This window comes from Budorcas taxicolor, chromosome 5, assembly GCF_023091745.1.
Source record: "Budorcas taxicolor isolate Tak-1 chromosome 5, Takin1.1, whole genome shotgun sequence".
Classification (NCBI taxonomy): Eukaryota; Metazoa; Chordata; class Mammalia; order Artiodactyla; family Bovidae; genus Budorcas; species Budorcas taxicolor.
Genome location: NC_068914.1, coordinates 33,940,051 through 34,084,229, shown reverse-complemented (window position 1 = coordinate 34,084,229; position 144,179 = coordinate 33,940,051). Strand labels below are relative to the sequence as shown.

At 37.6% G+C, this 144,179-nt stretch overlaps 1 pseudogene; it reads left to right on the top strand.

Moving 5' to 3' along the window:
* Nucleotides 1-102,155: 102,155 nt before the first annotated feature.
* Nucleotides 102,156-102,271, top strand: LOC128049177 (uncharacterized; annotated as a pseudogene).
* The last annotated feature ends 41,908 nt before the right edge of the window (nt 102,272-144,179 follow it).

The window sequence follows — 144,179 nt, the reverse complement described above, 5'->3', positions numbered from 1 at the left end:
GCCTGGCGTGCTGCAGTCCATGGGGTTGCAATGAGTTGGACACACTGAGCGAGTGAACTGAACTAATATCAATTACCCACTCAAGTATTCTGGCCTGAAGAATTTCATGGCCTATATAATACATGGGGTCACAAAGAGTCAGACACGACTGAGTGACTTTCATATCAAGTATGCTCTGAAAATACTTTTTACAATAACCTAGTTAACTAGTTATTATAAGAATGGTGTGCTATGGCACATTTCAAAATTCCTTTTCCTTCTCTGCCTTAAGTAGAATTCTGAGGGCATTTTCCTCTAATTTTTTCTATGGGAAACTGGTTGGGCTCCTGAAGGAAAATCTCACAATATGGTGCGGTCTCTACTTGACTAGGTACCCTTGGAGTTTTTGACTTTCAGACTTGTTCACACTGTCCATAAATTCATCTACTATAGTTTAAATTTTCCTACCCTAGCCTTGGGTTTCTGTGGTGATTTCCACTCATAAGTCTCCATTGCAGTAAGCTATGAGTTCCTGTATCCACCTGTTTGTCTTTCCAGTCTTGGCTTTACCCTTGTGCCCACGTGTCATGGATCCAAGAATTATTGATTTTTCAGTCTGTTCCACTTTTTACTTTTTGTTAAGACAGAGTGGCAGCTTCTAAGTTCCTTACATGTGGAACTGGAAAACAGAATTTGATTTCTTTATAGTAAATTCTTTTTGTCTGGAAACCTCATTGTTTCATCATTGATTAGGAAAAATATTTTGTTGTAGAACTGCCTTACAAAGCAAAAGCTACCCTGTTATGATTTATATGTTTGTCATTTTTGATATGTCTTGACAGAGTTTCTGCTATATTATTCTTTTACTGAACTGCATAGTCTTGATTTCTACATTTGTATTAGTTTTCTAATTTCTTAATAACTAGACTTATATGGAATATTTATATTTAACTTCACCCAGAACAAAATCCCTTATAATGGGTGACTGTTGCCCACATCTAAATATGCAGCTACCTTTAGGGCTATCAATTAGGGAGTTTCCATTTGCCATCTTCTCAGCTATTTTTGGCATTCCTATTGCTTGTACAAATGTTATATTCTCACAATTCATTTTTACTGTATTATTCAAGCTCATTTCACTTGCAAGTGATTTAAAACCAAATTAAACCACGTTGAGCAAAAACTGAAAAGGAGGGAGGAATATATTGTCTTCTGTACTGAAATGATAAGAGTAGCAAGAGTGTGGAATTAGATTGATCCAGAAACTCAAATGCTTTTGGAACACTGTCTTTCCAAATATTCTCTAAATTTTCCCATGTACATGGACTTATGGCAACAGGACATGTAGAAATATATATCCTTACAGGGTCCAGAAGTGAGTTTTCCTGCTCTGCATGTGATAATAAAATTTCATAAAAAAATATTACAGACCCAAGTTGAAGACACCATCCATTTATGCACCAATGATGTTAACCAGGTCAATACAAATATGCTATTCACAATACTCAATACTCAAGTCTATAGAAATTGGAAAGAAAAAATTTAAAAACTTTTTATTCACAAGATGATATTATCCTCTCTGTAGAAAATCTTAAAGAATCCAGAAAAACTACTATAATTAATACTTAAATTTTGAAAATTTGCAGAATGTAAGGTCAATATACAAAAATCAGTTGGATTTCTATGTGCTGGAAAACAAAAATGTAAATTTAAAATATGAAACATCAGTTATAATAGCATAAAAAGGTACAAAATAATAAAAATATATTTGTCAAGAGATGCACATGATCTACATGCTGAAATCTTTAAGGCATTGCAGAAAGAGATTAAAGAATAAAAAATAAGTGGAGAGATAGACATACCCTAGTCTTTAATTTGAAAACTCTATATGATAGGGGTGTCTATTCTTGCCCCAAATGAACTACAGATATAATGTAATGACAATAAAAATCTCAGATTGCTTTTGGTAGAAATAAATAGGCTCAAATAAAAATTAGTATGTAAATTCAAAAGACCTAAAATAGCCAAAATCAAATTTGAAAAGAAAAAAACAATGTAGAACACTATGACTACCTGAATTCAAGATTCTTTTAAGGTTACTATAATCAAGCAAGTTTGGAATTTGTACAAATGAATACACAGATAAGTGATACAGAATACAGAGTCCAGAAAAAGAACCACACCAATTATTTGATTTTTGACAGAGGTCCCAGAGAACTAAATGGTAAAAAAAAAATAATAATAATGTTCCAATACATTGTGTAGTTGCTTTGGATATTAATAGGCCACAAAAATAAATAGTGATCATTGACTCCTAATTTTAACCTAATACAAAAATTATTGTCAAAAGTCCTGAACACAGCTGTTAAGTTTACAAAATTTCTAGAATAAAATATAGGAGAAAACCTTAGGGAATTTATGCTTCAGCCAAGATTTATTACATAGGCTTCAAAAATCATATCTTATACAAGGAAAAAATTCAATAATCTGAACTTCTTCAAAATGAAAAAAAAAAATGGCCTTTTTAGAACACAGTTACAAATGAGAAAATTCAATTCACAAATAGGGAGAACATATAAAAAATCATATATCAGAAAAAAGACATACCCAGTGCAAGACTATTAATATAATAGCAACCTGTTGCTCTCGCTAAGCCATGAGAAAATCACCAGGGGAAAAGAATAAAAGCAAACTACAGCAATACAGCATAACCCAAATAAAAGTACATCGGGTTGATTAGTTGGGGTCATTATGCCCTGCTAAGCCAAGGAAAAACAGTGTGGACCTTGGAACACCAGGTCAGTGAGAGTTCGGAATGATGCTTGCACACACACGAAGATGTTTTCCCAGGGATATGCAGGTCTATGGCCTCCAGCAAGAAGGAAATAACAAAGATAGTTTAAAGTAATCAATAAAATGGGAGAGATGACTGGGGACACAGGGGGCTGACTTCACCATAGCACAACAGATACTTTCTGTTTGCCAAGACACTAAATAAAAGTGATGTGGCTCCAAACAACAGGGCTCTTGATCCAAGAGGTCTTGAGTCCCCCGGTCCCATCTATAAAACTTTAATTCTGTCTTTAGTTTATTTTCCCCCAAAGGTGTGTTGACCACCTTCTATTCCTATCTTCTGTGCTGGCTGCAGCAAGTGGCACCCAATGTGGGGCTCAAAAGTGAAGGATCACCAAGAAGGAAACAGAAGTTGAAATTTCAAGGGAAACTGAATCTGAAGCTGAAATACTGGCACACGGTCCTGGAGAAGAGTGGGGTGAGGCCTCTGAAAATCCCCCTTTGCTGTAAGTAACACTCTCTCAGGCACTGATACTGGGGTTAAGTATGGGAAATTCAGAAAGCTCAGAACAATATCGGCCATATGTATGCCTCTTATGGCGGTTTTTGAAAGTAGCTGGAACAAAAACAAATGAGGGCCAGCTTTTGGAGCTTTTACAAACCATTGAGAAAGATTGTTCGTGGTTCCTGTCTCTCAGTACTTTAGATTTAAGAAGATGGGAGAAGGTAGACAGTGAATTCCACAGTCAAAGAGAACCACAGTCATAGAAACTAACCAATCTGATCACATGGATGACAGCCTTGTCTAACTCAATGAAACTATGAGCCATGACGTGTAGGGCCCCCTAAGATAGACAGGTCATGGTGGAGATTTCTGACAAAACGTGGTCCACTGGAGAAGAGAATGGCAAACCACTTCAGTATTCTTGCATTGAGAAATCTATGAATAGTATGAAAAGGCAAAAAGATAGGACACTGAAAGATGATCTCCCCCGGTGGGTAGGTGTCCAATATGCTATGGGCAATCAGTGGAGAAATAACTCCAGAAAGAAGGAAGAGATGGAGCCAAGGCAGAAACAACACCTAGTTGTGGATGTGACTGGTGATGGAAGTAAAGTCCAATGCTGTAAAGAGCAATATTGCATAGGAACCTGGAATGTCAGGTCCATGAATCAAGGCAAATTGGAAATGGTCAAATAAGAGTGAACGTTGACATTCTAGGAATCAGCAAACTAAAATGGACTGGAATGGGTGAATTTAACTCAGACGACCATTATATCTACTACTGTGGGCAGGGATCCCTTAGAAGAAATGGTGTAGCCATCATAGTCAAAAAAAGAGCCTGAAATGTGATACTTGAATGCAATCTCAAAAACGACAAAATGATCTCTATTAATTTCGAAAGCAAACTATTCAATATCACAGTAATCCAAGTCTATACCCAGACCAAGTCTTTGCTGAAGAAGCTGAAGTTGAACAGTTCTATGAAGACCTACAAGATCTTCTAGAACTAATAACCAAAAAAGATATCCCTTTCATTATAGAGGACTGGAATGCAAAAGTAGGAAGTGAAGAGATACCTGGAGTAATGGGAAAATTTGGCTTTGGAGAACAGAATGAAGCAGGGCAAAGGTTAATAGAGTTTTTCCAAGAGAACGCACTGGTCATAGCAAACACCCTCTTCCGACAACACAAGAGAAGACTCGACACATGGACATCCCCAGATGGTCAATACCAAAGTCAGATTGATTATATTCTTTGCAGCCAAAGATAGAGAAGCTCTATAGAGTCAGCAAAAAAAAAGACCAGGAGCTGACTGTGGCTCAGATCATGAACTCCTTTTTGACAAATTCAGACTTAAATTGAAGAAAGTATGGAAAACCACTAGACCATTCAGGTATGACCTGAATAAAATCCCTTAATATTGTACAGTGGTAGTGACAAAGACATTCAAGGGATTAGATCTGATAGACAGAGTGCCTGAAGAAATATGGAAAGACATTCATGACATTGTACAGGAGATAGTAATCAAGACCATCCCCAAGAAAATGAAATGAAAAAGGCAAAGTGGTTTTTTTAGGAGGCCTTACAAATAGCTACGAAAAGAAGAAAGTGAAAGGCAAAGGAGAAAATGAAAGATATACCCATATGAATGCACAGTTCCAAGGAACGGCAAGGAGAGATGAGAAAGCCTTCCTCAGTGATCAATGCAAAGAAATAGAGGAAAACAATAGAATGGGAAGAGATCTCTTCAAGAAAATTAGAGATATCAAGGAAACATTTCATGAAAAATGGACACAATAGGAGGAAAGAAATGGTATGGACCTAACAGAACCAGAATGTAACTAAGAAGAGGTGGGAAGAATACACAGAATTATACAAAAAAGACCTTCATGACAGAGATAATCACAATACTGTGATCACTCACCTAGAGCCAGACATCCTGGAACACAAAGTCAAGTAGGCCTTAGGAAGCATCACTAGGAACAAAGCTAGTGGAAGTGATGGAATTCCAGTTGAGCTATTTCAAATACTAAAACATGATGCTGTGAAAGTGCTGCACTCAATATGCCAGCAAATTTGGAAAACTCAGCAATGGCCTCAAGACTGGAAAAAAGTCAGTTTTCTTTCCAATACCAAAGAAACTCAATGCCAAAAATGTCCAAACTATTGCACAATTGCACTCATCTCACACACTAGCAAAGTATTGCTCAAAATTCTCCAAGCCAGGCTTCAGCAGTACATGAACTGTGAACTTTCAAATGTTCAAGCTGGATTTAGAAAAGGTAGAGGAATCAGAGATCAAATTGACAACGTCCGTTGGATCATCAAAAAAGCAAGAGATTTTCAGAGAAACATCCACTTCTGCTATATTGACTATGCCAAAATCTTTGACTGTGTGGATCACCATAAACTGTGGAAAATTCTTCAAGTAATGGGGATACTAGACCACCTGACCTGCCTCCTAAGAAATCTGTATGCAGGTCAAGAAGCAACAATTAGACCTGAACATGGAACAACAGACTGGTTCCAAAACAGGAAAGGAGTATATCAAAGGCTGTGTATTATCATCCTGCTCATTTAACTTATATGCAGAGTACATCATGAGAAACGCTGTACTGGAAGAAACACAAGCTGGAATTAAGATTGCCGGGTGAAATATCAATAACCACAAATATGCAGTTCACACCACCCTTATGCCAGAAAGAGAACAAACTAAAGAGCTTACCAATACAATATTGTGAAGTACTTAACCTCCAATTAAAATAAATAAATTAAAAAAGCTAATACCCCCCCCCCCAAAAAAAAAAAAGAGTTTCTTGATGAAGGAGAAAGAAGAGAGTGAAAAAGTTGGCTTAAAACTTAACATTCAGAAAACTAAGATCACTGTATCTGGTCCCATCATTTCATGGAAAATAGATGGGGAAACGATGGAAAGGGGGACAGTCTTTCTTTTTGGGGGCTCCAAATTCACTGCACATGGTGACACCAGCCATGAAATTAAAAGATGCTTGCTTCTTTGGAAAAAAAAAAAAAAAAGCTATGGCTAACCTAGACAGCATATTAAAAAGCAGAGACATTACTTTGCCAGCACAGGTCATCTAGTCAAAGCTATGTTTTTTCTAGTAGTCATGTATGGCTGTGAGATTTGTACTATAAAGAAAGCTGAATGCCAAAGAATTGATGCTTTTAAACTGTGGTGTTGGAGAAGACTCTTGAGAGTCCCTTGGACTGCAAGGGGAGCAAACCAGTCCATCCTAAAGGAAATCAGTCCTGAATGTTCATTCAAAGGGCTGTTATGAGCTAAAACTCCAATAATTTGGCCATCTGGTGAGAAGAACTGATTCATTTGTAAAGACCCTGATGCTGGGAAAGATTGAATGTGGGAGGAAAAGGGGAAACAGAGGATGAGATAGTTGGATGGCATCACTGAGTCAACGGACACGAGTTTGAGTAAAGTCCAGTAGTTGGTGATGGACAGGGAGCCCTGATGTGCTGCAGTCCATGGGGTTGCATAGAATTGGATATGACTGAGCAATTGAACTGACTGATGTAGTGAATTAGAGAAACTTCTTTGCAAGGGAATGCCCATGCCTGCATCTATCTGGTCAACTTGGGCACTGATAAAATCCATTTTAGAACCTCTTCAGACCCCAGAAATCTCAGAAGGGAGTCAGGATGTGAAATCCCATCAAAGGGAGAATGTGAATATGCAGAGCCTGAGAGGATAGAGCAAAAAAGGCAGGAGGCTCTTAAATCTGTAATTCCTTCTGTGCCTTTGTTTAGGGAAGCAGAATTTCCTCTGCCACCTCTTCCTCCCCCTCCTGCCTTAACTGCTTGAGCAACTCAAGGTTTTCCTTCATTATAAGAGAAGGCAATTCTGTCAAATCTCTGGAAAGATATTTGGTGGGCTCGATGGGAGGGTGACTTGAAGACTATGACTATGACATTTCCAGTGACAATACAATGAACAGATAGCTCCTGGGACAGATCCTAATAATCCTAATGGAGTGTATGAAGTATCAGTCACTCAGTCGTGTCCAACTTTTTGTGACCCCCATGGACTGTGACCTCCAGGCTCCTCTGTCCATGGGATTCTCTAGGCAAAAATACTGGAGTGGGTTGCCATTTCCTCCTCCAGGAGACTTTCCCAACTGTACATAAAGGAGACTTCATTAATGTGAATTAGAGCATGAGGTTGCAAACAGATTCCCTTCAAAATACTAAAGGAAATTAAGCAAGCAGTTCAAAATTATGTAGTAAACTCTCCATAATTTACCCTCCATAATTCACTCTCCATAATTCTTTACCTTGGGAATAGTTCAGGGACTAGCTGAGGGTTCCTTTTTGATTATGGTGGCTTATAACCAAGCAAGACAGATCCTCATCTCTTTAGATCAATTGATAGGCAATGGAAATTGGGAAAAAATTCAAGATCAAGTGCTTATGAAAGTTTAGGGTATAAAACAGTTGAGGTGGTACAGCATAAGAGCCTGAGAGAAAATAGAGGTAAAAGGACAGGGTTTTCTGCTTTAAGAAAAGACCTCACCTCCCCAGAGAGACAATCCCTGCTGAGAAACATGTTAGTCAGACTACCCCTGTCATCAGAGCCAATTTGAACGTTCTCTGGTTTAATTTTTAATGGTGAAACTATGACTACAAAAAAGAGAGATGACATTTTTGACGCTGAATGGCCAGGATATTCTTTAGACTCCAGAGAAAACTGGTTAAATAAAATCTTTTTTGATATTGCAAAACTGGCTCTTCTTGCATGTACAATTAGGAAAAAGTTGACTTGTTAAAATACTTTTTTGAAGCTCCAATTCTGCTGAGAAAAAACAACGTCTGAGAAAAAACAATGTCTGGGAAAAAACCTGAAGTTAAAACTTATCATGTCCTTAGGATACACAGCCCACCCCATCTGAGACTTCAGCCATGAACAAATTGGTGAACTCAAACCAAGAATAAAAAAGAAGGGGAAAGAGATATTTTAAATTTTAAGTAGAAAACTATAAGATCTCTGTCCGCATGTCTGTCTAACTTTATCTGTGTCTCAGTGTGTGTCTTTGTTTTTAGATAATATAAGGTTCATTTATAAATGAGCTCTATTTAAATTCAGGTTCACATGAACTGAAAAATATTCAATATTAAATATCTAACATTAATATTTGTTGTTAATCTAATTAAGACACATCTTAAGTCATCAACATTGCATGATACTTTTATTGTGCCTAGGTTTAATGTAAACTAAATTTATCAATAACAAAAAAGTAACTCTCTATATATTCAGTTCAGTCCAGTTCAGTCGTTCAGTCGTGTCTGACTCTTTGCAACCCCATGAATCGCAGCATGCCAGGCCTCCCTGTCCATCACCAACTCCCGGAGTTCACTCAGACTCACGTCCATCGAGTCAGTGATGCCATCCAGCCATCTCACCCTCTGTTGTCCCCTTCTCCTCCTGCCCCCAATCCCTCCCAGCATCAGAGTCTTTTCCAATGAGTCATCTCTTCACATGAGGTGGCCAAAGTACTGGAGTTTCAGCTTCAGCATCATTCCTTTCAAAGAAATCCCAGGGTTGATCTCCTTCAGAATGGACTGGTTGGATCTCTTTGCAGTCCAAGGGACTCTAAAGAGTCTTCTTCAACACCACAGTTCAAAAGCATCAATTCCTTGGCGCTCAGCCTTCTTCACAGTCCAACTCTCACATCCATACATGACCACTGGAAAACCCATAGCCTTGACTAGATGGACGTTTGCTGGCAAAGTAATGTCTCTGCTTTTGAATATGCTATCTAGGTTGGTCATAACTTTTCTTCCAAGGAGTAAGCGTCTTTTAATTTCATGGCTGCAGTCACCATCTGCAGTGATTTTGGAGCCCAGAAAAATAAAGTCTGACACTGTTTCCACTGTTTCCACTGTTTCCCCGTCTACTTCCCATGAAGTGATGGGACCAGATGCCATGATCTTCGTTTTCTGAATGTTGAGCTTTAGGCCAACTTTTTCATTCTCCACTTTCACTTTCATCATAAGGCTTTTTAGTTCCTCTTCACTTTCTGCCATAAGGACGGTATATATAGGTATATACAAATGAGTTGAAAACTTTTAGATAAACTCTATTGAAAATAATTATATTTTAGAAATGTCTATCTAAAATAATCTCTAAGGATTGGGGTAACTTAAATTTCTCAGGTTGTACTAAACTAAATGATAAAAGTTTACTAAATAGCTAAGTTATTTCCAAATAAAATAAAATAAAATTTTGAAACATTAATTACTGAACACTGACTTCCTCTTACAGAAAAATTAAAGAGATTTTGGACTATGAACCAATATGTTTGGTGCCATCCTGAGATGTTCTCTAGTTAAAAAAAATAAAAAGCAAATTTTTTTAAAATTAAAACTGGATTTATGTTCAACCGTCTATAAAATGCTAATATACAAGACAGTTCATGGTTGTTTAAGGAAAATACGATTTATGTTTTTAATAAAAAAGATATAAAAATGAAATTATAGTCTAGTAAGAAAAGAATTGATGCTTTTGAACTGTGGTGTTGGAGAAGATTCTTGAGAGTCCCTTGGACTGCAAAGAGATCCAACCAATCCATTCTGAAGGAGATCAGCCCTGGGTGTTCTTTGGAAGGAATCATGCTAAAGCTGAAACTCCAGTACTTTGGTTACCTCATGTGAAGAGTTGGCTCATTGGAAAAGACTCTGATGCTGGGAGGGATTGAGGGCAGGAGGAAAAGGGGACGACAGAAGATGAGATGGCTGGATGGCATCACTGACTCGATGAACGTGAGTTTGAGTGAACTCCGGGAGTTGGTGATGGACAGGAAGGCCTGGCGTGCTGCAATTCATGGGGTTGCAAAGAGTCAGACATGACTGAGTGACTGAACTGAACTGAACGGAACTGAAGAAAAGAAAAAAGAAAAAAAAAAAATCCAAACGTACAGGTAGCTATTCTCTAAATAGATAAATGAAGTGTTAACTACAGAAAATGTAAGAAAGGATTTATGACAAATGAAAAAAAAAGTTCTGTATACAATACAAGTTTCTTAAGACAATCTGCCTTTTAAGTTTTATCATTACTTTGACTAAGTAAATAACTATTATTTCAAAATAAATATAAGCTGGAATCAATCTGGAATTTGGTTTTCTCTTCCTATCTTCGTGGAATACGGCTTTTGATAACAGATTATGTAAATTTCTTTGTCTTTAAGTGATTCATACTTGCTTTTAAAATCTTTTGTTACTTTGATAAAATGAATGTTATTTCACAGTGATCTATGGAGACTATGATGCACATAGACAAAGTTCATTCTGCTTCTACAAAATTAACCCCTCATCAGAAAATTTAAAATGGATAAATAATGGCTATAAACCAAACAGTCAGGGCTAAGGGAGGTCCAAGTCAGTGGTTTGGCTTTTCCTGGCTCCCTGACAAACCTCACCTTTATTTGATAGGAAAAAGGCTTTCCTGGCTATAGGGTTAATATTTCACAATAAAAAGAAAAAAATGTGTTTTCTACAATCTCCAGTGATCAGGGCACCCACTTTGCTAGACAGGTCATACAGCCATTGGCAAAAAACTTCACAAACATCTTGGAGACTATCGTTTTTACTGATGTCCTCGGTGGTCAGGCAAGGACTACAAAACAAAGGGATCAATTGCATGGGATTGAACAGACTGCTAAATATGACTACAATTTTCATGACTTTTTGTCTGACATAATACTGGGTTCTAATCTTTGTTTTCCAATATAAAAAAGCTCTTCTCTTCAAGTCACTGATGGTTTAAAACAATTCAGTGGTTTACATCTGTGGGTAAAATTAAAACATTTTTCTTTTCACTCTGCCTCATCCCTTGAGAAATTAGAGACATTTGGGTTCTGAATACCCACATCAAGGTAAAAAAGACCTTCACCAGACATACAGAAAAATCTCAGAGTATACTGGGGAGCTCTAAAAGAAAAATCCACCTAACTGTTGTCAGGCCTATGGTATCCATTATGTTTCACTGAATATTAAGTTCTAGCTTTGTTAATTAAGGTCTGTATTTACTAAGACTCACTTCTAAGATAGTTCCTTGTGGTATGTTACATTGCTAAGAGGCTTCATTAAGTTAAATGAAAAAAGACACTCTAAGTTTGTTTCTAAAGCTTATCTCAGTAACCAGTCTTTACATAAAGATCAGATGCTCCAGGATCTACAACCAGGAAATAAACAACAAGCAATAGTCATTTAACAAATGAAGTTGGGTAACTTAAAGATGTCACTGGACCATACCAAATAAAAGTTCTTGACTTAAGTTATTACTTAGGATTTTATTATTACTGCTAACTATGTTGTTTTTTATATTGCCTGTTTCAAGAAATGTTGTCCCTTATATTGTCAAATGTTTGACTGAGCCACTGATGATGATGGTATACAGTTCCATATAAAATCCATAGTTATAATGGATGTAACTCATATACCTTCCTTTGGTAAGCTCTTTTATGTATATGTGACTATTAATATAGTCTCTCAATTTATATGGGTCACTGCTCACTCTAGTGAGACTACAGAATCTGTACAAAGACATTTATATGCTTGTTTTGCTATTATAAAATTACCAAAATCTATAAAAACTGATAATGACCCTGCTTATACCAGTAGAGCATTCCAACAGTTTCTTAAAATTTGGTCTATAGAACATTGTACTGACATTCCCTATAATCCACAAGAATAGGCCATATTGGAGAGGGCTAATCAATCACTTAAACATATGACACAAAAACAAAAATGGGGAGATGCCCTAGGACAATAAACAATATTGAATAAAGCTTTATTTACTCTCAATTTTTTTAATATTTTGGCACGAACTATGGAAACTGCAGCTGAGCAGCATTTTCGGGCTATACCCACAAATACAAGTAAGCCTGTGATTTGGTGGCTAGATCCAGTAACAAATGCTTGGTCACCAGGGAAGTTAATTACATGGGGAAGAGGATTTGCTTGTATCTCCCCAGGAGAAGGTCTAGAACCTGCGTGGATTCCAGCTCATAGAGTAAAACTGAGCAGAAACAACCAGTGACTCCAGGCAACCTGATGATGGATATGTTTGCCCTGATAACTATCACAGTGAGTATACCCCTTGCTTCAGCAGAAGCAAAGAAATATACCTATTGGGCCTATGTACCTAATCCCTTGTTGCTAAGGCCTGTTAATTGGGGTGAAGGATCTATCTCTGTTTATGTTAATGACTCCCCTGGGATCCCTGATCCAGAAGACAAGCTTTTGCCCATTCATAAAAAGGAACAGGTACTACTACTACTACTACTACTACTAAGTCGCTTCAGTCATGTCCGACTCTGTGCAACATCGTAGACGGCAGCCCGCTAGGTTCCTCTGTCCCTGGGATTCTCCAGGCAAGAGTACTGGAGTGGGTTGCCATTTCCTTCTCCAATGCATGAAAGTGAAAAGTGAAAGTGGAGTTGCTCAGTCATGCCCGACTTTCAGCGACCCCATGGTCTGCAGCCTACCAGGCTCCTCCGTCCATGGGATTTTCCAGGCAAATGGGGTGTCATTGCCTTCTCTGAAAAAGGAACAGGGGACCGCATTTAATAGTACTTTGCGTTTTGATACTTGGCCTGTTTGCCTAGGTGCTGACCATAGCTGTCTTAATCTATCAGTGCAGACTTGGCTCAGCTACATTTACTTTCTGGATTGACCTTCGGATATCAAGAGACTGATCAAATTAATCTAACCAAGCTGGATAGACCCTTATGTGAGAGCAGACCCATATGGGCTGATAGACAAGATCAAATACACTGGGATAATTGTTGCAGGATTGAAGGGGTGATCTTACTTAAAATTCCTATGGAATTGTCTGGGACTGGTCCCCTAAGGGGCTTTAATGCAGGCTTTAATTGCTCACACCATAGCTCATCCTGCAAACCTTATAAGAAGTTGCATGTGTCTGTATACAATCACACTATTACTGCACAATCAGGATATTCCATTATCTGGCATGGCAGTGGCATGTCTCCACCACAGCCACAGCTTGAAATAGGTAGGGCTCAAACAGAATTATGAAAGCTGGACATAAGTCTGAAACAATATCAAATTTGGGATGAAAATTATTCTCATTCTGTGAACTATACTTTGTCATTCAGTTCAGTTCAGTTGCTCAGTCATATCCGACTCTTTGCAATGCCATGAATTGCAGCACACCAGGCCTCCTTGTCCATCACCAACTCCTGGTGTTCACTCAAACTCACATCCATCGAGTCAGTGATGCCATCCAGCCATCTCATCCTCTGTCGTCCTCTTTTCCTCCTGCCCTGCATCCTTCTCAGCATCAGAGTCTTTGCCAATGAGTCAACTCTTCGCATGAGGTAACCAAAGTACTGGAGTTTCAGCTTTAGTATCATTCCTTCAAAAGAACACACAGGACTGATCTGTAGAATGGACTGGTTGGATCTCCTTGCAATCCAAGGGACTCTTAAGAGTCTTCTCCAACACCGCAGTTCAAAAGCACCAATTCTTCTGTGCTCAGCCTTCTTCACAGTCCAACTCTCACATCCATACATGACCACTGGAAAAACCATAGCCTTGACTAGATGGACGTTTGCTGGCAAAGTAATGTCTCTGCTTTTGAATATGCTATCTAGGTTGGTCATAACTTTCCTTCAAAGGAGTAAGCATCTTTTAATTTCATGGCTGCAGTCACCATCTGCAGTGATTTTGGAGTACCCCCAAATAAAGTCTGACACTGTTTCCACTCTTTCCCCATCTATTTGCCATGAAGTGGTGGGACGAGATGCCATGATCTTAGTTTTCTGAATGTTGAGCTTTAAGCCAACTTTTTCACTCTCTTCTTTCACTTTCATCAAGAGGCTTTTTAGTTCCTCTTGACTTTCTGCCATAAGGGTGGTGTTATCTGCATATGTGAGGTTATTGGTATTTTTCCCGGCAATCTTGATTCCAGCTTGTGTTTTTCCAGCCCAACGTTTCTCATGATGTACTCTGCATGTAAATTAAATAAGCAGGGTGACAATATACAGCCCTGATGTAATCCTTTTCCTATTTGGAACCAGTCTGTTGTTCCATGACCAGTTATAACTCTTGCTTCCTGACCTGCATACAGATTTCTCAAGAGGCAGGTTAGGTGGTCTGGTATTCCCATCTCTCTCAGAATTTTCCAGAGTTTATTCTGATCCACACAGTCAAAGGCTTTGGCATAGTCAATAAAGCAGAAATAGATGTTTTTCTGGAATTCTCTTGCTTTTTTGATGATCTAGCACATGTTGGCAATTTGATCTCTGGTTCCTCTACCTTTTCTAAGTCCAGTTTGAACATCTGGAAGTTCACAGTTTGTGTATGGCTAAAGCCTGCCTTGGAGAATTTTGCCCATTACTTTATTAGCATGTGAGATGAGTGCAATTGTTTGGTAGTTTGAGCATTCTTTGGCATTGCGTTTCTTTGGGATTGGAATGAAAACTGACCTTTCCAGTCCTGTGGCCACTGCTGAGTTTTCCAAATTTGCTGGCATTTTGAGTGCAGCACTTTCACAGCATCATCTTTCAGGATTTGAAACAGCTCAACTGGAATTCCATCACCTCCACTAGCTTTGTTTGTAGTAATGCTTTCTAAGGCCCACTTGACTTCATATTCCAGGATGTCTGACTCTAGGTGAGTGATCATACCATCGTGATTATCTTGATTGTGAAGATCTTTTTTGTACAGTTCTTCTGTGTATTCTTGCCACCTCTTCTTAATATCTTCTGCTTCTGTTAGGTCCATACTATTTGTGTCCTTTATCGAGCCCATCTTTGCATGAAATGTTCCCTTGGTATCTCTAATTTTCTTGAAGAGATCTCTAGTCTTTCCCATTCTGATGTTTTCCTCTATTTCTTTGCATTGATCACTGAGGAAAGATTTCTTATCTCTTCTTGCTATTCTTTGGAACTCTGCATTCAGATGCTTATATCTTTCCTTTTCTCCTTTTTCATGCTATACATCAACAAATTGGATATTTTATACTCAAGCTTGTGTTAGGGATCCATATGTGATTATGATTGGCACTACAACTATTAATCAAACTGAAAGGAACCTGACCTCCCAGGATTGCAAACTATTTACCTTCTTGAACAGTTTATTATTTAACTCTTAACTATTCCCACTCCAGTACTCTTGCCTGGAAAATCCAATGGACAGAGGAGCCTGGTGGGCTGCAGTCCATGTGGTCGCGATGAGTCGGACACGACTGAGCAACTTCATTTTCACTTTTCACTTTCATGCATTGGAGAAGGAAATGGCAACCCACTCCAGTGTTCTTGCCTGGAGAATCCCAGGGATGGGGGAGCCTGGTGGGCTGACATCTATAAGGTCACACAGAATCAGACGTGACTGAATTGACTTAGCAGAGCAGCAGTATTCCTATGTGATTTTGTGTAGACATTTAGGAAGTGGCTGTCAGTAACTCAAAATAAGCGTTGGGAATGCTCCCCTGACATGCATGCTTTGCTCACAGTACTAAATACTATTTTGAAAAGATCCAATTGTTTCATTTGGCTCCTTATTGCCACCATAGTTGGCATTATTGCCATCACCACCACAGCGGCAGTGGCGGGAATAGCTCTCCATCAGATGGTACAAACAACTGCCTTTGTGCAGGAGTGGCATAAAATGCCAATTCTTCTTCAGTGCACTCGCTCAATCATCTAGATTTCATATAGATGAGGAGGTTAACATCAGGTTGGTGGATTTAGAAAATGCAGTGCTACTCTTTGGAGAAGTACAAAATCTTAAGTTCCAAACACATTTAAAGTGTGACTGGAACATTATTATTTTTGTGTGACCCCACAGGAATATAACCAATCTGAACACTCCTGGGAAAAAGTTAGATGGAACTTGCAGGGCCTTGCAGCTGACAATCTTACTCTAGATATTAAAAAGCTGCAAGCAAAAAATCATTGGCATGCAGCATACTTCTCTTGGACTATTACCAGGTACAGATACACTTCAAGGAATAGCAGAGGGCCTTAACTCACTGAGTCCTCTCGAGTGGATCAAAGACATCAGAGGTGGTCTCATTGGAACACTAACTCTGTTTTGCGTTTCACTATAATCTGTTTAGTCCTCAGATACACGCGCAAAACCCTCTGAAAACTAATGAAGAAAGATGTTGCGAGATCAACATATCTTCTGCTACAAAAACAGAAAAAGGAATATGCACTGGTTAATATAATAGCCACCTGTCGTTCTGGCTAAGCTATGAGAAAATCACCATGGGAAAAGAATAAAGGCAAAATATAGCAATACAACATAACCCAAATGAAAGTACATCAAGTTGATTAGTTGGGATGTTCATGCCCTGCTAAGCTAAGGAAAAACATAGTGTGGACCTTGGGATACCGGGTCAACACAAGTTCAGAACGCTGCTTGCTCACACACTAAGATGTTTTACCAAGGCATATTCAGGTCTATAGCCTCCAGCCAGGTGATACCCCTTGTACAAGAAAATAACAAAGATAGTTTAAAGTAATCAATAAACTGAGAGATGTGATCGGGGACACAGGAAGCTGACTTCACCATAGCACAACAGATACATTCTGCGTACCAAGACACTAAATAAAAGTGATGTAGCTCCGAGGAACAGGGCTCTTGATCCAAGAGGTCTTGAGTCACCTGGTCCCATCTTTAAAACTTTAATTCTGTCTTTAATTTCTTTTTCCCAAACTGTGCATTGGCCACTTTCGATCCCTACCTGGTGCACAGGCCACCACAATCCAGAATACAGAATATATACCTTACACAGTTCAAGTATAAGACAAACCAGTTTTTAAATTGATAAAATATTTGTGTGACATTTAAAAATTAAAATATTCAGGTAGTAAGTATTTGAAAATATCCTTAACATTATTAGTTATGGAGGTATTACAATTAAAAGACAATGAAATACCACCACATATCCACTAGAATGACAAAATTTAAAAGGATATGCCACAATTTTGGAAAACAATAATCTCCAAATTTGTGATGATAAAGAGAAGTGTAATGAAACTGAAAATGCCCATGCAAAGTCATGTATGAAGAAGAGAGAGGAAACCAGTGTGGTCACAGTGAAGTGATAAAGGGAGAATAATAGAAAATAAAATCAAGGAAATAAGTAATGGGGCTGAATTATGTCAGATTTTAATTGTCATGGTAAGAATTTTGAACTTTATTCTGACTTAGGTAAGTAGCCAAAGGAAATTGTTGTGTAGAAGAGTGACAATATCTGGGAGAGATGTAAAGGTTAATGTATTGAATAATGATCTCCTGAATGCTGGCTTTAGAAAGGAAGCTATCTCTTGCAAATCTCAATGAACATCACCTACAGCTTACTGATTAAGAAATTAATCTTGGTCAACTATAAGACATATCAAAGGACCCTCCTCTCCAACCATAAGTGCTGAGAAGGAGCAATACTATTGGCTTACCTACAGCTGTTACTATAAAGGTACATCACAAACCTTTTTTCACTACAATGGAAGTTATTCTCCTTCAACTATGAGCTGACAGAATAGGGTTAGAGCCAAGGATTAGACACACCATCTTACCATTGGATCTCAGTCCCTGATTAAGCCATGGGGGGCACTTCCATTAATAGCTCAGGCCAAGATCACTTTCACTATATCTAATGTCAATCCATATTAGATTACTATGCACTTTCTTATAATACAATGGACAGCAAAGGGCCCATATATTTGTGATTTGCTATTGGCTTAGTGAGTTTTCAATGTCTTTGGTTTGTTTGATACTGGCTTAATATAAAAGAAACAAGAAGAATAGAGTGTATGTGGAAATGGGATAAAATGGTATAGTAGAGGGATCCTGGACCCATCTCCTCCCTTAGAGACACGAAAATTATAATTACTTAGAATCTATCTCTGAGAAGGATCTGAAGACTAACAGAAAAGGTTTTCCAAAACTAAAGGTAAAAAGGAAAAGCTGCATTGAGACAAGTAAGAGGAGCAGAGATGCAGTCTGGCTGGGACTCACACCACCAGTCCTGTGATACATAGGCAGGAGGGATATCATCGCCTTGGAGGTTTCGCTTGAGGATGAAGGGCTCCAAATTCCAAATTGGGCTCCTTAGCCAGGCATACCTGTACCAGGAAAATGACATAATATCTGACCTTAAAAACCAGAATTGCTTATATTCAAGAGAGCTAGATGTTTGTAGAAAACTGAGAATTCACCTTTAGAGTGCACACAAAATTCACTCTCCTTGAGTCTTAGAACAGAGGCAGAAATCTAAAAGGAGCCTGGGTCATACATGAAGGAGATTCAAAGACTAATTTTCAGAATTTGTAAGACTTTCTCTGATTATGGAGAAACTGGTAGGTAGTACATTTTTGTTGTTGTTATTTTTGTTTGTGGCCCATTTTCTACCAGTGATGGCAGGTGCCATTTGTGACTCTATTCATCTAACCTGTTTTCTCATCTTGTCCCAGTTTCACCTGCAGAAATGACACAGTCAGAGATCCTTCAGAGCTGCTCCTCTGTTCTGCCAGTTGCAATGAGGGCCCTTGATCAGCACCAGCAGTCCCCCCCAACATGCACACAAATTGACTCCTCCATGGGATCTGGCCCCACACAGTAAAGTGCCCACAACTGTTAAAACCAGGGCTTACAGCCAAATGCACCAGGGGCCAGCCCTGTGCACTAGTGTGCCCAGAGCAAGTGCAGCCCAGCCCAGCCCCAATAGGAGGATATGCACATTTCGCACAGAAGACATTCCAGGAACACCTGACTCTGGCAACGGGGAGATAGCACTACTGGGCCCCACAATAATGGTATAGAAGACTTTAACACTCCATTTACATGAATAGATAAAGCATCCTGAAGGAAAGTCACTGAGGAAACTTTAGCCTTAAAGGAAACAACAGGCTGGTACACTAAATAAATATATCCTGGAAATTCCTCCTCAAATTAGCAGAATACACATTCTTTTTAGGTGCACATGAAACATTCTCTAGGATGGATCACGTTAGGTCACAAAACATATCTCAACAAATTTAAGAAGACTGACATTATATCATTTTTTCACCATAATGGTACAAAATTGGATATCAACTATCAGAAAAAAAAAAAAAGAAAAAAAAAAAACACTTGGAGTCAAAACATATGCTACTAAACAAACAATGGGGTATTTATTGAAGAAATCAAAGAGAAAAAAAAAGATACCTGGAAATACATGAAAATGGGAGCACAATACTCCAAAATTTATGAGACACAGCAAAGGCAGTTCTCATAGATAAATTTATAATGATACATGACATGGATATCCACTCTCACCACTTTTATTCAACATAGTATTGGAAATCTCAGTCACAGCAATCAGAGAAGAAAAAAAAGAAAGCATCCACATTGGAAAGGAAAAAGTAAAACTATTACTGTTTGCAGATGATATGATACTATACATAAAAACCCTACGAATACCAAAAAAAAAAAAAACTATTAGAACTAATTAAATGAATTCAGTAAAGTTGCAGCTTACAAAATTAAAATATATAATCTGCAGCATTTCTACTACTAATTAACTATCAGAAAAATAAATTAAGAAAATAATTTCATTTACAATTACATCAAAAGTTATAAAATAGTTGGGAATAAATTTTTCTAGGGAGGTAAAAGACTTTTATGCTAAAAATTATTGACAATGAGGAAAACAATTTCAGTTGAAACATAAATGGAAAGATATACCATAATCATTAATTGGAAAAATTAATGTTGTTAAAATATCCATCTTACCTGAGGCAATCTGAAGATTTAATAAAATCCCTATCAAAATACTCATGGCATTTTTCACAGAATTAGAACAAATAATCTTAAAATTTTTATGGAATCACAAATATCCCAAGTAGCCAAAGTAATCATGAGAAAGAGCAAAGCTGGAGGTATCATACTCCCTGATTTCAAACTATACGTCAAGGCCACAGTAATCAAAACAGCATGGTACTGGCATAAAAACAGACACAGAGATGAATGAAACAGAACAGATGACCCTAAAATCAATCCATGAACATATGGTCATTAATCTTCAAAAAAGGAAGCAAGGATATACAATAGAGAAAATACAGCCACCTCAATAACTGGTGTTGAGAAAAATGGACAGCCACAGGCAAAAAAATGAAACAACCATTTTCTTATACCATATACAAAAATAAACTCAAAACTGATTCAAAAACTGAATGTAATACCTGAAGCCATAGAACTCCTAGAAAAAATAATAGGCAATATGTTCTTTAACATTGTCTTAGCAATATTGTTTTGGATCTGTCTCCTCAGGCAAGAACAACAATAACAAACAAACAAATCAGGCTACCTCAAACTAAAAAGTTTTGCACAGTAAAGGAAATCATCATTAAAAGAAAAAGCAACCTTTTAAATGCGGGAAGGTATTTGTGAATGAAACATTTGATAATGGATTGTTATTTAAAATATATAAAGAAATCATACTACTCATTATCAAAAATAACAAGCAATACAATTGAAAATGGGCAGAGGGAAAGAGTGGGCATTTGTGTATGTATAACTGATTCACCTTGATGTACAGCAGAAATGAACACACCAAAAACACTAATTAAAAAATAAAATACAAAATAGTCAGAAATCCTGAATAACCATTTTTCCAAAGAGGACATACAGATAGCCAACAGACACATCAAAAGATGCTTAACATTGCTAATTATCAGGGAAGTGCAAGTCAAAAGCACAAAGAGATACCACCTTACACTTATCGGAATTGTTATCATTAGAAAGATAAGAATAGAGCAGTTCTTCTGGGTTCCCTTACCCTACTGCTCTCCACCCGGGTGCCTTTTCCCAATAAAATCTCTTGCTTTGTCAACACATGTGTCTCCTAGGACAATTCATTTCTGAGTGTTAGACAAGAGCCCAGTTTCAGGCCCTGAAAGGGTTCCCTCTTCCTGCAACAAATGGTGACTCTGGTGGGGACTCTTCTTCACTGAAACTGACATCCTGATGACTCAGGGTACTCAGGGGCCAACTTGCTTGCCAATGGACCAGACCCAGGGGCCGCAACTGGGACACTTTTGTCCCTGGTCTCCTCCTGACGTGGACAACTGGCCAGAGTGCCCTGACCGGTAAGGAACAAGAGACTTTGTTGACCTCTCTCCCCTTCCCTCTCTCTTTCCTCTTCTTAACCCTTCCTATCCTTCCCTGTTTTTCTAGTCCCCCGGTCCTGGACACAGTTCTGGTCGAAAGGACCTCAGCCTGAGCTGAGGACTGGAGACTGATCACCTCCTCTTGGCAGAGAACTCGAATTCTGGTTCTGGTCTGGTCTGATTTCTGGTAGGGCCGAATTCCAGTCCTCCCTTCTCTGGAGGCCCAGGGAAAAGTCCCATGATGCCTGGGTATCTGTAGGTGGCAGGAGACGTCTGAAAGGCCACCCCTTTTGTCCCCCTTCTCCTGCCTCCTCCCCCTTCTTCTTTCAACCTGGCTTCCTTTCCTCCCTTGAAATCTTTGATGTTAGAATCTTGGATTCTTGTATCTGAGGGCTTCCCTGGTGGTGCAGAGGTTAAAGTGTTTGCCTGCAGTGTGGGAGACCTGGGTTCGATCCCTGGGTCAGGAAGATCCCCTGGAGAAGGAAATGGCAACCCACTCCAGTATTGTTGCCTGGAAAATCCCATGGACGGAGGAGCTTGGTGGGCTACAGTCCACGGGTCTCAAAGAGTCAGACACGACTGAGTGACTTCACTTTCACTTTGCAAGGATGGAAAGAAAAGGGATTCCTCATGCACAGCTGGTTGGAATGTAAACTGGTGTAGCCACTGTGGAAAATATAATGGAGCTACTTCAAAATTAAAAATAGAACTACCATATAATCCAGTATCTCCACTTCTTAATATTTACTGAAAGAAAACAAAAATACTAGTTCTAAAAGATATATGCACCCCTATGTTCATTGCTGCATTAATCACAATAATCAAGATATGGAAGCAATCTGAATACACATTAGTAGATAAATGGATAAATAAGATGTTTTTTTCTTGAATTCATACTTTAATTTTACTACTATCCTTATCTCTTTCTGGATTACAATGGTGTTATTGGATTTTAGCAACATCCAGCATGGAGCTGTACCTAGTGATTTTTGTTGAATGAATGCATAACAGAATTAATCCTGTTTTACCAAATCTAACCTTAGATTTTATTTTACAGATCAAGATAATGGATCAAGTTAGAGCCAGAAGTTCCTTGGGCCTTAAAGTCTAGCTTAAATTATATTATAAGTGGCTAGAAGGTAGTTATTTTAAGAGATAAGATTTAAAAAGAGAGGAATGGTCTAAGGCATCTTTCTAGAGAGAGTTTAGGAACCATATTTCAGAGGCTTGGGTCTGTAGTTGAAAGAATAATGGAGAAATAGTAAGATGTTGAGGGAGGAAAGAGAGAGAGATTTACGTTCTCTACTATAAATTTGATTCTGTCATTCAACCTGTTGGCATGTTTTCAGAAACTATTGTAAAGATTAGTAATTGCTTAGTAATTATTTTTGTATGCCATTTTAAAACATCTTTGAATGCCACACTGGATCAAAATGGAGTCAAAACATAGCGCTAAGCTTTATTACAGATTAATGAATGGAAATTTTCTAAGATTATATCCGTGACTCTTCAAATTTCTGAAATCAATTTCAACAATACAGTCAGAACAGAATCTTTTGAAGCAAATTATACCAAGGTACGGAGAAGGCAATGGCAACCTACTCCAGTACTCTTGCCTGGAAAATCCTATGGTCAGAGGAGCCTGGTAGGCTGCAGTCCATGGGGTCACTGAGGGTCGGACACGACTGAGCGTCTTCACTTTCACTTTTCACTTTCATACACTAGAGAAGGAAATGGCAACCCACTCCAGTGTTCTTGCCTGGGGAATCCCAGGGACGGCGGAGCCTGGTGGGCTGCCGTCTATGGGGTCGCACAGAGTCGGACATGACTGAAGTGACTTAGCAGCAGCAGCAGCAGCAGCATAGCAAGGTAACACTCTCCTTAAAATATTTTGGTAGTTTCATTCTTTGGAATAAAATTCTTACATTTCATGACATCTAGTCTCTGACTCTTTTGCTCTTCTCTTAATATGGCCACCTTTCCAGTATATTTCTTTCTCTATCTTACAAAATAGAGGGGGTTTTTTTGTGTGTGTGGTTTTTTTTTTGGTTTTGTTTTGCATCTATTAGTACATTTTTCAAGGGTACATTTTGGTTTCTCATAATTCATACATTTGATTCTTTGTTCTTTACATTTTAAATAGCCTCATCCTACCCACTTTTCCATGTGAAACTTGGTTTTTACTTATCTTAAAATTCAGTTTAGATAAGACTTTTTCATAGCATTGACTAATCCCTTATAAAGACCTTGGTATTAATACAACTAGTGTAAAAGTCTCTACTCTGTGTTCTGATAGGGTAAAATAATTCCTTCTTTAAACAGATAGTATCTTGTGTGTATATGTGTGTGTGTGTGTGTGTGTGTGTGTGTGTGTGTGTATTAACCTCAGAACCTAGGCTAGTGCTATGGTCTAAATATTTGTGTTCCCCAAAATGTATATGTTGACATCCTATCGTGCAGTGTGAAACTATTAAGGAGATGAGGCCACTGAGAGATGCTTAGATCATGAGGATGGAGCCCTCAAAAACGACATTAGTGGCCTTGTAAAAGAAACTTCACAGAGCTAGCTCCCTAGCCCCTATCACCATGTGAAGACACAACAGTAAGTCAGCAGTTTATAACTTAGAAGTTGTATTTATCAGAGTGCAACCATGCTGGCACCCTAATCTTCAACTTCGAGGTTTCAGAACTGTGATAAATAAATTTTTATTGTTTATAAGCCAATCAGTCTATGATATTTTGTTATATCAGGTTTCACAGACTAAGACATCTAGTAATCTCTTAATAAGCACTTAAAAATATTCAATTATATGCTATATTGGGACTTCCTTGATGGTCCAGTGACTAAGACTCTGCACTTCTAATGCAGGGGGCTTGGGTTCGATCTCTGGTCAGGGAACTAGATCCCATGTGCCATGACTAAGAGCTTGCATACTGCAACTACAGATCCCATATGCCACAATGAAAATCGAAGATTCCACATGCAGCAACTAAGACCTGGCACAGCCAAATAAAATAAATAAATAAAAATAAACATTAGAAAATACATGATATATCAATTCAAATTTACTAAACTTACTATATAAATTCAGAGAAAAGTGCTTATTATATTTTAAATGTATATATATATATATTTCTAACAATGTTTCAAGAAAAAATAAAATGGGCTGCAACCATAACATATATGAAACATGTACATATGGGGGGAAAAAGTTAAAAGCAAGAAGAAATTCTTAAAATCAGTAACTACTGAAAAATCCCATATATTCACTGTACCTTGTTCATCATATCTAGTATCACATGTCTTCATTTTAAGGAAAAATCTTGACAATATTATATGTAGTAAAAATGTAAAGGCAGTAGTCAAGTTCAAAGTGAATCCTCTTTATTGGAAACAGTTTGTTAATATATTCTCTGTGAGTCTTTGGTTGATTCTCAGCTCACTAAGCTTATATTTTGTCTTATCTCCAATGATATGGTATTTGCCTCAGTGTAAAGACATGATCATTTATTTGATTGCAACCATCTGTTCCCTAAAAGTCAATTATCTTTCTCAGGATTTGGAGTTATATCTACAGATTCCTAGGGTGTCCACTTTCTTTTCCCTTGAGAGAAAACTTTTTGATTGTGTTTCGTTTTTATTCTCTCCTGGGCTTTCTCCTAAATCAAACCTGTCCAAGAGGAGTTCGAAGGCAGCAATTTACCGAGCTTGAGTCTAAGAACTACCAGTGACTGCATAGAAAAGAAATGACTATGTGTATTCAAGAGCCCCTTAAGACTTTTCATCTACTTCTAGCTTTTCAAATTCCTATGCAGAAGCACTAATGTACAGAAAAGTCCAAACACTTTTTATAACATGGTTTTCACTATGTAAAACATGGAGATGTTAGGAAGAGGAAATCAGAGAACTTACCTGTAATGAGCAGGTAGTGTATGTCCATTACTATGGAAAGTAATTTGCTTATATAATCCATTGAATCCTTACAATAGATCAATAAGGCAGGCATTTTTATAGCTATTTTTTGTGAGAAAATTAAGAGTTGTAAACTCACGCAAGGAGAACCAGTTATGTTAATGGCAGACCTGAATTAAAATCCAAGTCTAACTAACTTCAAAACATGTTCTTTCATAAGTCTCTTTACTTCATACAGCTCTGTAACAGTAGTTTAGTGCACTTTCAACTTGATCTAAACCTCTCTTTCAACTTGGTAGTTTATAGGTTTTCTGAATGTCAAAGTACAATCAGCCCTTGGATATAAACCCAAGGCGGATTGGTTCCAGATCTCTTCCCATACCAGAATTGATGAATTCTCCATTCCCTTACATAAAATGGTATAATATTTGCATATAACTTATACACACTCTTCCATATACTTTAAATTATCTTTAGATTACTTATGACACCTTAGTTCAGTTCAGTCACTCAGTCATTTCTGACTCTTTGCAACCCCATGGACTGCAGCACACCAGGCCCCCCTGTACATCACCAACTCCTGAAGTTTACTCAAACTCATGTCCATCCAGTCAGTGATGCCATCCAACCATTGTATCCTCTGTTGTCCCCTTCTCCTCCTGCCCCCAATCCTCCCAATATCAGGGTCTTTTCCAGTGAGTCAACTCTTTGTATGAGGTGGCCAAAGTATTGGAGTTTCAGCTTCAGCATCAGTCCTTCCAATGAATATTCAGGACTGATTTCCTTTAGGATGGACTGATTGGATATCCTTGCAGTCCAAGGGACTCTCAAGAGTCTTCTCCAACACCACAGTTCAAAAGCATCAATTCTTTGGTGCTCAGCTTTCTTTACAGTCCAACTTTAACATCCATACATGACTACTGGAAAAACCATAGCCTTGACTAGATGATCTTTGTTTGCAAAGTAATATCTCTGCTTTTTAATATGCTGTCTAGGTTGGTCATAGCTTTTTTCCAAGGAGCAAGCATCTTTTAATTTCATGGCTTATGACACCAAATATAATGTAAATACTATGCAAGTAGTTGCCAGTGCACAGAGAATTCAAGTTTTGCTTTTTGGAAATTTCTGAAAATTTTTTTCTGAATATTTTAAAACCATACTGGGTTGAATATGCAGATGTAGAAACCATAGATATGGAGAGCTGAAGTGTATATATAGGGAGATTATTAAATATGGTTCTGTCTCTCAAAGTGTGTACAGTCTAGTTTAGAAGATAGTACATGAACAAAAGTAAAGCATTAAATTAAATAAGAGGTAATGAAAATTTGAAGCCACATGTATTTTCTGTTTCGTTTTTCTTCCTTCCTTCTTTCCTTCCCTCTTTCCTTCCTTTTTTTTCTTCTCTCTCTCTCTTTTTTTTTAATCAGTTTTTAAGGTTGGAAGTAAATTGCTTCCAGTCATTCATCTGGCTAGCACTGGAATTTACTTTTAGTGCTAAAATCAATTGGTATTTTCCTGCAACTTTGTTCATTTCTTTAAAATTTTTGGCTTTTATGTATCATTAGTATTTCTTTATTGATTTTATAATAAACAATAATTTCTAAAAGAGCCTTGCTTGAATTATTATTGGAAGTTTTTAGAATTTATAGATCAATTTGTGATTAAATAAAATTTCAAAAATATTAAGCCCTCCATTTCATAAGCACAACAAATCTCATTTATTTAGGTCTTCTTTTATGTCTCTCAGCAGTTTCAAATGGTTTTAATGAAGACATCTTAGATATTATTTACCCCTAAGTATTGAATTACTTTTGGAACTATTGTAAAATGTTTTTTAATCTCATGTTATACTTTTGTCTTGCCAGTAAAATTGACTTTTTAGGGTTGTTAAATAATTTGATCACATTTGAGGGCCTTCAAATATGGTTTCTAGTAACTGAATGCTATTTGGAAATTATTGACAAATAATACTGTTCATTTAAGTACTTTTTTATTACATAGAAAGCCATTTCATATTTACTTTCATCTCATTCCTTCAACACACTGAGGCAGTCTTGGAGGTTAATTTTCTGTTTATAAGAAAAAAATTATATTAAGGGAATCATTTAATAATTGTAAGTAAAATTTGCTTATTATATCCTGAATTTGTGTCCTACAAGCTTATCAGGATTATCTAATAGTTTAGTAGTTGTCTGATCAGTCTATCAAGATTTTCTATGTAGACAATCATGTTATCTACATTTTTCTTCAATGATTAGGGTAATCAGTATGAAATTGAATAGAAATCTGAGAATTGGCATCTTTGCTTTGTTCTCAATCTTAAGAGGAAAGTGACACTTTTTATAGGACACATAATGTTTCTGATAGTTGCTTTTTTTTTTTTTTAATTGTTGTAGATGCCTTTTGCTGCTGCTGCTGCTAAGTCGCTTTAGTCGTGTGTGACTCTGTGTGACCCCATACGCGGTAGCCCACTAGGCCCCTCTATCCATGGGATTTTCCAGGCAAGAGTACTGGATTGGGATGCCATTGCCTTCTCCAGCAGATAGCTTTTGTCAGGTAGTTATTTAGTCACTAAGGTGTGTCCAACTCTTTGTGACACCATGGGCTGCAGCACGCCAGTCTTCCCTATTCCTTCACTATCTCCTGGAGTTTACTCAAATTCATGTCCATTGAGTAGGTAGAAGAATAACATTAATGATATTTGAATGCTGAAGTGATATTGCTTGTTGGAATAAATTACACTGGGTCATTGTGTACAATTGTTTTTATATAGCATTGTATGTCAGTCACTAATATTTTACTGTATTTTTATCTGTATTCATTAGTTGTTGTTGTTGTTCAGTCACTAAGTCTTGTCCAACTCTTTGCGGCCCCATGGATTTCAGCATGTCACTATCTTCCACAGTTTTTTCAAACTCAGGTTCATTGAATTGGTGATGCTATGCAGCCATCTCATATGCTGCCGTTCTCTACTCCTCCTTCCCTCAGTCTTTCCTAGCATCAAGGTCTTTTGAAATCAGTCAGCTGTTCAAATCAGGTGGCCAAAGTATTGAAGTTTAAGCTTCAGCATCAGTCCTGCTAATGAATATTCAGGACTGATTTCCTTTAGGATTAACTAGCTTGATCCTCTTATGTCCAAGGGACGGTCAACAGTCTTTTCTACCACCACAGTCCAAAAGCATCAATTTTTCAGCACTCAGCCTTCTTTATGGTCCAACTTTCATATCCATACATGACTACTGGAAAAACAATAACTGACTATACAGACCCTTCCTGGCAAAATGATATCTCTGCTTTTTAATATGCTGTCTCTTGTCATAAGTTTTCTCCCAAGGAGCAGGTGCCTTCTAATTTTGTGTCAGCAGTCAGCATCCACAGTGGTTCTGGAGCCCAAGAAAACAAAATCTGTTACTGTTTTCTCTTTTTCTCCTATTTGTCATGAAGCGACCCATGATCTTTGTTTTTTGAATGTTGAGTTTTAACAAGAGGCTTTTTTGATCCTCTTAACTTTCTGCTATTATGAGGTATAGTTAGCTTTAATTTCTGGATTTTTGAGATTTTGTATCATCATGGAAATATATTGACTTGATGAATTACTTTGTCTGCTATTGACATGACTATAAGCCTTTTTCTATATTATTTTGTAATATGCTGAATTACATGAATGATATTTGAATGTTGAAGTGTAATTGCATTATTGGAATAAATCCCACTTGGTCATAGTGCACAATTGTTTCAATGATGGTTTTCTTGAGTCACTGGACTTCCATCGTAGCTCAGTAAAGAGCTTCCATGGGAAAGAATTCATCTGCAATGCAGGAGACCCTGGTTCGATTACTGGGTCAGGAAGATCCCCTAGAGAAGGGATAGGCTACACTCTCCAGTATTCTTTGGCTTCCCTGATGACTCAGAGGGTATAGAATCAACTTGCAATGGGCGATGTGGGTGTGATCCCTGGGTTGGGAGGATCCCCTGGGGAGGGCACTGGCAAGCCACTCCAGTATTCTTGTCTGGAGAATAGAACACACATATATCTCAATTCATTTCCTTTTGCCAGATCTTTTCAGAACTGATCAGAATTGAAAATTATACCTGAATATAAGCTGACTGTGGCTCAGATCATGAACACCTTATTGTAAAATTCAGATGTAAATTGAAGAAAGTTGGGAAAACCACTAAAACACACAGTTCAGTTCAGTTCTGTTCTGTTCATTCACTCAGTCGTGTCCAACTCTTTGCAACCCCATGGACTGCATGCAGCATTACAGGCCTCCCTGTCCATCACTAACTCCTGAAGTTTACTCAAAATCATGCCCATTGAGTCAGTGATGCCATCCAACCATCTCATCCTCTGTCGTCCCTTTTTCCTCCCACCTTCAATCGTTCCCAGCATCAGGGTCTTTTCAAATGAGTCAGCTATCTTCAGTATGAAAAGACCATTCAAGTATGACCTAAATCAATTCCCTTATGATTGTACAGTGCAAGTAACAAACAGATTAAAGGGATTAGATCTGATAGACAGAGTGCCTGATGAAATATGGATAGAGGTTCCTGACATTGTAAAGAAGGCAGTGATCAAGACAATCCCCCCCAAAAAAAAGAAATGCAAAAAGGCAAAATTGTTGTCTGAGGAGGGCTTACTAATAGCCATGAAAAGAAGAGAAGAGAAATGTAAAGGAGAAAAGGAAAGATATACGGATTTGAATGCAGAGTTCCAAAGAATAGGAAGGGGAGATAAGAAAGCCTTCCTCAGAGATCAGTGCAAGGAAAAGAGAGGGAAACAATAGAATGAGAAAGACTAGAGATCTCTTCAAGAAAACTAGAGGTACCAAGGGAACATTTCATGCAAAGATGGGCACAATAAAGGACAGAAATGCTATGGACCTAACAGAAGCAGAAGATATTAACAAGAGGTGGCAACAATACACAGAAGAACTGTACAAAAAATACATTCATGACGAAGATAACCATGACGGTGATCACTCATCTAAAATCACATCCTGGAATGTGATGTCAAGTGAGCCTTAGGAAGTATCACTATGAACAAAGTTAGTGGAGGCAAAGAAATTCCAGTTGAGCTAGTTCAAATCCTAAAAGATCATGCTGTGAAAGTGCTGCACTCAATATGCCAACAAATTTGGAAAACTCAGCAGTGGCCATAGAACTGGAAAAGGTCAGTTTTCATTCCAATCCCAAAGAAAGAGTACTCAAACTATCACACAATTGCATTCATCTCACACACTAGCAAAGCAGTGCTCAAAATTCTCCAAGCCAGGCTTCAACAGTATGTGATCCATGAACTTCCAGATGTTCAAACTGGATGTAGAAAAGGCAGAGGAACCAGAAATCAAATTGGCAAAATCTGTTGGATCATCAAAAAAGCAAGAGAGTTCCACAAAAACATCTACTTCTGTTTTACTGACTACACCAAAGCCTTTCATTGTGTGGATCACAACAAACTGTGGAAAATTCTTAAAGAGAAGGGAATACCAGACCACCTGACTTACCTCCTGAGAAATCTGTATGCAGGTCAAGAAGCAACAGTTAGAACCAGTCATGGAAAAATAGACTGGTTCCAAATCAGGAAAGGAGTAAGCCAAGACTGTATATTATCACCCTGCTTATTTATCTTAAATGCAGAGTACATCATGAGAAACGATGGACTGGATGAAGCACAAGCTGGAATAAAGATTGCTGGGAGAAATATCAATAACCTCAGATTGCAGATGACCCCACCCTTATGCCAGAAAGCAGAAAAGAATTAAAAGAACTTTTTGATGAAAGCAAAAGAGGAGAGTGAAAAAGCTGGCTTAAAACTCAACATTCAGAAAGCTAAGATCATGGCATCTGGTCCCATCACTTCATGGCAAATAGATGCAGAAACAATGAAAACAAAGGCAGACTTAATTTGGGGGGCTCCAAAATCACTTCAGATGGTGACTGCAGCCATGAAATTCAAAGATGCTTGCTCTCTGGAAGAAAAATTATGACCAACCTAGACAGTGTATTATAAAGAAGAGACACTACGTTGCCAACAAAGGTCTGTCTAGTCAAAGATACAGTTTTTCCAGTAGTCATGTATGGATATGAGAGTTGGACTATAAAGAAAGCTGAGTCCCAAAGAATTGATTCTTTTCAACTGTGGTGTTGGAGAAGACTCTTGAGAGTCCCTGCTAGGAGATCCAACCAGTCCATCCTAAAGGAATCTAGTCTTGAATATTTATTGGAAAGGCTGATGCTAAAGCTGAAATTCCAATACTTTGGCCACCTGATGGGAAGAACTGACTCATTGGAAAAAACCCTGATCCTGGGAAAGACTGAAGGCATCAGGAGAAGGGGATGACAAAGTATGAGACCGTTGGTTGGCATCACCAACTCGATGGACATGAGTTTGAGTAAGCTCTGGGGTTTGGTGATGTACAGGGGGCCCTGCCGTGCTGCAGTCCTTAGGGTAGCAAAGAGTCAGACATCACTGAGGGACTGAACTGAACTGAACTGAATAACGATTATGGTAGGAGGAAACGGTATATATATATTTAAATGTTCTGCAGAGAAAGCTCTGAAATATGAAGCTTTTTTTTCTTTTTTTTTTTCCAGAGGTTAAAAACTACACTGTCATGTAACTGTCAACAAAATATATTTGTTTATATAAGATACATCTTTCCAAGAAAACAATTTGACTTTCTATTAGTTCTCACCATTAAGTTTTGCTTTTGAGATCCAGAGAGAAAATTGTTAACATGTCTTTCCCTATACCAGATTGCCCAGAAACCTACAGAGACAAACAAGGACACACACAGACACACAGACCCAAAGATACACACACACACACACACACACACACAGATACAAACACTAGGAAGTGTTTTAGTTTATTCCTTTATTCTTGGAACACTGTATATTCAAATTTGTTTATCTAAAAAGAGAAAAAGCAATGCCATATTTTATTACCCATTTTTCATGCTTGCATCAGTTATATCAGAGATTGATGATTTATGTTATACAGTAGTCCACTTTTCATAAAGTCTGTCTCTAATTATATCTTTAATGTTAAAAAAAAAGAAAAGTGAGAAAAAGCCTTGGCTCTTATCCAATGCATCTAGTATTTTAAATATTCCTGTTTTTAAAATGGGCTAAGTAATCGTAGCAAAATTTTAGCCAATCACATTAAAAATGCTTGGTAAAGCTGACCATGGTATAGTGATTATGAAGCAGCTGAAATTCTTAAATTCCTTGGCAATTTTCAAGAATATGCTTGTTTTAAAGAGTGCTTTTGGTAGAAGCCATTGAATATATAACTTTGAGTTTTATCTGAACTTGGTCGACTCATGACATTTTATCTCATCAGCAGAGAAAGTACATTCTCAAAATGAGGTTGCTAAATATTTTTAACAACATAATGATTACAAAGATGAAATTGAAATTCTTCAGATGTATAGGAGCTTCAATTTCTTTTAAGATCAAATTGCCAGGCCCATACTGAGATGTGATGATCTCTCCCAAATGATGTGTATTCAGTTCAGTTTTGTTCAGTAGCTCAGTAGTGTCCAACTCTTTACGACCCTATGAACCGCAGCACACCAGGCCTCCCTGTCCATCACTAACTCCCGGAGTCCACCCAAACCCATGTCCATCAAGTCAGTGATGCCATCCAACCATCTCATCCTCTGTTACCCCCTTATCCTCCTGCCGTCAATCTTTCCCAGCATCAGGGTCTTTTCAAATGAGTCAGCTCTTTGCATCAGGTGGATAAAGTATTGGGGTTTCAGTTTCAACATCAGTCTTTCCAAAGAACACCGTCTTTCCAATGAACACTGATTTCCTGTAGGATGGACTGGTTGGATATCCTTGCAGTCCAAGGGACTTTCAAGAGTCTTCTCCAACACCACAATTCAAAAGCATCACTTTTTCGGTGCTCAGCTTTCTTTATAGTCCAACTCTCACATCCATACATGACCACAGGAAAAACCATAGCCTTGACTAGATGGACTTTTGTTGGCAAAGTAATGTCTCTGCTTTTCAATATGCTGTCTATGTTGGTCATAACTTTTCTTCCAAGGAGTAAGTGTCTTTTAATTTCATGGCTGCAATCACCATCTGCAGTGATTTTGGAGCCCTGAAAAATAAAGTCAGCCACTGTTTCCACTGTTTCCCCATCTATTTGCCATGAAGTGATGGAACCAGATGTCATGATCTTCGTTTTCTGAATGTTGAGCTTTAAGCCAACTTTTTCACTCTCCTCTTTCACTTTCATCAAGAGGCTTTTGAGTTCCTCTTCACTTTCTGCCATAAGGGTGGTGTCATCTGCATATCCGAGGTTATTGATACTTCTCCTGGCAATCTTGATTCCAGCTTGTGCTTCCTCGAGCCCAGCGTTTCTCATGATGTACTCTGCATATAAGTTAAAGAAGGAGGGTGTATATCTTGTGCCTAATAATAAGCTGAGGCACAGAAATTTATAGCTCTACAGACTATTGGTGAGAATTCATATATCATGTTTGAAATGTAAAAATAAACTCATTCTCAGATAAAGTAGTTGGTGTAAAAATAGGTACATGTAGACCTGAGCCAAAAGTTAGTATAAATTAAATTAGATGGTTCTGTTTTTGATGACCAGACAGACTCTTATGCAAACTGAATCTACTCTGAAGAGAGGATCAGTGTAACACAGAAAGTATCTCAGCTGAGTTTTTCAAATTCATGTTCAGCATATCATTCTTGATTTATTGTGCTTGTTAAAAGAACAGTTTACATTTATTTGAGTAGCATTAAAACTCTCAGGGTCTTAGACAATCCTTATATGTAGGTATTCTCAATCTCTTACATATATATCCCTCACACCCATAAATACTTTTCCAATACTCCTTGTAAGCATTTAACTTAACACCAGTCATCCTGAGAAGTGTGTAAGCATGTGACTGAAAGCTTGAAAATGTAAGGAGGTGACAGGAAGGAGTAATACATGTGAATAAGAGAATTCTTATGTGATTTTCCACAAAAGTGTTACTTAGAGAGAGAAAGGGAATTATGGTTTCAGCTACAACAATCAAAGCATTTGGATTTCATCCTTCTCATCATTATAGTAAGAAGAAGCTGAGCAAGCTAAAATTCAGTAAATATTCTTGAAGCCATCTTCTTGGACTAAAGACACAGGGAAATCTGCGATTTCCAAATCAGGAGACATAAGTGAATCTAGAGAGTCACAGCTGTGCTTGGAGTAGAAGCCACAGGAACAGTAAGCAGATGGGAACACTTAAATGGTAATTTTGAAGATTACTAGAAGCTGAGTGGTAACTAGTGTAAGAGAGAAAGTTCTGGGAACCAGTCTTCAGTGTTCCCCACAATATTGGGAATTTTGCCTCAAAGAAACCATCAAGTTCTCAAAGTGATGATCCAAAAAAGATCATCTCATAGCTCTGGAAGAGGGAGAAGAAAATCAATCATCTGAAGTGCAACCAAAGTGTTTCTAAGAACAGAAGGCTATTTGCCAATAAATAATGATATCTAATTATAAGATCTAATCATAAGATATCTTGGCCAACTAATGCAAAGAACCAACTCATTGGAAAAGACCCTGATGCTGGGAAAGATTGAAGGAAAAAAACAAACAAACAAAAAAAAAAAAAACAAGAGAGCAGCAGAGGATGAGATGGTTGGATAGCGTCACCCATTTAATGGACATGAAGTTGGGCAAACTCCAGGAGATAGAGAGGGACAGGGAGGCCTGGTATACTACTTCCCATGGGATCACAAAGAGTTGTACATGACTTAGCACCTTAACAACAACAATCATAAGATGACAGGTTGCTTCCCTTTCCTCACTCCTTAACATCACAGTAATAAGAATACAGTGTAGTAACTGTGGATTACAGCAGAAGGAACACTGAGGCAAAGACTCTACTAATGAGGAGATCATAGGGAAGTTTAAAGATAACTCACCAGGCTTTTCTGTCCATGGAATTCTCCAGGCAAGAATGCTGGAATGGGTAGCCATTCCCTTCTCCAGTCAGGGATGTTCCCAACCCAGGGGTTGTGCCTGGGTCTCCCTCAATGCAGGCAGATTCTTCACCATCTGAGCCACCAGGGAAGCCCCTTAAAGATAACAGGAGGGTACAAATAAGGGCATTAGAGGAATATGAAGCCTCTGGAATCTACAATTAGAGAAAAATACTGAGCATAGGCCAATAAGTATCCACATGTATGTAAAATCTCACAATAAAAACCTATTTTCCACGTTTCCTATTTCTCAATACATCATAGTCAGCTTCTAACAACAACAAAATCACAAGAATTGTTAAAGGCAGGACTAATTGTTGTCTGAAGAGATGGTGCAAGCATCTAAACCAGACTCAAATATGACCCACACTGACTGGAATTATCATGAGACCACATAAAATAACTAAGCTTAATAGGTTCAGGTTTCTAATGAAGAAAACTAGGAACATGAAATAGAAATTAAGTAATATAAGATGAGAAATGCAAAATCTGAGAAAACAAATCAAATGAAAATCCAAGACATCAATAAATGCTAACAGAAACAAAGAATATTTTTGATTGACTTACCAATAAACAAAACAAGACCAATGAAAGAATTGTTGAGCTTGATTGAGGTAAACAGTTACCTCTCAAACTGAATGAAAATACAGCAAAGTATCTCAAAACACAAGGACTATGTCAAAAGGTGTTAGAATACATAATTGGATATTAGAAGAAGAAGAAAGTATGATGGTGCAGAAAACATTAGAAATAAAGATAGCCAAGAATACTTTAAGGTTAATGACAGACACAAAATCACAATACAGGAAGCTTAGAGAATTCAAAGGAGGATAAATTACCAAAATGCCACATCTAGCCATATTATATTTCAAATGAAAAAACTGAAGACAAATATAAAGCTATGAAAGAATAAAAGGGGGAAAGTATGTTATCTATAGTGGAACAAGAGCTAGAATTACAGTAGAAGTTTAGCCAGAAATTGTCAACAAAGGACAATAGAATGACATATTTAAAGTGTTGAAAGAAAATGTTATCAACCTAGACTCCTACATCCAGTGAAATTACACTTTGAAATACAGGGTGTATAAATAGTTTCAGAAACAAATAAATTAAGACAATGTATATCTAGGACACCCTTCAAGAAATGTTAAAAGAAGTTTTCAGAAAAAAAGGGAAAAGTATATAAGAAAGATACCTAGGTCTATATAGGAAAAATAAAAGCATTGGAGAAGGAATAAAGAAAAGAAAAGGTTTTTTTTATAATTAATATAATGATTATATTATAACCATCTATATATAAAATGTATATAGTTTAATACAATGCATATGTACATATTATAGCCTCAATTAAAATAACAGATAACAGTTTAAGGTAATAATAGTAGGAATGCATTGGTGACTATCACATGGATAAGTCAACTGAATGATATCTCTGTCATAAGGCACACAAATGAGGTAACAAAAATATACTAATATACTATTCAACTACCCATGAATTGTGATTTGAAAGTGAATTTGCAGGGACATCTTTGGCAGTGGTTAAGACTTCACACTCCAATGCAGGGATATGTATCAAATCCCTGGTCAGGGAGCTAAGCTCCCACATGACTCATGAACAAAAAACAAAAGCATAAAATAGAAGCAATAGTACAACAAATCCAATAAAGACTTTAAAAACGGTCCACATTCAGAAAAAAAAATCTGAAAAAGAAAAAAAAGAAAGTGAACTTACACGTGTTTTATATGTATATAAGACTCTAGGAGAAACACATTTACTTTAAAGAATTTTAATTCATTTGCTAAGTGAGAAGATAAAAGAATCACAGAAAGCTTTCAGTTAACATAAGAGCTGTTGGGAAAAAAAGGGAGGGGAAAAAAGAAACAAAGACAGCAAATAGAAAAAGAAACAAATATTGAAAATACTAAGATCCCCTTGAGAAGGGAATGGCAACACACTCCAATATTCTTGCCTGGAGAATTCCATGGACAGAGGAGCCTGGCTGGCTACAGTCCATGGGGTAGCAAAGAGTCAGACATGACTGAACGACTAACACACAACACAGTCCAATTTGATTAATGAACACTTTAATTGAAAATCATCTAAATATACCAGTTTGAGAGTTTCAGAATGGGTAAAAACACAAGACTCAAACTTGCTTCATCTACAAAAATAAAAATAGAACACTTTAAATACAAAAACTCAGCTTAAAAATTAGGCTAATGCCCAGAATATCGAAAACCATATTGAAAAGAAAAAAATTTGGTAGATTGACAATAAAAGAAAACTAAATAAAGAAACTAAAGACCTATATATAGAAAGCTATAAAACATTGATGAAAGAAATCAAAGAGGACACTAATTGATGGAGAAATATACCATGTTCATGGATTGGAAGAACCAATATAGGGAAAATGAGTATACTACCTAAAGCAATCTACAGATTCAGTGAAATCCCTGTCAAGCTACCAGCGGTATTTTTCACAGAGCTAGAACAAATAATTTCACGATTTGTATGGAAATACAAAAAACCTTGACTAGCCAAAGCAATCTTGAGAAAGAAGAATGGAACTGGAAGAATCAACTTGCCTGACTTCAGGCTCTACTACAAAGCCACAGTCATCAAGACAGTATGGTACTGGCACAAAGACAGAAATATAGATCAATGGAACAAAATAGAAAGCCCAGAGATAAATCCACACACCTATGGACAGCTTATCTTTGACAAAGGAGGCAAGAATATACAAGGGAGGAAAGACAATCTCTTTAACAGTTGTGCTGGGAAAACTGGTCAACCACTTGTAAAAAAAATGAAACTGGATCACTTTCTAACACCATACACAAAAATAAACTCAAAATGGATTAAAGATCTAAACGTAAGACCAGAAACTGTAAAACTCCTAGGGGAGAACATAGGCAATACACTCTCCGACATAAATCACACTAGGATCCTTTATGATCCACTTTCCAGAATACTGGAAATAAAAGCAAAAGTAAACAAATGGGATCTAATTAAAATAAAAAGCTTCAGCACAACAAAGGAAACTATAAGCAAGGTGAAAAGACAGCCTTTGGAATGGGAGACAATAATAGCAAATGAAGCAACTGACAAACAACTAATTTCAAAAATATACAAGCAACTTATACAGCTCAATTCCAGAAAAATAAACGACCCAATCAAAAAATGGGCCAAAGAATTAAACAGACATTTCTCCAAAGAAGACATATGGATGGCTAACAAACACATGAAAAGATGCTCAACATCACTCATTATTAGAGAAATACAAATCAAAACCACAATGAGGTACCATTTCACAGCAGTCAGAATGGCTGCGATCCAAAAGTCTACAAGCAATAAATGCTGGAGAGGGTGTGGAGAAAAGGGAACCCTCTTACACTGTTGGTGGGAATGCAAACTAGTACAGCCACTATGGAGAACAGTGTGGAGATTCCTTAAAAAATTGCAAATAGAACTGTGTTATGACCCAGCAATCCCACTGCTGGGCATACACATCAAGGAAACCAGAAGTGAAAGAGACACGTGTACCCCAATGTGCATTGCAGCACAGTTATAATAGCCAGGACATGGAAACAACCTAGATGTCCATCAGCAGATGAATGGATAAAAAAGCTGTGGTACATATACACAATGGAGTATTACTCAGCCATTAAAAAGAATACATTTGAATCAGTTCTAATGAGGTGGATGAAACTGGAGCCTATTATACAGAGTGAAGTAAGCCAGAAAGAAAAACACCAATACAGTATACTAACGCATATATATGGAATTTAGAAAGATGGTAATGATGACCCTGTATGTGAGACAGCGAAAGAGACATAGATGTATAGAACGGACTTTTGGACTCTGGGAGAGGGAGAGGGTGGGATGCTTTGGGAGAATGGCATTGAAACACGTATACTATCATGTAAGAAACGAATCGCCAGTCTATATTTGATACAGGATACAGGATGCTTGGGGCTGGTGCATGGGGATGATCCAGAAAGATGATATGGGGTAGGAGGTGGGAGGGGGGTCCAGGATTGGGAACTCATGTACACCCATGGCGGATTCATGTCAATATATGGCAAAACCAATACAGTATTGTAAAGCAAAATAAAGTAAAAATTAAAATTAAAAAAAAATTAGGCTAATGCCCAGGATATCTAAAACCATATTGAAAAGAACAAATTTGGTAGATTGATAATACCTCACTTCAAGACTTACAATAAAGCTACAGTCATCAAAACAGTGTGCTAGTGGTAAAAATAGAGACAGAATAGTGGAATAGAATAGAAAGCCCAGAAATAGACCCAAGTAAATGTAGTCAGCTGATCTTTGTCAAAGGAATAAAGCCAATAAAACCCGTGGAGGATTCATGTCAATGTAATGCAAAACCAACACAGTATTTTAAAGTAAAGTTAAAAAACAAAAACAAAACAAATGGTACTGGGACAATTGGACATTCACATGCAAAATAATAAATCTAGACACAGGCCTTATACCATTCACAAAAATTGATGCAAAATGGATTATACATCTAAATGTAAAATGCAAAACTGCCAAAATCCTAGAGGTTAAGCTATGCAAAAGCCTTGGGTATAGTGAGGACTTCTTAGCTACAACACCAAAGGCATGATCCATAAAATAAAAACTGGATAAGCTGGGCTTTTTTAAAATTTAAAATTTCTACTCTCAAAAGACAATGTTAAGAAAATGAGAAGACAAGCCACAGACTAGGAGAAAATATTTTCCAAAAACATAGCTAATGAAGGACTATCATTATCAAAAATGAAAGAAGAACTCTTAAAACTCAACACTAAGAAAGCAAACAATTCCAAAAAAATACGCTAAGGATCTGGACCTAGAAGAAGATATAGAGATAGCAAATAAGCATATGAAAATATGCTCTACATTATATCATTAAGAAAATGCAATTAAACAATGATACCACTATATACCTAATAGAGTGGCTAGAATCTAAAACACTGACATTACCAAATGCAGAAGACTGGGGAGAAATAAAAACTCTCATTCATTGTTGGGAGGGATGCAAACTGGAACGGTCCCTTAGGAAGATGGTTTAATAGTTTCTTACAAAACTAAACATACATTTAGTATGCCACTCAAAAATGTAGTTGAAAATTAACTTTCACATAAGAACTTAAAAACAGATATTTATAATATTTTGTTCTTAACGACCAAAACTTGGGTGCACCCAAGATGCCCCTTCAGTAGGTGAATAGATAAATAAACTGTGGTACATCCAAACAAATGAATGCTTTTCACACAAAAAAGTAATGAATGATCAAGCCATGAAAAAACATACAAGAACTTAAATGCTTATTACTAAGTGAAAGAAGCCAATCTGAAAAGGCTACATACTGTATGATTTTAACTATATGATATTTTGAAAAAGGCAAAACTATTCTCCAAGCCAGGCTTCAACAATATGTGAACCATGAACTTCCAGATGTTCAAGGTGGATTTAGAAAAGGCAGAGGAACCAGAGATCAAATTGCCAACATCCGTTGGATCATCAAAAAAGCAAGTTCCAGAAAAATATCTGCTGCTGCTGCTGCTAAGTCGCTTCAGTCATGTCCAACTCTGTGCGACCCCAGAGACAGCAGCCCATCAGACTCCCATGTCCCTGGGATTCTCCAGGCAAGAACACTGGAGTGGGTTGCCATTTTTTTCTCCAATGCATGAAAGTGAAAAGTGAAAGTGAAGTCACTCAGTCATGTCCGACTCTTAGCAACCCCACACACTGCAGCCTACCAGGCTCCTCCATCCATCGGATTTTCCAGGCAAGAGTACTGGAGTAGGGTGCCATTGCCTTCTCTGACAGAAAAACATCTACTTTTGCTTTATTGACTATGTCAAAGCCATTGACTGTGTGGATCACAACAAACTGTGGAAAATTCTTAAAGAGAGGTGAATACCAGACCACCTGACCTACCTCCTGAGAAGTCTGTATGCAGGTCAAGAAGCAACAGTTAGAACTGGTAATGGGACTACAGACTGGTTCCAAATCAGGAAAGGAGCATGTAAGGCGGTATATTATCACCCAGCTTATTTAACTTATATGCAGAGTACGTCGTGCAAAATGAGAGGCTGGATGAAGCACAAGTGGAATCAAGATTGCTGGGAGAAATATCAATAGCCTCAGATACACAGATGATACCACACTTATGTCACAAGGTGAAGAAAAACTAAAGAGCCTCTTGATGAAAGTGAAAGAGGGGAGTGAAAAAGTTGGTTTAAAAGTCAACATTCAGAAAACTAAGGTCCCATCACTTCATGGCAAATAGGGGAAACAAAGGAAACAGGGACAGACTTTATTTTCTTGGGCTCCAAAATCATTGCAGATGGTGATTGCAGCCATGAAATTAAAAGATGTTTGCTCTTTGGAAGAAAAGCTATGATTAACCTAGACAGCGTATTGAAAAGCAGAGACATTACTTGACCAACAAAGGTCTGTCTAGTCAAAGATATGGTTTTTCTAGTAGTCATGTATGGATATGAGAGTTGGACTATAAAGAAAGCTGAGTTCCAAAGAATTGCTGCTTTTCAACTGTGGTGTTGGAGAAGACTCTTGAGAGTCCCTGCAAGGAGATCCAACCAGTCCATCCTAAAGGAAATCAGTCCTGGATATTCACTGGAAGGACTTGATATTGAAGCTGAAACTCCAATATTTTGGCCACCTGATGGGAAGAATTGACTCACTGGAAAAGATCCTGATGCTGGGAAAGTTTGAAGGCAGGAGGAGAAGGGGACAACAGGGGATAAGATGGTTGGATGGCATCACCGACTCAATGGACATGAGTTTGTGTAAGCTCCAGGAGTTGATGATGGACAGGGAGTCCTGGTTTGCTTCAGTCCATGGGATCGCAAAGAGTTGGACACGACTGAGTGACTGAACTGAATTGATGAGGACACTAAAAGATTAGTGATTACTGGATTTTGGTTAAAGGGAGTAAGATGATCAATGAATGGATCACGGAGGGTTGTTATAGCAGTGAAAATACTCTTCAGGATACTGTAATTATGGATATATGTGAACACATTATTGTCAAACTCATAGAAGAGACATCAAGATTGAATTCTATTTTTAACTATAGATTTTGGCTGATTATGATGTGTTAATATAGGTTTATCAATTGTGCCACTCTGGTCAGTCCTGCTGATAGTGGGAAAGGCTGTTCATGTTTAGGAGACAAAGAACTTGGAAATTCTTTGAACTCACTGCTGAGCTTTGCTGGATCCCAAAATCACGCCAAAAATACAGTTCATTTAAAAAAAAATAGGAAAGAAAAAACTGGTTTAAACTCAGAACTGAAGTGATTTGGCTTCTGAAATTTGTAGCTGTAGAAGAGACTGTGTTCTATCCTCTCCACATATTTTCAATGCCCTGAGTTATCTTTTCTGCCTCCATATTATTGGTCCTCCATTCTCAGGTCAGAAATTCTTTTAAAATTGTTGGAGGCACAATTAGTGATTTGAAATTTTATTTTCCTCCAGAAGATTATGAGTTTGAATACTATCAAGTTTTAACTCTGTATAACATTTCCCATGGAACTGTAGGTAGTATAGAAAAATTACCATAAGTCTAGACTTCAGTTATATTTTGGACTAAGCATAAATTTGAGATTTTGCTCTAAAATTTAACAGAAAAAGTATAATGATATTTAAGTAAAAAATAAATAATACATGTGAAACAACAAATGAAAGATTAAAGTTCAACTGCATTTGTGTATTTTATTCTGAAGAATTATTTAAGTACATTCTTTCAAGCCCAAATATTTGTATTTTAAACAAGATTGGACAATCCTTAGGGCAAGAACTATTAGTTAAGTTTTCTTACACAACTTATGTTTTGAGTTTTTATTCATTTTATTTTTTTATTCACACTATTTTTATTCAACCAACATCTTTCCCTACTCTTTCCTACCTTCATACCATTCCTGTTTAATAAAAATTTTTCATAAATTTTGCTCCACTACACCTATGGAGATGTTCTAGAGGTAAATGCATACAAAAGATAAAGTGTTAAACTGATAAATACCAAAAATACACATCAAAATTAGTTATCCTACAAGTCTCACAAGTGGCTAGAGTATATCAATCTTCTTTGTGTTATTTTTATGACAAATTCTCCTGTTTTCCAATTTATAGCACAAATGAGTGATCAAAGATCAAAATATTCAGTTCTGAGTATAATTCACATGTTCACCTTACTAGGTCTACTTTACGATAATTATTAAAAAACACAGACCACAGTAATATTATTTATACTAAGTCAAATAAAATAATGAATTGCTTGAAATAATGGTTAAGTTATATGGAAATAGTGTGTACAAGGTTTTGGTTATCTTAATCAAGATACTTTTCCTAATATAAATATATATATATTAAAAATCATATAAAATTTATTTTACATATGCTTTTTTCAAATTATATAACCTTGAATTTGAAAACAGATATGATTTTAAATATCATATATTAATTTGTGGTTTTTAATAGGCTACTAGTCAGCATATTAGTTAAGGATTCCTTGGTGGCTCAGATGGTAAAGAATCCATTTGCAGTGTGGGAGACCTGGATTTGATTCCTGGTTTGCAAAGTTCCCCTGGAGGAGGGGATGGCAACCCACTTCAGTATTCTTGCTTGGAGAACCCTATGGATAGAGGAGCCTTGTGGGGTATAGTCCATGGGGTTGCAAAAGGTTAGACATGACTGACAGACTAAACACAGCACAGTCAGAGCATATCAAATTTTGTGATTTTTAACAGGTTAGTTGTCAGGACATTAGCTGGAGAAGGCAATGGCAACACACTCCAGTACTCTTGCCTCGAAAATCCCGTGGATGGAGGAGCCTGATAGGCTGTGATCCATGTGGTCGCAAACAGTCAGACACGATTGAGCAACTGAACAACTGAACAAAACTGAACTGAATACACATCATTTGGGAGAGATCATCACATCTCAGTATGGGCCTGGCAATTTGATCTTAAAAGAAACTGAAGCTCCTATACATCTGAAGAATTTCAATTTCATCTTTGCAATCATTATGTTGTTAAAAACATTTAGCAACCTCATTTTGAGAATGTAGTTTCTCTGCTGATGAGAAAAAATGTCATGAGTCGACCAAGTTCAGATAAAACTCAAAGTTATATATTCAATGGCTTCTACCAAAAGCACTCTTTAAAACAAGCATATTCTTGAAAATTGCCAAGGAATTTAAGAATTTCAGCTGCTTCATAATCACTATACCATGGTCAGCTTTACCAAGCATTTTTAATGTGATTGGCTAAAATTTTGCTAAGATTACTTAGCCCATTTTAAAAACAAGAATATTCAAAATACTAGATGCATTGGATAAGAGCCAAGGCTTTCTCTTGCTTTTCTTTCTTTTTAACATTAAAGATATAATTAGAGACAGACTTTATGAAAAGTGGACTACTGAATAACATAAATCATCAATCTCTGATATAACTGATGCAAGCATGAAAAATGGGTAATAACATATAGCATTGTTTTTTTCTCTTTTTAGATAAACAAATTTGAATATATAGTGTTCCAAGAATAAAGGAATAAACTAAAACACTTCCAAGTGTGTGTAGTTGTGTGTGTGTGTGTATGTGTCTATGTATCTTTGGGTCTATATGTCTGTGTGTGTCTTTGTTTGTCTCTGTAGGTTCCTGGAGAATCTGGTATAGGGAAAGACATGTTGACAATTTTCTCTCTGGATCTCAAAAGCAAAACTTAATGGTGAGAACTAATAGAAAGTCAAATTGTTTTCTTGGAAAGATGTATCTTATATAAACAAATACATTTTGTTGACAGTTACATGACAGTGTAGTTTTTACCCTCTAAAAAAAAAGAAAAGAAAAGAAAAGCTGCATATTTCAGAGCTTTCTCTGCAGAACATTTAAATATATATACCATTTCCTCCTATCCTATTACTTATTCAGTTCAGTTCAGTTCAGTCCCTCAGTGATGTCTGACTCTTTGCCACCCTAAGGACTGTAGCATGGCAGAGGCCCCTGTACATCACCAAACCCCAGAGCTTACTCAAACTCATGTCCATCGAGTTGGTGATGCCAACCAACCATCTCATCCTATGTTGTCCCCTTTTCCTCCTGCCTTCAATCCCTCCCAGCATCAGGGTTTTTTTCAATGAGTCAATTCTTCCCATCAGGTGGCCAAAGTATTGGAATTTCAGCTTTAGCATCAGCCCTTCCAATAAATATTCAGGACTAGGTTCCTTTAGGATGGACTGGTTGGATCTCCTTGCAGGGACTCTCAAGAGTCTTCTTCAACACCACAATTCCAAAGCAGCAATACTTTGTCACTCAGCTTTCTTTATAGTCCAACTCTCATATCCATACATGACTACTGGAAAAACTGTATCTTTGACTAGACAGACCTTTGTTGGCAACGTAGTGTCTCTTCTTTATAATACACTGTCTAGGTTGGTCATAATTTTTCTTCCAGAGAGCAAGCATCTTTGAATTTCATGGCTGCAGTCACCATCTGAAGTGATTTTGGAGCCCCCCAAATTAAGTCTGCCTTTGTTTCCATTGTTTCTGCATCTATTTGCCATGAAGTGATGGGACCAGATGCCATGATCTTAGCTTTCTGAATGTTGAGTTTTAAGCCAGATTTTCACTCTCCTCTTTTGCTTTCATCAAGAAACTCTTTAGTTCTTTTCTGCTTTCTGGCATAAGGGTGGTGTTATCTGCATATCTGAGGTTATTGATATTTCTCCCAGCAATCTTTATTCCAGCTTGTGCTTCATCCAGTCCATCGTTTCTCATGATGTACTCTGCATTTAAGATAAATAAGCAGGGTGATAATATACAGTCTTGGCTTACTCCTTTCCTGATTTGGAACCAGTCTGTTGTTCCATGACCAGCTCCTAACTGTTGCTTCTTGACCTGCATACAGATTTCTCAGGAGGTAAGTCAGGTGGTCTGGTATTCCCTTCTCTTTAAGAATTTTCCACAGTTTGTTGTGATCCACACAATGAAAGGCTTTGGTGTAGTCAGTAAAACAGAAGTAGATGTTTTTGTGGAACTCTCTTGCTTTTTTGATGATCCAACAGATTTTGCCAATTTGATTTCTGGTTCCTCTGCCTTTTCTACATCCAGTTTGAACATCTGGAAGTTCATGGATCACATACTGTTGAAGCCTGGCTTGGAGAATTTTGAGCACTGCTTTGCTAGTGTGTGAGATGAATGCAATTGTGTGATAGTTTGAGTACTCTTTCTTTGGGATTGGAATGAAAACTGACCTTTTCCAGTTCTATGGCCACTGCTGAGTTTTCCAAATTTGTTGGCATATTGAGTGCAGCACTTTCACAGCATGATCTTTTAGGATTTGAACTAGCTCAACTGGAATTTCTTTGCCTCCACTAACTTTGTTCATAGTGATACTTCCTAAGGCTCACTTGACATCACATTCCAGGATGTGATTTTAGATGAGTGATCACCGTCATGGTTATCTTCGTCATGAATGTATTTTTGTACAGTTCTTCTGTGTATTGTTGCCACCTCTTCTTAATATCTTCTGCTTCTGTTAGGTCCATAGCATTTCTGTCCTTTATTGTGCCCATCTTTGCATGAAATGTTCCCTTGGTACCTCTAGTTTTCTTGAAGAGATCTCTAGTCTTTCTCATTCTATTGTTTCCCTCTCTTTTCCTTGCACTGATCTCTGAGGAAGGCTTTCTTATCTCCCCTTCCTATTCTTTGGAACTCTGCATTCAAATCCGTATATCTTTCCTTTTCTCCTTTACATTTCTCTTCTCTTCTTTTCATGGCTATTAGTAAGCCCTCCTCAGACAACAATTTTGCCTTTTTGCATTTCTTTTTTTTGGGGGGGATTGTCTTGATCACTGCCTCCTTTACAGTGTTGCAAACCTTCACCCACAGTTTTTTAGGCACTCTGTCTATCAGACCTAATGTCTTGAATATATTTGTCACCCCAACTGTATAATCATAAGAGATTTGATTTAGTTCATACAAGAATGGTCTAGTTAATTTTTCTACTTTCTCCAATTTAAGTCTGAATTTTGCACTAAGGAGTTCATGATCTGAGCCACAGTCACAAAGGTGTGATCACTCACCTAGAGCCAGACATCCTGGAGTGTGATGTCAAGTGGGCCTTAGGAAGCATCACTATGAACAAAGTTAGTGGGGGTGATGGAATTCCAGTTGATCTATTTCAAATCCTGAAAGATGATGCTGTTAAAGTGCTACACTCAATAGGTCAGCAAATTTGGAAAATTCAGCAGTGGCTACCGGACTGGAAAAGGTGAGTTTTCTTTCCAACCCCAAAGAAATGCAATGCTAAATAATGTTCAAACAACCACACAATTTCAGTCATTTCACACGCTAACAAAGTAATGCTCAAAGTACAAACTACTTTAAGCTAGGCTTCATCAGTATGTGAACCAAGAACTTTCAGATGTACAATCTGCATTTAGAAGAGGCAGAAGAACCAGAGATCAAATTACCAACATCTGTTTTATCATAGAGAAAGCAAGGGCATTACAGAAAAACATCTACTTCTGCTTCATTGACTAGGCTAAAGTCTTTGACTCTGTGGATCACAACAAACTGTGGAAAATTCTTCAAGAGATGGGAATATGATCTGCTTCCTGAAAAACCTGTATGTAGGTCAAGAAGAAATAGTTAGAACTGGATATGGAACAACTGACTGGTTCAAAACTGGGAAAGGAGTACATCAAGGCTGTATATTGTCACTCTGCTTATTTAACTTATATGCAGAGTATGTCATGTGAAATGCCAGGCTGGATGAAGCACAAGCTGGAATCAAGAATGCTGGGAGAAATGTCAACAACCTCAGATATGCATATGACAATACTCTAATGTCAGAAAGTGAAGGGAAACTAATGTGCCTCTTGATGAAGGTGAAAGAGGAGAGTGTAAAAGCTGGCTTAAAACTCAACATTCAAAAAACTAAAATCATGGCAGCCAGTCCCATCAGTGACAGACTATGTTTTCTTGTGCTCCAAAACCGCTTAGGACAGTGACTGCAGACATGAAGTTAAAAGATGCTTGTTCTTCGGAAGAAAAGCTATGGCAAACCTAGAAAGTGTATTAAAAAGCTGAGATATCACTTTGTTGACAAAGGTTTGTATAGTCAAAGTTGTGGTATTTCCAGTAATCATGTATGGATGTGTGAGCTGGGCCATAAAGAAGGCTGAGTGCTGAAGAACTGATGCTTTCAAATTATGGTACTGCAAAAGACTCTTGAGAGTCCCTTGGACATCGAAGGAATAACACCAGTCAATCCTAAAGAAAATCAACCCTGAATATTCACTGGAAGGACTGATGCTAAAGCTGATGCTCCAATCCTTTGGCCACCTGATGCAATGAGCCAACTCATTGGAAAAGTCCCTGATTCTGGGAAAGATTGAGGACAGAAGGAGAGGAGGATGACAGAGGGTGAGATGGATGGATGGCATAATCTGCTCAATTGACATGAGTTTGAGCAAACTCTGGCAGATAGTGAAGGACAGAGAAGTCTGGTGTGCTGCAGTCCATGGGGTCACAAAGGGCTGGACAGGCCTGAGCAACTGAACGGCAACAAATGTATATTCTAAATTTTTACAAAATGTAGAAAAACATTATGATTCCCTTAGATCAGTCTCTAGTCCCTCATTATCTATTCAGTAGGTACCAGTCAGATGTGGGTATTGAACACTTGAAACATATCTAGTCAAAATTGACATAGGCTGTGAGTATGAAATAAATACTAGATGACAAAGATTTAGTTTGAAAATATGTAAAATGGACATTTATTTTATATTGATTACATGTTGAAATAATGATATTTTGGATTAACAGTCAACCCTCAGTATCCAAAGATCTCTCATCAATGGATTCAACTAGTCATAGATGGAAACCAAGATCTTCCCATTGATAGAATCCATGAATGAGAGCCTGTGAATATTTAGGACTAACTGTACATTGAAAAACTTTCTCTTATAAGTGGATCCACATAGCTCAAACCTGTATTGTTCTAAAAAAATGAGCCTGTTTTTCTGGTATCATTTATTTCATTCTTGATTTCTGGAATTCTTTAATTTTTATTCATCATTCAAAACAAAACAGACTTATTTATTGAATGCACTGTGATTTCTGTCTGCTTTTTAAGTGCCCAGATATTTTCAAAATGTGTGCTTGGTCATTTGATGTTGTGACATTTTGGTAAACACTGAGTGATGAACACTCTCACAAAACCCTCAAGGAACAGAACATTAATCTTCTGACACTTGAGTTAACACAATACAATGCACTTAATTGTATTAAACCAATATATTGAATACAATGCTTCTAACTGTTTCACTTGGAGTCAAAATACATTGATGGTCTAGTTCTTTTTGTTGTTCAGTCACTAAGTCATGTCCAACTCTTTTGCATCCCTATGGACTGTAGCCCACCAGGCTCCTCTATCGATGGGATTACCCGGGCAAGCACACTGGAGTGGGCTGTCATTTCCTACTCCAAGTGGTCTATTATGTTCAGCTTAAAGCTGAGGTGTTTAATATGTTCTCAGGGATAAGTATATTTTTTGAATTGTTTATAAAATGTTGAAAAATACAAACTAAGTAATTGAATAATTTTTAAAACTAAAAATATAGGTTGTTTTATTTATTGTTTTATAAAAGTTATACAAGACCAAATATATCCAAACTTTGTAAAAAACAAAAATCAAACCTGTGTTGATGAAGAATGAACTGTACTGTTAATTAAAATTATAATATTAAATTACTATCACCAGCTTCCTTTTATTTTTAATGTAACTACTAGAAAATTGAAAAATACATATATGGCTCTCATTACATCTTTTATGAATAGCTTCTCTAGAAGAAAAAAAATCACAAAACTCCTAATCAGCCAAACTTTTATCAGCACTGTAGTAATGGCCCATAAGATATGATAAATTCACCCGAAGTTTATTTTCTTTAAATCTTACTGATATGATTTGACTGGTTTTTGAGAAAGTGAATTTGTCTTTGAGCTTTGGCATTGAGAAGACATGAGTCAGAAAGCACCGTTGTGAACCTGTCAAAATTATAATTCAAAAACAGCATGCATGAGAGTTGTCTGAGTAATAATTTTTGGTACTTTCAGCTTTGGCTACATGAATAGATAACAATCATTAACTGTAAAAGACTGAAATATTTATCAAAATTAGTACAGCTGCTTATTTCCATTTAATTCATCTGTTTTCATTTGTAAATTTTCTTAAATTATCTGAGATCCATAAAACATTTCGAAGTTTAAAGATAGATGTCATGAATTCAGTAAAAATTTATGAAACATTTTGTAGATTTGCTCACTTTTCCTTCTTAAAGAGAGGAGTCAAAGACTTCATCTGTTTCCTGAAGAACTTGAGATAAAAAAGTTTAATTTCCATCTTTCAGTTCAGTTCAGTCGCTCAGTCATGTCTGATTCTTTGCAACCCCATGAATCACAGCACGCCAGGCCTCCCTGTCCATCACCAACTCCCAGAGTTCACTCAAACTCACGTCTATCCAGTCGGTGATGCCATCCAGCCTTCTCATCCTCTGTCGTCCCCTTCTCCTCCTGCCCCCAATACCTCCCAGCATCAGGGTCTTTTCCAATGAGTCAACTCTTTGCATGAGGTGGCCAAAGTATTGGAGTTTCAGCTTCAGCATCAGTTCTTCCAATGAACACCCAGGACTGATCTCCTTTAGGATGGACAGGTTGGATCTCCTTGCAGTCCAAGGGACTTTCAAGAGTCTTCTCCAATGCCACAGTTCAAAGCATCAATTCTTCAGTGTTTAGCTTTCTTCAAAGTTTCAACTCTCACATCCATACATGACCACTGGAAAAACCACAGCCTTGACTAGGCGGACTTTTGTTGGCAGAGTAATGTCTCTGCTCTTGAATATGCTATCTAGGTTAGTTATAACTTTCCTTCCATGGAGTAAGAATCTTTTAATTTCATGGCTGCAGTCACCATCTGCAGTAATTTTGGAGCTCCAAAAAGATGAAGTCTGACACTGTTTCAACTGTTTCCCCATCTATTTCCCATGAAGTGATGGGACCAAATGCCATGATCTTCATTTTCTGAATGTTGAGCTTTAAGCCAACTTTTTCACTCTCCTCTTTCACTTTCATCAAGAGGCTTTTTAGTTCCTCTTGACTTTCTGCCATAGGGTGGTGTCATCTGCATATCTGAGGTTATTAATATTTCTCCCGGTAATCTTGATTCCAGCTTGTGCTTCTTCCAGCCCAGCGTTTCTCATGATGTACTCTGCATAGAAGTTAAATAAGCAGGGTGACAATATACAGCCTTGACATACTCCTTTTCCTATTTGGAACCAGTCTGTTGTTCCATGACCAGTTCTAACTGTTGCTTCCTGACCTGCATACAGGTTTCCCAAGAGGCAGGTCAGGTGGTCTGGTATTCCCACCTCTTACATAATTTTCCACAATCTAGAACTGACTTAATTTCTTTCCAATACTGCGACGTCTCTTCACTTGAGATAAAGACTGTGTGTAAATTTCTCCAATTTAGTCTGTGTTAATTTTTTTTTTTTAGTTTCATGATTTTAAAGAAATTGACTGGAAATATTTGAAAGATAGTAAATCCTCAATGCAGGGAGTAGAATGTGAGTGATTGCTTTCTGAATGAAAATTATAGCAATTTTTATGTTTTAAGGGATTCCCAGTTGGCAGTAATGGTAAAGAATATGCCTACCAAAGCAGAAGATGTAAGAAACATGGTTTCCATTCCTGGGTCAGGAAGATCCCCTAGAGAAGGAAATGGCAACCCACTCCAGTATTCTTGCCAAGAGAATTCCATGAATGGAGTCAAATAACTAACTAAACAATATTTTTTAAAAAGAATAGTCATTATGTCAAAGTAGTCAAGATGTACCTAAATTAATTTAACATGATGGCATTCATCAAGTTTTATCTAAAGGAAACTGCCTTTTTTGGTATTCTCAGACATCTTCAGCTTCAGACACATAAGCTAATACAGAGCAAAGCCTCCCTTAGGATCTAAAATAAAAGAAAAACTAAATTAAAAATAAAATTAATATATCTAATTTAATTTTAGATAAATTAGATTTAGATAAATTTAGATAAATAATTTTATATAAATTTAGATTAAAAAATAATAAATTTAGATGAATTATTTTAGATAAATTAGATAAATAATTTAAATCTAAATTGAAAAATAAAAACACACAATTCCATGCTGCCACTGCAGACTTTAGCATGTGAAACAATGGTTTTTCCTATCACAGGAGCCATGTTTTATTTAGGGAGCACTTATTTCACAAATTTACTCCCAAACTCAGTATGGTCTAAACACACAACCCTTTAACAGAAAATAAAAGGCCCATAGTCTTAGAAAAACTGAACCATTTTTGAAAATAAAACTCGTGGTTTTATTTCTCCTTATGTCCATGCAGCATAATAAAACAGTCAATGGTCAACCTAACAATTTCAAAAATTTGAATTCCAGATATGTGTTTATTAGTAAATAATGTGTTGTTTGGGTTTCCAAATTGTTCCTCTTTTGTAACAATAGCTCAAATTATAGCGGGATTGGAGGAAAGCAGCCATTGCTACACAGGTGGTGGGATATGCAGAATTATCCGAGTCTCATGGTGCCAATAACTCAGAAAGGCACCAACCTGGGCTGCAGTGGAGTCCTAGAGAGCAGTGACTAGGAGATGCCACTTAGATAGTGGATCATTTGTGAATAACAGGAGTACAGAGGCAAGAGTTTGGTCTAGAAAATGGGGTGGATACCAAGAGTCTTGCTTTTCATAAATAACTAATCTCTACAGTAAAGTCATAAACCCTATCCATATATCATAGTCTGAGACCACTTCAGTGGCTCAGGGATATCACAACTATTTTCATAATAATACCAAGACTTTGTACTTTTTGTTTCACTGCCATTTTTTTCTTTAAATGAGAATGTAGTGGAGTTTTCAGAGGTTATATGAAATATAAAAGGTAAATACACATAAAAAATAAATGAAATACAGACAAAGCAATCTTGAGAAAGAAGAATGGAACTGGAGGAATCAACTTGCCTGACTTCAGGCTCTACTACAAAGCCATAGTTATCAAGACAATATGGTACTGGCACAAAGACAGAAATATAGATCAATGGAACAAAATAGAAAGACCAGAGATAAATCCACACACCTATGGACACCTTATCTTGGACAAAGGAGGCAAGAATATACAATGGAGGAAAGACAATCTCTTTAACAAGTGGTGCTGGGAAAACTGGTCAACCACTTGTAAAAGAATGAAACTAGATCACTTTCTAACATCATACACAAAAATAAACTCAAAATGGATTAAAGATCTAAACGTTAAGACCAGAAACTATAAAATTCCTAGAGGAGAACATAGGCAAAACACTCTCCGACATACATCACAGCAGGATCCTCTATGATCCACTTCCCAGAATACTGGAAATAAAAGCAAAAGTAAACAAATGGGATCTAATTAAAATTAAAAGCTTCTGCACAACAAAGGAAACTATAAGCAAGGTGAAAACATAGCCTTCGGAATGGGAGAAAATAATAGCAAATGAAGCAACTGACAAACAACTAATCTCAAAAATATACAAGCAACTCCTGCAGCTCAATTCCAGAAAAATAAACGACCCAGTCAAAAAATGGGCCAAAGAACTAAATAGACATTTCTCCAAAGAAGACATATGGGTGGCTAACAAACATGAAAAGATGCTCAACATCACTTATTATTAGAGAAATACAAATCAAGACCACAATGAGGTACCATTTCACAGCAGTCAGAATGGCTGCGATCCAAAAGTCTGCAAGCAATAAATGCTGGAGAGGGTGTGGAGAAAAGGGAACCCTCTTGCATTGTTGGTGGGAATGCAAACTAGTACAGCCACTATGGAGAACAGTGTGGAGATTCCTTAAAAAATTGCAAATAGAACTGCCTTATGACCCAGCAATCCCACTGCTGGGCATACACATCAAGGAAACCAGAATTGAAAGAGACACATGTACCCCAATGTTCATCGCAGCACTGTTTATAATAGCCAGGACATGGAAACAACCTAGATGCCCATCAACAGATGAATGGATAAGAAAGCTGTGGTACATATACACAATGGAGTATTACTCAGCCATTAAAAAGAATACATTTGAATCAGTTCTAATGAGATGGATGAAACTGGAGCTGATTATACAGAGTGAAGTAAGCCAGAAAGAAAAACAACAATACAGTATACTAACAAATATATATTGAATTTAGAAAGATGAGAATGATGACCCTGTATGTGAGACAGCAAAAGAGACACAGATGTGTAGAGCAGACTTTTGGACTCTGAGGGAGAAGGAGAGGGTGGGATGATTTGGGAGAATAGCATTGAAACATGTATACCATCATGTAAGAAACGAATCACCAGTCTATGTTTGATGCAGGATACAGGATGCTTGGGGCTGGTGCACAGGGATGATCCAGAGAGATGATATGGAGTGGGAGGTGGGAGTGGGGGTTCATGTTTGGGAACTCATGTACACCCGTGGTGGATTCATGTCAATGTATGGCAAAACCAATACAGTATTGTAAAGTAAAATAAAGTAAAAATAAAAATTAAAAAAATAAATAAATAAATGAAATACAGAAAGTGTGGGCTTCCCCGGTGGTTTAGTGGCAAAAAATCCATCTGCCAATACAGAAGACCTCAGATTCGATCTCTGGGTCTGGAAGATCCCCTGGAGAAATAAATGGCAACACACTTCAGTATTCTTGCCTGGGAAATTCCATGGACAGAAGAGCCTAGTGGACTACAGCCCATGGGGTTGCAAAAGAGTCAGACACGACTTAACAACTAAACAACATCAAAAACAACATAAAGTGTGATAAGTGAATTCAAGAACAAATATAAAAATACAGCCAGATATTAACATTTGCAGCAATATGAAAGTGTGTCATTCCCTCACAATTTTTTCTTGATTTCTAAAATACAGTTATTTATTTTTAATTGTTTTAATTTTTATTTTTTTTTCCTTCCAGTTTTATTGAGCTTTGTATAGAATAAAAGTTTAAAGTATACAGCATAATGATTTGGTGGCACTAGTGGTAAAGAACCTGTCTGCCAATTCAGGAGACACAAGAGACATGGGCTCAATACCTGGGTTGGGAAGATCCCTTGGAGTAGAAAATGGCACTCTCCCCCAATATTTTTGCCTGGAGAATCCCATGGACAGAGCAGCGTAGTGGGCTTCAGCCCATGGGGTTGCAAAGAGTCAGACACAACTAACGTGATTTAGCATGCATTCACATGACAAGTTTATCCTATTAAGTTTAGTGAATATCCACCATCTCATATAGATGCAAAATTTAAAAAACAGAAAAAAACATTTTTCCTTGTGATGAGAACTCTTAGGATTTACTTTCTAAACAACTTTCATTTATAACATACAGCATTATATGTATCATGTTATATATTACATACCTAGTACTTATTTATCTTATAACTGGAAGTTAATACCTTTTGACCACCTTCTTCCAATCCTACTTCCCCTTGCCTCTTGTAAGAGGGAAGGGGAATCTATTCACGGCCTCTGATAAGCACAAATCTGATTTCCTTTCCTATGAGTGTGTTTGTTTAACTGACCTACAACACTATTTAGTTTCAGTTACACACATAGTGATTTAATATTTCTATATATTTCAAAACGATCACTGTGACAGTCTAGTTATCCTCTATCAGCATACAAGGATATTAAATAATGATTGACTACATTCCTCACACTGAACATTTTATACCTGTCACATTTATTTTGTAACTGGAAGCTTGTACCTCTTAACTTCCCTCACCTATTTTTTTCCTCCCAGTTCTCCCCCCTTCAGGCAACCACCTGTTTGTTCTCTGTATCTATGACTCTGTTTCTGTTTCTTTATATTTGTTCTTATTTTTTCCTTTGGGATTTCATACATATGCTATTTGTCTTGTTCTGTCCAACTTACTTTAAGTAGCATAATAACTTTTAGGTCCATCCATGTGGTTGCAAACGTCAAAATTGCACTGTGTTTTATGCACCCCACTCCAGTACTCTTGCCTGGAAAACCCAATGGACAGAGGAGCCTTGGTAGGCTGCAGTCCATGGGGTCATGAAGAGTTGGACCCAACTGAGGGACTTCACTTTCAGTTTTCACTTTCATGCATTGGAGAAGGAAATGGCAACCCACTCCAGTGTTCTTGCCTGGAGAATCCCAGGGACGGGGAAGCCTGGTGGGCTGCTGTTTATGGGGTCGCACAGAGTTGGACACGACGGAAGCAACTTAGCAGCAGCAGCAGCAACATTCCATAAATATATACTACTTCTTATTTATCCATTTACCTATTGATGGGTACATAGGCTGCTCCTTTATCTTGGGTATTGTAAATATAGCTACAATGAACATACACATGCATGTATCTTTAGGAATTAGTGTTTTTATTTTCTTCAGATAAATAAATACTCAGGAGTGGTGTTCCTGGATTGTATAGTAGTTCTATTTTAAAATTTTTGAGGAATTTTCATAATGTTTTCCATAGTGGATGTACAAATTTGCATTCACACCTACAGGGTTCCTTTTGCTCCAAATCCTAACCAGCAGTTGTTTCTTGTTGTCTTGGAAATAACCATCCAGACAGATACAAGATATTTCATTGTGGTTTTGATTCGCATTCCCTTGATATTAATGATGCTGAGTATCTTTTTTATATGTATATTACCATCTCAAATACAGTTATTTAAAAATATATTAACATGTAATGGATGTATTACTGCTATTGTAAGTGAATTAATAAAGACATATTTTTTCTTAGTTTCAATTTGGAATGTGGTAAATATTAATAGAAATAACCCATATAAACAAGTCTATGAAATGCTCAATAACTTTTAAAATTTAAAGTATTCAAAAGTCAAAAAAAATTGTGGAATCATCATTTTACATTAACAGATGAAAACTGAAGAATTAATCTTCTCAAAAGATCTAGAAAATACATATTATAAAACTAAACATATCTTCTAATAAATAAATAAGCAGGTATTATTCTTAATAATCTTCATCACAGTTTTATTCAAACTATATTCAGATGTATAAAGGACAGTTTTTACCTAGCTGAATAATCTGCAAATTTACACTTTCAAATAAATAATAATTTGGTCTTTTCAAATTTAATTACCCCCCCCTTTTTTTTTTAACACAGTCAATATATGTAATATCCAAGGTTTAGATTCCTACTGGTTGCTGGATTTGAAAGCCTTTTTAGAGACTCTCTCTCCTGAGTTAAATGCTTTCAGAATACCACTTCTTTCTTCTCTTCAAAGAGCATCTGGGATATGAGGATGTCCATTCTCTCTTTATGAAAGCAGAGAAGATCTGTGCTTGGATCCAGATGGTGTCTTACAAATTCACTATCTACTGCAGTTCCCATCTGGACTGTTATCTGGGTTGGCAGCGCTCAAGTGTGATATTCATAGCTTCCCCTTGGAATTTTGAATTTTATTGGAATATAGTATCTGAGTGAATGCTTTGGCTGTTTTCACTTACTTTCTGCATCCTCTTCTCTCTGATTAGTTCTTGGGGTGTCCACAGACCCTTGCCCATTTTTTCATTAGGGACAGAAATGAATCCCCTCACACTAGGGGCAGTGTTTGCTGTTGGATTTTACAATATTTTTCAACTTACAGGAGTTTTTATTTTTATTTTTTAATTTGTACTGGAGTATAGTTGATTTACAATGCCGCATTATTTTAGATGTACAGCAAGTGAGCCAGTTATACATATACATATATTCATTCATTTTTAGATTATTTTCCCTGATAGGTCATTACAGAATACTGAGTAGAGTTTCCTGCACTATAAAGTAGGTCTTCATTAGTTATCAGCTTTATATATAGCAGTGTGTATATGTCAGTCCCAATCTCCCAAATTATCCTTGCTCCCCATATCCCTTGGTATTCAGGAGTTCTTAAAGCAACACTTTCTCAGTGATCAGTTTGAAGGGGTGGATACAAGAAACCAAAACCTGGTATGTTAATCACTGTCCTCTTGTTATCTTCCTTCTACACCCACTCCCCATCTGTGGGTACAGAGGGACAAGCTTTACTGCCCCTCCAGTTTTATGGGACCACCTTTGATTCCTGGAGAAGGAAATGGCAACCCACTCCAGTACTCTTGCCTGGAGAATTCCATGGAGGGAGGAGCCTGGTAGGCTACAGTCCATGGGGTCGCAAAGAGTCGGACACAACTGAGCGACTTCACTTCACTTTGATTACCTCCTTTTCTTTCTTAATTCCATTTTTCCTGATAAGCTGGAATACTAATAAAAAAAGATATATCATAATATAATATTTCAAAAATTGTAGATTTTTGAAATAGATATTATGTTTATATTTGTATATGTGAGAAGAGATGAAAAATATATTCAAAAATCTATAGAATACTTTATACCAAATAATACCAACCATTATACCAAATAATAAAATGCTGGAAACATTTATAAGAATGTCAAGAACAAAACATGGATGTTAAATATCTGTAATATTCAATGTTTGCCTGCTGGGTCTTATATAACATATTAAAAAAAATAAGACGTGCAAATAAAATGGAAGAGACTTAACAGATATATTTATACTGATGTTATAGTTCTGACAAAATGTGGTCCACTGGAGAAGGGAATGGAAAAACACTTAAGTATTCTTGCCTTGAGAACCACATGAACAGTGTGAAAAGGCAAAAAGCGGACACTGAAAGATGATCTCTCCAGGTTCGTTGGTGCTCTATATGCTACTGGAAAAGAGTGGAGAAATAACTACAGAAAGAATGAAGAGAGGGAGCCAAGCCAAAAACAACATCCAGTTGTGGCTGTGCCTGGTGATGGAAGTAAAATCTGATGCAGTAAAGAACAATATTGCATAGGAACTTGGAATGTTAGGTCCATGAATCAGTGCAAATTGGAAGTGGTCAAATAAGAGATGGCAAAAGTAAAATCGATATTTTAGAAATCAGCTAACTAAAATGGACTGGAATGGGTGAATTAACTAAGATGACCATTATATCTACTACTGTGAGCAAGAACCCTTAGAAGAAATGGAATAGCCCTCACAGTCAACAAAGGAGCCCAAAATGCAGTCCTCGGATGCTATCTCAAAAATGACCAAATGAACTCTGCTTGCTTCCAAGGCAAACCAGTCAAAATCATAGTAACCCAAGTCTATGCCCTGACTAGTAATGCTGAAGAAGCTGAAGTTGAACGGTTCTATGAAGACCTAGAAGACTTTCTAGAACTAACATCTGCCCCCCTCCCCCCAAAAAAATGTCCTTTTCATTATGGGGGACTGGAATGCAAATGTAAGAAGTGAAGAAATACCTAGAATAATGGGGAAATTCAGCCTTTGAATACAAAATGAAGCAGGGCAAAAGCTAATAGAGTTTTACAAAGAGAATGCACTGGTCATAGCAAAAACAGTCTTCCAACAGTATAAGAGGAGATTCTATACATGGACATCACCAGATGGTCAGTACTGAAAACAAACTGATTATATGCTTTGCAGCCAAAGACAGAGAAGCTCTATACAGTCAACAAAAACAAGACATGAGCTCTTTATTGCCTAATTCAGACTTAAAGTGAAGAAAATAGGGAAAACCACTAGACTATTCAGTTTAGTTCAGTTCAGTCGCTCAGTCGTGTCCGACTCTTTGCGACCCTATGAATTGCAGCACGCCAGGCCTCCCTGTCCATCACCAACTCCCGGAGTTCACGCAAACTCATGTCCAAAGAGTCAGTGATGCCATCCAGCCATCTCATCCTCTGTCTTCCCCTTCTCCTCCGGTCCCCAATCCCTCCCAGCATCAGAGTTTTTCCAATGAGTCAACTCTTTGCATGAGGTGGCCAAAGTACTGGAGTTTCAGCTTTAACATAATTGCTTCCAAAGAAATCTCAGGGCTGATCTCCTTCAAAATGGACTGGTTGGATCTCCTTGTAGTCCAAGGGACTCTCAAGAGTCTTCTCCAACACCACAGTTCAAAAGCATCAATTCTTCAGCGCTCAGATTTCTTCACAGTTTCAACTCCCACATCCATACATGACCACTGGAAAAACCGTAGCCTGGACTAGATGGACCTTTGTTGACAAAGTAATGTCTATGCTTTTCAACATGCTATCTAGGTTGGTCATAACTTTTCTTCCAAGGAGTAAGCATCTTTTAATTTCATGGCTGCATTCACCACCTGTGGTGATTTTGGAACCCCAAAAAATAAAGTCTGACACTGTTTCCACTGTTTCCCCATCTATTTCCCATGAAGTGATGGAACCAGATGCCATTGATTTTCGTTTTCTGAATGTTGAGCTTTCAGCCAACTTTTTCACTCTCCTCTTTCACTTTCATCAAGAGGCTTTTTAGTTCCTCTTGACTTTCTGCCATAAGGGTGGTGTCATCTGCATATCTGAGGTTATTGATATTACTCCCAGCAATTTTGATTCCAGCCCAGCGTTTCTCATGATGTACTCTGCATAGAAGTTAAATAAGCAGTGTGACAATATACAGCCTTGACGCACTCCTTTTCCTATTTGGAACCAGTCTGTTTTTCCATGTCCAGTTCTAACTGTTGCTTCCTGACTTGCATATAGGTTTCTCAAGAGGCAGGTCAGGTGGTCTGGTATTCCCATCTCTTGAAGAATTTTACACAGTTTATTGTGACCCACACAGTCAAAGGCTTTGGCATAGTCAATAAAGCAGAAATAGATGTTTTTCTGGAACTCTCTTGCTTTTTCCATGATCCAGCGGATGTTGGCAATTTGATCTCTGGTTCCTCTGCCTTTTCTAAAACCAGCTTGCAAATCTGGTAGTTCACAGTTCACATATTGCTGAAGCCTGGCTTGGAGAATTTTGAGCATTGCTTTACTAGCGTGTGATATGACTGCAATTGTGTGGTAGTTTGAGCATTCTTTGGCATTGCCTTTCTTTGGGATTGGAATGAAAACTGACCTTTTCCAGTCCTGTGGCCACTGCTAAGTTTTCCAACTGTGCTGGCATATTGAGTGCAACACTTTCACAGCATCATCTTTCAGGATTTGAAATAGCTCAACTGGAATTCCACCACTTCCACTAGCTTTGTTCATAGTGATGCTTCCTAAGGCCCACTTGATTTCACATTCCAAGATGTCTGGCTCTAGGTGAGTGATCATGCCATCATGATTATCTTGGTTGTGAAGATCTTTTTTGTACAGTTCTTCTGTGTATTCTTGCCACCTCTTCTTAATATCTTCTGCTTCTGTTAGGTACATATCATTTCTGTCCTTTATCGAGCCCATCTTTGCATGAAATGTTCCCTTGGTATCTCTAATTTTCTTGAAGAGATCTCTAGTCTTTCCCATTCTATTGTTTGCCTCTATTTCTTTGCATTGACCACCGAGGAAGGCTTTCTTATCTCTTCTTGCTATTCTTTGGAACTCTGCATTCAGATGCTTATATCTTTCCTTTTCTCCTTTGCTTTTCACCTCTCTTCTTTTCACAGCTATTTGTAAGGCCTACTCAGACAGCCATTTTGCTTTTTTGCATTTCTTTTCCATGGGGATGGTCTTGATCCCTGTCTCCTGTACAATGTCAGGAACCTCTGTCCATAGTTCATCAGGCGCTCTATCAATCAGATCTAGTCCCTCGAATCTATTTCTCACTTCCACTGTATAATCATAAGGGATTTGATTTAGGTCATACCTGAATGGTCTAGTGGTTTTCCTTACTTTCTTCACTTTAAGTCTGAATTTGGTAATAAGGAGTTCATGATTTGAGCCACAGTCAGCTCCTGGTCTTGTTTTTGTATAGAGCTTCTCCATCTTTGGCTGCATAGAATATAATCAATCTGATTTCGGTGTTGACCATCTGATGATGTCCTTGTGTAGAGTCTTCTCTTGTGTTGTTGGAAAAGGGTGTTTGCTATGACCAGTGCATTTTCTTGGCAAAACTCTATTAGTCTTTGTCCTGCTTCATTCTGTATTCTAAGGCCAAATTTGCCTGTTACTCCAGGTGTTTCTTGACTTCCTACTTTTGCATTCCAGTCCCCTATAATGAAAAGGACCATTCAGGTATGACTTAAATCAAATCCCTTATGATTATATGGTGAAAGTAAAAAATAGATTGAAGGGATTAGATTTGACAGAGTGCCTGAAGAACTATGGAAGGAGGTTCATGAGATACACAGGAGGCAGTGATCAAGATCATCCCCAAGAAAAAGAAATGCAAAAAGGCAAAATGCTTGTCTCAGGAGGCCTTACAAATAGCCATGAAATGAAGAGAAGCTAAAGGTAAAGGAGAAAGGGAAAGATATACCCATTTGAAAGCAGAATTTCAAAGAATAGCAAGGAGAGATAAGAAAGCCTTCCCCAGTGATCAATGCAAAGAAATAGAGGAAAAGAATAGAATGTGAAAGACTAGAGATGTCTTCAAGAAGATTAGAGATACCAAGCGAATATTTCATGCAAAGATGGCCTCAATAAAGGACAGAAATAGTATGGACATAACAGAAACAGAAGATATTAAGAAGAGGTGGCAACAATACATAGAAGAACTGTACAAAAAAGGTCTTCATGACCCAGATAATCACGATGGTGTGATCACTCACCTAGAGCCAGACATCCTGAATGTGAAGTCAAGTGGGCCTTAGGAAGCATCACTATGAACAAAGCTAGTGGAGGTGATGGGATTCCAATTGAGCTATTTCAAATCCTAAAAGATAATGCTTTGAATGTGCTACACTCAAAATATCAGCAAATTTGGAGAACTCAGCAGAGGCCACAGGACTGGAAAAGTTCAGTTTTCATCACAATCCCAAAGAAAGGCAATGCCAATTAATGTCCAAACTACTGCACAATTGCACTCATCTTACACACAAATAAAGTAATGCTCACAATTCTCCAAGCCAGGCTTCAAAGTATGTGAATTGTGAACTTCCAGATGTTCAAGCTCAATTTATAAAAGGTAGTGGAACCAGAGATCAAACCAAAGATCAATTGTCAACTTCAGTTGGGTCATAGAAAAAGCAAGAAAGTTCCAGAAAAATATTTCCTTCTGCTTTATTGACTACACCAAAGCCTTTGACCATGTGGATCACAACAAACTGTAGAAAATTCTTAAAGAGATCAGCATACCAAACCACCTAACCTGCCTCCTGAGAAATCTGTATGCAGGTCAAGGAGTAACAGAACTGGACATGGAAAAACAGATTGGCTCCAAATTGGAAAGGAGTATATCAAAGCTGTATATTGTCACCCTGTTTATTTAACTTGTATGCAGAGTACGTCATGTGATATGCTGGGCTGGATGAAGCAGAAGCTGGAATCACGAATGCTGGAAAAAATATCAATAACCACAGATACATAGATGAAACCACCCATATGGCAGAAAGCCAAGAAGAACGAAAGAGCCTCTTGATGAAAGTGAAAGAGAAGAGTGAAAGAGCTGGCTTAAAACTTAACATTCAGAAAACTAAGATCATGGAATCTGGTCCCATCATTTCATGGAAAATAGATGGGGAAAGAATGGAAACAGGGACAGACTTTCTTTTGGGGGGCTCCAAAATCACTGCAGATGGTGACACCAGCCAGGAAATTAAAAGATGCTTACTCCTTGGGAAAAAAGCTATGACCAACCTAGACAACAAATTAAAAAGCAGAGACAGTACTTTGCCAACAAAGGTCCATCTAGTCAAGGCTTTGGTTTTTCCAGTAGTCATGTATGGATGTAAGATTTGGACTTTAAAGAAAGCTGAGTACCGAAGAATTGATGCTTTTCAACTGTGGTATTGGAGAAGAACCTTGAGAGTAACCTGGACTGCAAAGAGATCCAACCAACCCATCCTAAATAAAATCAGTCCTGAATATTCATTGGAAGGACTGATGCTGAAGCTGAAGCTCCAGCATTTTGGCTACCTGATGCAAATTACTTACTCATTTGAAAAGACCCTGAGCCTGGCAAAGATTGAAGCCAAGAGGAGAATTGATGATAGAAGATGAGATGGTTGGATGGCATCACCGACTGGACGGACATGAGTTTGAGTAGGCTCCAGGAGTCGGTCATGGTCAGGACAGCCTGTCGTACTGCAGTCCATGGGATCATAAAGAATTGGATATGACTGAGCAACTAATCTGAATTGAAGTGAACTGAATGTTATCGTCAATTTGGAATGACAAGAGAATTTTTGTTTACACTGGTAGATCTGTAAGAGATTTTAGTAAGGTAGTCTGCTATAAAATAAATATGAGAATGTCAGAGCTTCAGAATGCCTTTAAAAAGCAAGTAAATTAAAAATAAAGCTCAGGGTAGCAATTAAACATCTGTGCAGGTAATAATTTTCCTGGTCCCTCTTTCATTTCTCCCTTCCCTCTCCTTTCTCAGAATCTACAGTTAACAAGCTACAGAGGAAAAACAAGTGAAGAAAGAAGCCAGAAGTTAAGAGGAGACATTTGTTGATCAAATAATTCTTTCCTGTAGTATCTATCTGTGGAAGGCAGATATACTTAAAATCACTTTCAAAGCTTTCATTATATAATGGTGCCAGACAATTTAATTTGTGAAATGAGACGATGCCTTTATTTATAATGTAAAAACATGACGTTTGACTGCAAAAACCCTGACACCACCTGAGTTTTCATGAAAGGCACTGGGAAAATAATTCTACTCAATTTGTTTTAAAGATACATGGAAGTCAAAACTAAGTTCCCTTGTAATCTCATTATGAATAATGCTAGTTTAATCTACTTGTTATATTATTGCATGAAAGTATATGGCTTTTGCTGTATGATTTTATTAAGTCATAAAACAGGTTACATGGAACTATTTTACATAAATGATCAAATTTTGGATCTTTGGCCAATGTTAAGAAAATTTGGAAGTAGTTTTTATAAACTTTTAACTCTGATATCAAAATACACATGTGCATGTGTATTAACTAGAAGGAATTTCAGGTACTTTTGCAATGCAGTACACGTTATTTTAAATAATGAAAAAAGTAGTTGCAATAAGAAAATAAACTTTTACATCTTTAAGATATTTACAGTATTTATTATCCATGCCTATAAAATCTTATCTCATAACATAAGATAACATAATAGCCATGAACCCTGTCAAACCTTTTACCTAAGCTTCAAAATAGAATTAAGTGCCTCCTCTTTGTGTGCTCTCTTTGCTCCCCCTAAATAATGTGTGTGTTTTGCGGTACTGCAGTGGGGTCAGCTGGCTCTTCTGTTAGATAAGGCTCCTTAAGAATATTACTAATTTCCTTTTAATTTTTGTATTCCCTGTGCTTCATATACTCTAGATACCAATCAGAAAAGCAATGCATAATAATTCTGTTGAAAAAAATACTAATATATAACAGAATTCTTAGTCATCAATTTTTTTACTATTAAGAACGTTTGATGTTTTTCTAAATTTACTACATTCCTTTTGCTATTTATTACATTATTTAGTATTGTTTCGTTACATGGTTATACATTATTGATGCTTAAATATCCTCAAGACTGATTCCTTTGGCTTATATTTTCAAAGAGTTAAATTTATATAAACCAAGAAAACTACTATAAGATGTATATTAAAATTATGATACATTTGAGTGACGTTGATATTATATGTTTTATAATAAAGTATACAGTAATTTTATTTTCTGACACTAAATAATGGAAACTTTAAAATATTTGCCTGTCACCCTGTGAAAAATGAGAATATATTTACTCTGAAAAAGTAAAACAGCCATAAATCTGTGTAATGGTTGATAATAGAGCCAATATTTTAAAGAAAACAAGATAGTGACTTAATATATTCCAAGTGAATTTTAAATTTTATAAATAAAATATAGCTAGGAAATAGAGTAATCTTTCAAAGGGAAAATAAAACCCGGTACATATAAGGCAGATGCAAACTAAAAAAACATGATGAAGATCTCTGGAAGATATTTTACAATATCATAGTATACCTTGATATAATCTACATACAATCTGTCTGATAATGACATTTATTGCCCCAATTTAGCAAATGTATGAAATACAATTGGCACATTTACCCTATCTTTCTCTTTTAAAAAATGTCTATGTCTTCTTGGAATGTGAAATTTACAATATATATAATGTACTGTATCTATGATCTTACCTTCCCCCTACTTTTCCCTTCCTTCCTTCTACTTTTCATCCACCTATTTTTTCTCTTTTCTTTTTTAAACGTCTGTCTTTTTCTAAATGAAACCCGGTTTCTCACCTCCTTTGGCCTTACAATGCACATTAGATATACCTACTTCAAGTCCAAGAATGTTTTGATTGATTTAAGTCAATCATAATGGTTCTATTCCCTTTTTCAGTGATTGGTTTAAATGCTTCTAAGTGTCACAATTTTGGCTAACGAGAACAAAGGGAAACTTCTGGAGGGCTTCTAGGAAATATGTCCTTGCTCTTATTCATTATGGGAGACTCCCTTTTATAACCCTGGCTTACAGGGACAAAATGAGATATTTGGACACAAATGAACCAGATTAGGATAATATAACATAAGCTACCAAAGCAAAATGATTGTGAAAATCTGGGTCCCTAAAGCCATTATTGAACCAGGATGTCTCAGTCAGTTTGGGCTGCTCTAACGAAATACTAAGCTTCACAGGTGGCTCAGTGGGTAAAGAATCTGCCTAGAGTGCAGAAGATGTGGGTTAGATTTTTAGGTGGGGAAGATCCCTGGAGGAAGGCAAGGCAACCCACTCCAGTATTCTTGCCTGGAGAATCCCATGGACAAGAGGAGCCTGACGGGCTACAGTCCATAGGGTTGCAAAGAGTCAATCACGACTGAAGCAACAGCATACACAACAGAATACCATGGACTAGTTGATAACAAACATTTATTTCTCAGAGTTCTGAAGGCTACAAGTCTGGTGAGGGCCCTCTTCCTGACTTGCAAACAGCTGTGTTCCTGTTGTATCTTCCCAAGGTAAAGAAAGAGAGAGAGAATGAAAACAAGCTCTCTCATGTCTTTTCCTATAAGGACACTAACCCCATCAAGAGGGCTCCAATCTCCTGTCCTAATCACCTCCAAATATCTATGTCTCCAAATACCATTACATTAGGGAATTAGGGTTTCAACATATGAATTTTAGGGAAAGACATGAAATTTAGGGAAACACAAACATAAAGTCCATAGTACATGGGTTCAGCATGTCCTGGAGCTCACCTAACCTGGACTTCTTTTATAAGACAATAGATTTCTTTGTTGTTCAGTTAAATTTGAATCTCACTTTTTAACATGTAACTGAAAAAATTCTATTGGAAATGGAACTGTTCTACAGCAACATCACAGGTAATAACATTGGAGATTGATGTAGTAATTCTCTGAATGTATTGTGTGGTTTTTTTTTGTATCTTTTTTCATGGAGACTCCTTTGAAATCCTCATGCATTAAGAATACCTTTTCTTTTCTTGATAATTGTCATATTTTCTTGGTGAAATTAACATTTCCTATTTTTAACCTTTTCTTAAAGATGAACCATAGTGTACATCCTGTGCGTTAAACATAAGTACAGAGAGCACACTTGCACAACACAATGACAAACAAAGCACATGATGATGCAAATGCAAATGCAACAGACATCGAATATGAGAAAATGTTCAGAGCCCTGGAAGCCTCTTTCATACATCTGTCCAATCAGAAACTCAACTTCTGACAGCAGAGATTAGCTTTGCTCAATTTGGGACTTGTCATAAATCCAATCATAAAGGATATATTATTTTTATAGGTAATTTCTTTTATATACAGTATGTTTCTAAAATCATACATTTTTGTAAGTAGCCACTAATTACTCATTTTTTGCTGTATGGCATTCTCTTTTGTGCATATACCATCATTTATCATCAATTTTATTATTATTTATAATGTTAAATATATAATTATTATGATTATTAAAAGTTATCATTAAAAATGTGAAAATGCAAGTCACAAACCATAGAATATACTTGAAATATATAAAACTGACTGAGATCTCACATCCAGAATACATAAAGAATTCCTATAATTCAATAAGATAAAGATAGATAAAATGATAAATTTGCAAGTGCTGTACAATGGGAGATACCTAAGTTTTCAATAAAATCCTATTAAAGTTATTTTTCTTCATAGCAATCAGGAAAATGCATATTAAAACATAATTAAATTCCACTATACACTATATTCCCAAGAACTGCCAAAAGAAATAACAGCATTAAGTATTAGTAAACAAGTAGAATAATAGGAAGTTTTAAACTGTGCCACTGGGATTGGGAAATAGAATGATACTTTAGAAAATATTTTCCTTGCTCTTACAAACCTGATCGTATGCATTTTCTGACTGGAAAATTTCATTCGTAGGTATATCCTCACCTGGTGGCCATTTGGTTTAAGGGACATGTGCATGAATATTTTTAGTAGAATAAATTTGATTGGCCCATAAAACTAGAAAGTACTTTTAAAAAATAATCTGAATGTGTGCTTTAAAATAATTCAAATTTCTATATCAGTTCAGTTGTATGGGTGGTGTAATAATTTAGAAAAGACAGAGCTCTAAAGGATGGGAAAAATAAGGATAAAGAGTTTAATGTTGAACCTTTACTGAAATTCCCAGAAAGTCTATTGTGTTCAAAAATAAAGAACATGAAACCTTGCTTTATCAATCATAGAATCCATTATTATGTTTATTGCGCCAACTCTCATTCTCCACAACAATTTTTCACACTCTCAACTATTTTCATGCCTAATGTAGCAGTCATGGATGTGTGTTGCTCAGATCTCCCTTCAAGAGAAATGCACTGGGAGCAATGTATTGGTTTACTGACCCCAGCTGCCAAAATTTCGTATCCATCACAACATTCACTTACAGGATATATTTGTCCCTGGGCTGCCCCTAGACAATGATTTTGCATGGCAGAGAAAAGACAGCACTGTTTCTGTCTGACAAAGTGAAAGTGAAAGTGAAGTTGCTCAGTTGTGTCCGACTCTTTGTGACACTGTGGACTGTAGTTCACCAGGCTCCTCAGTCCATGGGATTCTCCAGGCAAGAATACTGGAGTGGGTTGCCATTTCCTTCTCCAGGGGATCTTCCCAACCCAGGGATCGAACCCAGGTCTCCTGCATAAGCAGGCAGATGCTTTAACCTCTGAGCCACCAGGGAAACCTGTCTGACAAAGGAGTTTTCAAATATGCACTCTGCTGTGGGACTTGCCATCAAGACTGGTTAAGAATTTCTCAGAATTGTACTGCAGTCTGCAACTCCTCCTATTCAATCATCTTTCTTTCTTGTCTCCTTCAATAATTAGTTGTCAGACTTGCATTTGGTCTAAAAACTCTACCTGCTTACTGCTACTACTTCTGTCCTTTCCCCCCTTCATTGTTTTTCCTCGAATAAATCTTTTGCACATCCAATTCCGTCTTGGTGTTTGTTTATAAGAGGACTTGAACAAGCATGTGTAACCCATGTCCTCCCCCCAAATTCTGAAAAATAGTATCTCACAGTCTTATCTTACAGAATCAACAGAAATTAATACTTTGTCCCCAGAGAGTCAAAAAGCAGACATACTTTTATTAACTAGTTCCTTCGAGATTATTTTAAAAAGCCGATCTGCTTTAGATGAAAGGTGACTGAGAATTATTTGCCACACTTTTCAGTGAGTGGTTAAATCTAATTTTTATGCTCTTAAATTCGAGCTAGAGCTTCTGAGGCCAGATCACATGAAGTCTTGCAGATTTCAACCAGGTCTCTTACAACACTCTTTCAGGGAGGCGTGGGGCACTGTAAGAAGTTAGTTTACCCTGACACTAGAAAGAAATCACATACTGGCCCTTGATCCATAATCCCAGCTAAATCTAGCCTTCTGGATAGATTTCCAACAATGCACACAACATGAAGGAAATGACCTTGGAAGGTCTGGACCCACCCATCTACCAATAATCTCTCAGTGGCACCTGGTGCAGAAGAATTACACTTTTAAATGGACCCTGAATTCCAGACCTTCAAAATCTTAAGCTATAAGAATATAGAGTGAAATTATCATTGATTTAAGTTTCTAAGTTTCAGAACAGTTAATTATGCAATGGATCACATGAACATTCTTTTCCTGTCTATGGGCCATTTCTCAATCTTGTATTCTGTCCTTAACCCTATTGTTTTCTAAAGGATAATATCTCCTTTGTCTCTATCTAAGTTTACACTCTCTTCTGATACAATATGCTTAAATCTTAATAACACAGACCCTGTGGACTAGAATTGTTGATCTAACAAACAGACTTCAATATATCAGTGACTTAATAACAAAAATACACATCTTGCTGTTCTTTGAGTTCTGGGGGAGTGTTAAGACTGCCAGAGGAGCTCCGCTATATGATCATATAGAGACTTGTGCTCCTCTCATCTTGTGTCTGCATCCTCTAGGGATGCTCACAGTCTGCATCTATCATACAGAAGAGGGAAGAGACAGAAAGAGGGGAAGGGGGCAGAGAAGATTTTACACACCAGGCATGATAGAGGGACACTTCATAATCTACTGTTTATAACAGAGTCAAATGGCCACACCTACATGCAAGGGATCCTAAAATACAGTCAACTTGCAGAACCAAGAGCAGGAAAAACACAGATTCTATCTATTATTACTGCAAGATTAAGCAAGTTATTTGTTAAAATGCCCCAAATAACTGTGAAACCTGAACATTTTGTAATTCTCATTTAAAAGTTAGTAAGATGGCAATGACGACCCTGTATGCAAGACAGCAAACAAAAGACACAGATGTGTATAACGGGCTTTTGGACTCAGAGGGAGAGGGAGAGGGTGGGATAATTTGGGAGAATGGCATTGAAACATGTATACTATCATGTAAGAATCAAATCGCCAGTCTATGTCCGATGCAGGATACAGCATGCTTGGGGCTGGTACACGGTGATGACCCAGAGAGATGTTATGGGGAGGGAGGTGGGAGGGGGGTTCATGTTTGGGAACGCATGTACACCCGTGGTGGATTCATGTCAATGTATGGCAAAACCAACACAGTATTGTAAAGTAAAATAAAAAAAATTTTTTTTTTAAAGTTAGCAAATAATTTTTTTTAAATTTGGTTAAGCGGTGTGACACATGGGACCTTAGTTCCCTTACCAGTTTATCGAACCTATGCCACCTGCATTGGAAGATGGAGTCTTAACCACTGAATCAATGGGGAAGTCCCAAGAATTAGTAAATAATTTTATGAATTCCCACTATCAGATAACTCTGTGAGATCAGGCTTTATATGCTCTCTTCCTCCTTCTTCCTTCATTTCCTTCATCCTCAAGGTATCTCTGGAACTACTCATAGAACATAGACCACTATAAACAACTAATGTACATTTTAATGAAAGCATGATTTAATCAATTAGTATGATTTTTTTCAAAAGTCCTGCAGCATTGATTGAGCAGTCTAACCTTTTCTTACTGATAAGAGATGCCAGTTTTTCAATATGTTATACATGAATGGATGTATTTTAGGTCTCTCTATTCCATCTACATGTTCACTCACTATCCTTTCTACACTATTTCAATTCCCATAATTATATAATAATCTTTATATGACAAAGAGGAAGCACCACACACCCCAATTATTCTTCTACAAAACCATATTGGTCATGTTTGATCTTATTACTACATTTTACATCCAACTTGGTAAAGAAAACTCTTTGGGCCAAAATGACAACATGAGGGGTTCTATGTACTTGTCTCCATAAAACACCCCTAAATGGTTAAGGTCTCTAGAAATTGTCTTAAAGGCATATAGCAAAAAAACAGATTTAGTTATTCAAAAAATTACGTTAATCTCATTAAGAGCAGCAAGAGAATGTGGCACTTGAGCAATAACCTCTCCCCTCTCACTCATCACTTATGCAGCAGGTGTGGCCAAGGAAATATGGCTCTTTCTCCTCTCATTTCTTGGATAGTGGATGGATAACATGGATAAATGTTGACTTTAACTGTTTGCTGTTGTTGTTCAGTCTCTCAGTTGTGTCCAACTCTTTGCCACTCTATGGCAGCACGAAAGGTTTCCCTGTCCTTCACTATCTACTGGAGTTTATTGAAACTCAAGTTCATTGAGTTGCTGATGCCATCCAACCAACTTGTCCACTGTCATCCCCAAATCAGGGATTTTTGTAAAGACTCGGCATTTCTCATAAGGTGGTCCAAGTATTGGAACTTTGGCTTTAGCATCAGTCCTTTCAATAAATATTCAGGGTTGATTTCCTTTAGGATTGACTGGTTTGGTTTCCTTGCAGTCCAAGGGACTCCCAAGAGTCTTCTCCAGCAACAGAGTTCGAATGTCAATTCTTCAGTGCTCAGCCTTTTTTATTGTCTAAATCTCACATCCATGTGTGATTCCTGGAAAAACAATAGTTGTGGCAAGATGGACCTTTGTTGGCAAAATAATGCCTCTGCTTTTTAATAGGTTGTGTAGGTTTGTCATAGCTTTTCTTCCAAGAAGCAAGCAACTTTCAATTTCATGGTTGCTGTCACCATTCACAGTGATTTTGGAGGCCAAGAAAAGAAAGCCTGTCACTGCTTCCATTGTTTCTCCATCTATTTGCCATGAAGTGATGGGACTGGATAACATGATCTTTGTTTTTGAATGTTGAGTTTTAAGCCAGCTTTTTCACTCCCCTCTTTCACTTTCATCAAGAGGCACATTAGTTCCCCTTCACTTTCTGACATTAGAATGGTGTCATCTGCATATCTGAGGTTATTGATATTTTTCTCAGCATCCTTGATTCCAGCTTGTGTTTCATCCAGCCCAGCAATTTTCACCATGTACTCTGTAAATAAGTTAAATAAGCAGAGTGACAAGGTAAAACCTTGACATACTCCTTTCCTAATTTTGAACCAGTCAGTTGTTCCATGTCTGGTTCTAACTGTTATTTCTTGGCCTGCATACATGTTTCTCAGAAGGCAGGAAAGGTGGTTTGGTATACCCATGTCTTTAAGAATTTCCCACAGTTTGTTGTGATCCACAAAGACACAGGTTTTAGAATAGTTGGTGAAGCAGAAGTAGATGTTTTTTTCTGGAATTCGCTTCCTTTTTCTACGATTTAGTGGGTGTTTACTATTTGACCTCTGGGTCCTCTGACTTTTCTAAATCCAGCTTGAACATCTGTAAGTTCTCAGTTCACATACTGTTGAAGCTTGTGCTGTGTTGTGCTTAGTTGCTCAGTTGTGTCCAACTCTTTGTGACCTCATGTGCTATAGCCTGCCAGATTCCTCTGCCCATGGGGATTCTCCAGGCAAGAGTACTGGAGTGGATTGCCATGCCCCAGGACTGTTGAAGCCTAGCTTGAAGTATTTTGAGCCTTACCTTACTAGCATGTGAAATAAGTGCAATTTTGCAGTAGTTTGAACATTCTTTGGCATTGTCCTTTGTTGGGATTGGAATGAAAACTGACTTTTTCCAGTCCTGTGGCCATTGCTGAGTTTTCCAAAATTACTGGCATATTGGGTGCAGCACTTTAGCAGTATCATCTTCTAGGATTTGAAATAGCTCAGCTGGAATTTCATCACCCCCACTAGTTTTGTTTGTAGTGATGCTTCTTAAGGCCCACTTGTCTATGCACACCAGGATGTCTGGCTCTAGATGAGTGATCACACCATCATGTTTATCTGTGTCATTACGGTCTTTTTGTATAGTTCTCCTGTGTGTTCTTTCTACTTGTTCTTAATAACTTCTGCTTCTGTTAGGTCATACCATTTCTGTCTTTATTGTGCCCATCTTTGCATGAAATGTTCCCTTGGTATCTAATTTTCTTGAAGAGATCTCTATTCTTTCCTAATCTACTGTTTTCCTCTATTTCTTTGCATTGTTCTCTTAAGAAAGCTTTCTTATCCCTTCTTGCTGTTCTTTGAAACTCTGCATTTAGATGGATATATTTTTCCTTTTCTCCTTTGCCTTTTGCTTCTTTTCTTTTCTCAGCTATTTGTAAGGCCTCCTCAGACAAACCATTTTGCCTTTTTGCACGTCTTTTTCTTGGGGATATTTTTGATCATTGACTCCTTTACAGTGTTGCAAACCTTCACCCATAGTTCTTCAAGCACTCTATCAGATCTAATTCCTTGAATATATTTGTCACTTCCACTGTATAATCATAAGAGATTTGATTTAGGTCATACCTGAATGGCCTAGTGGTTTTCCCTACTTTCTTCAAGTCTGAATTTTGCAAAAAGTTGTTCATGAGTTATATTTTATATGGTGGGAATTTTTAGGACTTCAAACCTGAGAGACAGCATTTTAAGTAACCTGAGGAAGTGGAAGGAAGAGTCAGGTTATATAGAAGTTGGCAAAAAGGTAGTATGAACATCAAAAACTATTGTTAATTAAGGAAAAACGCATATCTCAAGTTAAGGAATTTACCACTTTTCTATGTATGGGAAGATGCAAATATCTGTGCTGACTGAATTCATTCCTTTTATATGCCTTTCATCTATCTGGGGCCAGCATCCTGAGATTCGATTTTTCATATCCTTAGTTCCTGGCTCACAGTTGGGAGTGGTGGCAGCCTAAAGCTGCCTTAGGTATTGTTTATTTGTTTGTTTGTTTGTTTTCTGAGCACTCACTGGGCTCAGAAATTCACATTTGGAAGGTTGGAATTGCTAATGTTTGTGACCTCCTTGTTTATTCATATGGCAGGAAATACTGTATTTCTCAGCCACCAGGAGTATCAAGGATTTCTCATGCCCCTAAACTCTCAGTTGCAGAGGCTAAATTCTCAGTAAGTATTGCCAAGAAAATAGGGGTTTCCTTCCACTGCTTAGCTGACATTCACAAGGCAGAGATATATCCCCAGGAATGGCAGGCTGAGAATACTGGGGGTCTGCTAATTATCATTTCTGTTTACCCATGCGGTAATCTTCTATTCGGTGAGAGGCAAGCAAACAGGAAAAAATATTAATAGCTATTGTTCCCATTTACCACTGTATTCTAGAGCAGAGGTATTATTCCAAGAGAAGGGGGCCATTGTTCCCTCCCCCAGCTCTAGACAAAGATTCAAAAATTTTTGCCAGGGGAATAGGAAGTCCATAATAGAAGAGAACTCTGAGATCTCCCATGGAAAATGTCTTTATTTGACAAAGAGTGTGGTGAACTTCAAGCCTAACAGAACTCCCAAAACAATGGAGATTTTGGGAGTAAGGAATAAGAGCAATAGGCTATACCTTAGTCCATATAGTTTACCAGAAAGAATCAGAATAAGCCCTTCTAGGATTAGTATAAACCCAAAAGGCCAATTCTTAAAAGAAGCCTAAATCTAATAGGATCAGATTATGGAGGTTCAGTCAGTAAAGGGTCCACTTGCAGTGCTGGAGATGAGGGCTCAATCCCCTGGATTGGGAAGATCCCCTGGAGAAGGAAATGACAACCCACTCCTTCATACTTGCCTGGAAAATCCCATGGGCCAAGGAACCTGGCAGGGCTACAGTCCATGGATTTGCAAGAGTTGGACATGACTTCACGACTAAACCACCACCACTAATGGAACAATCTATGTCCCATGCCATCATCAAAAACAAAAGAATAATCAGCCTGAAATGAGTAAAACTAACTGGAACACCAGTAGAGGCAAAAAGCGTAAAGAGATCAGGGAAAGAGATACTCAAAGACAGTCATGCAAAAACCAGTCATCCCAGGGTGATTGTGTGTATGCCCAAGGTTGTAACCTTCGAGCATTAATACCACAGACATCACAAAGAAGGTGAAAGAGATTTCAATGAATTGCTCAGAATACCTTCTTCTAAATTGCACCTAAACATTTTCCAGGATAGACCATATTTTAGGCCATGAAACAATCTTCAACACACTTAAAAGTTTTGAAATCATACAAAATATGTGCTCACACTACAAAAAAATGAAATCAGAAATAATTAACTAAAAGAAATTTTTGAAACACATGAATACACTGATATTAAACAGCACACTCCTAAATAACCAATGAATCAAAGAGGAAAGTACAAGGGGAAATAGGAAATATAATGAGATAAATAAAGAATGAAGGGACAGCATACCCAGACTGATCGGATTCAGCTAAAGAAATACTTAGAGAAATATTTAAATGTGTAATCATTTACATAAGAAAGAAAAAAGACGTCTAATCAGTAGTATAATCTTCTACCTTAAGATACAGAAAAAATTGAAAAAATAAAAAGCAAAGTATGCCAAAAAAGGAAACAAATAATGAAGATTGTTGCTGCTACTGTTTAGTCACTAAATTGTATCTGACTCTTGCAATCCCGTGGACTGTAGTCTGCCAGGCTTCCTTGTCCATGGGATTTCCTAGACAAGAATATTGGAGTGGGTTACCATTTCCTCCTCCAGGGGTAGAACCTGCGGCTTCTGCCATGTCTACTGCATTGTAGGGAGAAGGATAAATTAGGAGTTTGGGATCAATGTATACACACTACTATGTATATGAAATAATCAACCAGGCCCTACTGTATAGCACTGGGAACTCTACTCAATATGCTGTAATAACCTATGTGAGAAAAGAATTTTGAAGAGAATGGATATATGTTTATGTATAACTGAATCACTTCTCTGTACACCTGAAACTAACAAAATGTAAATCAATTGTACTCCAACATAAAATAAAAACTAAATTAAAAAAAAAAAAAAGGAGCTGAATCCATGGATGTCTAAATACCTAGGAACCAGCATAGTTTTTTGGTGCATAAGCAGCAGATGGATTGACTAGAGTTCTAATTTCCCCACTACTCTGTCACAAACCCTTGAAGCCACAGTGCCAGTGGCGCTCCCTGGGGTCTGAACAGGAGTGCCTGGGCACAGATGGCTGGGCTTCTCAAGGAGCAGCTGGCACTGGCAACAGAGGTGGTGAGGTAGTTTGGTGGGAGGGTCCTAGGACGCATCGATGACTATGAGCAAACTTGTCCAAAACTGCATATGACAATCTGCAGGGACTCCTAGAGAAAAACGAGAGAGACTTTGCAGCAGGAAAAAGAAGACACTATGATTCGATCACTAACGTTTATTACTCTCTTAGAGTAGTAAACCTCGAGAACACTCAGGTGCTAAGAGGAGTAGAAAAGTCAATCATCACCAGCAAATGTTTTCAGCGGGTTTTGTGGAAGCAGAACCACTCACTCTGAGATCCTGGTTCAAGCTGTGGACTTAAATGGATGCATTTTAAATATATTTATTTATTTTACTTCTTTATTTGGCTGTGCTGGGTCTTAATTGCATCACTTGGGATCTAGAGTTGCTGCATATGGGATCTAGTACCCTGACCAGGGATTGAACTTAGTTCCCCTGCATTGGAAGTACAGAGTCTTAGACACTGACCACCAGGATAATCCCAAATGTGATTTTTAAATGAAAGGTGATCAGAGAAATGTCAGAATAAGATCTTAAGAGATATCCTTATTCATTTACATTAATATATTTTTTCTATAACCACTGAGACTCCAAACTTTTGATTTTTGGTGAATAAGAGTTGAGAAAGGGGAGAAAATGAATCAAATGAAGTAGAATGTGTCTCTAAAGATAAAGCCATATAAGTCATAGGATGCAGATGAGAAGTTTTAAGTATTCTTGTAAGAGGTCATTACTGTAGAGACATACATATTAAATTCTGCTTAATTTAAAGATAGAGACATATTGGCACTGTTAAGGTCAATTTAATTAAAACTGGAAAATATCACATGTTTGAAATTCTCTATTTCATTTCAGTGCCCCTGATCACAAGCACACTAGAAAAATTCTTTAGTCTATCTTCCGGGATATATTTTCTCAATTACAGGTTTTGTTACTGTTAAAAGGTATGAACCACATAATTGTGTATCTTTTGAAATCCCATTTTAAGCAAACTTTCTTTGTTCTATAATATTCAGCAGCAGAAAAACTTATTTTAAGTATATGTCATGTGTTAGATTAATCACTGAGTAATTGACACAACACTTTAGTTTCAAATATTTCTTTTTTTAATTTCCAGATTACTACCAATAAGAACAAGACAACACTTTTCCTTGGAGCTGTGCAAAATAAGCTAAATAAAATCAAGGAGTAGTTTCTGTAATCTGGATTTAAAAGAGTTGCAGCTACTGAAATAGGTGGTGTAAAAGTGAATGGTATAAAATCAATATGAATCAAGACTTCCTTGACTTCATCAAGTTTATCACATAGCTTTACCTTCTCACTCTTCCAATTTAGATTAGTATGGAGAACACACTGAAATGCTAAGTGGGTTATATAAGCCAATAAAAGAGGGAAATTAGCATTGGGAGGATTTGTATAACCAAGGGGATAATATTGTTAACTGCTAAAATTTAAGGATTATTTAAAATAATAGAATATTTTACAATTTGTTTCTTTTTTCTTTAGTATAAATTTATTTATTTTATTTGGAGGTTAATTACTTTACAATATTGTATTGGTTTTGCCATACATCAACATGAATCCGCCACAGGTATACACGTATTCCCCATCCTGAACCCCCCTTCTTCCCCATACCATCCCTCTGGGTCGTCTCAGTGCACCAGCCCCAAGCATCCAGTATCACGCATCGAATCTGGACTGGCGATTCTTTCTAGAATTGAAAAAAAATCCTTAGTAGTCTTCCTAGATGCTGCTGTTGTTGCCGCTGCAGCTGCTGTTGTTGTTGCTGCTGCTGCTGTTGTTGTTGCTGCTGCTGCTGGGGCTAAGTCGCTATAGTCATGTCCGACTCTGTGTGACCCCAGAGACGGCAGTCCACCAGGCTCCCCCATCCCTGGGATTCTCCAGGCAAGACCACTGGAGTGGGTTGCCATTTCCTTCTCCAATGCACGAAAGTGAAAAGGGAAAGTGAAGTCGCTCAGTCGTGTCCGACTCTCAGCGACGCCATGGACTGCAGCCCACCAGGCTCCTCCGTCTATGGAGTTTTCCAGGCAAAAGTACTGGAGTGGGGTGCCATTGCCTTCTCCGTCCTAGATGCTAAGTTTTACTAAATCAATGACCAAGCTGAGCAAAACTTGAAAAGCATTTTTCTTTATCTATTTCTAAGAGCTGGAATAAGATAACATTAAATACCAAGGAATGTTTGTAAAATGGAGAAAGTTCAGGTAATTGCTAAAAACATGGTAATATCCTCCTAGAAAATCAACCCTTTATTTGCACACAATTAGTACTTGAAGTAAATAAAAAGACAAAGACTAGAATGTGCCAACCATTCATTCTGTACCAACATGGGATCAAAGGAAATCAAAATGGAAAAATAAAATAAAATTAGAAGATACTGTTCAAACCTCAAGAATGCAATGATGCTACTGGAAGAAGCCAATGATCCTTATAAATGCAGACACCTTGGGAAAAGATTTTTAAATACTTGCACAGCTGCAAGCAAGGACAAATGAAAGCAGGAAGCAGCTATGTATGCGTTTACTGATGTAGTCCAGGACAGATTCCCACAGAGACTTCTGCTCATTTCACTCATCCTTTCATAAACCTCTATTAAGGGAACATTCTGCCTGCCTCCATGATAAGTAAGGTCAGACATAAAATAATGAAAGCATGTTTCTTTCCACAAGAATCTGTAGTTTGGTTAGACATAAAAAGATCTGACCTGAAATTTGTGATATGGGAAGGATGAACTAGTTTCCAGCATAGAGATGAAGAAGGAAACAGGAACATCAGGACCAAAAAGCAGTGATTATATTTGCTCAACTGTGGTGACTTACAGTAAAAATAAAACAATATTTTAAAGATTCAAAGGATGCTATACTTCTGTTTTATAAATTAGGAATCTGGAAGCAATGAGCTTACTTAATGTGATATATGTGAAAGTGGAGCTCAGAGATTCATCCCATGTTATTCTAACTTCAGAGCATCTCTGAGTTTCACTCTGAGCCTTGAATGAAAGAGATTATAGTCAATGGAACTGAACTATCAGAAGGTCTTGAGGAACTTGCTTTATTTATTTATTTATTTATTTTTGGTAACACAGTATGTGGGATCTTAATTCCCTAGTCAGGGATCAAACCTATTCTCCTGCAGTGGAAGTGCAGAGTCTTAACCGCTGAACTGCCAGGGAAGTCTCTTATGGAATTCTCTGACATGAGTATAGTACAAGAGAAAATAGACTGACCAGAAAGAAAGAATAGGAAACTGAAATGTGTATCAAATTTATTCAAGTACAGCGCTTATGATTAATGCCTCTTTTCTTGATTGAGTTGCTCAATTTGTTACAGTAAAATCAACAGAATTTACTGGCTTTATCTTTAAGGTGTTGATGTGATTTTTACTGTGTCAATTTTGCTAAGCTGAAGCTACATTTTCCAAATTCTGTTCCTTCTATGGTTCTGGGTTAGTCTTGCCCAGAAGAGAAGTGGAGAAGGCAGTGGCACCCCACTCCAGTACTCTTGCCTGGGGAATCCCATGGACGGAGGAGCCTGGTAGGCTTCAGTTCATGGGGTCACTAAGAGTCGGACACGACTGAACGACTTCATTTTCACTTTTTACTTTCATGCACTGGAGAAGAAAATGGCAACCCACTCCAGTGCTCTTGCTTGGAGAATCCCAGGGACAGGGGAGCCTGGTGGGCTGCCGTCTATGGGGTTACACAGAGTCAGACACGACTGAAGTGACTTAGCAGAAGAGAAATAAGCAGGAGATTTGGAAGCCAGGAGTGAAGCAGTAAGCCTTATACTGTAGGCAAAATCCAACACATTGTTGTTGACTGTCTGGCTCATCTCAGTGACATGAAAGAGCCATGCCCTCATTCCCCATCGTCCTTCTTTACACATCTCAGAGCTCTGGGCCAGGTGTGTGAGTGTAACCTTAGCATGAACGGCAGCAACTTCTGCAGGTCACCTATGTAGTAGGGGTTAGATGCAGTAAGAGTCAGACAGAGGTTCCAAATTATGCTTGTAGGTTTCCGATTTTCCCTGAAGATTACAATTTATTTTTGCAGGTCTCAGTTTTTTCCTGATTTTCTCCTTTAACACTGCCTGAAAATGGCCCACCTTGCTGAATTTAATTCAGGGGCGCTCATCAGCAAAAACAGAGATCACAGCACTTCAGAGACTGCTGCAGTTGCCCCTGTCATCCTATCCACCAACCTCTGCCATTCACAGCTTGATTTCCCATACTTCTTCCATAATTCTGTAAGGTATCAAGCCTATAGTAAGTTATATATTGTATGATACTTACCAGACCCTAACAGATATAAGCATGAAATGAATAGGGTTAATTTTTTTCCCAATTTAACCAAGAGTTTAATTCTTAATTTTCTATTAGTCAATATAGTTCCAAAATGAATTCAAGAACTCTCTTAAATGCTATTTTACAATGCTTTTATCAATAACAGTAAAAATTATATTGGAGAGAAGATCATTAAAATAATGTAAGTTGTATTTCCTTTTTTGGTCCAAGGACCATAGAATGGATGTAGTATATTTTCTTCTGATGAGGGCAGACTCTACTCAATAAAAATTTGGTTTTGACCACCCATCATATTCTTTACCATATGATCTAACTTCTGGGCATATCTTCAGAGAAAACTCTAATTTGAAAAGATACTTGCACCCCAGTGTTTGTTGCAGCAGTATTTACAATAAGTAAAACATGGAAGCAACTTAAATGTCCATAGATAGATAGATAGATAAATGAATAAAGATGATGTGATGTGTGTGTGTGTGTGTGTGTGTATGTATATATATACTATACTGGAATAGTACTCAGACACAAAAAAGAATGAAAAATGTTATTTGCAGCAACATGGATGGACATAGATTATTATACTAAATGAAGTAATCCAGATAAAGACAAATACCATATAATACAATTTATATGGGGAATCTTAAAGAAATGATACAAAAGAACTTATTTACACAACAAGAATAGACCCACAGACATAGAAAAGAATTTATGGTTATCAAAGGAGAAAAGGGAGGGGAGGAATAAATGAGTTTGGGATTAACATATATACACTATTCACTTTGCTGTATACCTAAAACTAACACAACAGTGTAAATCAACTATGCATCAATTTTAAAAAGGCAATCTATTATTGTTTTGATCTGTTCTTTGTTCTGTGGTTATCTGCTTTTTAGTGCTTCATTCCTTTTAATGTATTAATATTCATATAATCTGGAAATGCAACTTGACAGAAAGCTGTTTGACATGATAGGCTAGTCATTATTAACCTGGAGGCAACACCCATACCTTAAATCTGGGATGGCTTCATGAAGAATAAGGAAAATGACAACATACAAAGATACAATTGAAACAAATACATTCAAAGCCAGCGCACTAAGCGCAGGTGGCTGCAAGAGCCGGGGCACTAAGCCCAGGCGGGCGATGCGAGAGCCGGTGCACTAAGCGCAGCCGAGAGGAGCTACCCTGTGTCCGAGGTCAGGGGCAGCAGCCGGGAGGAGACACCCCACGTTCGAGGTCAGGGGCGGCCGGGAAGAGACACCCCACGTTCGAGGTCAGGGGCGGCCGGGAGGAGACACCCCACGTTCGAGGTCAGGGGCGGCCGGGAGGAGACACCCCACGTCTGAGGTCAGGGGCAGCTGTGAGAAGCCATCTCGCGCCTGAGCCAGGGGCAGTCACCCTGAGGAGCCACCCCGAGCCTGAGGCCAGGGGCGGCAGCTGGGAGGAGACACCCATGACCGAGGCCAGGGCCGGAAGCCAGGAGGAGCAACCATAGGAGCGGTGGCTGCGCAGGCACAGGAGGGCCTAGAGGAGCTATCCCACGTGTAAGGGAGGCAGTAAGGAGATACCCATCGTCCAAGGTAAGGAGCATTGCTGGAGCAGCCGTGAAGAGATACCCCATGCCCAAGGTAAGAGAAACCCAAGTAAGATGGTAGGTGTTACAAGAGGGCATCAGAGGGTAGACACACTGAAACCATACTCACAGAAAACTAGTCAATCTAATCACACGAGGACCATAGCCTTGTCTAACTCAATGAAACTAAGCCATGCCCGTGGGGCAACCCAAGATGGGTGGGTCATGGTGGAGAGGTCTGACAGAGCTTGGTCCACTGGAAAAGGGAATGGCAAGCAACTTCAGTATTCTTTCCTTGAGAACCCCAAGAACACTACGAAAAGTCAAAATGATAGGATACCAAAAGAGGAACTCCGCAGGTCATTAGGTGCCCAATATGCTACTGGAGATCAGTGGAAAAAAAACTCCAGAAAGAATGAAGGGATGGAGCCAAAGCAAAAACAATACCCAGTTAGGGATGTGACTGGTGATAGAAGCAAGATCCGATGCTGTAAACAGCAATATTGCATAGGAACCTGGAATGTTGGGTCCATGAATCAAGGCAAATTGGAAGTGATCAAACAAGAGATGGCAAGGGTGAACGTCGACATTCTAGGAATCAGCGAACTAAAATGGACTGGAATGGGTGAATTTAACTCAGATGACCATTATATCTACTACTACAGGCAGGAAGCCCTCAGGAGAAATGGAGTAGCCATCATGGTCAACAAAACTCCAAAATGAAGTACTTGGATGCAATCTCAAAAACGACAGAATGATCTCTGTTCATCTCCAAGGCAAACCATTCAATATCACAGTTATCCAAGTCTATGCCCCAACCAGTAACGCTGAAGAAGCTGAAGTTGAAAGGTTTTATGAAGATCTACAAGACCTTTTAGAACTAACACCCCAAAAAGACGTCCTTTTCATTATAGGGGACTGGAATGCAAAAGTAGGAAGTCAAGAAACACCTGGAGAAACAGGTAAATTTGGCCATGGAATGCAGAAAGAAGCAGGGCAAAGAATAATAGAGTTTTGCCAAGAAAATGCACTGGTCATAGCAAACACCCTCTTCCAACAACACAAGAGAAGACTCTACACATGGACATCACCAGATGGTTAACACCGAAATCAGATTGATTATATTCTCTGCAGCCAAAGATGGAGAAGCTCTATACAGTGAACAAAAACAAGACCAGGAGCTGACTGTGGCTCAGATCATGAACTCCTTATTACCAAATTCAGACTTAAATTGAAGAAAGGAGGGAAAACCGCTAGACCATTCAGGTATGACCTAAATCAAATCCCTTATCATTATACAGTGGAAGTGAGAAATAGATTTAAGGGCCTAGATCTGATAGACAGAGTGCCTGATGAACTATGGAATGAGGTTCGTGACATTGTACAGGAGAGAGGGATCAAGACCATCTCCATGGAAAAAAAATGCAAAAAAGCAAAATGGCTGTCTGGGGAGGCCTTACAAATAGCTGTGAAAAGAAGAGAGGCGAAAAGCAAAGGAAAAAAGGAAAGATATAAGCATCTGAATGCAGAGTTCCAAAGAATAGCAAGAAGAGATAAGAAAACCTTCTTCAGCGATCAATGCAAAGAAATAGAGAAAAAGAACAGAATGGGAAAGACTAGAGATCTCTTGAAGAAAATGAGAGATACCAAGGGAACATTTCATGCAAAGATGGGCTCGATAAAGGACAGAAATGGTCTGGACCTAACAGAAGCAGAAGATATTAAGAAGAGGTGGCAAGAATACACAGAAGAACTGTACAAAAAAGGTCTTCACAACCCAGATAATCATGATTTCAAATCCTGAAAGATGATGCTGTGAAAGTGCTGCATGCAATATGCCAACAAATTTGGAAAACTCAGCAGTGGCCACAGGACTGGAAAAGGTCAGTTTTCATTCCAATCCCAAAGAAAAGCAATGCCAAAGAATGCTCAAACTACCACACAATTGCACTCATCTCACAGGCTACTAAAGTAATGCTCAAAATTTTCCAAGCCAGGCTTCAGCTATATGTGAACTGTGAATGCCCTGATGTTCAAGCTGGTTTTAGAAAAGGCAGAGGAACTAGAGATCAAATTGCCAACATCCACTGGATCATGGAAAAAGCAAGAGAGTTCCAGAAAAACATCTATTTCTGCTTTATTGACTATGCCAAAACCTTTGACTGTGTGGATCACAATAAACTGTGTAAAATTCTGAAAGAGATGGGAATACCAGACCACCTAACCTGCCTCTTGAGAAATCTGTATACAGGTCAGGAAGCAACAGTTAGAACTGGACATGGAACACAGACTAGTTCCAAATAGGAAAAGGAGTACATCAAGGCTGTACATTGTCACCTTGCTTATTTAACTTTTATGCAGAGTACATCATGAGAAACGCTGGACTGGAAGAAACACAAGCTGGAATCAAGATTGCCAGAAAAAATATCAATAACCTCAGATATGCAAATGACACCACCCTTATGGCAGAAAGGGAAGAGGAGCTAAAAAGCCTCTTGATAAAAGTGAAAGAGGAGAGAGAGAAAGTTGGCTTAAAGCTCAACATTCAGAAAACGAAGATCATGGCATCCGGTCCCCTCACTTCATGGGAAATAGATGGGGAAATAGTGGAAGCAGTGTCAGACTTTTTTGGGGGGGCTCCAAAATCACTGCAGATAGTGATTGCAGCCATGAAATTAAAAGACGCTTACTCCTTGGAAGAAAAGTAATGACCAAGCTAGATAGCATATTCAAAAGCAGAGACATTACTTTGCCGACTAAGGTCCATCTAGTCAAGGCCATGGTTTTTCCTGTGGTCATGTATGGATGTGAGAGTTGGACTGTGAAGAAGGCTGAGCGCCGAAGAATTGATGCTTTTGAACTGTGGTTTTGGAGAAGACTCTTGAGAGTCCCTTGGACTGCAAGGAGATCCAACCAGTCCTTTCTGAAGGAGATCAGCCCTGGGATTTCTTTGGAAGGAATGATGCTAAAGCTGAAACTCCAGTACTTTGGCCACCTCATGCAAAGATTTCACTCATTGGAAAAGACTGTGATGCTGGAAGTGATTTGGGGCAGGAAGAGAAGGGTACGACCGAGGATGAGATGGCTGGATGGCATCACGGACTCGATGGACATGAGTCTGAGTGATCTCCGGGAGATGGTGATGAACAGGGAGGCCTGGCGTGCTCTGATTCATGTGGTTGCAAAGAGTTGGACATGACTGAGCGATTGAACTGAACTGAACTGAATGCTCATTTAATCTTGTCTACTACAGAACATTTAGAAGTCGGTATTATTAATCTGTTTAAACACACTTTTTTTTTAAATTGTCTAAATCATCAAGTCTTTAGTGGGAAAAAAAATCATTTGAATGCAGATCTGCCTTTTGTCCAAGGCATATTCTTCACCCCAAAAATTCTCTGCTTCTCTTCAAAATTTACCTATCTTTTCTTTCTTTCAAAATTTAACTTTTCTTTAAGTACATATGTTTTCTTTATTTTTTACATCCCTGCATATAAATCATTTACTTAAACTCGCATGAATTCTATTAAAGGCCATTAAAGATTAAATGTTGTTGTTGTTATGGTTCCTAAGGGTAATATACAAACTGTTTTGTATGACTACCTTATAGTCATTTTTCCAAGAGTATATTATATTTTGGACTGGGATGTTTTGGCCTTCATAAAAACAGAAACCAATCAATGACAACAAAACACAGAAGCAGAGAGACAAGCTGGGTAGTCTGGGTCTTGAATTTATAGTGGGATCTTGATAGAATTAAAACCTTCTGGAAGTGCTTTCTCAAGTCAGCCAATTTGGAAATATGACAAGAACCATCTCTCTCATGACATAACAGTACTTCGCCTGTCAAACATTTAAAGAGCAAAATAAAGAGATACATGTGTTGGCTTTAGTCCCAGTATGAAACCGGTTTGCCCACTGATTACTAGAAGTACTTTTATAAATACAGTCTGCTTACCCACTCATCCATCAACATTAACAAGGTTTTGTTTCACTGAGAGGTTGTGCTGGTTTGGGTTGGGGGAAAACAACCTATTCCATTTTTGCGTTTCCAAAGTAGGAAACTAAGATTAAGTATTGGAAACTATAACCGTTCTTTGATAATATGCTCATGAGTCTATTTTCCCAAAATGCAAAAATTGTTGGTGATTTTGATGTCTCAGATTTAAAAGTATTGAATATGATGGAGAGAACATGTAAGAGAAAAAGCTACAAAGATAGAGCATGAGTGATAAATGACAAACATATCTTGTAATTTAACAATGGGTAGCTATAGAGAAATCTATCATACCTATTTCTCTTGCAGAGGAATTTTAGTCTCAATTAGGTAATTCAAAACTTCTTCTTAATATACCATGCTTCTAAATATAAAACAATAAAATTCAGAACATAATAAGCAATAAATTGTTTTTCAGCATAACCTGATAATTCAGTTAATCTTTTTCTTCTTCCTTAGAAGATAAAACATATAAAAAGACTCTGGTTGAAAAACTTTTGTTAATTCTATAAGCTCATTAAGTGAAGGAAAAAAAGATCATTTTCTTCTTCTTGTCAGTATTATTGGAATTTTCTCTAGTTGGTTTACATTTCTTCTTCCATTGTTTTATTTGTGGGTCTATGTGCATGCATGCACCTTTGTGTTTAATCTTTACAATTGAGTAGCTAGAATTTTAGGGGTTGTAATTTGAGATGGGGTATGAATAGAACTGATGATATGCTTCACATATATTCTCACTATTTTTAAAGAACTAGCTTACAACCTGTATAAGCAGAAACATTATATAAATATATACTTTAAATGAGAGGCTTCATGTATAGAAAATGCAAATATTTTCCTCTGCTGTATGGAAAGTTCCTCTCAATTCCTTCGCTCGGTACCAGTTCAAAAACAATGAGTTCCTTAAATCCCTTAGTCTAGGTTAATGTGTTTCATTAGATGCTCCTTTCTTCTCAAAATTTATCTCAGTTCAGAGGAAGAGCTGAACAAAATTTGTAAGGCCTGTGGGGGAAACAATGTTATTGGGTTTGCACTGTGGCCCCTCCAGTGAACAGGGACCAGTACTGTTCTCATAAATGTAGACTGAAACAATATTAAATGAAAAAAACAATCCACAGCTAATGGTATAATCTGTCCTAGAATTGAAATTTGCTCATTTTAAAAGAAAAAGACAAAAATGCTGAGAGAAGACAAAGGACAGAAAGGCTCCATTCCATGTTACCAAATGAAGTATTCCCTGACATTAAACTATAAGAAGAAAACCTTAACTTTTGTGTTAATTTTGCTACTTTTGTATTTTAGAAAGGCATAAAGGCTTAGACTCACTTTCCAGCAAGAAAGATAAAGATGAAGGGGAAAAATGAGAAAGAGAGAGAGGAAATGAGAGAAGATACAAGAGGGGAGAGAGGGCTGGAGGGGAAGGAGGAAGCAAATGGATAGTCCAGGTTGACAAGAAATGAAAATACTTTTCTTTCTTGGTGACTACCTGGTCTCTTCTGACCTTGTCAAGGGTTGCAGAGAGGATCCTTCAACAACCAGAGCAGAAACAACTGAAGATTGATAATGATAGTATTTTCCTCATGGCGTTGCTGTAAGGTTTAAAAGATTTCCTAAAGTTCAAATTCCTAGCTAGTTTCTGCAATGTAGTAAACCTACAATAAAATACCTCAGTAAAACATGATTCATGTTTAGCTAATTGAAGACTTTGGAGATTTTTTAACAATAGATATTAGATATCATTGTCATTGCCATTCTTGATGCTTTTATTGTTTTTTTGTTCCAAAGTAGTCAGAATGTTTGAAAGGGTGGGATTATGCTCTTGATGCATTGCTGCAGTCATAAAATCACTGAGTGATAATGTGCAACATTTAAAGTAAGAGCTATAGCAATTAGTCTAAACTAGCTGACCAGGCATAATTTGCTGAGAACAAAAATACAAAAACAAAGAGAACCACAAATTAAATATATATATATGTAGATATATTATTTTATATGTACACCAACTAGAGAAAATTCCAATAATACTGACAAGAAGAAAAAAAAAAGATCTTTTTTTTCCCTACACATAATGAGCTTATAGAATAAATATAAGTTTTTTAACTGGAGTCTTTTTCTATGTTTTATCTTCTAGAACATAGGTTGTACAAAGGAGTGGATGATATGTTTGAGCTTCCCTGATGATTCTGTAAAGAATCTGCCTGCCAATGTAGGAGATGCAGGTTTAATCCCCAGGTCAGGAAGATCCCCTGGAGGAGGAAAGGGCAATCCACTTCAATATTCTTGCCTGGGAAATCCCATGGACAGAGGAGCTTGGTGTGCTACAGTCCCTGGGTTCACAAAAGAGTTGAAGAGGACTTAGTGACTAGACAGCAATATAATATTGAGCCTAAATACGAATTTTCCTCTTGGAGTTTTAAGAACCAACTAACCAGAGATTAGGCAAATATATTAAAAATAGGAAGAGTTTTTTCTAGTGTGTGCAGATTTTGTTATCCAATATTAATAATAAGCACCAGTAATATTTGGTTGACATTAAATATAAATAGTTAGAAATGACTGTTATTTCTATTAGAGTATTTGCTATTATCTCAAGTTGAAGATCATTTTACCATTTATTTAACTGAGAAAGGCTTTAGTTGAAGGTAAAGAAGCAATCATAAATTTTTAAGTCTTGATCGCATTCTTTTTATTTATTTATTTATTTGTTTTTGGCAGTTGTGCCCAGGAGGCATGTGGGCACATGTCTCTTTAGTTCCCTGACTGAAAGTGAAAGTGAAGTCATTCAGTCGTGTCCGACTCTTTGTGACCCCACGGACTGTAACCTACCAGGCTTCTCAGTCCATGGGATTTTCCATGGAATTTTCCAGGCAAGAGTACTGGAGTGGGTTGCCATTTCCTTCTCCAGGGGATCTTCCTAACCCAGAGATCGAACCTGGGTCTGCCCTCATTGTAGGCAGATACTTTTACTGTCTGAGCCACCAGGGAAGTCCCATGCCTCTTGCAACAGAAGCACGGAGTCCTAACCTCTGGACCACCAGGGAACTCCTTATTTCGTTGTAAATTTCCTTGAGTGAGACAAAATTTAAGTTTATAACTAAAAATTTTATGGTATGTAAACGAACTACTTAGAAAAATACTTAAATCAAAACAGCTGGCTAATTCATAAATTATTTCTGAATTAAATCAACTCAACATGAAATTCAATGGTGGTGGTGGTGGTTTAGTCATTCAGTAGTTTCTGACTCTGTGACCCCATGGACTGTAGCCCATCAGGCTCCTCTGTCCATGGGATTTCCCAGGCAAGAATACTGGAGTGGGTTGCCATTTCCTTCTCCAGGAGATCTTCCTGACTCAGAGATCAAACCCAGGTCCCCTGCATTGCAGGCAGATTCTTTATCGACTGAGCCACCAGGGAAGCCCTGAAATTCAATAGACAGATGTAATTTTGTAATTACTGAGACAAAATCTCAGTAATTTTGTCTTCAAAAACATATTTTTTTCATAAAATTACTTGCATCTTTAAAAATATTTCTTGTAAAATTAAGTGGACAAATCCTAAACATCAAATAAGCAATGATATAAGATGCAAAGATATAAATTTGATGATTACCTTTTGTCAAATATTTAACTACAGTTAACAGTTAATCAGGGTGTTAGGGTTTTTTAAAGGCCATCGCCTAGGACACTGAATGACTTACATGGACAAAACAGTATTGGGGTCTATGTGCTATGAGAGTATTCCTCAGAAATGTGGAAGTGCTGGTACTATTTTATTTTCAAAGTAAATCTAGTATCATATTTTGAGACCCAAAGCCAGGAATGTAAGCAGATATCTATAAAGAAATAGGAGCAGAAAGCTGGAAATGGTTCTTAATCCAACTTCTTCTTTTTCCCACCATGTGTGGCAATGTGAATCAAAAGAGTTCATTAGAAAAGAAAAATCTCAGCAAGCATTCTGGTAACAGTTCATGCTACAGCTCTTTTATGTTACTAGAGGGAAATTGAAAAGAATTTGCCCTACATAGTTAAAAATTGAGTTTCTTTTGTGGCTGTACTCTGATTTTATTATTATATTTTTCTTTTGTAGTTGAAAAATAATCCTAGATTCTATCTTACATTCCAATTCCCAACCAACAACATTTTGTATTTAAAATGCTACTTTCACACTGTTGTAAAAACAATCTCATATATCAGGCCATCTGCATAAAAATATTTGATGAAATATATCACCATCTAACTATAGGAAACTGAATAAAATTTTGGCATCAGTATTATGAGTTTTATTAGACAGAAACTGACAGATGTTTTTACATATTGAAAGTCAAATGTTAAAATATATATGTACAATAAAAACCTTAGTTAGCTCTACATTGTATTATATTGTTGCACAACAGTTGTATAACCTAATGTTTATTAAAACGTGGTTTATTAAACAAATTTAATAAATGGCAAGTAACAGCTGTTGTAGCTACTCTAGTGACTCAATTTATAACCCTCTTCTTTAGCCTATGATGTGGACAGAATTGCAACCTACAATATTACACATATATAACAACTTCTCTGAATGTGACATATATTACTTTTCACTAAGGAGACATGGTATTTTAAAATGATGTGGCTAAAAGGATTCAAGCCATGATCACCAAAATTCTGTCTATCTAAAATACTTTAATCGCCTGATAATTCAACTGGTGAAAGTCATCTAAATGCTTTAATCTTTTGTTTTAATGTTTGGTTTTGTTAATGGATAAGCTGAAAAAAGGAGGCAGCCACTAAATGTGTTAACAGAGTAAGAAGCCAGAAAAGGGAGAAAAAGAGGGAAAGTCACACCCTCTTGTTAAGATGACAGACTAACATTCACATCACACTACGACCAATGAACTATGAGGAACCTTTACTCCAATAGAATAAAACCCAGGGGACAGAAGAATACCATCACTTCACAGCAAATAGAAGGGGAGAAAGTGGAAACAATGACAGATTTTACTTTCTTGGGCTCTAAAATCACTGTGGACAGTGACAGTCACAAAATTAAAAAATGCTTACTCCTTAGAAGAAAAGCAATGACAAATCTAGACATCATATTAAAAAGCAGAGACATCACTTTGCAAATAAAGGTCTGTATAGTCAAAGATATGTTTTTTTCAGTAGTTATGTATGGATGCCAGAGTTGGACCACAAAGAAGGCTGAGCGCTGAGGAACTGATTCTTTCGAACTGTGGTGTTGGAGAAGACTCTTGAGAGTCCCTTAGACTGCAGGGAGATTAAACCTAAGGAAATCAACCCTGAATATTCATTGGAAGGACTGAGGTTGAGGCTGAATCTCCAATACTTTGGCCACCTGATGTGAAGAGCCGACTCACTGGAAAAGACCCTCATGCTGGGAAAGACTGAGGGCAAATGAGGATAGGGCGACAGAGGAGGAGATCGGTGGATGGCATCACTGACTCAATTGACATGAGTTTAAGCAAACTCTGGGAGATGGTGCAGGACAGGGAAGCCTGGTGTGTTGCAATCCATAGAGTCTCAAAGAGTCTAATATGACTTAGTGACTGAACAACAACAACAGAGATTTGTGGGCTTCCCTAGTTGCGCAATGGTAAAGAGGCCGCATGCCAATGCAGGAGACTTGGTTCAATCCCTGGGTCAGGAAGGGCACCTGGAAAAAGCAATGGCAATCCACTCCAGCATTCTTGCCTGGGAAATCCCATGGACAGAGGAGCCTGGCAGTCTATAGTCCATAGCATCGCCAAAGAGTTGGACATGACTTAGTGACTGAACAACAACATACGTATATGTATATATTATATTATAAGCATTAATATCAAAATTTTATTAATTATTCAGATTCTATAATTGATATATAAAATATAAATGTTTTAATAATTCTCTTTTTTAGGTCACTTAGCAATTTTTCTTGATTTTGTTAAAAAAAACAAAAACTTTAAATTAGCAAATAATTGTGGGGTAAATGAATTAAAGAGCATCAGTACTAAAGAATTCTTTATATAGTAGCCAATTCTTATAAGCAATATGTTAGGTATATTTTATTTATTGCATTCTGGTTTTTTTTCATTTTATTATTTTCCTTCTATTACTTTATAATTTTCCTGTGATATAATTTTTAGCTTTCATCATCTGTCTCTAGAATGTATTTACAGGGTGTTTTCTACTTTATTAATAATTACATTTCCAGAAGTAGTTATCATTTGAAGCTTTTATAGTTTAGAGTCAAATGTAAAACATGCTTTACCTAATCCAACTGATTAGGTAAATATCAAGTTTTTCCATAATCCCTATTGCTTTCATCCCACCTGTTACTTTTTAATATTTTATTCATAGTGTGTTATTCATATAATTTTGAAGAATTTTACATTTGCCTTTTCTTTACAGTAATATTTATGAGTTATTTTTTCTCATTTCTAGTTTAAATCATTTAAGTACATATAGACTACTTTTTTATACCCTGGATTTCTCATTCTTATTTATACTTGCTAAACTTTTTTTTGATAGGATTTTTTGGTAGGGTTAAAAGACCATTCTATAGCTTTATGTATTTAAAAACTGTGATTTAACTCTTGAATGTTAATCTATTTCTAAACTTTATTAGTGTGGCTCTACTAATTTTAAGAAACTGTTTCATCAAAAACTGAAACCATCACTTTTTTTTTTAGATTTACACAAAAAATAGCATTTTATTGCCTCACCAATTTTCATATCATACTTTCCTTCTTTAAAAAATTTCTCCTTTTAAAGCAAATCTTTACAAGGTTTTCAGAAAGGATCTTTTAATAATAAGCTTTTATACAAAAAGTGTTAGTTTCTGAAAGATAGTGTGCTTCTGCACAGGTTCTATGTGGGGGACAATTTTCTCTCATAATTCACTTATTTCCCATTGTCTTCTGGCTGCCTTTGTTATTGCCTTATTATTCTTATTTTTTAACAAGAAATTATCACCTGATTGCCCTTTCTTTGCAGGCATTCGGTTCTTCATTTTGGTGACTTTTAGAATCTTCTCTTTGATTTTATTTATCTTCTGAGTTTTATCATTATATCTCTGGGTATAGATCTGTGTTTGTTATGCCTGCTTGCAAACCATCAAGCTATCTGAAACTGAGGACCTATGTCTCTCATCAATACTGGAACAGTGTCAGCTGTTTTGTATTTTCAAAATTCCACTTCTTCCATTCTCCCTATCCTCTTATTTTTGCTTTTGTATATGTTTTATATGTATATTTTGCATTTTATATGAAAATATTTCTTTCTCAGTTTCCTTTCCTAGTTTTAGTCTCCTTCACATTTCTCATCTCTTGTCTCTATCTCCTATCTTCGGTTTTCTTTTTTTCAGATGTGTCATCCAGTTTACTCTCTCCTCGACTTATTTATTTACTTATTCAGGGCCTTCATTGCTGTGCACAGGCTTTCTCTAGTTGTGGCAAAAGTGGGCTTCTCTTTCTTGCAGCGTGTGGGCTTCTCATCTCTTTGACTTCTCTTCCTGAGGAGCACAGGCCCTGGAGCTTCAGCTGTTGTGGTGCATGGGCTTAATTGGTCCAGGGCATGTGGAATATTCCTGGACCAAGGATTGAAACTGTGTCTCCTGCATTGGCAGGTAGATTCTTAATCACTGGACCACCAGGGAAGTCCTTACTTCCTTATCTTTGGCTTATCCCATCCACTGGATGATTTAAAGTTAGTTCTTACATTAATTTCTTAAAGTTTTATTTGATTTTAATTAAATATATCTGATCACATTGATAGATATTTATTTTTCATCATAGTTTTTATTTTATTGTTTTCATAATTTATTTTAACAACAAAAAATCATTCTTATCTGTGATAGTATATTTTGCTATCATTTTGTGATCATTTTTTCTCTTGTGTATTTAAAGACTTTTGATTGTTAATGTCTCTTGCCACCTTATTTAAAGGAATTTTTAGGTGTCTGCAATTAAAATGCACCCCCTAAAGAAGACTTTAATTTTCTTGTGCTGATATCCTAATAGCACTTTTAAAAAAGTGGAAGTGTTAGTTGCTCAGTCATGTCTGACTCTTTGTGATCTCATGGACTATAGCCCACCAGGCTCCTCTGTGCATGGAATTCTCCAGGGAAGAATACTGGAGTAGGCTGCTATTCCCTTTCCCAGGAAAAGCACTTAAACATGGGGACAATTAAAATGTATGTTTTAAGTTGGACTTTTTCTGGTCACAGACATTTTCTTGCTACAAGACTTTTTCTTGTCCCAAATTCAAGTAAGAGTAAGCTTTTTTTAATAGGCTTTCAAATGAAATTTTTTCTATTCTATAAAGGCCAAGATAATTATAGATCACACTATTGCCCATTGTAGAGTTTGTTTGTTTGTTTTTTTAAATCAGACCACTGTGAATATGGACTCTCAGTGATTCCAACAGGAATGAGCAAATGTGTCATAATAACCCCAAGGTTCTCTTTGCCCCAGTGGAGTTAAAGTTTATCACTTCTGAATAATTTCTTTTCTTTCACATCACCTCAGGTATGTATTTAGGAAGATGAATCTTTCTGCCTCTGACAGTATATCTAGGTGTATTCCCCAAAAAGAAGTCCCTCTCATCATTTAGTATATAGTATTTTTAAAATAGTAGATTAATTTAGTTCTTAGTATACAAAGCTACTCACATATTTTTCTCTTTATTTATCTCCTAATTATTGACTTCACGTTTTCCCAGGTTTATCAAGATGAGTCTATTTCATTAAACTGTCCTTCAACATGAATTGGCAAGATAAAGTTTGGAAAGAATTTTTTTAACTCCAAATAAAAGTAGTTTTTATAGGCTTAAAGAAGACAGAAGTTTACCTCTGTTATGTAACATAGGCATTCTAAGACAGGTATGCTCGCTTCAATGTCATCAGGAACCTAGGATTCTCCACACCAGATTTCTACTTCACAGTCCAAGATGGCCATGTTAGCTTCAACTATCACATTGGAACTAAACCCAACAGAAAAAGATGACATTGGGACCCTGCCTTTGTCATATGATATATACACTAACTCTACTCATACGACGTTGGCCATGACCAGAACACTGTCACATTGCAACAGTTAGCCTCAAGGTGTTAGAAATTAAGCAGTTCCAAAGTTGTCTCCAATTGCTGTACCCAACTTCAAGTCCAGGATGTCTAAGGATGTTCATTTCTTTTCATCAAGCTAGGATTTGACTTTTGATGTGCTAGTTATTTATACAACTGTGGAAAACATTAGAGTAATAATCATAAAATTTTCCAAATAATAAGCAATTAGCAGTTGGTGGTACAGTAAGTTCTTAAGCTTGTCCAACTGACAGCCCTTGATTCAACTTTCTGGGGAAAACTCCTTTGTTTTCTGTAGTCACAGTCTCTGTTCTTGGGAGGTTGTCCCTTGTCCAATAGCCTCCAAGGCCCCACCTGAACATGACCTTAGAGTTTTCAGAGCTACAGATGGTGCAGATTTGGGAGCCCTTATTTGAATCAGTTCTAATGAGGTGGATGAAACTGGAGCCAATTATACAGAGTGAAATAAGCCAGAAAGAAAAACACCAATACAGTATAGTAACACATATATATGGAATTTAGAATGATGGTAACGATAACTCTGTATGCGAGACAGCAGAAGAGACACATGTATAGAACAGACTTTTAGACTCTGTGAGAGAGGGAGAGGGTGGGATGATTTGGGAGAATGGCATTGAAACGTATAATATGTAAGAAACGAATCGCCAGTCTAGGTTCGATGCAGGATACAGGATGCTTGGGGCTGGTGCACTGGGATGACCCAGAGAGATGGAATGGGGAGGGAGGTGGGAGGAGGGTTCAGGATTGGGAATTCATGTACACCCGTGGCGGATTCATGTTGATGTATGGGAAAACCAATATAGTATTCTTAAGTAAAATAAAGTAAAATAAAAAAAAAAAAACAACTGTTGAATTTTCACAAATCTTGTGATTTTTTTTTTCTAACAATAATGCCCCATTAGAAGATTTTGATGTGTTTGCTTGGTTTCAGGTACAACAAAGCATAGCCAAGTGTTTTTACTCCTAAAAGCTGATTGCATATATACTGGCTCCTGAACCCTTCTCTTGCCTGTGTACTAAGTCACTTCAGTCATATCCGACTCTTTGCAAAGCTATAGACTATAGCCCACCAAGTTCCTCTGTCCATGGGATTGTCCAGGCAAGAATACCGGGGTGGGTTGCCTTGACTTCCTCCAGGGTATCTTCCCAACCCAGGGATCAAACCTCCATTTCCTGCAGCTTCTATATTTCAGGTGGATTCTTTACCATTGAGCCACCAGGGAAGCCTCAAACCTTTCTAATCCCATGTTTGTGTTTTCTTTTGTTTTGTTTGTTTTTCCCAAAGAAGCTACATCTCTTAGTTACAAAACAATAGTCTTGGGTAGAAAGACAATACACTTTGTCTCTCCCTTTGGGAGACTTGCATAAGGGGAAAGAAATTCTTAACCAGTGAAGGTACCTACCTGCTGCTGCAAAGTGGAACTAGAGAGCTACTACTAGAAAGAAGGGAGGAGTAGAGAATATTTTCTGTGGTCTCTTCCCTTAAGGTTTCAAATACTGTACATGTCACTTCCACTTCATTGTATCAGATAGAACATATTCATATGACCATACTCACCTTTAACAGAGCCAGTCAAAAGGTCACTTTATTTCTGGCAACCATATACCAAAAGAAAGCTTGGGGGTTTTATTACACTGTAAGTGAGGAGAAAAACATTCAAAGAGCAGTATCTGCCATCGGATGACTTCTTTGTTTTTAGCCCAAATAAGAGCTTAGGTCATGGAGCCAATGCCTGAGTTTAAGCTCTAGATCTGCTATTTCTAGTAACCTCTGTCAAGTTTGTTTCAAATAAGGATAATGTTATTGCGTATGCTTCAGAGTTGTCATATGAATAACATAATGTTAGCAAAATGCTGTACAAGGTACCTAGAATAGTCAAATTCATAGATTCAGAGAGTACATTGGTAGATGCCAGGGGCTGGGGTGAGGAGGTAGAGAAGGAATGGGGATTTAGTATTTAATGAGGAGATGGTTTCAGTTAAGGAAAGTAAAAATTTGGGAGATGGATGACGGCGAGAGTTGAGCAATGTGAAAATCCTTAGTGCCATTGAACTGCACAGTTAAATATGGCTAAAATAGTATTCTATATCATTTGATTTTTACCACAACAACAAAAAAACATTAAAAAAATAATGTCAGCAGAGTGTCTAGCACTAACTACAGAGCTCTGCTGCTGCTGCTGCTGCTGCTGCTAAGTTGCTTCAGTCGTGTCCGACTCTGTGTGATCCCATAGATGGCAGCCCACCAGGTTCCCCCATCCCTGGAATTCTCTAGGCAAGAACACTGGAGTGGGTTGCCATTTCCTTCTCCACAGAGCTCTAGGAATTTTTTCTTAATTTTCTTAATTTAATTGGAGGCTAATTACTTTACAATATTATGGTGGTTTCTTGCTATACATTGACATGAATCAGCCATGGGTGTACATGTGTTCCCCATCCAGACCCTACCTCCCACCTCCCTCCCCATCTCATCCCTCTGGGTCATCCTAATGCACCACCCCTGAGCATCCTGCCTCATGCATCAAACCTGGACTGGTGATCTGTTTCACATATGATAATATACATGTTTCAATACTATTCTCTCAAATCACCCCACCCTCGCCTTCTCCCACAGAGTCCAACAGTATGTTCTTTATATCTGTGTCTCTTTTGCTGTCTTGCATACAGGGTCATTGTTACCATCTTTCTAAATTCCAGATATTTGCGTTAGTATACTGTATTGATGTTTTTCTTTCTGACTTACTTCACTCTGTATAATAGGCTCCAGTTTCATCCACTTCATTAGAACTGATTCAAATGCATTCTTTTTAATGGCTGAGTAATACTCCATTGTGTATCTGTACCACAGCTTTATTATCCATTTATCTGCTGATGGACATCTAGGTTGCTTTCATGTCCTGGCTATTATAAATAGTGCTGTGATGAACATTGGGATACATGTGTCTCTTTCAATTCTGGTTTCCCTGTTGTGTATGCCCAGCAGTGGGATTGCTGGGTCATAAGGCAGTTCTATTTCCAGTTTCTTAAGGAATCGCCACACTGTTCTTCATAGTGGCCGTACTAGTTTGCATTCCCATCAACAGTGTAAGAGGCTCCTCTTTTCTCCACACCCTCTCCAGCATTTATTGCTTGTAGACTTTTGAATAGCAGCCATTCTGACTGGCGTGAAATGGTATCTCTTGATTTGCATTTCTCTGATAATGAGTGATGTTGAGCATCTTTTCATGTGTTTGTTAGCTATTTGTATATCTTCTTTGGAGAAATGTTTGTTTAGTTCTTTGGCCCATTTTTTGATTGGGTCACTTATTTTGCTGAAATTGAGATGTAGGAGTTGCTTGTATATATTTGAGTTTGCTTTGTCAGTTGCTTCATTTGCAATTATTTTCTCCCATTCAGAAGGCTGTCTTTTCATCTTGCTTATAGTTTCCTTCATTATGCAAAAACTTTTAAGTTAATTAGGTCCCATTTGTTTATTTTTGCTTTTATTTCCACTCTTGGAGGTGGGTCATAGAGGATCCTGCTGTGATTTATGTCACAGAGTGTTTTGACAAAGGAAGAAAGAATATACAATGGAGAAAAGATCATCTCTTTAACAAGTGGTGCTGGGAAAACTGGTCAACCACATGTAAAAGAATGAAAATAGAACACTTTCTAACACCACACAAAAAATAAACTCAAAATGGATTAAAGATCTAAATGTAAGACCAGAAACCATAAAACTCCTAGAGGAAAACATAGGCATGAGCTCTAGGAATATTAGGTAATTATACTAAGTATGATGCTTGTAATGATGATGATAATTATTGCATGGTCTCATATCCTTCAGATTTACTTTAAGATACAGTAGTATGAAGCTGAAAATAACATTGCCTTTCAATTCTCTATATCTATATAACCAGCAACTACTATGTACCAGGTACTGTTTGAGTCACTGAGTTGAAGCAGTGAAGAAAACAAAGATCCTGTGTTAATGGAACTTCTGACAGTCATCTCTATTGAGCCTCATTTCCAATGGGATGACACCCCAGTCCTCTGGGTATATATATAGTAAATGAAAACTATAATTTTCTAGCATGCATTGCTATCAAAGATTTCCCTGAAGTCACATGCCTGCCTTTTATCAAGGAACTGTACTCCCAGAATAAACTAGCAGTTTACCTGATTCTTCCCTTAGTTATCTAAACTGTCTCTTATTCTTTGCCTGGATTTAAAATTATTTTCATAGGTGAAAAACACAGGCAAGTACTCACTCTGTATTTTTAAGCCTGATACTATATGGTGAAGAAGGTATTCAACATCCTCCTACGTTTGCAGGTAGAATCAAAGTGCACTTTGTGCTCAAGTCTTGAAAGATTATTTTCAATCTATATCTGTTTGCCTTATAAATACTGTTGAATCATCCAAGATTTTATCAGTAGGTGTTTTGCCAGTCTTTATTTTCTATAGCTTTAAAATTTTGTCTGCAGAAAAATTTTAATTAGAATTTTAGAGGAAACAATGTGGCTCCATTAAAAAGACACCATTTGAATCAGATCGCCATAATTTTCAGAAAAAATTTTAAATATGTTAAAATCTTGACTACTCATTTGACTTGATTTTCTTCCTATAATATTTTAGCATTTCTTATGTTGTTTTTTAACATCATGAAGAAATTCTAGTCAAACTTGCTTATGTAGAATCCTTACCAGGAAGGTAATTCTATCATTTAGTTGAAATATTCTTTCCAAAATATGATGATGTGTTTCTTGATATACCCAATACATTATATTCACATTATTAAATTTGTAACTTAATTAAAAGCTTCAGTTCAGTTCAGTTCAGTCGCTCAGTCGTGTGCGACTATTTATGACCCCATGAATAGCAGCACGCCAGGCCTGCCTGTCTATCACCAACTCCCGGAGTTCACTCAGACTCATGTCCATTGAGTCAGTGATGCCATCCAGCCATCTCATCCTCTGTCTTCCCCTTCTCCTCCTGCCCCCAATCCCTCCCAGCATCAGAGTCTTTTCCAATGAGTCACCTCTTCGCATGAGGTGGCAAAGTACTGGAGTTTCAGCTTTAGCATCATTCCTTCCAAAGAAATCCCAGGACTGATCTCCTTCAGAATGGACTGGTTGGATCTCCTTGCAGTCCAAGGGACTCTCAAGAGTCTTCTCCAATACCACAGTTCAAAAGCATCAATTCTTTGGTGCTCAGCCTTCTTCACAGTCCAACTCTCACATCCATACATGACTACTGGAAAAACCATAGCCTTGTCTAGACGGACCTTAGTTGCCAAAGTAATGTCTCTGCTTTTGAATATGCTATCTAGGTTGGTCATAACTTTCCTCCCAAGGAGTAGGAGTCTTTTAATTTCATGGCTGCAATCACCATCTGCAGTGATTTTGGAGCTCAAAAAAATAAAGCCTGCCACTGTTTCCACTCTTTCCCATCTATTTGCCATGAAGTGATGGGACCGGATGCCATGATCTTAGTTTTCTGAATGTTGAGCTTTAAGCCAACTTTTTCACTCTCCTCTTTCACTTTCATCAAGAGGCTTTTTAGTTCCTCTTCAATTTCTGCCAAAGGGTTGTGTCATCTGCATATCTGAGGTTATTGATATTTCTCCCGGCAATCTTGATTCCAGCTTGTGCTTACCTAACCTCTAAAATATAGAGTTTTTAGACTATTTCTGACTTCAAGCACATTTTTAAAAAGAGAATATTGTTTATTGATGGTGTGAATTTATGTAATAAAAAATATTTATGCAATATTTACTTGAGGCTTGTAACCCAAAGTCTCATTCCCATGGATATCAGGACCAAAATAAACTAGAGCAATAAAACACACCCTCACTATAAATCTAAGGATCATTCTGTAACATTGAACAGAAGATAAAAACAAACTTGTTTTAAAATTAGATTTATTGTTGTGTGAAAGGAGAAGGTTAACACTCCCCTTGACAAGAATGGAAGCGGCCTGATAATAAGCAAATGCTTAAGGCACTGCCACCTATTATGTGACATCAAACCACTGTTTTTATTGGGATTGAGATATACACACCACTATATATAAAATAGAAAACTAATTAGAACCTACAGCTGATTGTGGCTCAGATCATGAACTCCTTATTACCAAATTCAGACTCAAATTGAAGAAAGTGGGGAAAACTGCTAGACCATTCAGATATGACCTAAATCAAATCTCTTATGATTATACAGTGGAAGTGAGAAATAGATTTAAGGGACTAGATCTGATAGAAAGAGTGCTTGATGAACTATGGAATGAGGTTTGTGACATTGTACAGGAGACAGGGATCAAGACCATCCCCATAGAAAAGAAATGCAAAAAAGCAAAATGGCTGTATGGGGAGGCCTTACAAATAGCTGTGAAAAGAAGAGAAGTGAAAAGCAAAGGAGAAAAAGAAAGATATAAGCATCTGAATGCAGAGTTACAAAGACTAGCAAGGAGAGATAAGAAAGCCTTCTTCAGCGATCAATGCAAAGAAACAGAGGAAAACAACAGAATGGGAAAGACTAGAGATCTCTTCAAGAAAATGAGAGATACCAAGGGAATATTTCATGCAAAGATGGGTGCGATAAAGGACAGAAATGGCATGGACCTAACAGAAGCAGAAGATGTTAAGAAGAGGTGGCAAGAATACACAGAAGAACTGTACAAAAAAGATCTTCACGACCCGGATAATCACGATGGTGTGATCACTCATCTAGAGCCAGACATCCTGGAATGTCAAGGCAAGTGGGCCTTAGAAAGCATCACTACAAACAAAGCTAGTGGAGGTGATGGAATTCCAGTTGAGCTATTTCAAATCCTGAAAGATGATGCTGTGAAAGTGCTGCACTCAATATGCCAGCAAATTTGGAAAACTCAGCAGTGGCCACAGGACCGGAAAAGGTCAGTTTTCATTCCAATCCCAAAGAAAGGCAATGCCAAAGAATGCTCAAACTACTGCACAATTGCACTCATCTCACACACTAGTAAAGTAATGCTCAAAATTCTCCAAGCCAGGCTTCAGCAATACGTGAACCGTGAACTTCCTGATGTTCAAGCTTGTTTTAGAAAAGGCATAGGAACCAGAGATCTAACTGCCAACATCCGCTGGATCATGGAAAAAGCAAGAGAGTTCCAGAAAAACATCTACTTGTTCTTTATTGACTATGCCAAAGCCTTTGACTGTGTGGATCAAAAGAAACTGTGGAAAATTCTGAGAGAGATGGGAATACCAGACAACCTTACCTGCCTCTTGATAAATCTGTATGCAAGTCAGGAAACTACAGTTAGAACTGGACATGGAACAACAGACTGGTTCCAAATAGGAAAAGAAGTGCGTCAAGGCTGTATATTGTCATCCTGCTTATTTAACTTCTATGCAGAGTACATCATGAGAAACGCTGGGCTGGAAGAAACACAATCTGGAATCAAGATTTCCAAGAGAAATATCAATAACCTCAGATATGCAGATGACACCACCCTTACGGCAGAAAGTGAAGAGGAACTAAAAAGCCTCTTGATGAAAGTGATAGAGGAGAGTGAAAAGGTTGGCTTAAAGCTCAACATTCAGAAAACTAAGATCATGGCATCTGGTCCCATCACTTCATGGGAAATAGATGGGGAAACAGTGGAAACAGTGTCAGACTTTATTTTTCTGGGCTCCAAAATCACTACAAATGGTGACTGCAGCCATGAAATTAAAAGACACTTACTCCTTGGAAGGAAAGTTATGACCAACTTAGATAGCATATTCAAAAGCAGAGACATTCCTTTGCCAACTAAGGTCCATCTAGTCAAGGCTATGGTCTTTCCTCTGGTCATGTATGGATGAGAGAGTTGGACTGTGAAGAAGGCTGAGCACTGAAGAATTGATGCTTTTGAACTGTGGTGTTGGAGAAGACTCTTGAGAGTCCCTTGGACTGCAAGGAGATCCAACCAGTCCATTCTGAAGGAGATCAGCCCTGGGATTTCTGTGGAAGGAATGATGCTAAAGCTGAAGCTCCAGTACTTTGGCCACCTCATGTGAAGAGTTGACTCATTGGAAAAGACTCTGATGCTGGGAGGGATTGGTGGCAGGAGGAGAAGGGGACAACAGAGAATGAAATGGCTGGATGGCATCACTGACTCGATGGACGTGAGTCTGAGTGAACTCCCGGAGTTGGTGATGGACAGGGAGGCCATGGGATCACAAATAGTTGGACACGACTGAGCGACTGAACTGAACTGTATAGCAGAGGGAACTTTACTCAGTACTCTAATGATCTATATAGGAAAGTATTCTGAAAAAGAGTTGATATATGTATATGCATAACTGATTTCATTTTGCTGTATTAATGAAACCAACACAACACTGTAAATCAACTGTACTCCATAAAAATATATGTACCATAACACACTCAACAGTTACATAAATGAGAAATGAGTCTTTAGAGAATAAAAATAAATGAAATGAAATGAAATTTTAAATGAAATGCAAAATAATAATTTGTCATTTCTGTTCAGTTCAGTTGCTCAGTCATGTCTGACTCTTTGCTACCCCGTGAATCACAGCATGCCAGGGCTCCCTGTCTGCCACCAACTCTCAGAGTTCACTCAAACTCATGTCCATCGAGTTGGTGATGCCATCCAGCTATCTCATCCTCTGTCATCCCCTTCTCCTCCTGCCCCCAAACCCTCCCAGCATCAGGGTCTTTTCCAATGAGTAAACTCTTCTCATGAGGTGGCCAAAGGGTGTTAATTATCTACAGAATTGTGACTTATTTTATAGATGAAGAATACTTATCTTGAGTAAAAAATGCAAAAGCAAAATGTTCAAGGTGTGTGTGTTTTGAAAAGATTGGCTTTGAGGAATTTTAAACACTACAATCTATATCTTAAGCTGAAACACAAGGAATATTTTCCCATTGGGAAATAAGAAGATTCATATGGTAATGATTAGTAAGTTTTATCAAAAGAGCTGGAATCCAAGCCCCCTTAACTGTCTGTCTGTACATCTTTTAGATGTTAGGAAATAAAACAGGAAAGAATAGAACATAATCAATAATTCTATTTTTATGCAGTTATATTCATTATATCTCTTAAATATTCAGGAGGTCATGCTGAGTAAGCAAAGGGATATATGAATTAGAAATTCTGTGGTGAACTCAGGGGTGAAGATATAAATTTAGGAGATATTGCCATGTGTATGATATTTATGACCTGTAGACTAAAAATAGATCACCTAAGAAAAAGTAAAGATAGCAAAAAAATTTGACTGTACTTTAGATTAAACTTATTTTGTTGAACACATTTATCTCTGTTTTCTTTTGAAGCCCCACTAAATAAAGGTAATGTAATTAAAATTCTTTGTCTCTTCCAGGATAACACTATCAAGAGATAAACAGCAAATGGCAAGTGCAAGTGTGGTCAATAACTTCTGGAAGACAGAAAGCACATGAAAGAGGTAGGAGGCTGGGAAACCGGATACTAAGTGCCATAAGGCTGAGGTCAATCAGTCAGTCAGTCAGTTCAGTCGCTCAGTCGTGTCCGACTCTGCAGCCCCATGAATCGCAGCATGCCAGGCCTCCCAGTCCATCACCAACTCCCGGAGTTCACTGAGACTCACGTCCATCGAGTCAGTGATGCCATCCAGCCATCTCATCCTCTGTCGTCCCCTTCTCCTCCTGCCCCCAAACCCTCCCAGCATCAGAGTCTTTTCCAATGAGTCAACTCTTCACATGAGGTGGCCAAAGTACTGGAGTTTCAGCTTTAGCATCATTCCTTCCACAGAAATCCCAGGGCTGATCTCCTTCAGAATGGACTGGTTGGATCTCCTTGCAGTCCAAGGGACTCTCAAGAGTCTTCTCCAACACCACAGTTCAAAAGCATCAATTCTTCAGTGCTCAGCCTTCTTCACAGTCCAACTCTCACATCCATACATGACCAGGGGAAAGACCATAGCCTTGACTAGATAGACCTTAGTCGGCAAAGGAATGTCTCTGCTTTTGAATATGCTATCTAAGTTGGTCATAACTCTCCTTCCAAGGAGTAAACGCCTTTTAATTTCATGGCTGCAGTCACCATCTGCAGTGATTTTGGAGCCCAGAAAAATAAAGTCTGACACTGTTTCCACTGTTTCCCCATCTATTTCCCATGAAGTGATGGGACCAGATGCCATGATCTTCATTTTCTGAATGTAGAACTTTAAGCCAACTTTTTCACTCTCCTCTTTCACTTTCATCAAGAGGCTTTTTAGTTCCTCTTCACTTTCTGCCGTAAGGGTGGTGTTATCTGCATATCTGAGGTTATTGATATTTCTCCTGGCAATCTTGATTCCAGCTTGTGCTTCTTCCAGCCCAGCGTTTCTCATGATGTACTCTGCATAGAAGTTAAATAAGCAGGGTAACGTCAATAAGAACAATTTGTCCCTGTAGAGAACCCTAGGAAAAATACCACAAAAATCATTTACTGAAAAATTTATAGATGAGGCAGCAAGATGAAATAGGAAGACTGGTGAAATTCTCCTGGATAGAAGAGCAACTAGAACTTCACATCCTGGGACTTCCCTGGAGGTCCAGTAATTAATACACTGTGATTCCACTATAGGGGCACAGTAGGGAACTAAGATCCTGCTAGCCATGCGGCATGGCCAAGATAAAATTAGTGACTGTTAAGTTGTTATAATACCATTTAAAAAAAAAATAAGAACTTCACAACACTTCCTCAGCCTGTCCTAGAAAAGTTTAACTAGGAAGCTACACAGATTAGAGAGGATTTGGTTAGTACACATACCATCTTGCATTTCAGAAGTTGAGAAGCTATAAAATACCTCTGCTAGACTTCCTTGCAGCTGAGGTTCATTGTACAGGCCAAAGCTGTCTTGCTTCTTCATATCTGATGACACACATAGGCAGAAGAAGTTGGTGATTTCCCAAGGCTGCTAACTAGCTTTCATGTCCAGTCACTGGCTGTGTGAATGCCATTGTCAGCCCAGCAGGTACAGATGGTTCTAGAATCAACATTGAGGTGGCCTCTTGATTCCTGCTTCTTGATATTGCAATAAAGTCTCTGGCTCTGTTTTCCTGATCCCAGGATGCTGTTAGAGAGTTTAGTCCTGAGGTCAGCAGGGCCAGTGATAAATGCCTGATTCCTAACCTTCTTAAGAATAACATATATTGTGCATCCTTTCACAGGCTAGTTCTGGAGTGTTTTCCTAGGGATCACTTTTGAGAACCTTACCTGGAACTACTTCTCCAATCTTCCCAATGTATTTTTCTAGATAAAAAGTCTTCTGTGTTAAATTCCTTCAGCTTAAAAAGGCCAGAGTAGTTTCCCTTACAGCTAAAGTAGTTGGAAAGATGCCATACTTCAAAGAGGAGGTTTACAAAATGTCTAGATATAGGATGATCAGACCCCCATTCTTACCCCATTGGCTCCATTTCTTTCCAAGGATAATAGAAAGCTGCAAAACCCTCTTTACTAATGCACATGCATACAAACATTGCACGCATGCGTGCGCACACACATATACACACACAGTTATGCTTGTTTTCTGACAAAGTTCCTTACAGTCTCTCAGCTGATGGTCCATGCATATGTACAGAATCCAACTGGCTTTTAGTAACTTGCCCTTAAGCACGAATTTACAAACAAAAATGATCAAATATTCGAGCAAGCCTTCTACATGTAAGGCTTCCCGGGTGGCACAGTGGTAAAGAATCTACCTGCCGATGCAAAAAGACACAAGAGACACAAGTTCAATCCCTAAGGAAGATCCCCTGGAGGAGGAAATGGCAACCCACTCCAGTATACTTGCTTGGAGAACCCAGTGAACAGAGCAGCCTGATGGGCTACAGTTCATCCGGTCACAAAGAATTGGACATGACTAAGTATGCACAAACATCACCATCTATATGTAAGACAGAGATTAAAAAATAAAAAATAAAAAAAATAGGGATGAAAAAGAGAAAGGAAGGAAGCGGGGAGGGAGAGAAGAAAGACATGATGTGTGATTCAGAAGAAAATTTCAAAAATATATAGGAGGCTTCCTTGATAGTCCAGTGTTTGGGGGACTGCCTTGCAATGCGAGGAGCGCAGGTTCAGTCTGTGCTCAGGAACTGCATTCCCACATGCTGCAGAGCAACTCAGCCCTCACGCCACGACAGCTGAGCCTGCACTCTCTGGATGCCATGTGCCTCAACTAGAGAGTCCATGGGTGGGAATGAAAGATCCCACATGACGCAAGGAAGATCTTATGTGCCGTGACTAAGACCTGATGCAGCCAAACAAATAAATAATTGTAAAAAACTATGATTAAAAGCTGTAGTGAAGAACAGAAGTATCATCCAGATAACTGATGTTTAGAGTAGGTTTTCAAAAGAAGCAAGCTGTCAACACTCTGAAGGAGTAACCATTAACTGAAGAAGAAAGTTAAGAAAGCATGTCATAAAATGGAGCAGAAATTTCCGTGTTGGCCAAAACACATTTTCTTTTTCTTCTGGGCACAAACTAGAGCACATTTCCCGGAGCCCTTGCAATTCATGGTGACTGTGCCTTAGACCCACAGAGGCATGTGGTTTGGGAATCAGCCCCCATAAAAACCATCCGTGCTTGTATCCATGGTCTCTCTTCCTCTCTGGGGCCTTTTTTTCCTGAATAGTGACATTCAGAATGGGTCCCTGCATGAATGTGTGAAGCAAAGCCTTCTCTCACCACTGTTGGGACTTGATGCAAACAAGGACTAAATAAATCCATTTGATTTTGTGGTTGATATATTCCAGCAGTTAGCTTAACCCAACTGATTCCAAAGTCAAGTAAAGTGAAAGACTCCCCTTCCAAATTAAGCTGACAGAGAAAGTGAAGCAAGTCTCAATGGTTGGGTGCACTGTGGGAAGGAAAACTATTATAACATTAGTCTCTTTTCTTCATCTAATTTCATCCCCTTTGTGTATCTTTCCCTTTATTAGACTCACTTTAAGAAGGAGTTCACAGATATACAAGCACCACAGGGTACCTTATTCCCTTCATTCAAGTGCTGTTTCTGAAAGTGATATGTATGTTAGCAGCAGATTCTTCTGGGGGCAGTGACTCCTGGAATATCAAAAGGCAGTTAAAATGAAACAGCCCGCTGCAATCATTGCCAAATGTCAGATTCTGTTAAAAAGCTTTTGCAGCAACCTTGCAAGGGAGAGACTGACCTCAGCATAAAGCACCTGCCCATACAGACTAGAAAATTTAATAAAGAAAGCAGAACATTGTGGAAACATGTGTGCCTATGTTTGTGCAGGCTTGCAAACACGCTCAACAATTACCTCTCTAACCTTCCCAGTACACAAAGTATTGAATTTAACTCAGGTTAAAATTATGTATAACAATAGAGGATGTTCCAGGTTGTTTTCCTTGCTCCATCAGTGTTCTCACACTCATCTCAGAAACTTGGCCTGTGAATCAGTTTTCCCCAAAGTAGTCCGAAGTACCTTAAAGCAGGGATACCATTTTGCCAGAAGTCATCTTCTAAGTCTAACAAGAGTTAAAACTAAACTTCAGAACTCCTGAATCTTCTTTATCTGATTAAATATTACCTTAATTTTCTAAGTACACACACACATACATGCACACACCCTGGCAATGCAAGTATGGTAGAAGGAGGGTTAGAGAATAAAATGGTTTGGCTATATTGCTAACAGTAAAGAATCAAATGCACTCTGATCTTAGTCCTAAATAACATCATGCTTATTATCTACAAAACACAATGAAACAAAGAAGTCTATGATGATGATTTTGCACAAGTAGTATGAGGTAATGAGGAATACAGGAGGTTATTTATACAAATCCAAAATATTGACTGATGCATCCTAATATTTTCAAGATTCTTCATGTACACAATGGAATATTATTCAGCTATTAAAAAGAGTGCATTTGAATCAGTTCTAATGAGTTGGATGAAACTGGAGCCTATTTTACAGAATGAAGTAAGTCTGAAATAAAAATACCAATACAGTGTATTAACACATATATATGGAATTTAGAAAGATGGTAACGATGACCCTATATGTGAGACAGCAAAAGAGACACAGATATAAAGAACAACTTTTGGACTCTGTGGGAGAAGGCAAGGGTGGGATGATTTGAGAGAATAGCATTGAAACATGTATTTTACCATATGTGAAACAGATGACCAGTCCAAGTGTGATGCAGGAAACAGGGCACTCAAAGTCAGTACACTGGGACAACCCAGAGGGTTGGGATGAGGAGGGAGGTGGCAGGGGAATTTGGGAAGGGGGAAACATGGATACCCACGGTTGATTCATGTCAATGTATGGCAAAAATCACTACAATATTGTAAAGTAATTAGTCTCCAATTAAAATAAATACATTAATTAAAAAATAAAATAAAAAAACATTCTTCTCATCAGAATTATAAGATGATTCAAGATTCAGGTTCCTCAGACTGTCATAGGTTCCATTTCTAAAGTATTTTTAACACCGTAAGTCTTATCAAAACTACAGCTGCACATATATAGTTAAATGGGTGCTTGAAGAGAAGAGTTAACAGCAAGCCTAAATTATTTTTCTGTGGAAAGAATGACCTCAGAATTACTTCTCTTAGCATTGTTTCCTTGGAAACCTAATGGTTTAAGTTAAATGTAGGACATAAGTACTGTCACTAAGAAATGATGTTTATTGTAAAAATGATTCAAATTTGGTGAACTGATTTTGGGCTTGGTGGGCTGAGAGTGAGCTATTAAAACCTGTTGATGCATAGACCTCAGTGGATTCCTGGGTGAGGTGGACAACTTTTCATCAAATTGTTCCTTGGGGGACGTGAAAAGTTTGCTCAAGGATGTTACAAGGTACTGGTTCAATGCTGAGTGAGCTTAATCAAATTCAGGATGGTTTCTGCATCAACCCACACGGTTTCATACTTTACAGAACAACGGATGCTGGAGTGGCCTGTGCATTATGTTCTTAAGTACTGTAAGGCTTCCTCTTGAAGACAGCATTTCTGTAACTGTCAGTTATGTTGGGATTCTTGCCCATATCTTTATACAAAACTAAAGTGAACATGGTGCCAGATTATAGACCATAGTTGTGTGAAGGAGAATGCCAAGCCGTACCTGCAGCTCTCTCCTTTGTTATGTAGAGTAGGTGTAAAAGCCATGCACAGTTTTTTTAATCTGTGCTATCATTATTTGCTAGAGTAAATGACACAGATGGTTTAAATGTTTTAACAACATGTCTAGTAAAATTTAAACTGTATCTTCACATTCTGAGCAATGGTATTTCTAATTTAACTTATATTTCCAAATGCTTATTCTTGCTAAAGATATATAATTGAGGGGTGGGGGATTAAAAATACTACTATAAATGCTCCATGATTTAAAAATGTATTTGCTATTCCTTTTTTACTTTATGTGTCTTTAATTAATATATAAGTACATTTTAAAACACTGCTTGATAAGCTAGTCTTTTTTAATTCACAAAATTTTATTAAAAATTATTTATTCATTTATTGCAATTTCAGTTATAATATGGTTTATAAGAAAATTTTATGCACTGTCTTTTAACTATATAAAGATTTTCTTTACTTATCTACTTTGTTCTTTACTTATGCCCATGTTAAACCAAGAACTATATACCCTGAGGTTGATGACATCTACCAGAACTAGCCAGCTTATGCTGGACAAAAATGTGGCCTATTTTTCAATAGGACTTCTCTGGTGGCTCAGACAATAAAGAATCTGCCTGCAATGCAGGGGACACAGGTTCAAACCCTGGGTCAGGAAGATCCCCTGGAGAAGGGAATGGCAATCCACTCCAGTATTCTTGCCTGGAAAATTCCACAGAGGATCTTGGGGGACTATAGTCCATGGGATCGCAGTCAGAAATGACTGAGAAACTAATACATGCTTTTCAATAGAGGCTAGAAATCTCACTTAAGATGTGAAATCCACAAGTTTTAAAACATTGGCAGCCATGATGGAACCTACTGAATTTTAAATGGTGTCCTTTGTCCTCTTTCTCCATTATTTTTTAAAAATTTAACACCTCTATCTCTACCTTAGTAGGTTAGGGCCATAGTCATCCATAAGCTCTTACAAATACACATGTCATGTTCCTGGGTTCAATGTCACAAAGCATGTGAGCAGAAATTGAAAGGTTGTTGTTAAATCACGACGCCGGGATTCTTGGCCCCTGGAGGAGAAGAATTCAATCCGGGGCCAGAGACGAGGCTTGATCGCTCAGAGCTTTTGTGTAATAAAGTTTTATTAAAGTATAAAGGAGATAGAGAAACTTCTGACATAGGCATCAAAAGGGGTCATAAAGCATACCCCCCTGCTAGTCTTCAGCTGGATATTATATAGTCACCAGCAGTCTGTTAATGAAGGAAAGGAATGTCTTAAAACTCAGAATGGCACCAGGCCCTCACCCATAAGATGTATTTTGGGATAATCTTGGCATCAAATGATTCATCTTGGGCCATAAAATGATTAACTTGAATCTTGAAGAAGGGCAGATCACCATACAAATAGTTTCATTTACATAGATTAGAGAAACAATATCTGAGTATAACATACTGGTTTATCAAGTAGGTTCTGAGCCAAAAGGTGGAACTGACTTGAAGACAGAGTTTAGGGTAAATGCATAGTACATTAGCATAGCTTAAGATAAACATTTCCATAAGAAAAAGGCATTGGTTAACTTCAGGTGAAACCAGGTGTCACTATGGCAACACAGAATTTTAAGAGAAACCTCCTTTTAAATTTGTATAGATAAGGAAAAAATATCGCTAGTTTGTTTCCTTCTGCCACTTAAAAGAGATAAAAATGTCTGACACTTGCAAGCTATTTTCTCCGTTTGGAGACCCCTGGCCTTCTTGCCTGTTTCCCTCTTAAAATGACTGCCCACTTCAGGTTTAACCTTAAAGCATCTTTAAAATTTTTGTTCTTCCTCTATTCCCTCTTTCCTATATTATATCACAGACATGGCAGTGTCCTAGCTTCCAGTATATAAATTAGGGGAAAGCAGAGCAAAAATCTGAAGGAACCTGTGTCTCTAAAGGCCAGACATCTTGCCAGTCTGTACCACTGACCTTGAACTGACACTGAGAAGGAAGCATTTCAAACTCACCTAAGCCAATTTTTTCTGAGAACTCTGTGTTACTACAGAAAACAATTATGTAAACTAATACTACAACTCATTGAATATATATTTTAAAACTTTAAAAATGGAAATAATTTAAAAAAAACATCTCTTGGTGTGTAACTTGACATGATAGGGCAATATTGCCAGTCTAGCCCTTACCTCCCACATCAGTTTCATCTCCTCAATGGAGTAATACCAAACTACAGTATCTGTCTGAAAATACATAGAAATGGGGTTTTAAATATGTTGCACTCAATGCCTGAAATGGGCTTTTACCACTTTCTGTCTACTGACGTCCTATTCATTATTTAGGGATTCCCTGGTGGCTCAGATGGTAAACAATCTTCCTGAAATCAGGTTCAATATCTGGGTCAAGAAGATCCCTGGAGAAGGAAATGGCAACCGACTCCAGTATTCTTGCCTGAAGAATCCCATGGACTGAGTAGCCTGGTGGGCTACAGTCAACAAGGTGGTAAAGAGTCTGACACAACTAAGCAACTAACACTTTCACTTTTCTTTATTATTTAAGACTAACCACCAACATCTCATATCGTCAGACTTTCCCTTAAACCGATAATGTGACTTAAATGATAAATAATAAAATGATAAATTTTCGACTATCCCTACATCATCAATTCACTGAATATTTTTTTAGCTTGCATTGTCATACCCTGGGTGTTCTAGGTGGAGCTAGTAGTAAAGAACCTGCCAGCCTATGCAGGAGACATAAGAGACTCTAATTTGATCCCTGGGTTGGGAGAACCCCCTGGAGGAGGGAATGGAAGTCTATTCCAGTATTCTTGACTGGTGAATCTAGTGGACAAAGGAGCCTGGCAGGCTACAATCCACTAGTTCAGTTAGTTCAGTCACTCAGCCATGTCCGATACTTTGCGACCCAATAGACTGCAGCACGCCAGGCTTACCTGTCCTTCACCACTCCCGGGATTTGCTCAAACTCATGTCCATAGAGTGGGTGATGCTATCCAACAATCTCATCCTCCATCGTGCACTTACCCTACTTCCTTCGATCTTTCCGAGCATCAGAGTATTTTCCATTGAGTCAGTTTGTCACATCAGGTAACCAAAGCATTAGAGTTTCAGCTTCAGCATCAGTCTTTCCAAAGGATATTCAGGACTGATTTCCTTTAGGATAGACTGGTTGGATCTCCTTGCAGTCCAAGGGTCTCTCAAGAGACTTCTCCACATCACAGTTCAAGAGCAATTCTTTGGTGCTCAGCTTTCTTTATGGTCCAACTCTCACATCCATACATGACTAATGGAAAAACCATAGCTTTGACTAGAGGGACCTGTGTTGGCAAAGTAATGTCTCTGCTTTTTAATATGTTGTCTAGGTTGGTCATAGCTTTTATTCCAAGGAGTAAGCATCTTTTAATTTCAGGGCTAATGTCACAATCTGCAATGATTATGGAGCCCAAGGAAAGAAAGTCTGACATTGTTTCCACTTCTTACTTATCTATTTGCCATGAAGTGATGGGACCAGATGCCATGACCTTAGTTTTCTGAATGCTGTTTTAAGCCAACGTTCTCGCTCTCCTCTTTCACTTTCATCAAGAGACTCTTTAGTTATTCTTCACTTTCTGCCATAAGGGTGATGTCATCTATGTATCTGTGGTTATTGACATTTCTCCTGGAAATCTTGATTCCAGTTTGTGCTCCATCCATCCTGGCATTTTGCATGATGTACTCTGCATATAAGTTAAGTAAGCAGGGTAATAATATACAGCTTTGATGTAATCCTTTCCCTATTTGAAACCAGTCTGTTCCATGTCCAGTTCTAACTGTTGCTTCTTGACCTGCATACAGATTTCTCAAGAAGCAGGTCAGGTGGTCTGGTATTCCCATCTCTTGAAGAATTTCCACAGTTTGTTGTGATCTACATAGTAAAAGGCATTGGCATAGTCAATAAAGCAGAAGGAAATGTTTTTCTGGAACTCTTTTGCTTTTTTGATGATCCAGTGGATGTTGACAATTTGATCTCTGGCTCCTCTGCCTTCTCTAAACCCACCTTCATGTACTGTTGAAGCCTGGTTTGGAGAATTTTGAGCATTATTTGGCTAGTGTGTGCTGCTGCTGCTAAGTCATTTCAGTCGTGTCCAACTCTGTGCAACCCCATGGACTGCAGCCTTCCAGGCTCCTCTGTCCATGGGATTTTCTAGGCAAGAATACTGGAGTAGGGTGCCATTGCCTTCTCCATGCTAGTATGTGAGATGAGCGCAGTTGTGTAGTAGTTTGAACATTCGTTGGCATTGACTTTCTTTGGGGTTGGGATGAAACCTGACCTTTTCCAGTCCTGTGGCCACTGCTGAATTTTCCAAATTTGCTGGCATTTTGAGTGTAGCACTATAACAGCATCATCTTTTAAGATTTGAAATGGCTCAACTGGAATCTGATCACCTCCACTAGCTTTGTTCATAGTGATGCTTCCTAAGGCCCACTTGACTTTGCATTCCAGGATGTCTGGCACTAGGTGAGTGATCACCCCATCATGGTTATCTGGGTCATGATGATTTTTTTTGTATAGTTCTTCTGTGTACTGTTGCCATGTCTTCTTAATATTTTCTGTTTCTGTTAGGCCCGTAGCATTTCTGTCCTTCATTGTGCCCATCTTTTCATGAAAATTTCCCTTGTTATCTCTAATCTTCTTGAAGACATCTCTAGTCTTTCCCATTCTATTGTTTTCCTCTATTTCTTTGCATTGATCACTGAGGGAAGCTTTCTCTTTTTTTAATATAAATTTATTTTAATTGGAGGCTAATTACTTTACAATGTTGTATTGGTTTTGCCATACATCAACATGAATCCGCCACAGGTATACACGTGTTCCCCAACCTGAACCCCCCTCCCTCCTTCCTCCCCGTACCATCCCTCTGGGTCATCTCAGTGCACCAGCCCCAAGCATCCAGTATCATGCATCAAACTGTGGAAAAACTTTTCATCTTTAACCTAGATGTTTTATCAATGGTGCTGTATAGAAGGAGAAGTCTTGAGACTACTGTAAAAATACGGCTGAAAACCAGAAGCAGGAGGCTTAAGTCCAAACCCTGAGAACACCAGAGAACTCTTGACTCCAGGGAACATTAATTGACAGGAGCTCATCAAACACCTCCATAGCTACACTAAAACCAAGCACCACCAAGGGCCAACAAGTTCCAGAGCAAGACATACCATGCAAATTCTCCAGCAACACAGGAGAGCTCCAATATACAGGCTGCCCAAAGTTACTTCAAAACCATTGAGGAAGGCTTTATTATCTCTCCTTGCTGTTCTTTGTAACTCTACATTCAGATGGGTATATCTTTCCTTTTCTCTTCATCTTTAGCTTCTCTTCTTTTCTCAGCTATTTGTAAGGCCTTATCAAACAACCATTCTGCCTTTTTGCACTTCTTTTTCTTCGGGATGGTCTTGATGACTGCTTTCTGTAAAATGTCACGAACCTCTGTCCCAAGTTCTTCAGGAACTCTGTATCAGATTTAATCCCTTGAATCTATTTGTCACTTCCACTGTATAATCATAAGGGATTCGATTTAGGTCATACCTGAATAGTTTAATGGTTTTCCATACTTTCTTCAATTTAAGTCTGAATTTTGCAATAAGGAGTTCATGATCTGAGCCACAGTCAGCTCCTGGATGTGTTTTTGCTGACTGTATAGAGCTTTTCCTTCTTTGACTGAAAAGAATATAATCAATCTGATTTCAGTCTTCACCATCTGGTGATTTCAATGTGTAGAGTTGTATCTTGTGTTGTTGGAAGAGGGTGCTTGCTCTGACCAGTGCATTCTCTTGGAAAAACTCTGTTAGCCTTTCACCTGTTTCATTTTGTACTCTAAGGCCAAACTTGCCTGTCACCCCAGGTATCTCTTGACTTCCAACTTTTTCATTCCAGTCTCCTTTGATGAAAAGGACACCTTTTTTTTTTGGTTGTTAGTTCTAGAAGGTCTTGTAGGTCTTCATAGAACAGCTCAACTTCAGCTTCTTCAGCATTCCTGGTTGGGGCACAGACTTGGATTACTGTGATACTGAATGGTTTACCTTGGAAACAAACAGAGATCATTCTGTCATTTTTGAGACTGAACCCAAGAACTGCATTTCAGACTCTTTCATTGACTATGCGGCCTACACCATTTCTTCTAACAGATTCTTGCTCACAGTAGTACATATAACGGTCTTCTGAGTTACAATCCATAGGGTCTCAAAGAGTCAGACCCAGCTGAAGTCAGTTAGCATGCACACATCTCATAACCTGGCCATGAGAATAGTGACACAGAGCATAAAACTGTTCTGCTTCCCAGAGGCCTTCAGTGTCACCTTTCCTGTAATATATTAGGTAGTATTGCTCACTCAAATCTTGAGCTTCAATATATCTTATTTATACATTCACTATGGCATCCTTCATGTTGATAATATTGGCATTTCGGCCTGCTACTCCTCCTCTGTATTCTAAGCTTCCTGGGGGTCACTCTAAGACTTATTTATTTTTGTTTCCTGGGAAATGAGCCTAAGATGGAAACAGACACTGAAACAGAGATCCTCCTCACTTAAAGTTTTGTTGGGGAGGTGAGTGAGTCTAAGAAGAGGGAGATGTTGAACCAGGCTGAAGTTGTAACAGAGCCATCTGCTAATCCTGCAGAGAGCCCTGGAGCCAGGATGACTCTTCAGAGCTGGCTCAAGTCGATAGCTTCTTAGCTGCTTCCCTTATTGAACACTGTATTTGAGTTGCCCCTAGGGAAGGAGTGACTTAACTATGAGTAAGGTATCCCCCTTGTGCTGAGGGCAATTCCCTGAAGATAGACTCATCTATGAGCTGCAAACTGCTAACCTTCCCAGGAGCTTGAGAAAGATGAGGTCATCAGGGAGATTCAGACAATTGGACATAGATAGGTTCACTGCAGCATCATTGTCACTGTCCAGGGTATGAAAGTGCCTACTACATAGATGCTTATTGAATTAATAATATCAGGATACAATCCTACAACTGGGCATATACCCTGAGGAAACCAAAATTGAAAAAGACGTGTACCCCAATGTTCATTGCAGCACTATTTACAATAGCTAGGACATAGAAGAAACCTAGTTGTCTATCAACTGATGAATGGATAAAGAAACTGTGGTACATGTATACATTGGAATATTTGATTCAGTTCAGTTCAGTCGCTCAGCCGTGTCTGACTCTTTGCGATCCCATGAATCCCAGCAAGCCAAGCCTCCCTGTCCATCACCAACTCCTGGAGTTCACTCAGACTCACGTCCATCGAGTTTATCCAAACTCACATCCATCATGTCGGTGATGCCATCCAGCCATTTCATCCTCTGTCATCCCTTTCTCCTCCTGCCCCCAATCCCTCCCAGCATCACAGTCTTTTCCAATGAGTCAGCTCTTCATATGAGGTGGCCGAAGTATTGGAGTTTCAGCTTCAGCATCAGTCCTTCCAATGGAATATTACTCAGCCATAGAAAGAAACACAATTGGGTCAGCGTTAATGAGGTACATGAACTTAGAGTCTGTTATACAGAGTGAAGTCAGTCAGAAAGAGCAAAACAAATATTGTATTTTAACTCATATATATGGAAACTAGAAAGATGGTACTTATGAACCTATTTTCAGGGCAGCAGTGGAGACACAGATGTAGAGAACAGACTTATGGACATGGGCAGGTGGGAGAGGGAGAGGGTGGGACAATGGAGAAAGTAGCATGGAAACATATACATACACTATCATGTGTAAAATAGATAGCCAGTGGGAATTTGCTGTGTGATTCAGGGAACTCAAACCTGGCCTCTGTGACAACCTAGATGGGTGGGATGGGATGTGGGGTGGGATGGGATGGGAGGTGGGAGGGATGTTCAAGAGGGAGGAGACATAGGTATACCTAGGATTGATTCATGTTGAGGTATGGCAGAAACCAACACAATGTTGTAAATCAATTATCCTTTGATTAAGATAAATAAACTTAAAAAATTAAGGGAAAACTTTTTGAGTTTAAAAGTTGGAAAAAAAAAAGTTGGGATAGTCTTAAAATGTGTCACCTGATGTTTGTGAAATGACTGATATGGTCTTGCTGGGCATAGTTTCTCAATCAGTGGTGCTGTGACATGTGGATTATATGTATCCACTTACTGATTCTCTGTCAGCACAGCTGAGCAGGACCTGTGGAATCAGAACTGTGATTCTGTAACATCAAGTCGTGAACAGCCTTCTCCATCTACTATATTCAGTCTCTTTAGAGTATTTTCACTTTCTTTGTGTGCCATTACATGGAAAAGATTCCGAACCACAGAACCCCTGGCAGTAAAATAGAGAAAATAGGTCTCCTGAGGAGTCTTCAAGTCATAAGACTTTATAATTTTACTTGTAGAAAACATGACAGGATATGCACTTTTCTTTTACCACTGGAAAACTATGATTTAGTGTATGAAAGAAAAAGAAAATTGAAGTGATTATTTTTCAATATTAAATTCCAGTAAGAAACTGTGTCTCTAATTCCTGAAGCTATAATCCTAGACATAGATCTAAGCTCATTAATGACCATGACAATGATGGAGCCCAAAAATAATGAAGGAATTTCAACAACAGAATTTAGATGGCCTCAACTACCATCACCATCTAAGGGACCTCGAAATGGGAAGTGGTGGAAATGATGGATAGAGCACAGTGTCCTTAGGGTGAAGGAGATAGGCAGCCAGGAAAAGTGCTGTTCAAAACCTACATGAAATAAAAAGTCATGTAGCCAATGAACTGGAAAAAAAAAATAGGGCAGTTGCATTAGAAACAAGGAGATGTGTGGAAGAGGTTTGTGAATGGACATAAGAGAATGAGCATATAGTGTAAAGATGCTTCTATCATATGTTATTAAAACCCAGGATTCCAGAAAACATTGAAATACCAAAGAAGAAATGGTTCAGCCAATGACAATAGCCAAATTCCATTACTGGACTCTCCATAAGTGACAAGATAATCACATGAACAGAGTGAAAGTAGTGAAGTAGAAAGAAAACTTATGCATAGACTTAACAGATGGAACCCTGTTTATCAAAAACAGATATTGCTGCTCCTGAGTGTGCAACTTTTCAGCAATGAACCCAACTCTGGACCCCTGATAAGGTGCTGTTCTTCAAGAAAACCAATCAGCAACTTGCTATCAAATTGAATACAGCCAATCTTTTCCCTCCTAAAGGTACTGGTGATGTATTTTCACAAATATAGACACTTTTTTCCTGGTGTGGAATCGCTTTTGCTGCCTGCAGAGCATCAGCCATCACGATAATGAAGGGACTCGTGGAGTGACTGATCTCTAGACATGGAATCCCACACAGCACAGGCTTTGACTAGAGAAGGAGGGGTAGCACAAATCCTATGACCATGCGAACAGAAGATCAGTTCATGTACCCCAGTTTCTTAGAATAATGAAGTGCCAGCCTGGAAGAATCATCTTGAAAGCAAGAGATACCAAAGTTTAGGACAAAGTGACTTTTCAAATTAAAGAGCATTGTGTGATGATTTTCTCTTTTCAGTAAGAATAGGTAGGTTCAGGAACCAAGGAGTTGGAGCAGGAGTGGCTATGCTGACCATCCTTCCCAATGACCTACTGGTACATTTAGTCTTTCTCAGGCCTGCAACTCTAATCTCTGAAGATTTAGAAGTCCTGGCCTCCAAAGGGAGGACACTCTTGCTAGGGGACATAGCAAGAGTCTCACTAAATTGGTAGGGTTGCCCTCAGGAAATGTTCAACATCTTGTGTTCAATAACCAGGAAGTGAAAAGAGAAAATGCGAAATTGTCACTTATAACTGACCCATATCAGAGGATAGCAGAGCTAGTTTTACACAATAAGGACAGAGAGAAATATCTGCAGAACCCAAGAGATCCTTTTGGGCAACTTCTGGTCTCACTAGCCATACTACAACTATAAATAGATATGTGTAGCAACTTAGACTGAGAAGATTTTAATTATTAAGTGTTCCAATCTCCCGGATATTAGGGTTGGATCATATACAAGCTACCTATCACATAGTAGGCATCTTGCATACTCAGTCATTTACCATTGATTCCTTCATTTCTCAAAACTTTTGCTCCATCCTATAGTCTTTTGGTTTCATCTAAGTTTGCATTCTATGCCTTTTCAATGAAGAATCCATAAGAACTGATAACGTCCAAACTTCAAAGAAAAGCAAGCAATAATATGGACTAATAGCTGAGATAATCATTGTTGGCAAGGAAACGTTTAAGCCAAAGTCTATATTACTACCTATCGGAATGAATAACTCCTCAGGGTAAAGGCCTCAGACTGTCAAATGCTCTGTGGTTTATTCAACTAGTCTAAAAGATTGCTTTAGTTAATCTGGCTATGAAACATCTGTCTGTTATATGGTTTCTGCTTATTTCTGATTTTTTTCCCACTTCTCACTATGTTCAGTGAATTTGGGTAAAAGAGGAAATGATTACCCACTCCAGTATTCTTGCCTGGAGAATTCCATAGGTGGAGGAGGCTGATGGGCTACAGTCCCTGGGGTTGCAAAGAGTCAGACTCAACTGAGTGATTAACACTGTTCTGTACTGGGTAAGAGAAGAAAAAATTCTTAAAAATGTTTGTTATGAAGTATAGTTTCAAGATATGACATACTCGTGGAAAAATTGCAATTTGACTCATCTAACTTGTAGGTTTGCACATTTCCATAAGCCTTTGGAGATGGTATATTCTGAGATTGGGAGGCATTTCTGCCCTGTAGGTTGGGCAGGAAAATATTAGGCTCTCATTCTAAGAGTGCTGCTTACTTTCCACATGAGCGAATCCCATTAGACAAAGTGGGCACAGTGACTAATTCTGAGCAGATGTCAAGTTGACTTAAATGACTGAGGCACAGAGTACCAGGGGACTTAAGACTCCAAGCAGCTACATTTTAATGAAGGAAGACATATGTGAGGGATTTGAAATCTGCAATGTTTTTCGCCGTCTTGGCCAAATAAGCAGTTGCTATTTTGCTGTCCTAGAACATTTGTTATCATGTTGACATGGATTAGTTTAAAGCCAGGAGATTTGGTTTCTATAGTCCAAGTATTTTTCTTGTAAAACAGGTGAATCCAAAGTCTTATGGTTCTTTCCAGTGATAGAAGAAATTTATATTCATTATGAAAGAACTTCTAACTATCCAGTCAAATGTGAAAAACTCAAATAGAAAAATACAGTGGCAGCTATTGCACTAATATTTGGTTTACTTTGTTTCACTAAATTTTTTTAATCTTTATTCTCATCATGACACAGGTAGGTATAGGTATCCTACTTAATAATAAGAGTCAATAGTCCACAGGGAAAAATTAATAAGGCCACATAAGAAAAAACACTAAAAAATGTAGAGTAGAACACATACCTATAAATGCACACAGAGCTTTATAGATGAGGAAGAAGTTGCTTAAACCTACAAAAATGGAGTTATAAAATAAAGGGAGGTAAAAAGGAAAGCCTTTTTGTAAATGTGTAAAATATTTTTAAATGATGCTGCCCTACCAAATATTTGAAGATCTTTACATTCTTTAAGAATGATCTCTAAGAACAATACTCCTCACTATGAACAAAGTTGCAGCTTTGAGAATGGGAAGGCCTCTTCCTACTTCACAATAAATATGGTCTTCCTGAACATGGTATTCAGTGATGCTGGAAAGTCACACTGTGCCTTTTCATTGCTAAGTTCTCTCCTTCGCTTGTATGCGTGGTACGGACCAGCTCATGTCAAGGCTGACACACTGTTTTTACACACCGTCTGCTTGGGACTCACCTTGGAAGCCAGATCTGCTGCATTCTCACTCTGACATACAGCTCTTACATTGCCTTAAATTATCATTTATTAATGAGTTATGTTTTCCTTCTCAGGAAATTATGTTTCATCTTTAAAAAATATGCATGACCAGACTTTTAATTTAAGGGAATACAGAAAAGCAACAAGAAAATGATGTAACACTATTCCTCATATCCCAGACATTTTAATAAAAAACTAGTTATTTTAGATTCATTCAATAGAGAATAAGTACATATATTTCTATGGCATTTACTACAAGCTAAGGAAAACAATCTCTTTTTTTCTGGCCCTATATTACAGTGTAAAATTAATTGACAAAAATGAAGAGAATTTTAAAGTAGTAGAGATGGTTTGTGGGAGAAAAGAAAAAAGTAAAAGCAGTCCATGATTCTATCACTCTAAGTTATAACAATGTTTGTATATTTTCTTCTAACATTTTTATTCCCAATAATATACCTTACATGGTTAAATTAAAGTAGATAAATTTATACTGAATTTGCTATTGAAATATTACTCACTTTACATCAAATTCTCTTTTTGGCCATAACAACACTAATATTTGGCATAATAACCTTTTGTAACACATTTAAAAAGAATTACCAAAATAAATTTGATAGAAATCAAAATACATATACATGTCTTTTAATGTCTACTTATAATCAAATTAAAAATTATTCTGAAAATATTAACTTAATATATAAATGAGTATATTTATAATGCTAAGCCATAACCAGATGCCTAAATAGAAAGACTGATTAAATAAGATTAAAATGAGTGAATTGCAGAAAATTAGCTTAAATAACCTGAAAAAATGTAATACAATGGAAATATATTTTCTAATTTCCTTTTTTACAAATAACTCATAAATAACAGGAGTTTGCTGGGCAAGGGCATGACCTAGAATTTTAAATACAAAATTCAATGAATAAGTTTATACTTATTGAACCTTTAAAACTTACAGAATATTAAACATTACCCTAAAATTTATAAACGCTGAAGTAATTGAGTGCTCCTTTTAAAAACAAGGACTCTAGCATTACACAATCAGACAATCTATGTACAAATCTCAACTCTAAAACCTGGCTGGTCTTGTGGCCTCAGACCCATCATTTAACCTTTCTGTGCCTCAATTTCCTCATCTGAAGAATGAAGATAGTAGCAATTCATAGATTGCTTCCAGGATTAATTAAGTTAAACTTCTTAAGCATTCATGAGATGTTTAGCCACAGTAAGCACTGCATATATATTATCTATTACTATGTTGTTACATTTTATCTACTATAATGATAAATATTAAAGAGATTGACAGTATTCTGTACTAGTAAAGGTGAAAAAAAATACAGTCTTAAATTCTACTGAAAGTAAATGGCTTTTTAATGGAAATTTTAACTGAAAATATATTTTGATCTATAGGCAGTCTACCTTAAAAAAAATAGCCATAGAAAGGCAAAACAGTACATGTTCAAAGTGACGTTCACTAAAGCATTGTTTGTAATAGCACAAAAGTAGGACAAATGCTTGAGTATGTTGTTGTAGGGCACTGATTAAGAAAGTATTGATGTAGCTGTGTAATAAGATGTTGCTGCTGCTGCTGCTGCTGCTAAGTTGCTTCAGTCGTGTCCAACTCTGTGCGACCCCATAGACAGCAACCAACCAGGCTCCCCCGTCCCTGGGATTCTCCAGGCAAGAACGCTGGAGTGGGTTGCCAAAGAAGCAATGCAACCATTTAAAATATATATATAGACCTGTGATACTGGTCTGATATATTAAGTGGAAAAAGGAAATTGCAGAACAGTTCATATAATATCAATATACACTGACATTCACATAAGAAAAATTCACTCATAGATTTATGCTTAAACACTTAAAAAATTGCCTAGAAGAAAAAAAATGGATATACCATTCCCTGAAGATATCTTTGGGAAGTGTCCTTGGAACGATAGGGAAGATTTTTTTTTTCACTTTATATCTTTTTATGGTGCCGAAGTTTTTTATAACTGACATGTGATCTTTAAATTTCTCATAAAATTTCTCATAAATTTCTCATAAAACTAGAAATTGTATTGCCTTTAAAGACAAGAACAATGAATAAGTATATTGAGTCTGTCTCAGATTCATTAGGGAAAACAGAAACATTGAAGTTAACTCTCAGCTTAAACCAAGGGCAGGCTCCAAATCTTCATATTTTTTTCTCTTGTATCTTTAAAAAAATTTCTTTATATATATATAACAGACTTGTTAGGAGTTTGCTGAGTATGGTAGCCTCCCAAATAGCCTGTGTCAGAATCAAATGAGTGCTTTTACAGAATAAAAATAGATTGATTCAGAATCCACAAAAGTGGGCCTCTTAATTTGTTTTTTCACAGTCCCCAAGGAAATGATCTGAAAGCCACCAAATTCTAAGAAGCACATCTACAATGCAAAAGGATTGCGCTGGAAATGAGAGCTGTTTTTCATCCATTTCTGACAATTATTAGCTATGTGACCCAGAATAGCCTCAAAGAGACCTCTAGAGAATTCAGTTTCTTCATCTGTAAAATTCAGACATTTCTACTGATGAATTCCTAGATGTCTTTCAATGCTTCTACAGGATTTAGCATTCAAACATTTTTTAATGTTTACAAAATCAGATAGGTTTCAGTGTAGTTTTCTCAAGCTTAAATAACAATCTATTAGTTCTCTTAAACAAAAACTGGGGCTCTAATTGGTACTGTACTTTGTGAAGCAATTTATCAATGCATATAAATAGCCACAAAATAAAAATATATCTGAGTGAATACTTAGATTATAAGACTGTATTTCATACGTAGCATATGTAAACACAAAATATCAATCATATTGTTCAAAAATGGTAACATTTCAGTGGAAAAAGCTTACTGTTTGTTTAATAGGAAAAATCAATGTGATGACATACAAACCTAAAGCATTCCTATGAGTCATTAAAAGTATAGCAATGAATGCAACAAATTTCTCATAAAATTCTTATCAGAAAAAATAATACAATAGAAAATGTTCATAATGGGTCAAATGAGCACCCCAAGTGTCACTAGTTGTAAAGAACCTGCTGGCCAATGCAGGAGATGTAAGAGACACAGTTTAGATCCCTGGGTCCGTAAGATCCCCTAGAGGACGGCATGGCAACCCACTCCAGAATTCTTGCCTGGAGAATCCTATGGACAGAGGAGCCTGGCAGGCTACAGTCCACGGTGTCACGAAAAGTTGGACACATTGAAGCAACTCAGCACACACACAGAGGTCAGATAAGAAAAACAATTTTCCAAATTATATACATCATATTTGCAAACTATATAAGATGTACACCGGATTTCTTTTATTTTCAGCTTGAAAAAGTGCTATGCTAATTAGATATGTCAACTCCAACTCTACTATAATACATTTACTGTATAGTAATAGATTTTAAATATTTAATCCTAATATTCAGATGTCCTATTTGAAATGTAGGAAGGATAGATCAATAGAGGGGCTGAATTCCATATCATAGCTATTTGGAAATATATCTTCTCTCCTTGCTGGAAAAGATCTTTGAGAGTTGGTGTCCTCATAGAACTTCTGAGATGACTTGTAAGATTCCTGGCTCCTGGTATATACATTTTGTATAATTCCCTCCTGGTGTGAGTGGGGCCTATGAACATGGAGCAATCAATCTGTTAGGTTGAATTATATAAGACTGTCTTAGCAGACTGTAGAGATAAATTTGAAAAGAAAGAGTTTCTCTTGTTGGCCTTGACAAAGTGAGCTGTCCTACTGCAGGAGGAGGTTCCCTGGTGGCTCAGACAGTAAAGAATCTGCCTGAAATGCAGGATGCCAGGGTTGGATCCCTGGGTCAGGAAGATCCTCTGGAGAAGGAAATTGCAACCTACTCCAGTATATTCTTGTAGGAAATCCCGTGGACCGGAGAAGCCTGGTGGGCTACAGTTCATGGGGTCACAAAGAGGTGGACACGACTGAGTGACTAATACATATAGTGCAGAAGGAGAGGGTCTTGTGGTTGGGACTCAAGGGCAGCTTCTCAAAGCTAAAACTGACTTCAGCAAGAGCCAGCAAGAAGATGGAACACACAGTTTTACAATTCCAAGGAGCTGAATACTGGAGACAAGAAGTGAATTTGGAAGAGGACTCTGAGCCCCAGATAAAAACACAGCCCTGATCAAAACCTTGACCTCAGCTGGTAGAAGCCTAGGCTAGGAAAATTATACATTTGTGCAGTTTTAAGATGCTAATTTGTGGTAATTTGTTAGACATCATCTTCTCCTTCACTAAAAGTACCGCAGGTTCTAGTAGAGTGTATTTGCTTTATGAATAAAAATCTATTTAGTGACTAAATAAACAAGTGACCAACTCTGACATTTAAACTTGCTTTTGGATTTTTTTATAGTAAAATCTAAAGTCCTTCTAGTTGAGTCCTTCCTTTGATTCAAAAGCCAAAAAAAAATCCATTAAAGTCTTTATTTATATCCAAGGTGGGAAAAAAAAATAAGTAATGAAAATAAAATGCTGAGACTGATTCCATACATCACTTGAGTTTGTTTGTTTGTTTGTTTGCTTTATTGTATTGCAGTAATATCAAGTATTTTGGAAAGGAAATAGAGAAAGGATCATGAAATATGACTTTAACTGTTGAAGCAGGAAAGAATATTAATAAATTAAATGACATTTACAGCAGAGTGAAGCATATTTTGCGTGTAGTGATATACAGTTAAAGAAATAAAATAAAACAAACTCTATTTCCTTGAATTCCACACCTATTTAGGATCACATGTTGATGATTTCTATATCACATACTGATTTCTATATCACCTTCTAGCATAAGTTTATGTTTAATGAGGAATCACAATGCAATGTGGCATAAAAAAGAAAAGGTTTTATTTATACTTATCACTGCTTCCCTCCTATTTCATGTTGAACTCTTTTTCTTGTTGAGTACCTGTTGTCTCAATAGCATTTCTGCCAGATCCCAGCATTTACACTCATTTTAGTTGTTTAAATCTTTTAATTGTGTATGTCCTCACATTCTGGGAGGAAGAATAAAGCTCTTGAGGTCTATTTTATAAGGACACAAGTCTCAAACACACATTCATGACTTAATAACCTCCCAAAAGCTCTACCTCTGAACACCATCATATTGGTAGGTAAGCTGTAATGTGTTAATTTTAAGGGGACATAAATATTCAGTTTACAGTAAGACTATTAGCAAAACCAACTTGAGATTTGGCCACTGAAAGAATGCATAAGGAATTGTCTCTTTCACAGTCCACAAACATGTCAGCTCCATCAATATGGGCAAGATTTTGCCTGCAGGTGCAGCACATTAATGTATTTTTATTACCACTGTATTAGTGTATATTATAGCTATAGGAGAACATTCTTTCCTTCTTCATGTTTTGAGGAACTAATAATAATTCCTGGGTAATAGAGTTAGTATTTTTAACTGAATTTAAGTATAAACCTATCTAGGAGTACGTCAAGGCTGTATATTGTCACCCTGCTTATTTAACTTATATACGCAATCATCATGAGAAACGCTGGGCTGGAAGAAGCACAAGGTGGAATCAAGATTGCCAGGAGAAATATCAATAACCTCAGATATGCAGATGACACCACCCTTATCGCAGAAAGTCAAGAGGAACTAAAAAGCCTCTTGATGAAAGTGAAAGTGAAGAGTGAAAAAGTTGGCTTAAAGCTCAACATTCAGAAAACTAACATCATTGCATCTAGTCCCATCACTTCATGGAACATAGGTGGGGAAACAGTGGAAACAGTATCAGACTTTATTTTTATGGGCTCCAAAATCACTGCAGATGGTGACTGCAGCCATGAAATTAAAAGACACTTACTCCTTGGAAGGAAAGTTATGAACAAAAGATAGCATATTCAAAAGCAAAGATATTAATTTGCCAACAAAGGTCCGTCTAGTCAAGGCTATGGTTTTTCCAGTGGTCATGTATGGATGTGAGAGTTGGACTGTGAAGAAAGCTGAGCACCGAAGAATTGATGCTTTTGAACTGTGGTGTTGGAGAAGACTCTTGAGAATCCCTTGGACTGCAAAGAGATCCAACCAGTCCATTCTGAAGGCGATCAGTCCTGGGATTTCTTTGGAAGGAATGATATTAAAGATGAAACTCCAGTACTCTGGCCACCTCATGCGAAGAGTTGACTCATTGGAAAAGACTCTGATGCTGGGAAGGATTGGGGGCAGGAGGAGAAGGGGATGATAGAGGATGAGATGGCTGGATTGCATCATTGACTCAGTGGACATGAGTTTGAGTGAACTCCAGGAGTTGGTGATGGACAGGGATGCCTGGTGTGCTGGAATTCATGGGGTGGCAAAGAGTTGGACACAACTGAGTGACTACACTGAACTGAATATTCATTAAAAGAACTGAAGTTCCAATACTTTGGTCACCTGATGCAAACAACCGATTCACTGGGGAAAAAACTGATGTTGGCAAAGATTAAGGGCAGGAGTAGAAGGGGGAAACAGAGGATGAGATGGTTGGATGGAATCACTGACTCCAAGGACAAGAGTTGAACAAACTCCAGGAGAGAGTGAAGAACAGGAAGCTTGCTGTGCTACAGTCCATGTGGTTGCAGAGTCGGACACAACTTAGCAACTGAACAACAACATGCTTAATATAAGATAACCAAAACTCAATTTCAAATTTGCCTGTTGAGCCTTTCTCCATTATCAATAGGAGATATACTGTACTCTGCTATACATAATTATTTAAATCTTAAACCATATTCACAAATCTTGATACAAAACTGTTGCTCTCTTGAAAATCTCTATGGAAAGTGTCTAAGCCCTTTACTAAGTGTTTTCCTTTAATTGAGATTACCTTACTAAATGCCCATGTAGACTTTCTGCAACCTCACTACACTTATTTGTAATTTCTTGCTCTGGATATTATATGAAGAGCTTGCCACCAATGTATGCTTGAATTCATCTGAACTTTTCCTCTGCACTACAAAAAGAAAAACATACATCTTATTACTCCATCTCATGGAGGTGGGGCTCATATTATCTTTGAAGGACATTCCCTGCTAGGAAAATAATAGTGCAAGGACATGAGAGTGAACCATATGATTCTTTGAAATAGCAGGTACAGAAAAAAGATTAAAAGGCTTTCAAAAATGCCTTTGATGTCTACTAGCAGCCTAGAAACTTGAGGACAGCACCCTTCCTAACAATCCTATTAAACTGTTATTGACCAAAGTAGTAGTTTTTTTTGAAGGTCTTTTACATTTATTTGGGGTTTTTTGGACTACATGTCAACTTTTACAACTTTTATTCTCCCAAGAGTGTTTTTAGAAGCTGATTACTGACGAGAGTTAATTTAATAACGGATACATGCTCCAGTTGATCCTGTCATTTATCATGCTTCCAGCAAAGCAGTGCATTATTTCAAGTCCAGGAAATAAAAGAACAGATAAAGTATGATTAAATTGGCTGTTAAGAAATTTGGCTAAAACCTGGGAACATATGCCTTTATTTTTTCTCTATTAAGTATCAAAGGACACAGAAAATAATAAACTTATTGCCTTGAATGAGAATTGCATGAAAAGATGTAACTTTAAGAAATTATTTAACCTTTAATTAATATTGAGGAATAATACTTATCTCTGCCTATTTGCATTTCTTTTTCTTGGGGATGGTCTTGATCCCTGTCTCCTGTACAGTGTCATGAACCTCCATCCATAGTTCATCAAGCACTCTGTCTATCATATCTAGTCCCTTAAATCTATTTCTCACTTCCACTGTGTAATCAAGGGATATGATTTAGGCCATACCTGATTGGTCTAGTGGTTTTCCCCACTTTCTTCCATTTAAGTCTGAATTTGGCAATAGGGAGTTCATGATTTGAGCCACAGTCAGTGCCCAGTCTTGTTTTTGCTGACTGTATAGAGCTTCTCCATCTTTGGCTACAAAGAATATAATTAATCTGATTTAGGTGTTGGCCATCTGGTGAGGTCCGTGTGTAGAGTCTTCTCTTGTGTTGTTGGAAGAGAGTGTTTGTTATGACCAGTACGTTCACTTGGCAAAACTCTATTAACCTTTGCGCTACATATTTCTGTACCCCAAGGCCAAATTTGCCTGTTACTCCAGGTGTTTCTTGATTTCTTACTTTTGAATTTCAGTCCCCTATAATGAAAAGGACATCTTTTGGGAGTGTTAGTTCTAAAAGGTCTTGTATGTTTTCATAGAAGCATTCAACTTCAGCTTCTTAAGCATTACTGGCTGGAGCATAGACTTGGATTACCGTGATATTGCATGGCTTACAAATAGCTATGAAAAGAAGAGAAGCAAAGAGCAAAGGAGAAAAGGAAAGATATAAGCATCTGAAACAGAATTCCAAGGAATAGCAAGGAGAGATAAGAAAGCCTTCCTCAGCGATCAAAGCAAAGAAATAGAGGAACACACTAGAATGAGAAAAACTAGAGATCTCTTCAAGAAAATTAGAGATACCAAAGGAACATTTCACGCAAAGATGGGCTCAATAAAGGACAGAAGTGGTATGGGCCTAACAGAAGCAGAGGATATTAAGAAGAGGTGGCTAGAATACACAGAAGAACTGTACAAAAAAGATCTTCATGATCCAGATAATCACGATGGTATGATCACTCACCTAGAGCCAGATATCCTGGAATATGAAGTCAAGTGGGCCTTAGGAAGCATCACCACAAACAAACCTAGTGGAGGTGACAGAATTCCAGTTCAGTTCAGTTCAGTTCAGTTCAGTCGCTCAGTCATGTCCGACTCTTTGCGACCCCATGAATCGTAGCACGCCAGGCCTGCCTGTCCATCACCAACTCCTGGAGTTCACTCAGACTCACGTCCATTGAGTCAATGATGCCATCCAGCCATCTCATCCTCGGTCGTCCCCTTCTCCTCCTGCCCCCAATCCCTCCCAGCATCAGAGTCTTTTCCAATAAATCAACTCTTCACATGAGGTGGCCAAAGTACTGGAGTTTCAGCTTTAGCATCATTCCTTCCAAAAAAATCCCAGGGTTGATCTCCTTCAGCAAATCCTAAAAGATGATGCTGTAAAAGTGTTGCACTCAATATGTCAACAAATTTGGAAAACTCAGCAGTGGCCACAGACTGTAAAAGGTCAGTTTTCAATCCAATCCTAAAGAAAAGCAATGCCAAAGAATGCTCAAAATACTGCACAATTGCACTAATCTCACACAATAGTAAAGTAATGTTCAAAATTCTCAAAGCCAGGCTTTCGCAGTACTTGAACCATGAACTTCCAGACCTTCAGCTGGTTTTAGAAAAGGCAGAGGAACCAGAGATCAAATTGGCAACATCCGCTTGATCATCAAAAAAGCAAGAGAGTTCCAGAAAAACATCTATTTCTGCTTTATTGACTATGCCAATGCCTTTGACTGCATGGATCACAGTAAACTGTGTAAAATTCTGAAAGAGATGGGAATATCAGACCACCTGACCTGCCTCTTGAGAAACCTGTATGCAGATCAGGAAGCAACAGTTAGACCTGGACATGGAATTACAAACTGGTTCCAAATAGGAAAAGTAGTACATCAAAGCTGTATGCTGTCACTCTGCTTATTTAACTTACATGCAGAGTACATCATGAGAAATGCTGGGCTGGAAGAAGCACAAGCTGGAATCAAGATTGCCGGGAGAAATGGCAATAACCTCAGATATGCAGATGACACCACCCTTATGGCAGAATGTGAAGAAGAACTAAAGAGCCTCTTGATGAAAGTGAAAAAAGAGACTGAAAAGTTGGCTTAAAGCTCAACATTTGAAAAACGAAGATCATGGCATCTGGCCCCATCACTTCATGGCAAATATATGGGGAAACAATGGAAACAGTGGCTGGCTTAATTTTGGGGGGCTCCAAAATCACTGCAGATGGTGACTGCAGCCTTGAAATTAATAGATGCCTACTCCTTGGGAGGAAAGTTATGACCAACTTAGACAGCTTATTAAAAAGCAGAGACATTACTTTGTTAACAAAGGTCCATCTAGCTAAGGCTATCATTTTTCCAGTAGTCATGTATGGATGTGAGAGTTGGACTATCAAGAAAGCTGAGCACCAAAGAATTGATGCTTTTGAATTGTGGTGTTGGAGAAGACTCTTGAGAGTCCCTTGGACTGCAAGGAGATCCAACCAGTCCATCCAAAAGGCGACAACAGAGGATGAGATGGTTGGATGGCATCACCAACTCAATAGACATGGGTCTGGTAAACTCTGGGGGTTGGTGATGGACAGGGAGGATTGGCATGCTGCAGTCCTTGGGGTCACAAAGAGTCGGACACAAAGAAGCGACTGAACTGAATTGAACCTATCACTGCAAAATTTACTTTCACTTTTATCTAAGCCATTCCCCCCAAACACTTGCAATCATTATAATAAAAATTATGTTAGGAAGATATATAGTGAATGGAAAATGGTGGACTCAGCTAAAAAATACACCTAAGACAGCAAGAAGCACTAGGTATATTATAGGCGGAAAAATAACAACAGGAAATCTGCAGGTGACACAGATGAGAAAACCAGAGCAATCAGAGGTGAATTGACATTGTCATAGAGGCCTTTAGAAGAGGTAGAAAAGATCTGATCAGTTAAGTTCAGTCACCCAGTCATGTACGACTCTTTGTAAACCCATAGACTGCAGCACGCCAGGCCTCCCTGTCACATCACCAACTCCTGGAATTTACTCAAACTCATGTCCATTGAGTCAGTGTTGCCATCCAACCATTTCATCCTCTATCGTCCCATTCTCCTCTTGTCTTCAATCTTTCCTGGCATCAGGGTCTTTTCAAATGAGTCAGTTCTTTGCATCATGTGGGCAAAGTATTGGAGTTTCAGCTTCAGCACCAGTCCTTCCAATGAATATTCAGGACTGATCTCCTTTAAGATGGACTGGTTGGATCTCCTTGCAGTCTAAGGAATTCTCAAAAGTCATCTCCAACACCATAGTTCAAAAGCACCAATTCTTCAGTTCTCAGCTTTCTTTATAGTCCAGCTTTCACATCCATACAGGACTATTGGAAAAACCATAGCCTTGACTAGACAGACCTTTGTTTGCAAAGTAATGTCTCTGCTTTTTAATATGGTATCTAGGTTGCTCATAACTTTCCTCCCAAGGAGTAAGAGTCTTTGAATTTCATGGCTGTAGTCACCATCTGCAGTGATTTTGGAGCCCCAAAAAAGAATGTCAGCCACTGTTTCCCCATCTATTTGCCATGAAGTGATGGGACTGAATGCCAAGATCTTAGTTTTCTGAATTTTGAGCTTTAAGCCAACACTTAAGCCAACATGTTTTCACTCTCCTCTTTCACTTTCGTCAAGAGGCTCTTTAGTTCTTCACATTCTGCCATAAGGGTGGTGTCAACTGCATATCCACTACTGGAAATCTTGATTCCAGCTTGTGCTTCTTCCAGCCCAGTATTTCTCACTATGTATTCTGCATATAAGTTAAATAAGCAGGATAACAACACACAGCCTTGATGTACTCTTTTCCCTATTTGAAACCAGTCTGTTGTTCCATGTCCAGTTTTAACTGTTGCTTCCTGAACTGCATACAGATTTCTCAAGAGGCAGGTCAAGTTGTCTGGTATTCCCACCTCTTTCAGAATTTTACACAGTTTGTGGTGATCCACACAGTCAAAATCTTTGGCATAGTCTGGAATTCTCTTGCTTTTTTGATAATCCAACGGATGGTCTCAATTTGATCTCTGGTTCCTCTGCCTTTTCTAAAACCAGGTTGATCATCTGGAAGTTCATGGTTCATGCACAGTCGAAGCCTTGCTTGAAGAATTTTGACCATTACTTTGCTAGTATGTGAGATGAGTACAATTTTGCGGTAGTTTGAACATTCTTTGGCACTGTGTTTCTTTGGGATTGGAATGAAAACTGACCTTAGAGTTTACTAGCCAGCAAAGAAGAAAAGGCCTAGGTACTTGTTAGGCAGAAATTGTTCCTGTGACCACATGTCAATAAGGGATACAGTGAGAGTTGTTCCCTCAGTCAAATGATAACACCACTTAGTCCAGGAAGTTAATAAGCTGCCTGGGTACTTGATGTGAAATATGTTTCCTGTGAATTGTGGTTTTACATTGACTGAATACATTTAGGCTAACCAGACATCAAGATTCTCCAAAATTAAAGTGAGAACTTTGGTGTGTTTGCTGTAAGCAGACACAAAACCTGTTGAAGGACTTATCAAAGGCCAGGTCTTGGGATATTCAGTTCAGTTCAGTTCAGTCACTCAGTCATGTCTGACTCTTTGCGACTCCATGAATCGCACCATGCCAGGCCTCACTGTCCATCACCAACTCCCAGAGTTCACTCAGATTCACGTTCATCAAGTTAGTGATGCCATCCAGTCATCTCATCCTCTGTTGTTCCCTTCTCTTCCTGCCCCCAATCCTTCCCAGCTTCAGAGTCTTTTCCAGTGAGTCAACTCTTCACATGAGGTGGCCAAAGTACTGGAGTTTCATCTTTAGCATCATTCCTTCCAAAGAAATCCCAGGGCTGATCTCCTTCAGAATGGACTGGTTGGATCTCCTTGCAGTCCAAAGGACTCTCAAGAGTCTTCTCCAACACCACAGTTCAAAAGCATCAATTCTTTGGCGCTCAGCTTTCCTCACAGTCCAACTCTCACATCCATACATGACCACTGGAAAAACCATAGCCTTGACTAGATGGACATTTGTTGGCAAAGTAATGTCTCTGCTTTTCAATATGCTGTCTAGGTTGGTCATAACTTTCCTTCCAAGGAGTAAGTGTCTTTTAATTTCATGGCTGCAATCACCATCTGCAGTGATTTTGGAGCCCAGAAAAATAAAGTCTGACACTGTTTCCACTGTTTCCTCATCTATTTCCCATGAAGTGATGGGACCAGATGCCATGATCTTTGTTTTCTGAATGTTGAGCTTTAAGCCAAATTTTACACTCTCCACTTTCACTTTCATCAAGAGGCTTTTTAGTTTCTCTTCATTTTCTGCCATAAGAGTGGTGTCATCTGCATATCTGAGGTTATTGATATTTCTCCCAGCAATCTTAATTCCAGTTTGTGCTTCTTCTAACCCAGCATTTCTCATGGTGTACTCTGCATAGAAGTTAAATAAGCAGTGTGACAATATACAGCCTTGACATACTCCTTTTCTTATTTGGAACCAGTCTGTTGTTCCATGGCCAGTAGTATCAGTAGGAGCAAAAAAGAGGCCTGATAAGAAACAAAGGAATGTCTGGGGGATGAAAAGTTCACAGGGACTTTGAAAATCTTCAACATAATGTGCATGCACAGAACTGTGTGTATGCCCTGGGGAGCCATAGAAGGCCCCAGTCTTTTACATCTGCCTGACCCAGAGGCTACACAGAAGTAGGAAGAGAAGCCTAAAGTAGAGGAGTGAACTGCCAGAGCACAGAGTATATGAGCCAAAACATACATGGAGTCCCTCTCCATAGAATGAGAAATTTATTGGACCAAGCTCTTTTGGGAAATTTTTTTACATAATTGAAATTAACATGATATCAAGATGAAATAGTCTATAACATAAAGTTTTAATTATAAATCCCAAGTCTATTACTAAAAACAGACATCCAAATATGTCAGTAAAAGAAACATAGAAAATTAAAATGGTAAATGAGAAAATATTTACTTAACTCAAAATAAGTCAGTAATGGAAGAAGAGGAACAATAACAGCAAATGTTTATATATGATATACAGTAAATGTGTTTAGATGATATATAGTAAGTGTTTACCATAAATGATATGTAGTAAACAAATAGCAAAATGGCAAATGTAAATCCTATACTATCAGTAATTATATTAAAGTAAATGAAGCAAGCATTCCATATAAAAAGCAGAGATTGAAAGAATGGAGAAAATTTAGATATGCCATCTGTAAGGGACACACTTTAGTTTAAATATAAAAGTAAATTAAAAGTAAAATGAAAGAAAAAAAATGCCATATATTCCATGGAAACTTTAACCAAAAGAGAGTTGGAATATCTCAAAATAAATGGGATAAAATAAAATATTTATGGTCAAAATAAATGGAAAGACATTCAGTAGCCATGGATAGGAATAACAATATCATTATCATGCCATTACTCCTTTAATTGGTCTATAGATTCTACACAATTCTTATCAAATACTACAAGAGATTCAGAATAAACTTGAAAATGAAGAATAATTTTGGAAGACTTAAATATCCTGACAGCAAAACTTACTAAAATGCAACAGTAATCCGTAATCAAGATAGTATATTGATAAAGACAGGATGGAAATATAGATTAATAAAATAATATGGAACAATTGATTTTTGATAAAATGTTCCAAGACTATATAATGAGAAAAAAGTCTTTTCAACAAATGATGCTGAGAAAACTCAATTTCTGTATAAAAATAATGAAGCTGGATTCCTTTCTCACAACACATATGAAAATTAACTCAAATAAAAACTAAGTGTGAGACATAAAACTTTAAGAGAATACATAGGAATGCTGAAATATTGAATTCTTAGAATTTGTTCTCTTGTCACAACAGAATTAAATTAGAAATCAGTAACAATAATATATCTGGAAAATATCAAACATTAGAAAATTAAACAACATAAACTTTAGAAACCCACAAATGAGACAATCTCGTTATTATAAAATATTTAATATGAATATTTAAGAAAAAAAATATCAAAAATTGTGTAAAATATAAAAATTAGTGTTTTGTAAAAAATTATAGCTTTATATGTGTATTAAGATGAAGAAAATTTCAATTAATGAAGCTTGAAATCATTCTACCATAAGAAGTTTGAAAAAGAATTGAAAATTAAAGTAAAAGGGATTAAATGCAGAAAAGTTAAAAAAATAGGAAAACAATGGAATTGAAAGCAGATAAATAACAAACACAATTAACAAAGTCAAAAGTTGAGTTTTTTGAAAATGTTAATAAAGTTGATAACCTGTAGTGAGCCTCAACCATAAAGGGCTCAAACAGAAATTGTTAGTAGTAATGGCTATGGAGTGAACACCCACAAACCACAGCTTCCGATGCTGTTCTCTCTTCTTGACATCATCTATCTTAATAGACCATTCCTGTTCTCTGATGAACAGCTGTGGAAAAGACCCTGATGCTGGGAAAGATTGAAGGCAGAAGGAGAAGAAGGTGACAGAGGATGACATGGTTGGATGTCATCACTAATTCAATGGACATGAACTCCAGAAGATGGTGATGGACAGGAGGCTTTGTGTGCTGCAGTCCATGGGGTCTGAAAGAGTCAGACATGACTTAGCAACTGAATGACAACTCACCTGACACTTGCTGCATGCTGCTAATTGTGTTGCTTGTGCTCTACTGTAAAATAGGATTTTAGCAAGAATTTTGTTAAGTTTCAACTACTAGAGCTTGATGACTTCAGTAGGTGAAAATAATCATGCCTTCTTTTTCTTGGTTTTTCTGTTGGCAAGGGAGCCTGACAAGTTGTGCTTGATTTGTTGACTCATTGACAGGATGAGGCAAGTGAAAGAAAAGGGAAAACTCATTTCCTGCTTAACCACAGAATGAATCAGGTAAGAAATGACATGTAGAATAGATTGGACAAGGTAAGATAATAGAAGTCTTACAGTTCAAAAATATTTATTTATGATTTTATTTTATTTGTGTGTGTGTGTATGTATGTTTACTTTCACACTAATAATGTAAATGAGCCAGGGGTGAGTAAATTCAGAACAACTATGATAGCTCTAGAATAAAAACAAAACAAAACAAAACCCCAAACTCCTAGCACTGTACATACTGATCTAGTGTCTTCTACCCTTTAAAACAAATGACCTTTAAAAATGGTTTGGTTATTAACAAAACTAAGTGTTAGTTCATTATAAAGGTAAGCAAAATTGACAAAACTTCAGCTAGGCTAACCAAGGGAAAAAAGAGTGGGTCCTAATTAACAAAATTATAAGTGAAAGAGGAGATATTTCAACTGTTAGCACAGAAATATGAAAGATCTTAAGAATTTACTGTGACTAACTATATGCCAATAAATTGAACAACCTAGAAGAAATAGGAAAATTATTAAAACAGATGACCAACCAAGCCTATACCAGGAACAAGTAGAAAAGTTGAACAGACCAATTATTAGTAAGGAGATTAAATCAGTAATCAAAAAACTACCACCATCTCAGGACCAGATGGCTTCACTAAAAAGTTTACCAAATATTTAAAGAAAAATCTATGACAATTCTTCTCAAGATTTTCCAAAATATAAAAGTTATGGACCATTCCTAAATTTATTTTATGAGGCCAGAATTACTGTGGTACTAAAGCCATAAAAGGAGAGTACAAGAAAAGAAAACTACAGGCCAGTATCCCTGATGACTATAGGTGCAAAAATTCTCAATAAAATACAAGTAAACTGAATTTAGTAGCACATTAAAAGAATCATTTATCATGATCAAGTGAATTTATTCCTGCAACACAATGCTGGTTCACATAAATCAATAATTGTGATATATCACATGAAAAGGATACAAAAATCATCTTAATAGATGCAGAAAAAGCATTTGACAAAGATCAACATGGATTTATGATAAAAAAAACTCAACAAATTAACAATAGAAGGAATATAATTCAATATAATAAAGGTTATACATGAGGAGCACACGGCTAACATTATACTCAGTACTAAAAGGTTAATAGCTTTTTCTTTAAAATAGGGAAAAAACAAGGTTGCCCACTCTTACCACTCCTATTCAACACAGTACTGAAACCCTAGTCAGAGCATTCAGGCAAGAAGGAGGAATAAAAGGCATCAGAATAAGAAAGGAAGAAGTAAATGGTCACTATTTACAGGTGACATACTTTTATACATGGGAAATTATTAAAGATCACACCAAAAATCCTAGATCTACTTAATGAATTAAGTAAATATGTAGAATAGAAAATTAGCAAGCAAAATAGTAAAATTTCTAAACACTGCTAATTACTTATTTGAAAAAGAAACAAACAAATCGATTCTATACAAAAATCATCAAAAAATAATAAAATTAGGAATAAATTTAACCAAAGAAATAAAAGATCTCTACTCTGACAACTGGAAACGGTCAGTTTTCATTCCAATCCCAAAGAAAGGCAATGACAAGGAAAGCACAAACTACCACACAATTGCACTCATCTCACACACTAGCAAAGTAATACTCAAAATTGTCCAAGCCAGCCTTCAAGAGAATGTGAACTGTGAACTTATAGATGTTCAAGGTGGATTTAGAAAAGGAAGAGGAACCAGAGATCAAATTGACAACATCCTCTGGATCATCGAAAAAGCAAGACAGTTCCAGAAAAAAAATCTATTTCTGCTTTATTGACCATGTCAACGCCTTACTGTGTGGATCACAATAAACTGTGGAAAATATTAAGAGATGCAAATACCAGACCATCTGACCTGCCTCTTGAGAAATCTGTATGCAGGTAAGGAAGCAACAGTTAGAACTGGACATGGAACAACAGACTGGTTCCAAGTAGGAAAAGGAGTACGTCAAGGCTGTATATTGTCACCCTGTTTATTTAATTTATATGCAGAGTACATCATGAGAAATCCTGGGCTAGATGAAGCGCAAGCTGGAATCAAGATTGCTGGGAGAAATATCAATAACCTCAGATATGCAGATGACACCACTCTATGCAGAAAGCCAGGAAGAACTAAAGAGCCTCTTGAAGAAAGTGAAAGAGGAGAGTGGAAAAGTTGACTTAAAGCTCAACATTCAGAAAACTAAGGTCATGGCATATGGTTCCATCACTTCATCACAAATAAATATGAAACATGTTCATTGGAAGGAATGAAACTCCAATACTTTGGCCACCTGATGCAAAGAACTGACTCATTTGAAAAAACCCTGATGCTGGGAAAGATTGAAGGCAGTAGGAGAAGGGGATGACAGAGGATGAGATGGTTGGATGGCATCACTGACTCAATGGACATGCATTTGAGTAAATGCTGGGAGTTGGTGATGGACAGGATGGCCTGGCATGCTGCAGTCCATGGGGTCACAAAGAGTCGGACATGACAGAGATTGAGCTAAACAATGAAAACTGAAAGATTGATAAGGGTAATTGAAGAAGATGAAAAATAAATGGAAAAGTATTCCATGTTCATTGTTTGGAAGAATACGTATTAAAGTGTCCATACTACCAAGAGCCATTTATAAATTCAATGCAACCAATCTCTATCAAGATTTCAATTGTGTATTTTTACAAAAGTATAATAAACAATCCCTGAAATTTATATGAACCCACAAAAACAATCCTGAGCAAGAATAATAAAGCATGAGGCCTCACAGTTCCTGATTTTAAGCTGTATTAAAAGATACAGTAATCAAACATGAGTTTCAGTAGTCTCTGGGAGTTGGTGTTGGACAGGAAAGCCTGGCGTGCTGCAGTCCATGGGATCGCAAAAAGTCAGACACAACTCAGCGACTGAACTGAACTGAAAACATGGGCAACAAAGTAAAAAAATAAACAAACAGTACATCAAACTAAAAAGTTTCTTTATAGCAAACAGTCAGCAAAATGAAAATATAGCATACCATATTAGTATGTTATACCAAAAAATCTGCAAATCTTAATTCTGATAAGTAGTTAGTATCTAAAACATATAAAGAACTCTCAATAGAAGACAATTTTATTATTTTATATTTAATCGAATCTATCCACCCTAGGAATCAAACCAGGGTCTCCTGTATTGCAGACATTTATTGCAGATTCTTTACCAACTGAGCTATCAGGGAAGCCCATTTTAATGAGCAGAGGAGCTGAATAGACATCTTCCTAAGAAAGCATCCACATAGTCAGCAAATACATAAACAGTACTCAACATCACTAACGATCAGGTGAATACAAACCAGAATACAATGAGAGTGTTACTCTTTTCATTAGCCTGAGGATCATTAAAAAGACAAGCGATAACAAAGGCTGATGACAATTTGGAGAAAAGGGAACCTTTGTACACTATTAGCACACTCACTAAGGAAAATAGCATGGAGGTTCCTCAAGAAATTAAAAAGAGAACTACCATATTGTCCAGCAATTCCACTTCTGGGAATACAATTGAAGGAAACAAAAACACAAATATGAGATATATCTGCAAACTTGTGCCCTTTGCAGCATTATTTATAATAGCCAAGAAAAGTAAATAACCTAAGGGTTCAACTGAAAAATGAGTAGCTAAAAATTTGTGGTATATACATACAATGGAATACTATTTAACCATGCTGATAAGTCACTTCAGTCGTGTCCGACTCTGTGCGACCCATAGACGGCAGCCCACCAGGCTCCACCGTCCCTGGGATTCTCCAGGCAAGAACACTGGAGTGGGTTGCCATTTCCCTCTCCAATGCATAAAAGTGAAAAGTGAAAGTGAAGTCGCTCAGTCGTATCCGACTCTTAGGGACCCCATGGACTGCAGCCTACCAGGCTGCTCCGCCCATGGGATTTGCCAGGCAAGAGTACTGGAGTGAGGTGCCATTGCCTTCTCCTAGAGGAAAGAAATTCTGTCATTTGCAACAGCATGGATGGACTCTGGGAGCTCTATGTTAAGTGACATAAGGAAGTAAAACCCATAGAGAAAGAGAAATATTGTATGATCACCACTTATTTGTGGAAGCTTAACAACAAAACAAACTCATAGAAAGTAAGATGAAACTTGGTATTATCAGAAATGGGAGCTAGGGAGGAGAGAGATTGAATGAATGTGGTCCAAAGGTACAAACTTTCAGTTAAAATATAAATAATTACTAAGGATATAACATACAGCACAATGACTATAGCTGACACTGATGTATGGCATATTTGAAAATAGTAAAGAGGATAGACGCTAAGAATTCTCATCAAAAGAAAATATATTTTTTCTTTTTTTGTATCTATTGGAGATGGTGTATGTTAACTTAACTTACTGTGATAATCATTTCAAAATATATCTAAGTCAAGTCACTATGCTATACAATTCAATCTTATATGGTGATCAGCTCAGCAGTAAACAATTCACCAGCAATCCAGGAGACACAGGTTCAGTCCCTAGGTCAAGAAGATCCCTGGGGAAGGAAATGGCAAGCCACTCCAATATTCTTGCCTGGGAAATCCCATGGACAGAGGAGCCTGGCAGGACACAATCCGTGAGGTTACAGAGTCAAACACAACTAAACAACAACAAAAATATCAACTATATTTCAATAAAACTAGAGGAAAAAATGCCTTCACTGTATTTATACTCTCTTACTTCCCAGTCTTTCTTATCCTAATAAGATTATATCATTTAACTGAGATTCCTATCACTTTCATTTTGGTTGCAGATTTCTAAATATAGTACACAACTGTAAGCTTCTGTATTACTTGAGCTCTCTGTAGCATGCAAAAATGCCATTGTCCTTTAGACATTTTATTTCAGGATAGTGAAGTGAAAGTGAAAGTTGCTCAGTCGTGTTCGACTCTTTGCGACCCCATGGACTTTACTGCCCATGGAATTCTCCAAGCCAGAATATTGGAGAGTGTAGCCTTTCCCTTCTCCAGTGGATCTTCCCAACCCAAGGATCGAACCCAGGTCTCCTGCATTGCGGGCAGATTCTTTACCAGCTGAGCCACAATGGAAGCCCAAGAATACTGGAGTAGGTAGCCTATCCCTTCTCTAGCAGATCTTCCTGACCCAGGATAACAACTTCTCAATTCACTGGCTGTCCCTTTTCACCCTCTTTGGTTGATTCTGCCTCATTTTCTTGACTCTATTACCATGCCCCATGGATCTGGCATTAGATTTCTCTTCTTATCTCATTGACCCTGTACTCTCATCCAGTCCCATGACTTTACTATTATCCATTTCCTAATATGCCAAAATGTTTTTCACTTTTAAGAAAATAGGTGTACCTGTTGTTTAGTTTGATGTGTGTCTTTATCTCCTTTAAATGCTCAGTAAAATCTATGTACATTTTCTGGGAGGAAATTAGGGAACTGGATTCTGTCT